The sequence below is a fragment of the Anser brachyrhynchus genome (assembly GCF_964034855.1).
Source record: "Anser brachyrhynchus genome assembly, chromosome: 11".
Taxonomy (NCBI): domain Eukaryota; kingdom Metazoa; phylum Chordata; class Aves; order Anseriformes; family Anatidae; genus Anser; species Anser brachyrhynchus.
The window spans coordinates 11,656,007-11,781,440 of record NC_137706.1 but is presented as its reverse complement, the minus strand read 5'-3'; the positions used below and the strand labels follow the sequence as shown (position 1 = coordinate 11,781,440).

The 125,434-nt window shown below is 42.9% G+C and overlaps 4 protein-coding genes and 1 pseudogene across 11 annotated transcripts; 3 read left to right on the top strand and 2 right to left on the bottom strand.

Annotated features, from left to right (window-relative positions):
* Positions 1-4,565: 4,565 nt before the first annotated feature.
* Positions 4,566-33,382, bottom strand: SPPL2A (signal peptide peptidase like 2A). Of its 5 annotated transcripts, none has more exons than XM_080607600.1 (17): positions 33,096-33,378; positions 29,437-29,556; positions 28,070-28,252; positions 27,189-27,278; positions 23,875-24,008; positions 21,465-21,616; positions 18,352-18,448; positions 17,990-18,091; positions 17,213-17,294; positions 16,825-16,899; positions 16,048-16,104; positions 15,837-15,890; positions 15,325-15,424; positions 14,368-14,445; positions 13,879-14,039; positions 11,728-11,761; positions 4,566-7,470 (listed from the first exon to the last, which is right to left on the bottom strand). In XM_080607600.1, exons 1-17 carry the CDS (start codon positions 33,147-33,149, stop codon positions 7,439-7,441), a joined length of 1,605 nt encoding a protein of 534 aa, XP_080463726.1. In that variant the 5' UTR covers positions 33,150-33,378; the 3' UTR covers positions 4,566-7,438. The 5 variants fall into 5 exon arrangements, with proteins under 5 accessions (XP_080463726.1, XP_080463729.1, XP_080463725.1 ...); XM_080607601.1 differs by lacking the exon at positions 4,566-7,470 and adding an exon at positions 9,464-9,495 and having other exon boundaries at positions 33,096-33,382; XM_080607603.1 differs by lacking the exon at positions 15,837-15,890 and having other exon boundaries at positions 33,096-33,374.
* Positions 33,383-41,138: 7,756 nt separating this feature from the next.
* Positions 41,139-47,134, bottom strand: CDC42SE2 (CDC42 small effector 2). 3 transcript variants are annotated; one of them, XM_080607611.1, is made up of 4 exons: positions 46,533-47,134; positions 44,788-45,000; positions 44,246-44,347; positions 41,139-43,700 (listed from the first exon to the last, which is right to left on the bottom strand). In XM_080607611.1, the coding sequence occupies exons 2-4, from the start codon at positions 44,839-44,841 to the stop codon at positions 43,626-43,628; spliced, it is 231 nt and encodes a 76-aa protein (XP_080463737.1). In that variant the 5' UTR covers positions 44,842-45,000; positions 46,533-47,134; the 3' UTR covers positions 41,139-43,625. The 3 variants fall into 3 exon arrangements, with proteins under 3 accessions (XP_080463737.1, XP_080463736.1, XP_080463738.1); XM_080607610.1 differs by lacking the exon at positions 46,533-47,134 and adding an exon at positions 45,824-45,959; XM_080607612.1 differs by lacking the exon at positions 46,533-47,134 and adding an exon at positions 45,824-45,956 and having other exon boundaries at positions 44,788-44,925.
* A 7,866-nt stretch (positions 47,135-55,000) lies between these two features.
* LOC308200955 lies at positions 55,001-78,480 on the top strand (annotated as a pseudogene). Its single transcript, XR_013956146.1, has 7 exons — positions 55,001-56,032; positions 58,541-58,910; positions 73,716-73,777; positions 75,731-76,015; positions 76,688-76,750; positions 77,208-77,323; positions 77,516-78,480. The product of XR_013956146.1 is annotated as an uncharacterized misc_RNA (transcript).
* Positions 78,481-84,428: 5,948 nt separating this feature from the next.
* OR11L1 (olfactory receptor family 11 subfamily L member 1) lies at positions 84,429-85,829 on the top strand. Its single transcript, XM_080607859.1, has one exon. It carries the CDS (start codon positions 84,610-84,612, stop codon positions 85,546-85,548), a length of 939 nt encoding a protein of 312 aa, XP_080463985.1. The 5' UTR covers positions 84,429-84,609; the 3' UTR covers positions 85,549-85,829.
* Positions 85,830-98,846: 13,017 nt separating this feature from the next.
* Positions 98,847-99,844, top strand: LOC308200947 (olfactory receptor 5V1-like; the record flags this gene model as incomplete). Its single annotated transcript, XM_080607565.1, has 1 exon — positions 98,847-99,844. The coding sequence occupies exon 1, from the start codon at positions 98,906-98,908 to the stop codon at positions 99,842-99,844; it is 939 nt and encodes a 312-aa protein (XP_080463691.1). The 5' UTR covers positions 98,847-98,905.
* Between the last annotated feature and the right edge of the window lie 25,590 nt (positions 99,845-125,434).

Sequence of the window (125,434 nt, the reverse complement as noted above, 5' to 3'; positions counted from 1 at the left end):
TCCATAACTTCTATCGGATTTGCAAAGCTATGAAAAATCGTTTCTGATACAATCTTCAGGCTCTCAAATTCTTGTCTTGAGTTTTAACTTGTTAGCAGCTGAGCTGGTGCATGGCAGACATTCAGTGAGATAAGTCTTTGTGTAGAGATGCTCCATCTGTGCAAGAAGCAGAGGTGCAGCACCTCCTTCCATGCTTGTGCTGCCCAACCCAGCAGGGGAAAGCAGCAGCAGCAGCCACAGCCAGAGGTGCTGCGTCTCCGTGCGGCTGGACAGCAGCAGCACACAATGCCAGCATAATACAAGTCTAAACAAATGGTTTTGCAAGAACAGGATGGCCAGACAAACCAACTGCTCATTGAATTTTAGAAATCGGAGATGTTTACAAGTTCACAGGTATCCCTACGGAGCACTGTTTCTTAGCGTTCTTTGAAATCTAGGGATAGTTACCTCATAATCAAAAGGTAAAATTTTAGGTGAGCCTATACAGGACTGGCCTTAGTCATCCAACTTTGAACTCTTACTTGACAGTGACCCTCTTCGAGGTGCCACTGGCAGACTCCAGTGTGCAGAGTTGCTCAACACACTTTTCCAGGGCCCAGAGCTTACACCATTATTCTGCGATGCTTGTCATTCCATTTCTTAGAGGGGAAAAAAAAAGTACAAACAGGCATGCATTTGCTCTTTTTTTCCATGTTACTATAATTTAAATTTACTGCTAAAATTTATTTTTAAAATCAGCTACCAGAGAAATACCTACTTGTAACATTAATTAAAAAGATCTGTTTTCTTGTAGCCTTGATAGGAATACATTCACAACAAAGCTCAAAATTTAATTTGAGACACCTTTGAATTTTTAAGTGTACCAATACCTATTGTATTTCCTTTTATTCCTGAGCATCTACAATACAGAAATTGATATATTCTGTAACCTTTCTGAAGAAGTCATTGAGCCAGCATGAGCACACTTCAGCTTCTGACAAACCTGTAAAAAAACTTAATTTTTTCTTTTTCAAATCTAAACCAAGCTACTGCATGAACATTAATGCAACCCCAGGAGTCAGTGGGGACAATAACACAGATACGGATGAAGAGAAGGAAGCTATTGTTTTAAATTACTGTTCCAGGGTGGATTAAGCTGCTGGGTATGAGTGCTGCATTTGTTTTAACAGAGTCCAAAAGGTTAAGCTTCCTCATAAACACTAAACTTCATATTGGAGCAGAGGCACATGTTATTGTCCAAAACAAAAAGTAACATGTGAAAACACTTCAAAAATGTGCTGATATAGCCCTGAATAAAAAAGAAGAGGAAAGAAAGGAGGAGAGCATATGCGTGAGCAAGGGGAGGGAACAGAAAGCCTGACAGCAGAATACCTGTGAGCACACTCCTAAGAAAAAACTGAAAAGGAGCTCTTTGATCTACATACAGTCTTGATTAAAAGGTCTTTCAGCTGCAAGTAAAAGACTCTTCTCATCTATTTGATGCCCTCTGTGTTCAGGGAAACAGGATCTTGCACATTCTTTATAAATAAAAGGAATTCCAGAGATACCTGAGTCTCCATCAACAACCTCTGTCAAGAATGCAAAACCTTGAACTTTGATCAATCACTTCTGACAAAAGGGATACCAGTCTGAGTTGGTCTCCTCCCTCTTTCCTCAAAAAAAAAAAAAAGATAAATCATTCACACAGTAAAATAAACGTGCTATACTGTCTATTTGAAAATAAAACAGTGTTTTAGCTTCTGAAAGCATTACAAATCCCAAGGCAACTTTTAAATATACTTAAATCCAACAATTTAAAATAATTAAATAATTCCAGTTGAGAAATCAAACCCAAGTTGTGGTGATAAAATTTGACTTCTTTAATGAAGGGAAAAAAATGTTACAGATTATCTGGGTTGGAAAATGAGCAGAAAAAATATTAATAATTGCTGAATCACTGAACAGTGAGAACTGGAAGACCCCTCTACAGATTGCCTAGTCCACCTGCCCTGCTCCGAGCAGGATGCCAGGCCTCTGTCCAGCTGGGTTTTGAATATACCCAAGGACAGACTCCACAACCCCTTCGGGCAACTGTTTCAGTGTTTGACCAACCTCATAGGGGAAAAAAAAGCTCTGTTTTCTTTGCAATTTGGCTCCACACACCCGTGGTATTATAAACACTGATAAGACCCACCTGAGCCTTCTGTTCTCCAGGCTGAACAATTCCAGCTCTCCTCATCTGAGGGGTGCTCTGAGCCCTTAACTGAACTCACCCCACTATGTCCACGTCTCTGTACTGGGGAGCCTGGCCCAGCACTGTGGATGTGGTCTCACCAGCGTTAAGCAGAGGGGAAGGACCAAGGACCACCTCCCTTGGCCAGTTGGCTGTGCTCTGTCAATGCAGCCGAGGATGCTGGTGGCCTTCTTTGCCACAAGGGCACTTTGCCTAGCACGGTAAAACCACCACACATGGTCAGTGGGGTATCTGGCAGGACCCCAGGTCTTTTCCTCCAAAGCTGCTTGCCAGCTCTTTGGCTCCCAATATGTACTGCTGGATGGAATATTTTCAGGTAAACAAAACTTAAGATAATCTTAATAATCTCAATAATCTATACTCTGGGGCACAAACTGACTTCATCGAGAATCGTTAGTTTTGAGGCCTGACTTGGTCTCCCACAAAGCAAACTACAATCAGTGTATATCAGATAGAATTTAACTTGGAACAGCATGAATAAAACTGCTGACAAAGGGGGAAATAAGACTGAACTCATCTAAGGAGGCAAGCACCTGTTAACTAGCAATGGTAACTCACTGCCTTAGAAGATAATTTCTTCCTTCTGCTCGCAATTTTCAAGCCCATGGGATGTGCAGTTTTACAGAAGTATCAAATGCACCAACTATAACACCAGAATGCACTGGAGATAGTCAGTGCAAAAACCAACTTGTTAACTGCATCTACATCTGTTCTGCCTAGCTTCTCTAGTTTTTAAAAAACACGTAAATCTAAGGAAAAATATATACAAGCACATGAAGGTTAGTTTTAGTAGTTTGTTCCTATTCTCAAAGTCAGAGTCAAACATCTGGATAGGTCATTGTGTAGTAGGGCTTGCCAATAGGTTTCCACATGACAAGCTTTAAAAAAAAAAAACAAACAGTATATTCCAGCACATAAATGTAATCTATATACTCTGCTGGCAAGCAGGATACTTCTGGAACAGGCAGGGCTTACCAAGGTTGGGCAGCAAGATCCAATCATGCTGCAATTCAAATTAAAAAAAAAAAAGTCAACTATGGCTTGGCTGACATGCAATTCATGAAATTCTAGTCAAAGATACCTCAATATAGTTTAAATTCACTTCCTATCTACTTTGGTTTTGTAACTCTCAGAGTCTGAGCGAGCACGTACACAATGTATGCAAGTACAAGACTTCATACAGCAGCTGAGACTGAACTTTGCAACAGGAAGGCCAATTAGAGTTAGAAGCTGTTTCTCTTTGAGTACTCTATGGTGTGGCTAACCTTTTAAACAGAAGAGCTGTTCACAGATTTACCTATACATTCACTTTATTGTAAACAAAAAAAATTTATATCAACTATAACAACTACTCTAACATTCACTCTTATTCTTGACTGACAGCATCTGTGCTCATGAGTTATACTACTAATAAACTCTAAGGAAGTCTCAGTTTTCTCTCAGCCTAACTCAGTGATCAATTCAGTTATTTCACAGTCCAAGCTCCAATAGAAAAAGAAAGTTATAGAAGGACAAGTTAAGATGCTGTTAATCATGACTCCAACATAACAGCTATGTTTCTCCTCCACCTGCAGACTTGACTGAGTGGGAAGAGAGATTTTCTGCGCAAGTTATGCAAGACAGCTTCCAATGCCGAATTAAAGTATCACAAGGCAACTATCCTCTCTTTAAAGAGGGACAGTACATAGGAGTTTTCTTTCCCATTTAAGTACTCAATTAGCGTGACTCGGTGCTACTGGAGGCTCCAGTATATGAGCAGAAGAGGCTAGAAAAGTTAAAAACCTGTTCAATTTTAATACAAACAGTATCACAGGATTATAAAAATGCCTCAAAGATCACATATCAAATGTATTCATTCATGTTTAGTGATTTTATTTCTTCCTCTGCCCACATTTCCAACCCAGCCCAGTTTTCAAGACCTAAGCTTGGCTTTTTTTTTGCCTTCCTGTCTCAGGCTAAGTACATTCAGTTGAACAATACTTTTCTAGCATTGTTTCCTACACTGAGTGCAAATAACCTCGTTACCATCAAGAAATTTACAATTGTTAAATTTGTAACTCACTGTTTGTCAGGTACACTTTCAGAGTCCAATGACTAACAGCTGTGCAATAAGCACTTGCTGAGTTAGACCAGTAATATTGATACTCAATTCACAGACATCAGTGCCCTCTACCCACAACCCTTCTAATAATAATAAAAAAAAAAAGCAAAAAGAAAGAAAGAATTAAAAAAGCCACAACACAGGTATTTACAAATACAATCATAATTTATATACCTTGGGCAGGATGGATAAAAACTGCAGCTACATCGCTTAAAGGGGGATAAAAATGCATTTTTCATTCACTTGATATTACGGATTTTTATTGTTTTCTCAAGAACATTGACAATAAGATGACTCAAAGCAATCGCTCAACTTTTTTTTTTTTAAACACAAGTAACATTTATTAATAACATTCTTAAAGTGATAAATTAAGAGTCATGAGAAAGGGAGTTGTCAGTAAACATACAATGAAAAGTAGTAAGATTTTTATATAACTAAAAACGATTTTAACATAGTGTTTAGTACAAACAAGTTTAATACTAAAAAACATTCAAAACTGCTAGAAGTGTTGCAATCAATTCTACAGAGCTTATAAAAATCTCTTTTCAGTAGTCACTACTAACCTGTTATTTATGTAAAATTTTAAATGCCATTCTTACTTTTTGTAAACAAAGCACCTAAACATTTGAAAGAGAAAAGTTAGTTTACATCCAATTAAACTGCAGCACATGTGAAACCTCAGGCATTATCAGGCATGGAGCATAATTAGGCACAGAACACAACAGTTTCTACAGCCAACTGCTGAATACACTTACGTTGCCAAAGGTCTTCTTTATTTATACTAGTCCATCATCAATACCATTCACAATTATAGGTGAAAATTTAATAAATCCTCTACACAGAAGATTTCAAAGAAAAAGGAGTCATTATGTAGGTTTGTGAAGCTTCTGAGAGCTCTGAGCATTCCAGGACTTTGAATGGGTTATGATGTTACGTCATTCAGAAATTTTCATCCACTTCTTCACAACCATTTAACTTTGGCAGATATTGGGCTTGTCAAAGAACACGACAACACATCAGAGCAGAAGTTTTCAGTCTGATATCAGAACACTGAGGTATACTGTAATTTGTTATTAAGTGCCAGTCAGCCTGGCTGCCTCAGATAAATAAAAATTGAAGACAGTGCACAAAAATCATTGTATTCTGAAGCTGTCAGTTCAAGCTTAGATCAAGAAAGGCATGATGGGCATCTACTAACATACAAAAACTGTTTACAATTTGTTTTCTTAGAGAAGTTGCAGAGCTACAAACAAGGTGGTTATCTTACCCGTATCAACTGGTACCAAGGTAAATCTGTGCGAATAGCAACAACTGATACTCAGTTGGTAGGTTTATCTACATCAGGACTCTTGAGAACAAAAAGGTTTAAACTTGATATTAGTTATGTAAAGCAGTAAATTTGCAGTAAGCCTTTGTTAACTGCCAATATAGTTTTACAATTGTCTTAATTAGCATACTTTCAAAGCAAATCTAGCTAAACTAGATTTCATCTGTGTAAGTTTTCCTGAGCCGACATGCCCTTAACCAATTGTGTCTAGAGGTGACCTTCACACCAACAGTGAGGCACTTGCGTGAGGCACTGCAGGAAAGGCTGCACTGCCATTGCCCAGCTTACACTTATTTGGTTTTCTCCGGGGTTCTTTGACTTGTACTGACTATAGGAACGACATCCACTTCAAAAATAAGAAAAAATGTTTTAATGACTACCTGACGATTAAGTGAACTCAGTGGTTTCCTGTTGTTGCCTTCTCCAATTTTCTTTGGTGTAAAGTGTTAGCAATACAGCTTTACAAATTTTCTATGCCTAATCCCCCTCAATTTGCAGTTCCCCCCAAAAAAATGAAAAAAGCATCAAACAAGCACACAAACTCAAACTCTTCTAAATGCAAATTAACAATTTAAACTAATTTTCCTTTTCCAAGTCTTTAGAGTATTTATAAGCTAAAACAAATTGTAATTAATCAAGTTAAACACAGGCACTGGCCTTAACTAACACAGGCAATACTAGCACTATTCAAACCTGTTGTTTGTCTATCAATCACAAAGAAGTTTCAAAAACAGTTTCAAAAAAAAAGAAGTATGGTATAGATGCAAAAGCTAGAAAAACCTGTCCTTTCATCCCCCATCCCTATGAATTAAGACAAAGCCAAATGAAGACCACATATGTATATAGACCAAGTCCAAACAGGTATGAGAAGAACTAGTCCAAACTTAAATTTAGGTCTTCCTCCCCACCCCCAAGATTTAAATCACACTTGTTGAGCAAAAAACAACCTCTTGCCTTTCACACCATCTTTGCCAACTATTCCAGGAGCTGCATCTAGGTTTCCAGGGCCACTGTGTAAGTACCTCCACCACACACTTTTAGTTTTTTCTAATGGTTGGCAATGCATATAATCCAAAGACTTGCATCAAAGCTTAACAATTTTCATGACTAAGGCATGAGCCAGTGAAACTACAGAGAAAAAACAAACAAAAAAGAAAAACAAAACAAAACCTCACAACCACAAATTAAAATTTGCCCTGTTATCTATTTTATGGCTTACAATCTACATAGATTAGCATACAAACAGTTTATTCCATTATGTGTAGTAATGGAATTATAGTTTCATTCTGTAGTTGCTGTAGTTACATTACTGTTAGTCTTCGCATTCAAAATCTGGAAAGAAATCCTGTGAAGAGTACTGCTTTTATTATTATTTTTTAAATGAAATTTGACTAGCCTTAATCAAAACTAAGAAAACATTCCATGCAAAGTGATACGGGCAAGAAATTTTTTATAAAAATATACTGTATAGAAGCACATTTGGAAAATTGCATAGAAAATGCCCTTTATTTAAATCGAAATAAGGCACAGTTTTACTAGCTATGGTTTGGCTGTAAAAATGCAAATCTATTTTGATTACTTTTATGTTATTAACAATATTTTTCATAAAAATATAGGTGGAGTAAAAAAACCTTTTACACAGAGTATGAAATACTCTATTGTAAATCTTCACCAAATTTACTGTAATTCATCTGTAGGAAATTTGAATACTATTTTAAGCCAGAATCCTACATGTTATTGTCCTCCAGGCTGTTCACTGGCTGATGCTGTGCCTTCTTCATTTCCTGGGTAATCCAGATGTTCCATCATCTAAATGTAAAAAAAATTAAAAGGACAGTTCTTTATATAGAAATATTGCGTTTTTCCCCCCATTGGTACAAAGTATTTGTTAGCTAAGAGAAATACAATTAAACATGTATTAGAGTGCATTTTAGCAGCATACAGATAGGAAGTCCTCTATACATCAGAAAAGTATTCAAGCCAAATAGCTTTTAGTTAACCAAAAAGCTCTTAGTTAATGCTTTTGACTACAAAAGCACTTGCCATCCAAGGATTTCAGTCCTCTTCAAGAAATTAAAGTTACGTATCAAAAGTGTCTCAATTATTGAACATGGAGGGAAAAAAAATGAGGTTCAGCAAATTTTTTAAAGACAGTTTGGAAAAACTGGAAAGAGAGCCTAGGTTCCTACTTAACATTTACAGTTAGCAAGCAAAGGCTTGAATAGAAAAGACTAGCTTTCTCTTTTTATGACCATAAGAGCTAGCTGTATTACAAATATATTTCACTGGAAAATTTTGTACTTTCCCTGACTAAAAAGAAGCTTGTTTCCCTATCCACTGCTGTATTGTTAGACAACAATGAAGGCTCTGGTTTCATCCCTGGGACAAAACATTGAAAAAAATCAGAGGTAAGCACATGTATTGGTTAGCATGACAAACTAAGATTGACCAGTTCAAGGACTTCATAATTAACAAGAGGCCAAGGATTGGGCAGTTTTGGATAGTTTTAACAGCTGAAAAACAGATATGTGAAAAACAGGAGATATGAAAGCAGTAAAACCAATGCTGAAAACAGAACATGTCAAGGAGCTCTGATGTTCAGTACGGCAGGGTTATTAGACCAAGGGCATAATGCTTTCAGTATCAAAAGATAGAAGCCTCGTCCTCCTTCTCTAGGTATGACCCATCTGTGCCATATCCTCTTTTACACCATCACAACTGAGTCATCACAAGGTATACAAACGTACCTTTTTAAAATTAAGTTTACTTAAACAAGATGTTTCCAAATCTGGATGCACCAGCATGCCATACAGTAAGCTCAAATGAAGGCCAAACAAGTCATTGGGACTTGAAGTAAGGCTTAGGAGAGCCTTGTGGTCACAGTATTGATCTGACTAAAACCAGAAGAGGTTTTTCACACCACTACCTTCATGCTGTCAGAATCAAGAACAATTTAGGCATGCCCTTGCTGATACACCCAAGAACTCAACTGTAACACATGATCAGCCTAGCAGTACCGAACTCTTGTGCCAATGACAGTCTTACATTCACTTCAGTATATCTAGAATCTTGCCTCTGCACTGTGACCAAAAACCCACATCAAAAGTCAACCAAAGCAAAACACTCCCTACAATTACAGAAACTAAACAGCTGTTTTGAATGAGGATTCAATTATCTGTTTCCAGGAAAAGCAAAACACAACAAATTAAGCAAACAAACAAACAAAAAACCACCCACCACCAGCAGCACAATATCACACCAAGTAATATATGGCTTCCTTTATCCTAAGGAGGATCATCCAACAGCTGGCATAGAGAGGGTACTTTTGGCAGGTGTTATTGTAAAATATTTCCCTATTAAATTGACAAAATGCTTCCAGAAGGAAGAGTTAATACTATTTGCAACAATTGACTGTATCCCAACGTCAAGCATTCTTCTCTCAATCCTACAACTAGGTAAGTAGCACGAAATGTGCTTAAGCTGAAGATATCACATGTATTTAAATTTTAAAGTCTGTTTGATGTATGAGATATTTAAGTTCAGTTTATGTTCTACTAGCCATTTTGGTTATAAAGGTGTTTGGGGCTTTTTGATACACATAAATTTAATGAGATAAAAAAAAAGAAAAAGGTCTTTAGACCAAAATAGACCTGCTATTTCTTATCACTTCACTATATATGAAGAAATACATTCTTGTCTTCACAAGAATAGCCCACAACTTCAAGTCAGGGACAACAGATACCTTTCTAAACATGTAGACTTGCCTTAAGTAGCTTCTTCAATAAGAGTATCCCAGTTGTAGGTTCTCTCAGGACAACTACGTCCTCAAAACCTCTGCAGAAGAGGCAGGAATCTTTATGACAATCAGCATCAAGATGAAGGCACAGTGCTAAAATCCTGGACAAAATTGTCATCTCAATCCTTGAAAGAGCCAAAGGAATCAGACAGAACATGGTGGAGAGCTGACAAGCATTTTTTAAGTGGAAGAAATTCATCAGCTTTTTTCCCACATCTGAATTCCTGACAGTTTTTTTTTTTTTTTTTGTATGGTAGGTAGTGTCAAGACAGATAAAACATAACTCTGGAACTAAAATAGATCCTAACATGGTGAACTATTAAAAAAAAAAAAGCTACACACACGCACACAGCCGAACTAGAAATGGTAATCCCACCTTCTACCTGTAAAAGAGGAGGAAATACCTATGTACACACTTGAAAACAAGATTGACTCTGATGATGTTGCACTCACATAATCCTTAAAACCTTCTAACTTTGATTAATGTGCAAGTATCTCAAAAACATGGTTTAAACTTACAGTACTAAATAGCAGGTGCTTGCTGCCTAACATGCCAATGACAAATCTGTTGATTTATTATTTCGAGAAAAGGTAATAAATTCCTAAACACTTCCAAACGACAAATTCTAAAAAAGCTGCAAGACAATTTGTACATCTAGAAGACTTTAAAGTTCTACTACTCTGCTAAATTTTTCATGACATTACTGAAGTGATTTCATAGATTATACTGAGATTTTAAAAATACTGTTTGTTTTTTCTAAGTTGATAACCGGGAAGTAAGTATCAAACATTAGTATATCATGCAGACATACATGAGGAGTATAAGCCATCTAGAAAACCTAGAAAAATCTTTACTATACACTTCACAGCAGCAATACTGCCCACTTGGTGGTAGGGAAGTAGGTATGTTCTTCTCCTAAGAAATTCCTTTCTTTCAGTGCACTGTTAAGATATTTTCCTGTGCAGTGACTCTTTACAATTCAAGACTACTTCATAAAAAAAAGCCACACATGGCAGAACTAGAATTTAAGACTGTATCATTACGGAAAAAGAGAAATGCTCTCAAATAAGAATTATGGGATCTCAGAGCTATCTTAGGGAGTAAAGTGTTTCCCAAATATATAAAGTAGAAACTTGAAAATTGATTTTAATAATCCTATGCAAGAATTTGAATGCACACAGAAGGACAGAAGACTTAAGTTATAAAAATACAGTCTGGCCATCTGATTTTAATTTAATTCTACTCTTCCCACTTACTAGCCTCCTCTTGTGTTTGTATATATAATTTCTTGATTACTAAAGACTTTCTAATTACACTTAAAATACTCTTTATTAGAAGAGAAGAAAGAAGCTAAAGAGAAAAGTACTTTTTAGTTCAGAATTTAAGATACAGTCAGCCAGAGTTCACTACCTCAAATTTTCTTCCGTGCATACAGCAGACAGCTTATGCTTTATAAATACATGCAGAAATCTAGTATGCTGACTGTAATTCAAGTTATATTTCGATACTTAAATTCTGCAAGAAGTTTACATTTAAAAGATTGTATTGCTCTCTACATGCTGAGACAGTAGACAGTGAAAATATGTATTGTATCAGTGTTAGCAGTCACGAGCTATAGCCTATTAAGGTTCTTTCTTGCTTTCTCACTGCTGTCTAGAAGCCATGCAGCAGCAAGACCACAAAAGCTAGTCTGAATCTTTGCTCCTTACCCCACTGCAAGAACTACATACAGTAATGGATAAATTATACTGTTGAGCAGTAAGATCATAGACTACAGAGGTAGCTAATAAAGATGAATTGAAATGCTTAACATTGTAACAGACAGAAGACAATAAAATTGTTGTTTAGCTCTAAGGTGGTTTTCATATCAATGCAGTGACACAGAAGAATTAGCGGGGGAACTTCCATATAGTTAGCAGAAGTACAACCACCATCAATTCTAAATAGTTGAAGATACTCCTAGGGATCTGGGAAATTATAGAGTAAAAGAGAAAACAAAGCCTACATTCAATCTTAGGAATCATGGCTCCATAGATACCTTATATTAAGTTTTCCGTAATTCCTTGAAAGGAAAAAACAACTAAGGGTAACTGCAGGTTTACTTTCACAGCTTGTCTTCACTGCTACCATTTTCTTATGAATTACTCAGAAAAATGAAAAAGAAAACAGACGAAAAGAAGAATGAAAAGAAGAAGCAGAGGGGAAAAAGCAAAAAAAAGAAAACACAAAAGATTATTAAAATTGCATTAAAAGAAGGCTATAATCACACCTTGTAGCAAAGGCGTCCTGGTGGAGTCCAACACCTAAATAAAATTCATTCCATTATTAAAATCATACACAACCAAAAAAGTAAACAAAAATCAGAAAACGCAAATAAAGAAAGCTAACTAATGAATTACAAGCAAATAGCAGTGTTTATGAAGTTTAGTCATCTGATACCTGCTGAACCCCTGTCTTAGGGATGCTTTGCCCTAACAAGTCTGCAAGGTTTCTCTGTTCCCATGAGGATGAGGCAAATCTCTACAGAAGTCTGGTCACCCCTTGTCAATGGAGAACATCTAGTCCAGTCCAAACTACCATTGTTTCAGCAGGCAATAGTTAGCAAAAGATAGTCTTCTGTTGCCTTTCTATAACTTTTCTCCTCAGAATGAGTGTGGAAAACTGAAGATTTGGACATCAGGGTTGTGTTGCTTTTTTTTGTTCATGTCAATAAGGGCAGTTCAAAATGCAGCCTTACGTTGGGAGGACAACATATGAGAAAAGATCATCACTACATCATTTTGAGAGTGCAGTTTGAGCAACATTCTCAAGAAAAGAAAACAAAAATATAGAAAAGCTCATCAGAAAGTTTTAGTAAAACTCCTGTTTTTCTATAAGTTATACAAAGGTGTCCAATCACAGACAAGTCTAACTCAGGAGTGGTGTAGAGGGGGTGGAAATCAACATAATGAATTGTGCCAGGAATGTGATCATCTGACCTCAAAACAAGCTCAAATTCAGAACAGTTTTAATCCTTCAAGAAACCCACTGAAAGGGAATGAAATAACTACTACGGCAACATAATTCTTCCAAGTATGAGTTTTACTATGAGAAGTGCACGAAATTTTTGTTGCTTAAGAGACTTGCCAGGTTTACTTAGGCCAATCTTACTCAGAACTCATGAGGAAAATAAATAGTGAAGCTTTTTTCTCCAACAGTCCCAGAGTTACTGAATTTTGATATGTAACAATTTATTTCAGAATAGCAGTCACTGATTTATATACAAATGCATGGTAAACCAAAATAATTCTGACCTACAGAGAAATACATCTATTTGCTTCTATGAAAGGAGAAGACTTCTTTTTGTTGACAAAGAAACAGGGTATTAGTTAAAGATCTTCTCCCAAGCAATTTGAGACTTGGGCTTCAGCTTAAGCAGGTGCAGAATATCAGTTACATCAACAAAACGCAATGTTTAATTTGTAATGTTTTAGGAGCTGCAGGACTGCAGTTTTACATTTACAGAAATTACCACCATCTGGCTTCCACTGTATGCCTTAGCTTTGTAATCCAGAAGTTGAATAAAAGCAAAAGCTGCTCCTTTTCACCATCAACTTTGACAATAAACCCTATCCATTCTCTGAGCTGAGTTCAACACAGCCTAGACACAGGAGATAATTTCTGAACTCAATATTGGACTTCAGGTCTCTAATAATAAATATAGAGTAATGTTGAAGTTTGCCTGTCTTACAGTAAATGCCAGCTCACAGGGGCTAACTCATACAGTTACCACAGCTACGGCAAGATCAGGAGGAAGGTACTCATGTCAACAGGTGGAGGCAGATGGTTGGTGGGATTTTAAGTACTACAGCTCCTGGGTAGTGCTAGAGATGACCAAAGGGGAACTGCAGAATACCTGAATGTGGTGTTTACGTGCATGCTAGGAAACAGTTATATAAGCACCCAATATCTTTTTGCTGAATGCTCCATATCATCCTGACAATGTAAGACACCAGTGATGCACAGAAACTAGTCTCTAAAATTCTAGTCCATCACTAACTTTTGAACTGACTCTTAATACAGGACTACTACTGCAGATTGGAATCACATCTGCAATTCAGATGTTATATACCACATAAAGATGATAGATAAGCACTGTTAAAATACACACAAAACACATTTAAAAGAAAAAAAATCAGAAGAAATAACCTTCTTCCATGATTACTGAACCAGATATTTCAGGTTCCTTAAGCTTCATTTTGCTACATCAGCTACTAGGCTAAGATTTTCTAAGAGTCAAGACGTTCTGATTATTCTTTCTTGAAGACTAATCAACATTAAAACTAGAGGAAAAAATGGATTGCTGGTATTACCAAGTACTTACAGAAGCACGTACGGAAAGTAATTACCAACAATAAAATATTCAGGACATCCAACCTACCTGATAACTGCTTCCTTTCCAAAACTTCTTCATCTCTTTGCGTCTCCAAGCAACAAGAGAGCTAGTAATGAGTGTACACGGTACAAGATAGAGAAGGGCAGGTTGTCCCATCTTCATTAATGCCAGAACAATGAAAGTCAGCACCATACCAACAGCATAAGCTATAAAACACGATCAAGAGCAAGTATATTTTTAAATAAAATCAATATTGTAGTAAGCCAGAAAAACTTTTCTTTAATTAGTATGTACCTTGCTGATCTAATTGAAGTAAGGAAGGACAATAGGTTACTATGTATTTGCAAGCTTTCTAAAAGCAACTGACTACCATAAAGAACACTCACTTGAAGTATGAGCAGGCACATTAAGAAGATTATAAAGAGATTCTTAACAACACTGAACATTTACCTGGAGAAAACTATCTAGTTCTGCCATTATAAAAAAAAAATCGGGATGAAGATTAAAATCGCGGAAAAAAAAATCACGATTTACCTATTGTACAGGAAATGTAGTATACAGAAGAAGAGCTTGTTTGAACATCAAATCTTCGACAATAGGCAACGAGAAGCCCTTGAACAAAGGAAAAAAATGGTTTAATGAAATGTGTTCCCATGAGTTCTTTTCTACCCAGTCCTCCAAATCAAAGCAGCATAAAAAGAAATTATACTAAGACTTCCCATTACTGTGCATTATCTCCTTCTCAATTCTTTTCTGGAAAGCCAAGAACCAGTTTCAGAAATCCTACAGTAAGTACTGAAAATCAAAACCACAATGCAAATATGCTAGCAAGGGTGGTATTAGAAAGTTCTGTTTGTTTGTTTTAAGCAAGCTAAGAATTTTGTGCTACTTTCAATTTTGAAGGCACTAATACAGAAAAGTAACACCTAGTTTTAATACTTCAATAGGATTTTAATGCTCACTCGTAACAGTCAGTAATTTTGCCTCACTACAGATCACAAGAAAAGGGAGAGTAGTCTTGTCACGAGATGGAGCTTTGGGCTTAAGTAATTTGCCCAGCACTCCAAGTTCAGCTATGGCAAAATTCAGCTCTTCTAAGGTAGAAAAATTTGACAAAACATTTTCCATGACCTCGCCTCTAATTTCGTAGTCTATGACACAAAAATGCTGAGTCACAAAATACTTGCTTTCTGTGAGATTTTAATAAGATTTCACTAATACTGACAACTGGATTTATCTGTGGGACTTGTATTTGCACAAAACACAACACTAAAGAAAAGCAAAACAAAATTCATCATTTAAGTAGACTGTAACACACCAAGCTTTCTTATACTCTGGCTTTTCTTGTATTCTACACTAAGAAATCAACACAAACTGCTGCATTTGATTTAGCAAATGCTTTGCAGAATAATCCCCCTTATAAGTGAGTTGAGAATCAAAACTAAAAAAATATTTAATCGTAAATTACAATTGCCAAAGACATCTGCTCACCTGGGACAATAATGTCTCCAAAACCCAACAATGAAAATGGCATGTCACACAATGTCGCTGCAGAGTATTCAAGTCTAGGCACTCTAATAACCACAGGTAACTGTAAAACAGTATTTCACAAGCCCACATAAATCTAATTTAAAGCATCCTGGTGTTTTGGATTTTTTTAAAATGAATAAACAGTTTAAGTATCATTAATTTATCATAACTCATGACTTCGAAATAGGTAGAACCTAAAGTAAAAAACCAGAAACCATCACAGAGAGTGGATAAAGCTTAAGGCAATATGCAAATTAGAATTTCAGATTTACAAATAACATGTACACGCCAAATGTTGTCTTAAGTTATTTTTAACCATACAATGAGAATAGCAAGTCTGGATTATTATCCTAACTATACAGTATTGATATCCAGGCCCTGCAGAGAAATTTGGATAGTCAGGTTTTCCCCAAAAGAATAGTCTTTTCAGAGGGAATGATTTAAAAATCCAGTATCTGAAATACAATCCTTACTTTCTCATGGGGAGCTGAGCGTTCAGTAGGGACTTCCACCAAGTTTCCATCATTCTAGGATCAAACCCAAGTCAAAAGGTATTTAATACTTAAAAGAAAATAGCAAAAGCTGGCTATATTTTGTGAGAAAGTTATGCTGAAAAGCACGCTATGAATTAGCTACAAAATGTCAGTATTATTATGTTGCACATATTAAAACAACTATTCATACCTTTTCACTGTTTCCAAAGGGACCAGCTGCAACTTCAACCATTATACTTGCCCCATTCTGAAATTAAATTTATTTTTCTAAAGTTAATGGTTTAATATATCAAAACATTCATACTACATCTACAAAAACTTCTTGCACCTCATCGTACAATTCAGGATTGGAAAAATCCCAAATGTCAAAAGGAATACATTAATATAATAGTGTTATACAGTATTGTTTTACATTTAAAACATGTAGTCCAGTCTAAAATGACTAACAAAAACAAAACACACATGCACGAAAAAATAAAATGAACCCACCAGGTGTAGCTGGGTGTTTAGATAAAAATGTATCAGTTTTTTCTAACGTGAGCTTTCTGCTTCCAAATAGAAGAAAGTATGTTTGCATATAGTTCATACTACACTGCAAATCAGCACTGCAAGAAAGTACTAGAGAGTGTTCCATAAAAGGATGTTGAAAGCAAAAGGAGAAAGAAAATTAGGGAACTGTCATTTCTCGTCATCACCCTGTCAACACAACTGGGGACAGGATATTTCTGGCCATAAGACTGCTGGAGACTGGGTCATTTAACAAAATTTATCACACCTATGCAAGCATTATAATCTACGGTCCATACAAGACAGAAATTTAGACCACTGCTGCCTTGAACAGGAAAAAAGAAAAGGAAGTTAGCATTTCTGCATAGAGAATACTGAAAAAACACTCATCTGTTTGACAAAAATGCTGCCACAATAACCAGACATCATTTTGATTTTCAAGATAAATTCATGGACATACCTTCGTGATAAATGGTGTTATGAAGACAAAAAACACATCATATAGAAGGAGAAGGCCTAGGAGTATCACACAGGACTGGAGAGGAGAGAGAGAAGAAAAATGCCACAGGTTTTCAAAGACTGCATAATTAGACTCTGGTACACTTACTGTATCACCACATTAAAAAATAAAGAAAGAATCAGAAAGAAAAAAAAAAAGAAAAATCCCACACCTCACCAATGTTTTTATTCCAGCATAACATTGGAACATTTTTTTAAATAACTATTATAATTAAAATTTGTGCAAATTTATTGTTTTCCAATACTTCTTGAGCATTAAAAACTTACTTCCTGATGCTAAACTTATACATGTGGCATTGAAATACTTTAAAATATGCAATTTACAGTACCTTAAAGTTGGGCATTTTCAGTGTTTTAATGAAGTTTAGGCAGAAAGCAACTCCCAAAATATCTTGCAAAATCCAAGCCCACCTAAAAATAAGAACACACTTTTACACATTGTCCAACTTACTGCTGGTATTTAAGTATAAAGATTTTTTTAGATTTTTCTGAAGGTAGCAGAATTGCAAAAGGGAATCGAAAACAAGGTGTGTGTGGTTTGTTTTTTTTTTTTGTAAGTATTGCTACCAAAACCACAAAAACACTAGTTTCAAGATCAACAATTTTCACTAGCCTCTGATCATAAATCGGTAACTGTTCTTTGTTGGTATGGCACAGAGAAAATGAGTACAGCAGAGGCTACAGCAGGGTCTTGCCATTCCCCTGTATGACTGCTCACTTGCTCAACACGTGTTGTTGACTGGAAGCCCTGCTTACCGTGTGGCTCATGATGCTTCTTAGGATTTTACTGTAATACTTATTTAGGGTCTCTTGCTTATATTACCAATTCTGCACTTTTTTCCACTATGGTGATCGTTAGCAATCAAGCTAGTTCTTCCTCATCTTCAAAATTTTTTGCAGCTCCAAATTACCACACAGTTCATTTGTATAGCTTTGTTCTCTATTATTCCCATACTTATTAAGCTTCATAAATACTTATGACTTTTTTTTTTAAATAGGCACTGGAATTTAGAAGGATGCCATGTGCCAGAAAGAGTTACAAGATGAGAAGGGTTTTTGAGGACCTTTATTCATATTACCCTTTCAAGTTAGAATGTATCACTTACCTATCTTCGTTCCGAAATACTGCCCAAACAACAGCTGCTGCTATGCAGAATGCAGCCAGAAAGATAAGCCTCACTTCAATATTTTTGTTGCAACACGTAATCCTAAAAGGAAAATAATTTAATTAAAAAGAAAGCCTAAAACAGCCAAAATACATGCCTGTGCTGTCACAGGTCCTTAAGCTGACAAGGCGTTCTCCCCTGGAGACCCCTCTCTCCCGCTCCTTTGTTTCATCAGGACTCAAGTGGGTGGCATTATTCGTCCAACTGCAGACTTAAACTACACTCATGTTTTCACACTACCTCTAGTAGCAGCAAGAAAATACCCAAAAGAAACCTTGTAAGAATTGAAAGGTGTCCAATACCTGCACTGCCCAAACGGTATTTCTCCGATTAGTGCAGCAAGACAGTTGTACAGGCTCGTTGCAGATGCCAGACAGAAGACTGATATTATAACATACACTAGATAAAAAGAATGGGTGGTAGGAATCAGTGACAAAATACAACAGGAGCAAATACAGCAAACAGGTATCAAACACAAGGATGTACATGTGATATAAACTGTTTACAGCTATAGTGCTGCTTGGTACACCGCCATTGGAGACCCCAGTCACAGATTACTGCATAGTGCTAGATTCTGAAATGTCTCTTCCATGAGAAGAGTTCTCTTAAAAGCACTCTTTTTCCTTTCTTTAAGGAGAAAGGTGATGTCTGATACTGCCTTCATATATTTTTCTTTGTTTATGCCTAAAACTGAAGTGCTCTTTTACAACTGCCAGCTTTCTCAATTACTGATAATACTCCTCACTTCAAATTTTCTCTGTAGTCATCTTGTCTGCTAACGAATAAAAATTTCAGCAACCTCTAGCTCTGACTGATGATTTAAGTAGCATTTTAAGATACTATACACCCTACCTACCCCTTCCAAAATTTCTGTTTAGCTAGGAACCACCTGCGTGGGAAGAGACTTTATACTTTGTGTTCCAACTTAGGGTATACTGCATATTCTAAGCACCCTGAAATACAGGTGGACAATAAAAACAGTTGTTTACATGTTTTTTGTTTTTGTTTTATTGTAACAAAGGTCTGGCTAGAAATTGACTCTTAACACCTACAGGGAATTTATTGAAAAATAAGCGAGACAGGTGTACTGGTTTTGGCTGGCATAGAGTTAATTTTCTCCATAGCATCTCATACAGTGCTATGTTTTGGATTGGTGACCAAGGCAGCATTGATAACACACTGCTGCCCACCTGCAAATATGCTGAGGGTGTACAGGAAGTCCCCAGGACATTTGGAGTAATGTTGTCTGTCTTTCCAAATAACCGTTATACATGAGGAAGCCCTGCTTTCCTGGAAGTAGCCAAACACCTGCCCTTCCGCTGGGAAGCAATGTTCCAACTCCTCATTTTGCTTTGCTTCTGCACACAGCTTTTGCTTTACCTATTAAAGTGTCCCCATCTCAACCCATGAGTTTTCTCACTTTTGCCCTTCTGATTCTCTCCCCCACAGCACCGCAGCTTTTTGCTGGTAACACCCCCTCTGGTACTTCAGTTACAGAATTGAGCCACAGGTTGTGAAGTAAGTTTAAATAATTATATATATAAATAATTATATAAAAATAATTATATATATAAATAAATACTGCTTTAAGCAAATGCATTTAGCACCTCTAGTAAGGCAACAAAAAAATGCACAATCAATGCAGAAAAATGCACAATTGTGTCACTAGTGGTGTTCTGCTTTAAAGACCATGATTATGGTATATTTGTAACAAAAGTTTATCCATGCTTGGGGAAATTCTGGTTTGTACATCCAAGATAGTTCTGTTGTAGCACTGCAAGGTGTTAAATTACTAGGCCATTGCGATTTCTTTAAAGATCATACCCTTTTAATACTTTTTCATTTGTAAAGTTATAAAAGGTTAAGCACGTTTGTAAGGGAACTCGGGATAGCAATGGAACCAATAAAAGCGAGAAAACCTGAGGGAGTGTCTGGATTTTTTTAAAAACTATTTGCTTTTCCTCCACACTCTCTGGTTTACTATGAGTAGTACTTTCAGATTTTGAGTTTTATGTTAACACGGACCTGCTCAGAATTCATTCCAGCTGCCAGAAAGGCATCATACCAGCAACAACAAAATAAAAACAAGAAAACAGCCCAAACCTTAAGTTGTTATTTAAGTTTAGACACAAAATATGCAAGGAACCCTAGAAATCTATAAACATCTGGCATTTAGTCTACACAGAGAAGCTGGCAGCAAGGGAAGTTTTCTAGCTTTACTGACTACTCGATGCTATGTCCAAGTATTGATATTAGGACTCATTCACACACTATAGTAGTCACAACAATGTAGTGGGGTTTTATTGTTGTTTGGTTTTAATTAAATGCAGAATTTTCCCTAGGACAGCTTATCATATCATGGGAACAGCTTGTGTCTGCTTCAAAGTGCAGACACTAAGGCTTCTTCACAAAAATCTGTTACATATTTGCTTTGAACCCTTCACATTTCTGCCTGTCCCCAACTGATTTATTATTCCTTTCCATTTCCCCTCCTTTAAGAGACCTCATTCTTCACTCCAGTCCCCTCTCCCTTTCTCCTTTAAGAGACCTTTTTCATGACTTCTTCCTAAAATTCACCTGAAACTAGGAGTAAACAGGAAATTTTTAAGCTAAACCTTTTAATCAAATTAAAAGATTCATCAGTCTTTTATTGTGACAAGTTTAGCCAAGGCAGCAATGCCCATAGAATCAAGATAACCAAATGTAAACAAAATCAGAAGTCAGCATGGTGAAGTTTCTTCTGCAGAAGAAGGAGGGTAACCTGGTAACAAATTATTGGAAACAGTGAATTTCGGAAGCTTTCAAAATGAAAGACACATTGTTCACACTAGAAAGTGTGATTTAAAACAGTACATGCTTTCTAGTTGCATAATTTGAGGGCAGGAGGAAAAAAAATCAACAGTTTGGAAACTACGTTTTACTGGAATTGCATCATTCAAGAAATTGCCTTATTGCTAGTACGCCTCAGTTTATTCCATTACAGGAATGCCATTTAGCTTGATACTTCAATTAGGGCACTGCAACCACAACCTCAAGGTCAACGTTGCTATACCCCAAAAAATCTTTTACTCTAAAGACTATAAAAGTGCCATTGTCACCCTCCCAAAAACATCAGCATATATCATATACTATTGTTTGTGGGTTTTGTTTTTTTTCCTCGGCAGTCACCAGTTACCTCTCCTCTACATTACTTCACTCAGAATAAGCACCATCCAGGCAGACTCTAAGGCACTAGAAGAAAGCTTCTTCCTTCTTTTTTAATTAGCAGCTACATCTTTTCAACCCTCTACTCACAGATGTACAGTACAATTAACAAAGTTACATTAATTTTAGTTTAGAAATCTAGCTTTTCAGACTTAGACAGTTAAAATCATGCAGAAAAATAAGTCAAATGAGATTATCCTTTCTTTCTTACCTAGCCACTTGTAGAAGAAATAAAGTAAGACCAGCATTACACAACAGATGACGACGAACAAGATAACAGTTAGAGGAGTGAAAGTAACATTTTCTTCCTTTTTCCGTCTTGTTTCTCTCTCCCCAGGACTTGCTGTTGCTTTCAAATTCTCACTGTATTAGGAAAATGACACACTTACTTCAAATGAGAGATTATGGAAAACTTTTACTATGATCAGAGTTTTTGATTACAAATCATTTTGACCAACAGCATTTAGGTCTAACTCTTATTATTATCAGAATTCAAGCTTTTCAGAAAAAGCGGTATGCTTTTTTGTTTGAGTTTCTCTCCGCTTTTTTGATGGAGATGCACACTTCTAGCTTAGCATAGATCACAAGGAAAAGATTCTTAACTGCCCTCCTTTCCAACAGTACAGGGATTGCCAACTTTAATGAGAATTCCAAATCAAAATCCTGATCGGCGTGAGGAAAAGCTGTCCAATATAAAAACTCTTAACCTCCTTTTCAGGATGCGTGCACTCAGCTTTATTAGCACATCACCTCTGACTACAAAGTATCTTGGGCTAAATGTAGTCAATCTCTGCAAAAAATTAAAATCCATGTGTTTAAAACCTCAATTATATAACACTAAGCATCTGCAAAAACACCTCGTGTTAGCAGAATGAAACTAGCTAATGACTAATTCTTCTACCTTTATACCCCATAATTACAGAGTAAATGAACGTGTGTGTGTGTGTTAAACGAGACGTTTTACATTTTCCACCGGAAGTAAGATTTCTGTGCTTACATACTCCGTATTTATACCACACCATGCAAAATCAGGAGCCAAATTGTTATGTTTTACTCTGTTCTTTGAGCAGGCAGCCCTACTACTCTTTAGTACAGGCACTAGTGAAACTTGCCCATCAGATAGCGTGTTCCTGACAAACCCCAGGGCCTACCTACAAAATGCTGAATTCAGCACTGAAACAACTACCTTCAAAAGAAAAAAGCCCATAGGAACAAGACACTTTGTTAGATGAATCACCTTCTCAGAGAACATGCTTTGAATAATCAGCTTAAAAAAAAAAAAACTCACCCTAGACTTATGAAAGTGCACTTCTAACAAATTTAATGTAATTACATCTAGGATTTTTTTCCCCAATATGGGAGACAGCATCACATTTTGTTATTTTAGCATTCAGTGCAGCCACACCCTGAAGCACTGTAGGGTAAAAAAGAAGCATAATCACATCTAACCTTTAAAAAAGAATCCCCCCTTCTATTTCTTTAATCTCTAAAAAAAAAAAAAGCCTTAATATTTGCATAACAACTAGTGGGAAAGAGGAAGACACAGTTATCACATACAATCCACTCCCTGCTGTTGTGGGGAACAAAGCACTACAACAGAGAACAGGAGATTTAGGTAGTAAAGCACACTGACTGGCCCATTGCGTGTGCACAGACATCCAAGAAATGCTGCAGGATAATACCATGCTCTGAAAGACCAGCTACAACCAGTTCAACCCCAGACTAAAACCAGTTCTGTGAACCTAGTGTGCTTCACTTCACTAAACAAAGCTGCACACTCTCCCAACACTGTGCAGAAACCTCTCTCACCTGCTTGTTTCCTTGCATTTGCCACAAGCTATACCACACACACCCTTGTGTCTCATTTCCCCTGCCTAGTCCCAGAGCTGCTACTGCCCCAGCTCTGCTGCCAGATAACACACACAGCTGAGGCAGATAAGCCTGACTGGACTTTGGCTGGAGCCACCCAGACACAACCCAACTGTGTTCCCCAGTGCTGCCAGTGACAGGGCTGTGACAGGACAGACATCCTCCAGGGTGCTGCTCAGCCAGCTGGGACAAGGCACTTGTACAGGTCGCCAGTGCAGACAGCATATACAGTTGTACCTCCTAGATCACCGGATTTTAAAGGTGTCACTAAAATGCATGATATTTTGTCACGGATATTGGAATATTACAATGTCACAACGTTAACTCTCACTCATCCTGCCAAGAGCTGCATTATCACTCAAGGACTTTTAAAACCTACTGGTTAGGGTTCCCTGAAGACCTACTGAGAGATACAGCAGAGGAAGACACCAGGAAAGCAGAAAGGGAAGAGTACATTACGTTATGTTTTCTCGCATGCCTGTCAAACCAGTCTTCAGACTCTTCTCATCCAGAAATACTGTTATCAAAGACTCATTATTTTAAGCAGAAAACTCTAAGAAGTTTAGGTAACAACAGTTTTGTTATTTCTTAAAGGTTACATAGATGATCAAGAAGCTTAAGCATCTAGTTGCACTTCGATCTTATAATTCTTTAACTAGCACCCTAAAAAAAATCGTCTTACTAATCATAACTAGAGATTTCACAAAACTTGTAGTCCACATAATATAAGCAGTTCTGTTGTGCAGACTTACAGTTCTGCTACTCCACTCCAGTAGCCTCCTAGTGCCACAGTGAACACAGCAATTAGGAAGATGACAACCATACTGCAATCAAACTCTGGCAAAGGCGGTGAATATAGAGTCACATTAATGTCATTTCCGAGAGTCTGAAAAAGAACATACAAATTACTTCATAAAGACAAGAAAGAAATTATACTGCTTATTTTCCAACAAGGTACACAACATGATTTCCTCCTCTTAACCCTACACGATGGAACAAGGAAATTTTCAACTTAATGCATAACATATCCCATATTCTTGTCTTGGTCATTGTAAAGAAGCAGTGTTTACCATGCCACCCTCCCGGATAATCAGGTTAGAAAGCAGCCTTATTACTATTGCTGTGGTAAATATGGATACCACAAGGCAAAATGGTACTTCTTTGCAATCTTTCAATGCTTCTGAGAAGTTGTACCTACCCCTAACCCAAATGCTTTTTATCCCACAAATATACCACGTGCTGCCAAAGACTTAGGTTCTGTAGGAGAACATACCTGGAGTCAATTACCTTGAAATACAGACTCACAGGTCCACTGAGATATGAGTAGAGGTCTGCCTCTAGCTATTGAGGCCACAAAACTCACAGTGCAGATAAACGCAAGATGCTTCAGTCAGGACACAGTAAAAACTCATGGTGGCAGAAAGATTTAAAAATAATAACTTTCACAAACAACTTGAGATGGATTCAAAAATAAAAGAAAGCAATTTCACGTAACTTAAATGCTTCAGCGTGACTGAAAGGTGAGATTTAAACAAAGAAAGGATGATAATTTGACAGAAAATGAGAAAGGTTAGCTGTTGTTGAAGTCAAGGCACCTAAAGCAACACTGCAGTGAAAACAGACTTCAGAGATGTGGTAGAAGAACAGATTTATTAACAGCCTGCATGTGGGATACAAACAGAAGAAGAGATGAACACATCGGGCAAGTTTGGCTACAGAAAGATCAAATTGGCAGTGGTGAGACTGAATAGGAAGCTGAGTAGTGTAGTGGAATACATGGGCCATATGTGAAGACAGCAGATTCGTTTCAGCATCTGAATTATCTAATTACAGAATTAACCTTACTGCAGTCTAAAGAAGTCAATCATTCATTTGCCTCAAGTTACAGCAGTTCAGATAATCACATTTTAGAAGACATGAAAGAAAATTTAAGTGTTGGTGAAACACTACCATTGTATGAAGTGATATATAACATTAGATAAAGGCAAAACAAACAAACAAAAAACAAATTACAGTATCCTGTATGTGGAAAACAAAAGGAAAAAAAACCTAATGGCTTATACATTTTTAGTATTCAACTCCAATACATCTAATCCCAGTTTCTCCTTTCAATTCCATGAATCTAATAAAGCAAAATTCACATTAGAATCGAGAACAATTATTTCATTTTGTTCCGCTCTTCACTGAAAACTTCTGAAATCTTCTGAAATCTCAGCTGCTACCACAGAGAGCACTATAATCAAATACAGCCCATCAGGTAACAGCTCAGCAAGAGAGCAGCTCAATTCCTAGAAGGCCCCTAACACTGTCAAGATTCCTCATAAACCCGATTCAAACGGTGAAAGCTAACAGAAATTAATTTTAAGAAACAGTAAAAAGAATGCTTATACCAACTAGCTCCCCTCAGACTGTGCTGTCTCTCTCTTCTAATTAAGAAGAGAGAATTGGAAGCCATAAAGAGCGTTAAAATGTAATATACAGCTGTACTAGGAAGAATACTATGGTTGCCAGCTTCTAAGCAGCACATATCATTCCTAACAGCTACTGCCAGTAACATGACAAAACCATGGCAAAAAAATACACCAGAACTAGGAAAGGATCACTTGTAGGCGAGGCTTTGTCTCTTACTACTTTTATGAGGACAGTTTCTTTAAGACAAAAATGATTTTTCCCCCCTCAATTCAACAGCAGTATGAGACATCACCTGGCATATCTGTCTACTAGCAAAGTTATTTGGTGAATCATTGTTGCTGCACAGAAGCGATTCTATGTGATACCACTCTAAACCACACTAGCCAATCAAGTGATGCAGAGAAGTTTTAGAACAAATCAGGGATCTAAGCTTGCCCTAATTGCCACCCACGTTAGCAGGGCATATATGAAAATCACTCAGCTAAGCACACAACGCTTGTTTTCTTGAACAAATTTCAAGAAAGAGGACAACCTAAACCAAAACACAGTATTCATCAGTGATTATGGCAGACTGAGGAGTGTTACCACAAACCTTCAAGTCACATCAATGCTCTACAAGAACCAAACTCTAATGGAAAAATTAAAAAAAGGAGAAAACAACCAAAGTCCCAGATATCTCAGGACAGTTTCAGTTCACATACTTACCTAAGCCAACTTCCCACGGCAGCTCTGAAGGTTAAGAGCAGAAATGGTGAAACAAGCTTGCAAATTCAGTCCAAGGAGCTAAGACTACACAGGTTACTGCTAGCCTCTGCTATTCGTTGAAAAACACGTGCAGTGCAACTCCTGCCTAGCAAAGCTATTTAACACTAAATACACAAACAAAACAACAAAAAAGCAAACCACCACCAAGAAAAACTCCACACCCAAGAAAACATAGTTTTCTTTAAAATTCTCTCCAACATTCTGTATCCTATTATTACACATCAAGGAAAAGAAACTAAAAGAAGAAACTAAAAGAAGAAAAAACGAACCACAACAAAACCCCCATACAAGCGCAGGAGATACCACAACTGCCAGATTTTAAAGACATAAACTTGGCATCTCATCATGAACTCAACAGCAGAAAACCAAACTATACCACCTAACTTGTGTAGAACAGATGCTGTCATGCTATAGAAACAGAGACTATGATCTTATAAAGACAACAAAAATAAAAATATAATATCCTCAAGATCCAACCTGATAAAGTACTGCTTGCTTGCAAAATATCATGCCGCTTGATACAAGTTCAGCTATTCTAGTTTCTGTGCAAAAGGAATAGCCCTCTCAGCCTATAGCTCTTGACATTTGCCAAGCACCTGCAATTTTATACAAGTCTACTGGAAGGGTGCTTATCTTGTTTGGGATGAAGACTTCTAAGATTACCCTCCCACCATTATTGTTTCCCATTCTTAGCGTTCTAATTAAACATTCTCTTAAATTGACTTGAAGAAGGAAGTCTTTCCATGATTTAATACCCATCCCTTTCTGTGAATCTTCATCTATGCCCATTCAAAACAGGAAGACATTCATATTTGATATTAAATATTATTTATTTGATCAAAAACCTAAGTCTATACAAACCGCAACATGCTGAAATTATATTACTTACCAGCTGCATATCCACAATGTCATTGTATCTTATAAGAGCAACTGGTAGAGTCACATTTTCAAAATCAGTCTTGTTATCTGAAGGAGGAGCCTAGAAGAGAAAGTATCAGTGGTAAGTATATTGAGCTCAAACAGATGCAGATTATCCTTTAAATTTCAATGAATTTGTAGGAAGACAAATTGAGCTAGTTCACCACCTTTTCCTAAGGGTTAACGAAGACAGATGTGGTGGTAACATCACCTGTTTTGACCTAACTACATCTGGATTCATGAAGGTCCCGTGCTCTTACAGTATTATATAGAACAAACAAAACTTGCTTTTTAAACTTGTTTTAGAAACATAGGAAATAGCTTCACAATAATCACACAAATTCTGAAATTGCAAATATTTGTATTTGTATTTTGCAGCTGTAACAGAGAACAAAAAAAGCAGAAGTATCTGTAGCATCTCCATACCTTCTTTATTTCCAGCTTTGGATGAAATAGTTTACGTTTGTCATGTGTTTAAAACAAAATATTATCTAAGATGATGAGGAGTTCAGAGTTTGCTGAAATTATGGGATGACAATGACAAGCATTTGCATTCATAAGAATGATTAAAGATACAAGCAACAGTATAAAAATACAGTTCAGCTGTGGATACTTTTAGATGATGCAACACAGCATCGCACAGAGCTAATTCAGAATGACCCCTCTGGTCCCTTGAAGAGCAGCAGCACTAGCACTGCGCTCAGTGGGGAAGGTTACCTCATGCTGGAATCCCACACATTCCTGTAGTCCTCTGCTTCTGCGACTTCTGAGCTATCTCTGCACAACAACGACTTGGACCAAATAGATAGGATGTTATTTCACTACAAAAGAAAATCATAGGTTGTAACTTACCAGCCTAGCTTTACTGGCAATCAACAGCATTTTAGCACCTGATCTTTGAGCAATTCTTGCTTTCTCCAGAAAAGTGCAGTTTCCTCTCATTACTACAACTGCTTTGTCCTTCATTAAGCCAGAAGGAACTTCAGAAGAATTGCAGAGTACTGTAGAAGTCAGGTTTTCCAGAGTCCTGAAAGTCTGCAAAGAGAAGAGGAGCAGAAAGTATGAAAGAAGCAAATCTGATGATGCAAACTTATCTGTAAGACTATCCCTAATTGGAGGTTTGCCAGAAAGAGGCATAACAGAAGGGAATAATGGATTCAGAAATATAAAATCAGGGCAGCAGTTTCTACAGCCGACAATACTGAAGGATGTTTAGAACACCATATAGCCGAAATATCTGGCTGTTCTAAGCACAGTTTCACAGCAGTTGTTGTAATTCAAACATACAACTCTGGCTATGTAGGAAAAATCACTGCCTACAGTTCTGGAGAATCCAGCATTTAGTTTATGTTATTTCCAGATTTTTCAGGGGAACAACAAACAAATAAAACAAACACACCACTAACTGATATAATGTAACCAGAGTTTTGAAGTGTAATACTTGTTCAGAAACAGTTGGCAAACTTAAAAATGTATTACTTAAAAAAAAAGTTTCAGTTCAAGATGGACAATGATTTTAAACCTGTCAGTTTTCTTTAGTTAGGCATGACATCCCAGTGGCCAAAATAAAACAGCAAAGATGTTTGGACTGACAAATTATTTTTATTCTGTTTTGCATTGAGTTAACCTGCTAATGAATGACAGAAGGGAAGGAGGAGAAATGAGAAAAATACTGCTGCCTTGATCACTTCCAAACATGAAGTATTTCCTGTTTATAGGAAGAATGCCTAAAGAAAAGATTTGTTTCTGCCTCACACCCAAGATCATCTGAAATATCTCCTCTTTCACCACATAAGAAAAGTTACAAGACAATTAAATGGGAGAGCAAACTGATAAACTGATATAAGAAATCTTTCACAAGTTTACAACATTTTTATAAACAAATAAAGAAAAATTTCACTCCCAAATCTAAAACTTGGATATACTGTTGACACCCAAAGAAAAAAAAAATAACATATTTAAATCTGGTTTTAAGCACAGACAGAATAGCATCTTTATAAACCTTAAAAACTGACTTTTTAAAGTACAGAAACATTCGCTACATGGATCTCTTTCTTCTAGTACACAGAGATCTTTCATTTTTGGTGGTGGAGGATGCAAGAGCTAAGTATTCAGTATAGTATGAATTTAACACAAAAGCAAGTGAAGACCAGTTATAGCTGACCCACACTTATCTCGTGTTGTAGTTCTCTTAGAAAATATGACTCTCAACTACTTACAGCATTGTTCAGGCTGTTTGGAAGAGAGATCCAATTAGAATTGTAAACTATGCAGTAATCCTTTGTTACTGGAGGTACACCATTTCCAGAAGCATGCAGGATTCCCTCATCTGCATTTATCTGAAATAAACCAAGGTGTTCCAAATTAAACAAAGTTTAGACCGTGAGCGTACAGGTCTTCTTCTAAAAAGCTGTTAGGAAAGAGAAAGAGCTTTTAGAAGAAAAGATATACATACATTTAATTTACTTGTACAATGAGTAATTCCATGAGAGATAGGTAGCCGGGGAGCAGGATGGAAAACTAGTGAGGAGCTAGTCAGATTCAGAACCCTGTACCTTCCAAAAGAAATGTATGATTTTACATAGAAAGGCATTAAAACAGGATATAGAAAAGTAGATTAAAGTCCTTGCTTGTTTGCAGAATTTAGAATATCCCCTACTAGTAAAGGTATTACATGGCAATACCCAGAATAGTTGCTAATCAAATAATTTTAAGCACAGAGACCAATCACTGTACTTTAAGAAGAATTTGTCTAAAGAAATCCTGGTCTCTCACTGAAAGTAGTCTGATCAGATTACTCTCAAAGTCCCTCAGGTAACATAATTACTAAAATTAACAGAGGTTTTAAAATGTATATGTATTTTATAGTAAGTACAAGAAATTAACATACACTTACAGTATACTACTTATATATATTGCTTTATACTATATATGTAAGTACATAAAAGTAATGTATAGTACATGAGTTATCCCAGTGTTAATATATTAATAAAGGCCAAGTTTCTATGTGGATCAACAAACTGATTGAGGATTAGATGTAGTTACAGCTGCAGAGTAGTGAAAACAAATAAGCATCATTTGTATCTCAAGCATCACCTTAAGAAAAATGCTGGATAATCTCATTTTGACTGTTTTTTCTTGAGAAAGAGACTGACCTTAACATCAGAAAGTATCAATATATTAAAAAAGAAAGAAAAAAAATCGTGTTGTAGACTGCAGATTTGTCTGAAAGAATACTGAGATACTAAGCTAAAAGCAGGCATGGCTGGGGGCTGAAATCCCAAATGTTTGGCAGATGTACAACGCTAATCAATGAATGCTATAGAAGTATTTCTTCTCAGGCTAACATTCTACAGCAAGCGAGACCTACTAAGAAAAGAAAAACATGTGATGATATTGTTTCTGAGGTTTATGTCTGCCTGGTTTGAATAGCAAGAAACCTTCTTCAGAGGAATCCATTATATTTGCCATAGTGCGTGAACATCTGCTGGGAGAACTGTGTCAGAGGGCCTGAGCACATTAACTGTTTAACATGCAACAGTTCTTCAGATGTCAGCTAAAATAAATTGTTCCGTAATTTATGACCAGTACAAAATTATCGAGCTTTCCTCTCAAATGTACTCATCAGAAAGTATAAACCAATGGCAAATTAAAAGCAAAAAACTTCCAACAGGTGCAAAACCTGTTAGACGTTTCCATCCATTGAAAGCTCTTTCTGTTCCACGAAGTAAAATAAGAATTTTCTGTGCTCCAGAAAATGAAGTGTTAATGCTACACAAGCACAAGTCTGTCTAAAAGAAGTGATTACTTGCTTATTTGATACGCATGTTTTGTTTGGCAAGCTTCCCTGCTCTAGGGATGAATTGGAGAATACAATTCTTGCTCACAAGATGGGGGAGGGAATACCAGAGCATGATGTTTACCCTGGTGCTGCTCTGAAGAGCATTTAGAAGTTAAATAAAATAGAATGGCTCAGGTTGGAAAGGGCCTTAAAGATCATCTAGTTCCAACCCTGCTGCCATGGGCAGGGAAATAAACATGACACGCTACACCTCATTTGGAACATCCCTATTGAAGTTACATTGCATCCTACTGAACTTTTAGTGTTTTACGATTACTTTAGTTTCCTTGTTTCACAATGGATAAGGGCTACTTGCTGGGATACATTGCCTGTCCATAGGCTGACTTGTTCCAGCATAAAAATGTTTACACCTGAAATAAAGGCATAACAGCTGTCTCTAACTAAAGGTGTATCAACTTTTACTTTCAAGTTCAGACAATTCTCAACGGCCCCTCACCTTCAAACAGATTTCATCCTGTTTTTGACAGGTCGTTTTCTCATTTCCCTCCTTCCTTTACCACCTTTAAACTGTTCTTGTATAACCCCTTATCTTTCACAGAAAATAAACCATCTCACAGTGACTCTTAATCCTTATTTTTCCTAATACATACCCCTGTCACAGCAGGGGTCTAAGCTTGGGCTGACTGTTCCATTTACAAGTGTAGTGGTAACCCCATCATGTAGAACACGTGAAGTTATGGGAACCAGGGGAGAGAGTGACCAAGCCAAGCCTGTATTTACAATATCTGTCACATTTAGCATCTAGATAAGACACAAGAAACTCAAATGTGCAGAACAGGAACAAGGTATTTTGTATGTAGCAAGTAACAACATGAACCTCAGAGAAATGTAAAAAGGTAGAAAAAAGAGGCATGAACAGCACAAGCAGCATCTTGCAGTTCTGCCATTGGCACTGTGACACAAACACTCCTTCCCTGGGGGCATCGTGACCAGGGGAACCAGCACCTGTGCTCAGACAACAGCAGCGCTCCTTTCCCGCACATCAGTACTATCCCCTCACCTTGTCACTCTTAGGGTACTGATCTTGAGGCTCAAGGAGCTGACCTAACTGCTCACCACTGCTAGAAACGGCCCGTTGAAGCATTTGTAGAGCAAAAATGGCAGGACACAGGGCCTGGAGTTTTACAGGCGGGCAGGAAAAGTCCTTTCCTCTGTCAGCAGCAACAAACCATTGGGTTAGGGTCAGGGAGTAAAGGCACTGTTCAGAAAACCCTAATACAACTGATGAGAGCTGTGCGGGGCTCACAAACAGCAAGGAAGCACTTTGCAGGGATGGACACAAGCTACTTTGCCCAATGCGATTCTCAAGGTGATTAAAAAAAAAAAAACTAGAAAAACACAAACATTGTGCTCCACACTTGCTGTTGTGAATATCAAGCTGTGACTGCCTACACAGGGAAGTACTCTGGATCCTGCCTTACCGAAACAAGCACAAATTACATTAAAAAACAAGAAACAAAGAAAACAGACACCTTAGTGGAGCAGTACTTAATGGAGGCATACCCTTTACATGGCTTCAACAGATTATGAAGGCTTTTGGCTTCCGTATTTGCCCTGCCAGAAGGGGACAAGTAGGCAGAAGGGCAGCTACCGGGCTCCCAACGCACCGCACGTCAGGATGTGGGGAAAAGCTGCCAGGACGCCCCATAAAACAACCAGAACGTCACGTAGGACGACCGAACAAACATAAAACCAGGATACAAGCACACCACAAGCTCTCTCCCACCACCCGCAGCCTGATTTAGACACCCCTGCCAAAAAGGGAGCACAGGGAGCGCTCCTCACCCGAGCCCCCAACGCCGGGCCGGGGCCGGTGAGCGGGGGGCCCAGCTGAAGGCAGGCAGCTCGGGAGGGCTGCAACCGCCTCGGCCCGACACACACCGGACCCGGAGCGCTGAGGGGCCGGGGCCAGGTCCGGAGGCCCCCCGCAGCACCGTGCGGAGGAAGGGCCGGTTGGCAGCGCCCGGCCCGGCCCCGCCGCCTCCCCAGCTCTCCCGGCCCGGCGCGGCCCCTTACCGGCGGTAGCAGCAGGCCCCACAGCGCGGCGCACAGCAGCCCGGCAGCCCTCATCTTCCTCGGCCGCTGCCGGGGCCTCGCAGCGCCGCCGGCTCCCGGAGCGGCTCCACTTCCTCTTCCGTCCCCCGCGGCCGCTGGGGGCTGCAGCCGCCGGCCCGAACGCCGCGGCCCCTCTGTGAGGCCGGCTGGCCCCGGCCTCGGGGCGGCGCTGCCGCGGGAGGCCCGGGGTGCCCGCGGCCTCCCTCAGCCCGGGAGGGCTCGAAGGGGGCTGTGGTGAGGAACCGGCGCTGACCGCCCCGGTTTTGGGTCGAAGCTGGGCGCTCTGCTCTGCTCAGGGCACGCAGCAGCTGGTTTCTGCCTAGCGGCTCCGAGGTGTTGGGCATTAGTTACCTACCGCTGCCGTCATAAACCAAAGGAGACGGTCGGGCTTGCCCCAAGTCTCCAGAGACAAATCTGTTTCACCTCCCTTCAGTCTTTTTGGGGTGAGCGGGCACAAATACAGAGCCATGGGAGAGCAGTACGAGGAGGAGGGTGGACTGCAAAGCATGACCCATAACAAATGGTTGAGGGAATGGCACCGTTTGCCCTTAAAAGTCTTTCAGAAAAGAAGCGTTTTCCAGGCTGCGACTGCTAGAAGGACTGCGGTGCACTAGATGTAAGAACCAGCGTGATTTGCAGGAAGGAGGTATGCTGAAGCAGCTCAGTGATTTACCAGCTAAGGAAGTTGTGCAATGTCTTCCACTGAAGGCTTTTAAGAACCGGTTGGGCAGCCCCCTTCCGCCCCTTCCCAAGGGGCCTGAGCCTGTCTTGAGCCCAGCACACACGAGAAAGCGGAACAAAGATAAGAAAGATTATTGGAGAAAGGAGAAGATGTGGCCATGACAGAGAGAACAAGGGAGAAATGAAAAATAAGAGGCAAGGCCTCTAAGAGGAGTGGTGAGTTACAGTCCATCAGTAAGTGAAAGCCTCAAGAGGGTAAACCATTTTTCTTGAGTTAGTCACAAACTAACAGTGGTTATTAGTTATAACTACTGGAGAAGGAAGTTTTGCACATACATATTTCCCTCTGTGTGAATTTAAGGACAGAGCCACGTAAAGCATCTCCAGGGAACGCTTCCCACCACATTACAGCTAATTTTCAGTAAGCTGTTCTGTTGGTGTAAACATCAGAATAACATTTACATACCTGTAAAAAAAAAACAGTATTTTGATTGATACAGTTACTCTGACAATAACAGGTAAGGTGTTGTGGTTTTGGTTGTTTGTTTTTTTTTTCAGTGATAATTTGCAATTCATTCATGTATCAACAAACAAACAGACTTATACATCTTGTAGATTTGCTAAGCTGCAAAAGTCTGACTAACATTTCAATGTGCTTAAACAGTGCAAGATAATGGTACACCATGACACAGCTAACAATTCATATTCCATGCGGAATTGGTATTTAAAGGACAGCTAGTACATTGTCCATCTGTGTATTTCTGTATCAGTGCTGTTGTCAGAGTAACCGTGACATGTTACACTGTCTGCTACCTCTTCTTTCAAATCTAAGTAGATCTGGATAAGAGATTGATACAGATGAATACAGATTACTTGAATAAATCCCTCAATTCCATAAAGAGCTAAGGGTATGTGTATGATGATGTATTTGAGGTATGGAAGAGGTGCTTAATTTGAACTGCAAGTATGTAGCTGCTCACAAGATCAGATTCCTGGTAGTATCAGGACACCCTACCAGATACTAATCCATCTCCTTGTGTTCCCCAGGAAACCACAGCAGCTGAAAATATTCTTATTCTGTCTGCGGCTGAAAATAAATGGGCTGAGTAAAGACCATTTTTTGGGAGAGCAATTTCCTTTAAGTAAATGGAAATCATATTCCCAGTATGTTTGGTTTGTTCTCCCCTGCCTTGATAGATGTTTAAAGATGCTGCATTAATTATCTCTCTTACATTAAACACATTCCCTACAGTCCAGAGGGACTGTGCAGGTTAGAAATATCTGCAGTGAAAAACCCTAATGCTAGTTCAGGACCTGGGCAGCTCACATTCAGGACATCCATAAAAACTTCTTAGGTAATCTTTATTGGCAACTTAAGTACTCCCTAATTTTTACTGTTAGCTTTAGTGTGCAACCAAAAACAGATGATCTAGTGTCAGATTTCTGCACTATGAGAAACACTAGATTTTATTTATTTTTGTTATTTTTAATCACAGAGAAAAGATAATTAGGTTATAAAGACCTTCAAAGGCTGAGAATGACTTCAAGGCCTAAAAGATTTATTTATTTATTTATTCCCCCCCCACCCCCAGTTTTCAACATGAAATTCCTTATTTTGCAGGTAGGGGAGAGGGAAGAATAAACAAGATAGCTTAACCTATAATCAGGTTAAGATACTAAAAATCTACACCAAGAATTGCATCCGTCCTCTACTACCATAATTATTTCCTTCAGAGAAGAGAAGAGAAATGGCTCTCTCAGAAAAATCCCTTCCCTAACCAAAGCATCAACATGAAATAAAATCTGTAATGACTCAGGCATTCCTAAAGCATTTCAAAGTGTTAGGAACAGACACGTTTAAAGCAGGCTTTGAGCACATTAGTGAGAAAAAAGAAACTGAAGCTAAGTAACCATCAGCACAGAAAAGAAATTGCTTGGAATACTAAAATCCTTTTTGAAGGCATCATGAAATTATCATCTCCTTCCCCCTGCCTGTTTTCCACCATATGTACACACTTACAAAACACAACTTATTTGACTCATAAGGAAACATCCCAAATGTCCTGTTCTCTCACATTGCATTGTGCTACTTTTATTTATTTTGTTTTGTTTTTCAATATTTATCCACCTCTCAACTTTTAAATGAACTTATTCCAACCAACATGTCTTTTCTGTTCCTTTTCCTGTATCTCCTTATCCAGTTCAATCTGTTCTGTTAGTTTCACTTTGAATTACTGTCTGTTAATTTTGCATGAAATACTGTAAACAGAAAATAGTTGCCTTGTTAGGTAGGCAGATTTGGAAGGGTGGCTATCAGCATTAGTTATTTAAGAGAAAACATATTGCATGATTTTTAAAGAACTAAGATTGTAATTAAGAGACTAGACTCTTCATGCTAAACAGTTATTTCATACAAAAATCAGTAATGAAGGGATTTGGGGTTAATTAATACACAAGCTTCAAAAGTAAGAAAGAATTTTTAATGTTGTGTTGGTTCTAAGAACTTAGAGAGAACAGTAACACAAATGCTGGATGTAAATATATTTTTAGGAAAATTTATTAGAGGGTAAAGTAGTAGGGCAGAATAAAGCAGGTGGCAGACTTAACCAAAGCAAATTTCACTCTGTCCTATAAGCTTGTCTCCTTCACTGTGAAACCTCTTGATTAAAGAACGCCAAGAAGATTTTTTTCTGAAATATGCCAGCTCAGAGACGCATACCCACATGGCAAAAATGAGGACATAATGCAACAGCCTGATGGGACTATCTCCTGGCAAGAAAATGATCCAAAGAAATAGTAAGGCTGGCATTTAAGAATTATTTATTCATGCGAACACATGCCTAGCAACTTCTCCCCATGTCCTACCAGCCTTATCTGAACATCAGGTAATGTTAATATAAGCAATCAAGAGGTGCCTTAGTTTGCTGGACATTATGCAGCAGAGAGAATAGCCAATTCAAATGTGTTTTCAAAGGTAATGTTTAAAGTAGTTAAGAGAAACTAGTGAAAGCTTTCCTCACATGCCATTATGCAGCAAGGTCACATTAGCATGCATTAATAAACGACTGTAACCTTATTTTTGAATTATGTTTTCAAACTTGTATCATGCCCTCAAAGGTATTGAGTCAGGTTTTAATACTTCCTGATGGTAGAGACTGCAAGGGTAAACATGGATAATGCAGTTAAAAACATGCTACTTCCACTATTAGTATGCAGCTTTAGCACATGTTGAAGCTGGGCTTTTAAGTTTATAGATATTACCTTTTTAAATTGGCTTTCTATCTGGAGAAAATATGATTGTTTGGCCTGACCTACAAATCCTTAGTTTCAGAGAGCTCACTGTGAAAAGGTTAATTACTGGTTATCGTTATAGTCTCCATTTACCTTTAGACTCTGCACAAGTTATGTAAAAGGTATGCATCTTTCTTAAGCACCAGCAAGATCAGTTGCATGTAAATACACTATTAAAAAAATCCTATAATCAAACACTTTCTCTAGTTCTTTGATGAAGAATCTGAAATTAGTCAGTCATCTGCTTGTATAGGCCAATGTCAGCTTTAAAAGCACACCAAATTCTCTCTCAGTAGTTTAAATGTAGATTTGAGTCCAGTTTTTAAACTTCAGTAAGCCAAAGCAGTCATACTAATTTCAGTTTAAAAGAATGGATTATTTCCTTCTGTATTACTTAAGATGCAAGGTCTCTCTATATACATATATATTAAACCACATATTATATATGCAATTAAATATTCCAGTATTGTACCATTTGAATTTTTCAAAATCTGAGAAAATGAAGACTCAGCTTTAATATTTTTCCTGAATAAGGGTCAGCCCTTAGTAATAACCTTGGTTTTGCCCAGCTTGGATTTATATGGAAGTATCTGAGGAAACTTAAAATTTGTTATAAAGAGAATCTTCTTCTGACTTAGGTTGTTTTAAAACATAAAAGAAGGCTCACTGAGTAGTTTCAGTACAACTCTGTGGCCCTGATTTCACAAATGATTTACTGTAATGGTATCAACTGATCACCTGGAGCTCAAAGTTGGTGTTCTTGTCCATCTTGACAACTCTCTCCTAAACGGGATTAAAACTAGGTTAAGAGAACTTCCTCCCATTTGAACTACGTTTTTGGATAGTATTTTTTTTTTTTTTACTTTGGTCACACTACAGGATGTACAGACACAGAACCAAGTGTTCAGTAGCCAGACTGCAAGGCTTGATAAGCTAATTAGGACTGAGTTTAGGTGATACGGAGTCCAAAGCATACCCTGCCACGGGTGTGCTTGCAGTAGTCCTAGCTCTGGATCAAGAACCTCGAGTTGTAGGCTCTTTTGGCACAAGAGTGCATTCTTGTAGTGTCCCTCCCTGCTCAGAAGCACTTTCACTGGTTTCTTCAATGCTTCTTTTCTTTGCATAGCATCAGGAGAAAAGGTCTTAATGGAAAGCTCTGATAGCTGTGGTCACCTCCTGGTACCTCAGCCCACAGTGAGTCCAGCAGGAGGAAGTCTTCATCGCTGTTCAGCTCTGACCTCTCCACACTCTCCCAATGCCTGGAAAGAAACTGAGCATCAGATGGATCTAGTTAATTTCCCTGAAATTTGGGCAGCACTGTGGGCTGAAGTCAAATTCCCTTCAGCACCAATATTTGTACTGACTTTAAATTTGCTTAGAGGAAATGGTGTTGGGTGCAGCAGGCTTCAGCATTCAGAACATTTGCAGTCTCACGTTCGTCAGAAGAAAAAGCCACCTTCCAAACCCATACATGCCATCAGCAGCATGCAGCTGCTGAAAGCAAAGCTAGCATTTTGGGGTTCTCCCTACATGCTGAAGACAGCTTTGTAAGCCTCTGCAGGAAGAGGATACCAGCATCCATTAGAGTTGCATTGGCAGTGCAAGTGGAAGGGTATAAAGTCCCAGCTTAGTCATGCATTTAAGTTGCCAATTTCCTCCATATACCAATTATGCACACCTTACCAATATTTTTCCATACTGATGTTAAGAAAGCTGTCCTGTGCATTACGGGAAGCAAACATTAACTTGCACATGTTCTACTCCCTGCTTGTTCCTTATAAACAAGTACCACAGCGTCTCTCTCTGGCTTCCAAATCTGCTTCCCTTGCATATCTAACTTTTCTGTAGCTCCCAATAGATCTGTTAGCCTCTCTGACTACCTTCTCCAGAGTATAAAGAACTAAGAAATAAGCAAAGATTTTATTCTTTCATGTAGCAAAATAACAACATTGGCTTAGAGCTGCATGCGCTGATAAGTCAAAGTTACCCCATACCTTAAGGCTCTGTTGAAGAAACAACTCTCCAACATGCCAGTTCCTAGAGAAGCCACACTCTGTACAGTACTAGGAAATAGGTATTCTTACATATACACTGTAAACGTGTGAATAATGACAGGAAAACCACTGTCATAAGCAGCCTGGGCCTTGTGTGCCAGACAAATCACTGTAGTTTGCCTGCAGAAGCACAAGCACCAAACATGCAGAGCATCTCCTTAGGTGCACAGGGACTTGAGGTACAGAGGAAAGTATCTAAAATTTTGAATTTTAATCATTAACTGCTACTCTGTGTCTAAAATCTGCTGAGCTAGCCCATATATTAACACAGAAAGGTATAGAGTTAAGGGTGGTGCTACAATTGCAGGGAGTTAAAATGCGAAGTCTCCCCTTTTTTAAAATGTGTGCATATATATATAAATGATTTATTCCAAGCAGCCTTGCTTTTCTAAAAACATTGTTATATTTATGGTTAGTCTTCATTTTCTGCCTGCAGCAGAAGTAGCTAACCTGCAATGTAATGAACCAGATCAATTCTTATTTCAGGACTCCACACCTTTGGTATTAACCCTGTGGCATGTGATTTATCTGTCGTATAGATTTTAGAATTGAAGGTCTACCTTCAGGACTCAAAGCAGAAGCATAATCCAGTAAGCCATGCAAATCAGATCACTGCCACTACTCTTTTTTAACCAGTCCCACTGAAGAGGGCTCTCTTGGGAAAAGAAAATGCAAAGAAAAATTAGGAAGGAAGATGTAGCTTCTACCTCATAGTCCCCAATTGCCTAACTTTATCTGGATGATTTGATAGTACAGCGAATGAAAAATGCTACATGAGATTCTGGACTAACCACGTTTGCAGAACCACAAACTACCTGAAAGCCTTGCAGAAACCCACTCACTAGAGATCTTTTTAACATCTCTGTAACATGGCACTGTTTTCATCCCCTCATTTATCTCCTCTCTCCCCACAGCATTATGAAAGGCAGACGAGCATTCTTATCTCCCCCTGTTAAGTTTTTATGGCACTGTCACAGTGATGATAGCAAAGTACATCCAAAGGCGATCAAGAGCAGCCAAGCAATCATCTCTAAACGGCAGCTTTGATTTTTCCTCCAACATTACCGTATTTAGTAACTTGTAATACATTTCATAACCATTTCTCCACAGAATTTAGCACTATTAAATTATGCTTATTCTTGCTAGTACAATAAGGTTAAAAGTATTTATTAATCTCAAACAATTATTGTCTATACAGAGTGGAAGTTACAGAAGCAAGTGATAGTCCACTATGGTGAGACCATACAAAGAACTGGCCCTCCATGCCTGAGTCCCAAGTTGCCATATTACAGGATAACTTGGAACACATCGTGACACCACATTTTTTACAAAGCCATTCCAGGAGATAAAAGGACATATTAGGTTGTGAAAAATCAAAATACCTTTTCTCAATACTGACTACAGGTTTAAGCAAAAGCATGGAATAGTCAGTAAAGCCTACCAGGGACATCACAAGGTAAGACAGACAGCGTTTAAAATAACAGCTACTTCCCCCCTGCCCCTTTACCTTTAAAACAAACAAACAAACAAAGGAAAACAGATACAGTGATGAGACTGGCAGACTACATATAAAAGACTTAATCCTATACCCCTTGTAAGCTACTTCATTTCTGACTACGAAAAGATACCATAAAAATTCCATCAAGTCACAGCAGTAACATTTCATTGCCACATTGCGTTGTTGGTGTAAGGTTGTCACAGCCTACAAGGTTAAGAGGTTTGACCCTTTGGTGTCATTTGCTGTTTTCAACTTGATTGGAATAAAATAAACAAAAAGCTCCAACAACAAAAAACCACCCCACACTGAACAGCCTGTATAGAGCAGTTGACAGAGACTTGATGGAAAATTGTGCTCTCTAGTGGAGAAATGTGATTTTGCACAATAAAGTTTCAAACCATGCTGCTTCATCCACCTGACCAACAGATCTTCAGTGCAGAGAAAAGTATCAAGATTTTGACAATATGAAAAGAGTGCAAGTGCCTTTTTCAACAGATTTATTATAAACTAGATAGGTTTATACTGAGTTACATGACAGACTAGAGCTAAATAAGGCTTCTAATTATACAAAGAAAATAACCTGAAACATCCTTTTATGCTTGTTTACATTTAAAAAATAGTGGCACTTAATGTAATAAAAAAACGTTTTGTTAATAATATGACTACTTGGTTAATTTTACTGTAGTCCTAGATAATACTGTATAGTCTGATGAATAACATTTTTACACTAGGTAATGCTGTTTGGTTTACAGAATCAGGAGTAGGATTTTTCTACAAATAAGCTGAATAAAATTATCTCTGTTGATTTATTTATAGCAAGAAGAACTATCATGACCCCCAACTTCTTTATTTGTAGTCATGCATACACCACTCTGTTCTTAAATATACTGAATGAGTCTTCAGGAAATACTAACTCTCTAGCTCGTTTTCTTGTAGTGTTAAGAAAAATATAACCCATTTTCTTCATCACAGCTGTCCTATGTTTATTTTTTCTTGGCAGGTATGGACTAATGAACACATGAATTCAGTTTAATAGCAGATGAATTAGAATGAATTTTCAAAGAATAATTTGGCCACTTTATGCTTCCTCAACAGTATACAGAATTTAACTTCTTTGAACTCTGCATCCTAACTAGGTTGCTGGAATAAGTCTGAAGTTAGAAGACAAAAATATGAAAGTGTTTAAAAAGCTAAGTTTACGGTTAATGTGCTAATTTTAAAAGGTATTAAAATATGGCATGTTTTTAATTCAAAAGCAAGGATCTAGAAAGATGTGGGACATTAGATTTCTCTTTTACTCTTTTATGTGGTTGCTGAATGCGATGATCAGCTGTTGACTATTACAGAAAGTAGCATTCTCTTCCTCTTTGGCCCTTAAAGATGAAATATGGGAAGGAAGCATGGGGAAAATGTTTTTTTTATAATGCATACAGAAACCTACCTTTCACGCTTTAAGTTACCTAATATACTCAGAATAGGCAGCCTAAGACTTAAGCAAAGCCAGTTTAAAAAAGTATCATAAGCCACAAACATAATCATAGAAGTTAAAAATCTGCCTTCCAAAAATCTAGCTGGCAAATCTTTTGGTTTCTTGTTTTTCATGAAAAAAGTTTAATGGATGATCTTATGCCTAGAGCAAGAAAGGGAGTGTTGCACTGACTTTGGGAATAACTGGTGCTGATTTGGCAGTAATTTAAACAGTTGTATTTAGTTAATCCCACAACAGCAAACTTCACAAGTTTTTGCACTGACAGTCATTCATAACTTTAAGTCAGAACAGTTGTCAGTGATAAAAGGAAAATCTCTATTTCAGCAGTTTTGTCAGTTCTTATTAGTTTTTCTATTAAGTGATATAAGAGAGAAACTGTAGTTTGGGTATGGCTAAATATCCATATTTATGAAGTGCTGGAACTCTAAAAGACAGTTTCCATTTAATATTCTCCTGGCTCTATCATTTAAACCATACTTTATTTAACCCATATCATTTAAAATCATACATAAGAAAAACTTCAGTTCATCTAAGAAAATGGTTTTGAAATTAAAGAGACAAAAACAAGTGATACCCCTTCCAGTTCTGTGCAGTTATTGTTACAGATAGGTAATACAGAGAGATCTTAAATGTATTTAGCTTAAAATTCAATAGTATTCATGCAAAATTAGCATAAAGTTGTGAGCATGCTGCAGCACCACTTCAAATTAACTGATACCTGATATCATTAGTTTTGTTGTATTAATACCCTGTCAGTTATACTAGTGCACATACAGAGGGGAGGCAGGCCAGTAACTGAGAGAAGTACTTGTTTTTCTAAGCCTCATTTGGGAGTGGGTAGGTCTGCAAAACCTGCCTTTTTAGCTACAAAAGCGTTATCACAGCAAGGCAGAAGTTTCACTGGGTTTTGCAGACTCAGATAGTTAAGTCACATTAGAGTTGGTTTGCTATTGAAAGTCATGGAGAAAAATACTAAAGTATAACTCAGTAAATTAATGCCTTAAGTTGTAAGCCATCCAAAAATTAGGTCAAAAGTTATGTTATAGGCTACAAGATCCTACTTAGATATTCAATTTAGCCCACAAAGGAAGTACAAATGTGTTATCTTCCAATTAAAAATAAGTCTCGTTTCTTGAGGGGAAGAGACAGAGAGATACCAAAACCCCAGACAATTCATGCCAACTTCCAGTCCCATCCTACAAGACAACTCTGAGGATTTTGGAACACAGCCAGGAAGTCATCCAGTGATAAGTTACTGTTGCTACTACAACGTGGTTGCTACCACGACAGACCGTTTTTAAGAATAATTGCACAATAGCTTCTGAAGGAGTTGCTGGAAAAGAACGCAAAAGCTCGCACTGACCTATTATAATTCAAGTACTCTCTCTACTTCATGATAAAGAGGCTTTAGAGAATATGAAAGCACAGTCCAGGAGATCTTCTTAAGACAGGGCAAATGTCAGACTTCTTTCAATTTCCTATAGCTCAGCAGTTGCAGAAGTGCCATTTGTGTAACCGCCTTTAGACTTCATGTGGTCCTGAATTGATGCAGTCTAGAAGAAGGGGTAGAGTGAGTTAGAATTAAGAACATTCATCTTACAAAGTCAGGTTGTCAGAGCAATTTCTAAAAGCAGAAATTTGAAGAAGCAGACAGTGCTAGGTCCCAATAGCAGTGGGGAGAAATAGCAACTGAAAAAAAAAAAACCAACTTGGAAGTTCTGTGTTAAGTCAGTGCACAAAATGGGTATTGCTGTCCAAAATCCAACTGTTCTTACATCTCTCAACTTGGCACAACTTTGATTTTGGGTGATGTGAAATCTGGACCTAGTGTCAAGTGCTTCCATAGAATCATTATCCCAAAAGGTTCTCTTCACATGTAGAGACGCTGGGGAAGTCAGACTGTCTTGTGGAACGTATCTTCTACAGTATCTTATGCTTACAAACTGAGGGGCAATTCGGGGGGGGGGGGGGGGGGGGGGTAGGGTGAACACAGAGACAGGTGTTTTTTCCTTTCATGATATTATCTAGTATTTTAGTATCTACTGGCTCTACAGGGTACTGAATTGAGATTCCTGCTTATCCAAGAGCGCACACTTACTGATGAAAAGTCACTACTCATCTCTCTTGTCCCAACATGCGCGTTGTGGACGAAGTTCATTGGTTCTCCTATCATGTTCCGGTCCAGTCTCCGACGCCTCTTCTATAAAAAGAAAGATATCTTATCTACTCAGAAAATATGAGGCAGCTTTCAGACAGAAACAAGGAGCAGCAAAGAAAAAAGACAGTTCTGACTCCCCAGTGACTCCTTGTGGCAACCAGGCTGAAGCTTCACACTGGTCACACTATGAGTGGGTCAAACTCACCTTTATTACTGCTACTTGATTTTTAGCAAAAGCTTTCTTGAATTTTGGAAAAGTCAGTCCCCTACATATAGGGTCTGAGAACTGCAAACATTCATACAGGCAAAGCTTCTGGCAAAAAACGTATAAAGCTTAAACACAGCATAACATATCCATTCTTAGCTTTTCCATTACTTAGTCCAATTTAATCAAAACAACATGATAGTAAAAGTGTTTTATATTATAACCAAAAGATAAAATTACAAACGTGATAAAAGATGGCAGTTGCGCATCTACCTACCGGCTGGGGTTGTTCACCATTGCACCAGTTAAAACAAACCAGGAATTCAGTCATTTTATGTTTTCAGTAGGTTATACGATCTTGTTATTTAATTATTTCTCTGGGAGTTAAAGCAGTACAAGGACCAAGATGCGGTTCCTAAAGTGAATTTAGGAAGGAATTGCTTGAGCAGATTCACAGATAAAGATCACAGAAAGCATCTGATGAGCATACCTAGAAAGAAATTATTTAATTTATACTAAAATATCTAAAATTGTAACAGTTATTGAGCAACAGACATTTCAACAAGACTGAAACAAGTCTGTAAGAGAACTGTTTTAGACATACCTGCATAGAGTAGCAGTATCAATTTAAAAATCAGTATGTTCACATCAGAAAACAGCATGAAGAAGCATGCACATTTATTCCCAGTCAGAGAGTAGAATATATTCTAGTTTCTTTACAGAAGTGTAATTAAAGCAACGCAAGAATTAAACTAAGTCTTGTTTAACAGTCAATGACCCTGTTGTAACTAGAGCTGGCCAAAGCTTCTCAACTATTTAGTATTTCCAGAAAGAACAGCTTAGAAGCACAGCAGACCGAACACTTAAGCTTCACAAATATTTGCAAAATAAAGTATTCTTACATCTTACATAGTTGCTCTTCACTGACACAGGGAAGTTCAAAGTAAAGAGAACTCTACAACTCCAGAAAGCCATTAAACCAGAAAAAAGAGCTTTTTATATCAGCAACAGAACCAGTTCATCAGACAGAGCCCAGACCTTCCCAGAACACGTAGAATTATGAACACAGCAATCCCAAATCAGAATCATAAACAGGAAACTCGTGGACTATACATATCCTAAAGCTATGATAAAACCCAACAGTGTAGTCTTAGTGACTTGTTTATTTTATTTTTTATTTTTTAACATACATCCCCCCTCAAATCAAGCTCAGGCATCTATAGTAGCCTTTCATATCAACTTTTTCACTCCCTAGAGCATTAAAACAATGTAATAACAGGTCAATTTATTGATAAGTTCTTTAAAAAGCTTACAGCTTAACAGAAGTTGTAACACCATAAATTCAGCCTTTCTAAATCAATACTGAAGTCTTCACAAACTGCATAAACTCCCCCTATCGCAGGCATTTCTTATGTAGTCCCACAATTACGTAATTAGCACATAAATTTCTTTCACCTTTGTAGTTTTATTTCACTTTGTCACTTCTCACACTTGAAGCAGATTTTTTTAATTTCTGCCATTTATCTTTCAAAGTGTTTGCGACCTTTGCTTCCTAGCTTTAGGTGGTCTATGTGATACATTATTGAAGAAATTAAAACCTTCATTTTATCCCATATGGTTTTAATACAACTCATTAGCTGGCTAAATTACCATTTTTCACCCCACTTCATCCTCTCACAAAGGCCTTTATCACCACTGGTGTCTTGTACGGCCGCAGCAAAGCAGGGACAGTGGTCCCCACAACCGCAACAACACGCAGAAACCAAAGCTTTTGCCCACACTTCACAGAAAGTTGCAGACTATTTGGGTTTATTGCATATTAAGGAGATTATCAAATTTTCTTAAAAATCACAAAGTGTGTCACTGTACTCTAATAACCTATTTTAAAAGCAGACTTACTGGGGGGTGAAATGAGTTTACCAGAGTCAAATTAGACATCGAACATCCCCATACCAAAATAGAGGCCGTACACCCGCTCTCCTCCTGCTGTACCCCGCAGCCTTCAGCCTCAGCAGCACGTACCTGCGTGTCACCCGCGGCTCCAGGAGTCCTGCCGGGTGCCACCTCCTCATTCAAGCACTGGCAAGCAGCCAGCTCCTGCCTCAGCAAACCCAGCACATTTGCAGTTGATACTCCTTGATTATAATCCTGACAGCTAAACAAGACCACTTTGGTGTGAATCCGCACCCAGGGATGATTCCTTTGCTCGGTAACTTGCTGCAGAAGTCTATCTGGCAGTGCACTTCATGCTTATCTACAGGTGTCAGAAAAGGAGAATGGAAGCCAAAATGGTGCTCTGGTTTGGCGTGAGATTTGTACAGCAATGCAGTTTTCTCAGCGCTACCCATCCAGCCTGTGGCTCACTTCCACTCCTGCGGCAGCCCTGCAGGTGTCATCCTGGCAAAGAGCAGCGCTAAACGTCTTCCTGTTGTGTTCTGCAACGGGGCTCTTCTTTTCCTCTGCATGGGTCAGGGTGTCATCCTCCCGAACAGAAATGTCCGCACAAGGGTATGGGACACCACCTTCCTCCTGGAGACTCAAGGTTTCCACAGTAACTGGAAGAATTTAAAAATCTTAATGTGCTCAGGCTCGCCCAAGACTAATAAAAGCCAACAAGAATCCCAAAACTGAGGAGAAAACAACGTTTTGTCACTGTTGGCACACAGACCAGAACTGGACAATATCCTGTTGTTCTTTCTCTCTGTTTTTCCCCATAGCAGCAGCAGCATCAAGAAGAGAGAGACAAAGGGCCAGGGAAACGGCTAGCACGCGCAGACACAGATGTTGGATGCGATGGGCAGGATACACAGCCATGCTGCAGTCCGTGGCGTTTAAGTGCCCCAGAGCTTTATGAACATTTAGATATATTTCACTGAATGTAACAGTCAATTTGTCCCACCATTTCTATACATTTAAAAGTATTGAAAATATTCCTGTGTTTTACTTATACTAATTCTATAGGAAGTGTAGAACGTTCTCCTGAATGAAAACAAAAGGATCTCCCCTTTCCATCGACAGGAGATGAGCACCATAATCTTAATAACAGACTAAACATGCCCATTCTCCACAATTGCCCTACAGACTCAGGGTCTAGTCATGGCAAATCCTTGACTCCGAGCTGCTGGTGAAAGGCAGCGTGTGCAAAGTTAGCGGCTGCTACCTCACCTCAGCTGCAGGCTGGATGTCCCTGCCTACCCCAAGTTGTTAAATGCTGGCAACTTCTGAGCCCAGTTGTCATTTTAACTCCTCCGGCTCTGTCAGTACTGTATCGACGGGGAGAACGGTGTTTCAGCCTGACTGCCTTTCTGAGATCCCACTGGTCTGTGCCTGTAATTTGTGTGTTATCCTGGCTTTGCTCGTTTTACTGATATTGTGCTAAAATCCTGAAATGGCTGTATGGGTACGTATCTGAACGGCAAGGTATGGGAAAAAAAAAAAAAAAGACAAGTGGAACTTGTAGATAAAAATTAGTTTAGTTAGCTTTGAGCATGGCGTGAAACTCAAGGTGCCTCAAAGTCACCTTGCTCCATGACAGGTGAAGATTTAAACCAAGCACAAGAGAACCCTGACTTTGGAAGGGCCTCAGAGCCACGCAATAAAAACGCTGCTTTACAGTCGCAGAGCTGCCCGGGGACAGCCCCTCATTAGCTAATTGCAGGCCCGTAATTACACACAGGGCCCCACACAAGCAGTGACAGGGCGCCCCGCGGGCCGACCCACCGCAGCGCCTGAGGGGGGCCCCAGCGCCGCACCCCTCGTATTTCCTTCCCCCCCCCCCTCCCCCCGCCTTCAAGGCGCGTTGGTGCAGCCCCAGGCGCGGCCGCCTCCCCTCCAATGAACGCCGCCGAGCGGCCGAGCCGCGGCCCTATCGGGCGCGAGCCGAGCGCTCCTCGCCCAATGGGCGCGAGGCTCCCCGCGCCGCGCGCTCCCGATGGGCGCGGGAGCGGAGGGGGAGGGGGGGAGGCGAGTGGTGCAGCAGCACCACCCAGGGGCCGCGGTGGCTGGTAGTAACGGTCTGAAATAAACGTTTAAATTTAAGGACGGCTCAATTGAACGTTGAGGTGCAGGTACATCACTCCAAATAGGAGGCAATGCGCTGTTCTCAACCGAAGAGCTGCGTAAATAAGCAGGAGTTCTGCCTGACAAAGCTGAAGGGACGCTCCGTCCCTATGATGGAGCAACAAATTTGATGTGGAGCTTACTGAAGGCGGGTTAGTCGCCTTCCTCCCCGCAGTTAAAAATACGTGGGGCTGAGGAACGATGAGAACCAGATCAAACTGGCCACATACGTAAAATGCTTATTGTTGTCAATGCGAGAAGTCTTACCTTACCTGGATCAACAACGGCCACGTTTTCTGCCCCCGCTTTCCTCTTTGTCCGAGCACTCGTGGTGGTTCCACCAGAGCCTCCACCCAGAACAAGGACTCCATAATAATCCTTGGCAGCACGCCTGGCTGCTGTATGTAAACCGAGGGAGCTCATCTTCTGCGCTCCTGGTTTCAGCAGCCGTAGGCCAGGACGGAGACAGGAACAGGACAGCGCTGCTCCAATTGCTGCCATCTTTCAGTGAGCGGGAAGCTGCAAGATAAGGAAAGGCACCAGTTAGTGACAGAAGGCAGAGGTCCTATTTATTTATATGGCTGGATGAGTCTCCAAGGCAAGAATTGTAATACTAAACCTTTGTTGCAGCCAAGATACTAGTTTGCAGACTGATTACAAGCAATTTGGGGAAAAAAAAAAATAAGAAATTAATCATGGCCTCTGCCAGGAAATTTAAATTTCCTACAAGCAAATGAATTCTAAAAAAGGGTAATAATTTTTTTCAGCATATTTTGGCAGGAAAGTGCATCTGATGCTATAGTATAGCTGATGCATTTGCTGTAACATTTACTGCTACTCCAGTTGCAATATCACTACCCTGAACAGATGAGTGCCACAAGAAAGAAAAGGATTTCCTAGCTTCCTTTTGCCTGCTTGTGAAAAACTCCACCATCAAACCTGGTCAGTGGCTGTTCCCACTGAAACACACAGAATAAATCCAAAAAACCTGTTTAGCCAAAAGGTATCATTAATTTTGATAGGACAGTAAACACCTTTCAACAGGTTTTGACTAAACACCTACACTTGCATGGATGTTACTGAAGGGAAGGCATATTGGGAGAGCACACAGTTGGTGTCTTTACAAAAGATGTTCAACAGCATGTTTTCCACCTGACTTTAAACACTGGAAAACTAGCAACTTCCATTAGGCTGCTGGAGGACAGAAACATTGTTTTCACGTGGGGAGGTGACAAAGGGCTCAGATTAACTGTTCTATCATTACTCTGGTAGGCTGTATTTACATAGGATATCACTCTTTACACGAGTCTCAGGTGATAGGGAAAAAAAGTCTTGCTCATCAAGGCAATAAGCTATATTGTTAATGTAGAGGCATAGTTTTCTCCTTACCAATGTACACATGGTCTTGCTTTCATGCTGTGCTGGGGTATATATTCATTTAACCACGTGAAGCAAAATAGCTCGACCTTTTCTATTGTCTGACATAGCCACGTTAATGACAGTGCACAATTAATTCCTTCTGTACGTTACTGTTTTAGAAACTAACGCATTCTATGTGTACAGATTTTGAAATTATTCTATACCAAGTTTTAAGTGATTTGGTGCATTAAGTTGCAAGCCTGTGAAAGCTTAAGTCTGCTGCAACTTTTCTACAGACTGCCCCCCACACTGCTGTTCACCTTTGCCAAGCAGGGTGTTTGATTTCCTTCCTTAAGCCCCATGGCTTGACATCATAGAAATAAATGGATAGATGGGAGCACAAACTAGAAGGAACAGAAACCCTGAGTAAACAGGTGCGGCCAACATCTATGCTTTAAAGCTACGTGGCATGTCATGAGCAACACTTCGATTACAGACTGGAGGTAGACTTGTTATCACCCAGATGTCATTGCCAACAGTCACTGCTGGAAGAAAAACAGTTTCTTCACATGAGCACTGTTGTGACACTGCCAGGTACCAGCAGCACATCTCTTTCCCACCAGTTTTAGTCATTTGAGATATTCTCCATGTAGACTGTCAAATCACATATTACATCACAGATCTATAGGCTACCCTGGTATCACAAAGGACTGGTTAGAAGATGTATGGCGGTGGTGGCAGGGATGGGGTTGTCAGGTTTTGGTGTCTGTGATTCTACAAATAGCTTTGCTGAGGGCTGAGGCAAGTAAAATATGTACGTGTGCACTTCAAATTACTGACAATCAGTACTACTTGTGCCAAAACTACTTGGATTTCAGCTGATACTTTGATTTAAATAAAAAAAAAACTTTGCTACCTTGACACACTGTCTTGCTGAAACTTAGTGCATACTATTTTGCCTAGAATCTATAGCCATATTAATATTCATGCTGTTATATTGTGGTCCTGCAGGTTTACATCACTAACCCCTAGTTCAATATATAGCATTCACACAACTAACCCAATAAAAAGAAAAAAAAATCAATTAGACTACTTAGATTTAATGAAATTTTAAAAATACTTACTCCTGCAGGTCAGGGCATTAGAAAGCCAAGCTCAAAATTAAAATAAAGGGAGAAGAGCACTGCTGCAAAGCAAACAGTAGGTGGCAGAAAGCATCTACTAAATTACAGTTGAGGCTAAATCAGCCAGGGAACTCTATCAGATGCAAGAATCCCAACAGCACAGTTAGAGGAACAACCTTCATATTATTTATGCTCTTATCACTCAGGTCATGACACAGCTTAAAAACAGATCAAATATTCTGTTGCCGTTTTCCAAAAGGAAACATATGAACATGGCAGAGTTACCACTGCCAGTGAAAAAGCCAGATTTCACTGAATTAAAAAATTATCTAACGTGAACCTGAACAGTGATGGGAGGGGGTACCCAAATTAAGTATCGAGATTAACAGTACTAGTGACAGAAGCCCAGGAAACCAAGATTCCCCAATCAGCACTGATAATCCACATATTAATCCACTCAGAAAGCAGAAATTCAAAGCAATACTGCACATTTAAGTATTAATTCCACCACAGTGACTTGATAACTTAAAAGTAAGTCATATACCAAGTATGAAACAGTACAGGGAGATTGTTTTAGAGCTGTAATTTTATCCATTTCTCTAAACAATACATTTAGCTGTACCTCTTCACCTGGATAAAAACAAAACAAAACAAAACAAAACAAAAAAATAAGAAAGTGTCCAACACTACATTTATCTAAATGATAAATCATTTTTTCCTAAAGCCAAGCAAGACTAAATGCATACGGTAGTAAAATTACTCAATCTAGCTGTACATGCATTAGATGCCAGTACACTGTAGTTACGTTAATCCAACATGGCATTTACTTTTTATGCATTAAGACATAAAAGAGTAGCATTTGAAAGACTAACATCTAATGGAGATAACAAATTATAGCTTTAACTGACATAACTGAGAGTTCACTGAATTAATAAAGATGTTATAATAGCTGCCCAAACTTTCCCCAATTTGTTTTCCCCCCCTTTAATTTTAATAAAATCTCTCTCTAAAAGTTTCTTATTCATATGAGAACAGAACTTACTACAATTTTAAGGGAAAACTGTCAACTATATTTTTACATGTGTTTGTGATTCCTCAGGCAAGCACTGCAAGGTTTTCTTCATTTGATTAGGAATTCCAAAGAAATGCTAAAACATACAATTGCAAAAGCATCAATTTCTATGCTTAGAATTCTCATTTTCAGTAACAGTGGACGTGATTTTTTTTGAAAAAAAAAAACAACAAGCAAACAAACAAACAAAATACTTCAAAGAACAAACAAGCAAACTAAAGAAAAAAACAGAAAACAAGAGGCTACAGCTTGAAACACTAAATTGGATACTACATGAGGCAACAGAAAACAAGAAATATTAAAGGAAATTAATTCTGATCAGTATACTTCACGGAGGCTTCTAATTCCATATTATACTTAAATAAGAACAGTTCAAATTCCTAGATTCTAGTTTTGAAGTTACATTACAAAATAAAAAAAACTTAAAACAGTATTTATTTATGTACATTCTGCTCCAAAAATGGACTGTAGAAATTCTTTACATTTCTTTTAGAAACACACATAAACCACAGCACAGGTCAACAATCCACTGACAATTAAGACAAGACAAATTCAACCTAAAGAAAATACACCTGCGGAAAGTTCTAATCTATTACTACTTCAGTAACAGCATTTCAGTGTTGCTTCAGACTACTTTAAGGAATTTGTTCTGCTTGCTCCAAAACATCATTGCAGTTGACTATATGTTGAATGACTACTCGTTACAGTAGGTCTTTCACAGAAAAAGATGAACATTAGCAGTGGGAAATTAGGACTTCAGAAGGTTATGAGTCCAGGCATGTACACAATGTGTAAATCATCTAAAACTGAAGAAAAAAGGAGGCACCCCTCTGGTGCCCTACCATACATGCTTTGTAGAAAGTTTCACGCAGCCTACCCTTCGTCTTACTTCAATACATGCCATTTAAATTACTACTTAAAAATAACAGTCACAACACAACTAGTTTGTTAGACTCTAGGACCAAACAGTTTAAAGCTTTTTTGCCAGTCTAAACCAGATGTATGTTCCTTTGAATGGGAATTCACACCGAGTGCTGCAAGTAATTAAACTCAGAGAGATGGATATCAACCTCCATACAACATTTATCATCAGTGATCTCTAATAGTTTGTTATGCTGCTCTCACACAGATTATCTCACATAACCCCAAAGCACACATGAATAATTTGTTTAGGAAAAAAGTTAAATGCAGTAGTTTTTCCTACAGACAACTAAATTTCACACGAAGTAGAAGTTGTTTAGTTTTGGTTATGCTTCAGTTAGTTACACAATGTGAAGAAACTACAACTTTCAGTCCTGTAGACATCTGCCTAGACCAGAGTCTTCCCGTTGAACCATTACAGAAGCAAGAGTTCATTCATCTGACTCAAACACTTGTAGAAGCACAAAGTCAATAATCTTTGTATTGTGCACACATCAGTTCTGAGAATCTTGTGTTCTGCCTTTTTATTTTATTTTTTTTTAATTTTTAAATGACTGCTCTCCAACCCATTCAGCTGGAAAGTGATTCAAAAGTTGCTTTGAAGCTGTTCTTAAGTTACCTGACAACAACATAAAAAAAAGCTGCTTCAATAAGGTGAACTTTCAGGCAAATACACTGGAAATCTCATCAGATCCATGGCATTGAAAGGAGACCACAACTGCCTGAATCAAAGCAGTTTCAGTGAAACAGTCAGGCTCTCAGTCTGGGGACCAGAAATGAACTTTAATAACTATCATTCCGTATTTTGTCTGAAAATCATGTATGCCAGACACCAAACAACTCTTAAGAGTTCTCAGTACCAAAAGAACAGATGGAAAAATTAGAGGTATTCAAAGAACTGTGATGATTAGGTTCCCCTATATAGATATATAAAAAGAACTTACATTATAATAGTATCAAACTGCATAGCATTACAAAAGAAGGCAACTTTAATGGCTGAAATGAAAAATGTCGATGTTACTGATTATGAACATTCTGGAATTTATAATAGCAGAGTGGACTGTTACTAGTAACAACTATAGCCCAATTTAATCAAAGTCTGCCCTCATTCCAGAGAATGCAGAAATGATTAACTTGTACAAGTTATTGCATGCTCTGCTTTCGTGTCCTCCTAGCAGGTTTTGCTGTTAACTGCTTCTCTCTTTCAAGTTCCTTCTCACATTGTTGTTCTCACTCTAGTTCTTCTTTCTGCCTCTTTTGTTGCAGCTTAAGTGCTCTTTTCTAATCAGAAAAGTTCTATGGCTGTATTTAATTTGGAACTGTAAACAACATCCCTCCCATTCTCTTAACGTTCTCTTCTCCAGTCTACCCAGGTTATGATCAAATGTTGCATAAACAATTTATCTTTTCTTCATCCCTTCTACTTTCATGTTTCCTTTTAGAAAGAGCAACTCTGTGATCCACACAGGGGAGAAAAAACAAACCATTTTCTCCTCAGTCTCACTAAAAGTCATCATCTATGTTTACCAGACAAAGCGTATACTGTGCAATGTATTGCCTCTGAGAGAAAATTCTCTTCCTCTCCCATTTAACAGTGGTGGTACTGAAGCACCCCAGTGAGCCCCCACAATATGTGACAGCAACCTATCTGCGACCTATCTCCTCCTGTGGCCCCGCGGTCCTGTACTGGATCTGGCTGGGATGGAGTTATCTTTCCGTGCAGCAGCCCATACAGTGATGTGCTCTGCGCTTGTAGCTAGAACAGCACTGGTATCACACCAGTGTTGTGTCTGCTGCTGAGCAGTGCTGGCACAGCATCAAAACTCCCCCCAAAGCCAGTAGGTAGGCAGTGGGCAAGAAGTGGGGAGGGGACATCACCAAGGCAGCTGACCCAAACAGATCAAAGGGATATTCCATACCATATGATATCACACCCAGCAATAAAAGGGGGGAAAGGGAAAAGGGGGGGTGGGGGGAAGGGGGCCACAAACACATTCTCATTATGAAGAAATCTGTCCTCCAAAACAACCACTATGTGTATTGAGGCCCTGCTTCCAAAGGTGTGGCCAAATGTCACTCGTTGATAGGAAGTAGATAATTTATTTTTCTTCTTCTATGCTTCCACGCGGCTTTTGCTTGGTTGTTGTTGTTGTTGTTTTTACCTCTTCCTTTTCCCTTTAATTAAATTATCCTTACTCAACCCATGAGCCTTTTTTTTTTTTTTTCCAGCATACTTTCTTCTTTTGAGGATGGGGAGTGAGAGAGCGGTTGTGGTGGAATCTGGCTGCCCAGCATGATAAAACCACCAAAGGGCAGATTGTTCTTCCAGGAAGGGATCCTGGTCTTCACAATGCAAGAACAGGACTGTCTACTCCATTTCTTTGTTTTGGGCATAGCTCACAGTGATACAGATGTGGAGGAGCCAGAGGTGAAAATCCTCCTTCTCCCTCCCAGACCTGATAGCCATGGGCTTTGGTGGGGGGTGGGACAACAGGTTGGGGGAAGAAGGATTTGACCCCATCTCACTCCCAGGGAGAAAGCATTCTCCACATCATTATCATGAATATCTTTCCCCTCACCCTGCCCCCAGCTATCTGCAGAGCAACAACCCACACAGAAAAGGGTTTGGGGAAATGGTTATGAGAGGCCCTGGTGAGACAACCGAGGTCCCTGGGTTTCCTGTGCAGGCTGAGCAGTACTCAAAAGGAAATGTGACTTGCTCTCCCCACCCATGACAGCGGTGACTAAGGTATCCAATTCCCCAGTGCCTAAAGTACCTGCAGCTGCAAAGGGGTTGTTCAGAAAAGGCTGCAAATCTGTCTAGAGTTGGAAGGAAATCAGCCTTCAGTGCTGAAAGGACAGGACATTTCTCTGCTGACCCAAAGTGAGGAAGGCCTGAACTCTCTACCTCACCATGCAAATTCCTCTGGAGAAGCCTGCAATGTTCCTCTGGCTGCTGGTCGTCACCTTTGCTGCAGCCCCTGAAGGTGAGAGCCCCACTTTTCCTGGGTCAGGGACAAGGGCATGGGTTTTGTGCTCTCTCCTCACAAGGGTGGATCCTCTGCCCAGGACTTGTAGCATTTCAGAACTACTCTTTGCCCTTTCCTGCCCTTCTGTAGGATGTGTAGATGTTGAAGGACCTAAGGAGGATGATCTGGCATAATTCTGCAGTGTCTCTGTACTTCACCTCATGGCATAGGAGAGCTGTCCACCAGCTCCAGGGCTGGAAGGAGTGGGGCCCAAGCTGACTCTTCCTGACCTAGGAAAATCTGAGCTCTGCCCTCCCATGGTACCCTGACCACCCTCTTCAGATGCCCAGAGCATCGCTCAGCGCCATACTGTCTTCTTGTGTTGAGGTATGGGAGAGGCAGGCTGGCTCTGGGCTTAGCTCAGGCTGAAGAAGAAGGAGCAGAAGGAGGATGGCCGTATTGCTGTTGTGTCTCCTTTTCGCAGCAACTCTAGGAGATAAAGGCAGGTCCCAAGAAGGATCCCAGGAACACAAGGCCATTTCTATGCCCAGGTATTTCCATGCCCAACTGTAATGCCTGCCCCATGCATTCCTTCTCTGTGCCATCTCACTTCTCACACTGGGGACTCCAAGCCCATGGAGACAGCAAGGGTTTGGAGGGAGAGAGAGCAAGGACAGCTTTCGAGTTTTAACTTCCCTCTGTAAAAGGGAGAGGAACAGGTTGTGGCCTCTCAGTATTCTTCTCTCCTACCAAATGCCATGCCCTGGAAGAATGGGCAGTGTGTTAGTGGTGGGGAACAACCCTGACTGAGGAGAACATGTGAAAGTAGTAGGGGGTCTTTGGGCACCCTGCACCTATCCACTTGTTACTGTTACTGTTGCCATGTGTTGCAGAGGTGAATGGTCATGTAAGGTTCATGGAGGGTGGAGAGGGGCTGACAGCACCCAGAGGGTCCATGCTTCTCTCCTGCCAGGCCTCTGACCTTTGGGCTTCACTTGTATTAGCAGGAGCCTGGTGTGGGGGTACCGTGTTTGTCTTCTGCATCAACTAAAATTACCTCACATTGCTCAAGTTGCTGTGGACAGGGAAGTGTCTGGTCTTGTGCATTATGTATCTCCAGGACCTCGCCTACTATTTCCACATATGGTGACTTAGCACAGTTTGCAGGATCCAAGTAAAAACCAAGCAAATTCCTCCCTGGGTCTCTGCTTACCCCTGCGATTACCAAGTCCAATGAGGCCATTCATTATCTCTTCCCCAGCCACCCCAGGGCACTGATGTCCTCCTCACATGGGCCACTGGAAGTACCATGGGAAAGAAGATGGAAAGAGAGATGGACACTGCTGTGAATGTGGAAGAAGAAAGAGGAGGGGTACTGCTGGGGAAGAGGGAGTGGAGCAGAGTATGCCTGCCAAGCCGGGGCTGAAAGAGCCTAGCAGGGCCCAGGAGGTTCCCAGGTCTGACTTACACTCCTGCAGCATTTCAGGGTATAGCTGGACCTTGGACCCACAAAAGGTGCAGATGAGCACAGAAAGATGAGCCAAAAGACGAACAAGTGATGTTCAGTCCACTTCTATCTATGCAGGGGTGGGGACCACCTCCAGAGATGGTGTTCTCAGTGATGCTGGGTGTGTGTCATGAGGCCAGAGGGGCCACAGGCTCCATCCACTCCATCCAGCTCTTGCCTCTTCCTTGTGGGAGGCAAGAGCTGTGTTCTTCTCCTCTCTGTGTCCCTTTGGGGTTTAATTCCTCTTCTCCCTGTCCCCAAAACAATGAAATGATCTCACAGAGGGTAGTGCCTTGACTCCTGACGTTGTGCTGCACAGCACTGCTGGGAGACTGGGACTGAATAGATCCAGGCTGCCCTTGGCCTGCTACTGCCCAACTCTAAATGCCACTTCTTAAGGAGAATCCTTGCATGGAAATCATCCTTTCTTTTCAGGTGGAGTGTAGCACAGAAGAGAGAGTTTTTCTGGGATTTTTCTAAGCAAGGATTAAAGGAAGGCATTCCTAGATAAAGCCAATAACTGTTCCAAGGAGCCTTGTAGAATCCCACTCTGAGCAGCTTTGGAATTTTCCAGGGGCAGGCTATTTTCTGGGGACACAGCAATAGCCCCATGTTTCTTGCTCCTCTGGGGTTCATGTGCAACTGGCAAACCAACTCCCCGTGTGTCTATACCCATCCCATTCCCTGTGCTCAGGTACAGCTGGTGAAGGCAGCAGTGGGACTGAGAGGGGCTGGGGACTCCATGTGCTCCTTCTTCCAAGACTCTGGATTCATATTTAGAGATATGTCATGTTTACCAGCAGTTATCTAGACTCTGGTGGGTCTCCTGCCTCAGCAGTCCTTTGGGTGGTACAAAGAAATATGGTTCTGTAGTGTCTGAGCAAACCATTGCTTCCAGGGATAACTCCTGGAGCTAAAGGACTCTATTTTTGTGCACCCTGCAACCTTGGGACTGACTACTGAACCCATGAACTTTCTCACAAAAACTCAGACTTCATACCTGCCCTCTGTCTTTCCAGGTACCCTTTCCAACATAAAAATGGTGGCATCTGGTCCCAAGGAGGGGAAAGTCTTTGGATCGCTCCCACTCACCTGCACTGTAACAGGAGCACCTTTGGATAGCCCTCGCTATGACTGGAATTATGTCCGTCTGGCTCCAACAGGGGAGCTGCAATTTCTAGCGTGGATCTATCCTTTTGGGAATAACACAGGCTATGCCCCACCTTTCCAAAGTCGAGCCACCATCTCGGCAGATAAAGCCAAAAAAAAAGTTTCCCTGCAGCTGCATGCCCTTACAGCCATAGACACAGCCACCTACTTCTGTGCCAGACAGCACACCATAAAATCAATGGAGGCAGAGGCAGCACAAAAAGTGGGAGGACTACTGTGGTGACAGAGCTCTTCCTCAAAGTGACAGTTGCCTGTACATGTTCTCTGAAATAACAGTGAAGATTAGGACTAAAGGATGTTGGATCTCCCAACCTATCCATGGCAACTGAATTTTCAGAGAAGTTTGACATTTATAACAGAAGTCAGAAATAAAATTTCATGTATAAGTCCCATGGGAAGCTCAATCCCCAAACCTTTCACACAACATAGACTTTCATCTAATTCACAGACTTCTCCACAAGCTACTATCACTGCCTCTTCTCCACATCTACCCTGGTGCTCCTTTAATCCCAAGAGAGTAAAAGGAGCAGGGCACCCTCAGCTCTCCATCTCAGAGCTGCTGTGAAGCCTCTTGGGTCTGCCAGATGGCACTTGGCTCCTTCTGTGTGCAGCACAAATCTGCCCCAAGCTGCCTGTCCATCTCCCAAAGGGGGATTGCACCCTTGTTGGAGAGGCTGGGTACCCTTATAGCTCTGGGAACAGCAAAGGTGGATGTTTGCTTTTTTACATGCTGGATCTGGAGATTGGGCCTGAGCAGCAATAGTCTGCTGCAGAGTATTTAAAACCTCAAGCAGAAACACATCCCAGCACTGCCTAATCCTTATTGATAGACCTTCCTCCAGCCTGCTGTGGGTGGCCTCTGCCAGCGCTGGGGCACCAGCAGTGCTAGTCATACAGAAAGATTTCTTAGCTGTGTTGGCACTCAGTCCGGGTAAGTCATGGATGGTGTTTCTTTGTGCACTGATGTCTGGCAGAGAGGGAAGTGCAAGAGCATGAGAGGTACTTCTGACATAGAAGTGCATATGCTCCAAGTATATCTATTTGTGTCTATTCTCCCTTTCTACAGGAAGACAGATGGTCAGAGGTGGCAGTGCCCAGGGCTCTCTCACTACCTCTGCATGATGGCCACTATGGCAGGATTGGACTTTCCCTCTAATCCTTAAATATGCCGCATGTCATTCCAGATGCTCCATGCCTGACAGAGATGATGATATCTTTTTCCAGGGAGGGAATGTTTTCTGGATACCTCCTACTAACCAGCAACATCACTGAAAGCTGTTTGTTTGTTTGTTTGTTTGTTTGTTTTTTCTTTGTGACACTGAGACACTGTGAGGTACAGGTTTTATCAGGCCCTTGAGGATATCTACAAGACATAGAAAAATTTGATGCAAAACCTCATTTAGTTTGCTATGACCTGTCCTTCCAAGGCCAATCACCACCTTTACAGACAAAATGAAGAGCAAGGTATCCCTACAGCTGCATGGCCTCACAGGCACAGACAGAACCATTGTATAAGGTGAAAAGTACCAACCCAGAACTGCAGTGTGGCCCAAGGAAGCACTGCTCCTGAGCAGCATGGGCAGATTTATGCACAAGCTCCTGCCCAAACCCAGTGCAGAGTCTCTGGCTGGGCCTTCTCCCACCGTGCTGCAGCCAGGCTCTACCTGCTATGTGGTACCGGCCTGAGCCCACTCAGGGATGTCAGTTCTCAAATCTGGATCTGGGACCCAAAGCACTTCGAACTCATAGACCTGACAGTGGCAGGCTCTAAAACCCACTGGGTTTCACACTGTACTGTCAGCAAGTTTGCTGATCATGCAAGACCAGGAGGAGTGGTTGATATGTCAGAGGGTTATGCTGTCCCATCCAGAGGGATCTGGAGAAATGGACTGGCAGGAAGCCCATTTGAACTCATGAAGTTCAAGGAAGGGAAACGCAAAGTCCATGCACCAGTACATGCTAGGGGCCACCCAACTCAAAAGCAGCTTGGCAAAAAAGGCCCTGGGTGTCTTGGTGGACACCAAACGGACCACGAGCCATTATTGTGACCTTGACACAAAGAAGACTAATGGTATTCTGGGCTGCATTAGGCAAAGTATTGTCATCAGATGGAGGGAGGTGATCCTTTCCCTCTACTCACCATCAGTGAGGTCACACCTGGAGAACTGTGTCCAGTTCTGAGCGCCCCCATACAAGAGAGTCATGGACATACTGGAGAGAGTCCAACAAAGGGCCGTGAAGATGATTAAGGTACTAGGGTATCTGACATTTGGAAAAGGTTGAGAGAACTGGCACTGTTCATCCTGGAGAAGGGAAGGCTCAGCAGGGAATCTTCTCAGTGTACATAAATATATAAATGGAGGCTGTAAAGAGGACAGAGCCAGGCTGTGGTGGTGGTGCCCAGTGACAGGACAATAAGTAATGAATACAAACAGAAACACAGGACATTCCCTCTGACAATGAGGAAATAATTCTGTACTGTGAGTGCGATGGAGTACTCACACAGGTTACCCAGAGAAGCAGGGGAGTGTTCCTCCTTGTGGATATTCAAAAGCAGTCTGGACATAGTCCTGGGCAACTGGCTCTAGGTGGCCTTGCTTGAGTAGTGGGTTGGACCAGATGACATCCTGAGGTCCCTTTCAAACTCAGCCATTCTGTTAATCTGTGATGTTGTGAATGACTTCCCTAAGTTGGCTTCTATAGTTGCCAGTTCAGGCTTGTAGTGAGTATAACTGTGTATTCCTGATAGGTGCACTCATACAATATACAATATATACATGGCTAGACAAACAGACGTAAACACGAACAGCGCAAACAACCTGAAAGAGCCCGTTTCCCTCTGACTGATCAGGATGAAAGGGCATTAACTGAAATCATGTATATGCATGCACACATCCACATAAGTGTAATACCGGCAGTCTCTCACACTGTGGAGACCTCCAGTAGCTGGCTCTTGACAATGGTCTATCCTGTAGCTTCCCCTGCAATCCCCAGTCTCCTCAGTTGCCCACGTCTCTGAGGTCCACAACCTCAATTCAGTATCTGGCTCTCACACACAGGCACCCACTCACACACCCTATTAAATGCCTTTCCTCTCTCCCCCACCCCAGTAACAGACCTTAGACAGCTGGCAATGGATTCCTTGGTCTCCTGGTTGCCTCACATGCAAAGACATGGACACACGTAAAAGGGTTTCTCTGTTAGATGGTCCAGACCTCTTGTCTTAGCAGTAGCTCATCTTCAGATGTCACAGTTTATGCACTGTGGTACTGTACTCTGGTACTTGGTTTGGACCTCCTGTTCCCCAAAGCAAATCTCAGTCAAATCTCAGATCCCCTGGTTTCTCCAGTATCTGGCCCAGACTTACGGCTGCCTTAATACCTGAATCCCAATTTTTATATCCTACTAATTGGTTAGTCTGGCTTGATGTTCTTTAGTGACTGCACACATTGACATATACACTCAAACAATATGTACTTACTTCAGTCTTTTTTTTTTCTAATTGCTGGTATTCCAGGCACAGGAGCCCTTATGACCCATGGTCTCCTCTCCAGTTGCTGGTACCACCATGGCCCAGGCCCTTATAGTCTGACCATACAAAAGACCTACATGGTCTTTTTTTCCCAGTTGCTAGCATTTAAACCTTAATACACAGACATGAACACAGAATAGAGAGGCCCCTCAACAACAAATGAACTGCCAGCCCCCAGTGCACATAACAGGACCTTTTAATACCTTTTTCCTTCTGTTTTCCCAGACATCTCTCCCTGAATCACCTTGATATCTCCCATTTTCACATTTTTCTCTCCCTTTGACAAACTCTTTGTATATTTTAACAATCTTCTTACAACACCTCATAATAAGGTGTATTATCCTCAACGCACTCTAGGAGTCCCCTGGATTGCTTACAGCCTCCTGTGTAGCTTTTCCACCAGACATCTGGGTGTCTGAAGTCCCCCACCAGGATGAGAGCATCTGAGCATGATGTTTCCTGTAGTTGAAGCAATAAGGCCTCATCAACAGGTTCCCCTTGATCAGGCAGCCTGTAGTAGATGCAAACTACCAGGTATACTTTATTGGTGTGATCCTTAACTTGCACCCACAAACTCTCAACCATGGCTGTTTCTCAACCATGTTAATTTAAAGTCGATCCATTCTGTAACATTGAGGGCAATACAGCCACTCCTTCTTCCCTGCCTATCTCTTCAGAAAAGCTTGTAGCCCTGTATTCCAGTGTTCCATTTGTGTGATCCATCCCACCACATTTCAGTAATAGCAATCAGGTCGTATTTGTCTAATTGCACCATGGTTTCCAGCTCCTCCTGCTTGTTTCCCATGCTGCATGCGTTGGTGTAGAGGCACTTCAGCTGGGCTATCAGTCACATCACTTTTCCAGAAAACTCTTCCTGACTGCTTTGGGACAATTCACAAGTATATCCCTGTTGTTTCCTAAGTTCCCAGGTTTGCTTCCTTCACTCAGAGGTACATCCCCTCCCCGCAGTGCATCTAGTTTAAAGCCCTCCTGATAAGCCCAGCCAGCTTGTTGCCCGGAACACTCTTGCCCTACCTGGTCAGGTGCGCCCACAGTTAATCACACAAAATCTGGTTTGTCCATAAATAGTGATATCTGTGGTTGACATTGGATCTGTCAGGTTCCTGATACATACTCAGAACTGAAGGGTGGATCTGTCTAAATAATTTTACACACTCTATTCTGTCACCAAGGCCAAGTCACCATCTCTTCTGGGAGAGCAAGAAGAAGATCTTCTTGTGCAACTGCTTGCTGATACTTAGTTCTGTGCCACTCACACTGACATAGAGAGGATTGTATCAAGCCAGCGCAGTTACATAAATAACTGATCCATTTTGTCTGGGAAAGTGAGCCAAAATTGTGCATTTTAGTAAGATGCTGTATTCTTGTGGTTGAAATGCATTAAGGTACTTTTATGTGTTGGATTTATGGAACTCTGAAAGAGAATAGTAGAGCAAGATATTAAAGAAAATATAACTCAGCAATAAACAAGCTACCTGCATGTCTTACACAGCTGTGCTTTGAAAATGTGCCAGAATCCATAACTGAGAGTGAATCTACCCATTTATCTCCTGCACTGCACTGAGACATGGGCAATGTCTCGCCCTTCCCAAATGAAACTGCTGTACCTGAAGGTATATGTAGAAACCAGTGTTGTTTGCCACTGGCATCTACTGATGCCACTTCCTAAGCCATTCTGTGAAAACATTCAGTAACTAGTGGGTTAGAAAAGAAAAAAAGAAAAAAAAAAAAAAGGGACTGCAAGGTTGAATTCAGTCTTTTCATCTCTTTCTTGGACCAGGCACAAATATGAAGCTGGGAAACTTCTGATTTGTGACTTCTGGAAGAGGGAGACACAGTTTGAAAAGTGAGAATTTATAACACAGCAGTTGTTCTTGGAAATTCAGAGAATGTGTAGTGAAACACATGTTGTGTGACTCTCCTCACCAGATTGATCCAATGTACGGATTTTGGCTGGAATAAAGTTAAGTTTTTTATAGTAGCTTGCATTAGGCTATATTTTGGATTTGTGAGGGAAATAGGGTTGATAACACACTGATGTTTTGGTTACTGCTGAGCAGCACTTACCAAGAGTCAAGGTCTTTTCTAGTTCTCACACTGCCCTACCAGCAAATAGGGTGAGGGTGCACAAGAAGTTGGGAAGGGACACATCCAGAACAACGGTCCCCAGCTGACCAAAATGATACTCCATACCACATGATGTCATGCTCAGCAATAAAAGCTGTGGGGAAAGAAGGAGGAGTGGGAAATGTTTGGAGTTATGGCATTTGTCTTTCCAAGTTGCCATTATGCATGATGAAACCCTGCTTTCCAAGAAACGGCTAAAAATCTGTTTTCCAGTGGAAAACAATGAATATATTCCTATTTTGTTTTGTTTGCATCTGCAGCTTTTGCTTTCCCTCAAGTCTTTATCGCAGTACATGAGTTTTCTCACTTCCAGTTCTCCACTATCCCACTGCAGGAGTAACACAAGTCAGCACTTGTGTGGTACTTAGCTGGCATATGCCGGGGTTAACACCCAACACCCAACTTCTTCTGATTGATCTAGTTCTCCACCCATATACCACCTACTCAGTTTAGCCTCTCTCATTTCCAGATATGCTTTCTTACATGCAGAGAAAGATATGGAATAGAATAGATCTCAGAGTCAGTCACCTACAACATCCCTGGCATACCCATCACTGATAGCAGCTGAGCTTGGAGTTGGATCCAACACACTCTGGGAAATGCCTAAAACCTAGCTTTACTCTATCCTTTCTCGAGAGTCCAATGTAATGTTTCATCCTTTCAAAGCCAAGTCATCAGCTCTGCAGATCCTTCTAAGGACCAGCTCTCCCTGCAACAGCTGCATACACAGCTGCATATTTCTGCAGGAAAAAATTGAATTTCTTTAGAAAAAAAATCATAATGACTGATGGAAAGAGCAGGACAAAAGAAAAAGAAAAAAAGAAAAAAAAGGTGACAAGGCTGAAATGTTATCAGAGTTTTGATAGTTGGGTACAAAACCATTTTCTTCCCATTCTTCATGAGGAAAGTTTTCCTTGAAATGTCTGAAGGGTAATTTCATGATTTTAGGGAATCCAACAAGTAGCCACAGTAAACACAGTAAATCAGCCCCCACTCCTTTTCTCCCCATACACCAATTAGACAGGCACCATAGTAGAAATTGAACTAGAGTACAGTTTTTTTCTTCACAAAAAGACTAAAAATGTCTTATTGGCAACTTGGCAGAACAACCTGGGGATCCTGCGGGACTCTGGTGAACATGAGCCAGCAAATGTACCCATGGGAGTAAAAAGGATGGAGCCAGGCTTTTCTGAGTGGTACCTAGTGACATGACAAGAAGAAATGGGCAGAAAATGAAATACAGGAAATTCCACTTAAACATAATGAAGAGCTTTTTCACTTGGAAGGTAACTGAGTATTGGAACAAGCTGCCCAAATAGGCTGTATAGTCTCCATATTGAATACTCAACTAGATAATGGCACTTAGGAACTTGGTTTAGCTGACCCCACTTTGAACAGGGGTTTGAGATCAGACAGTCTTCTAACATGTCTTCCAGCCTTGTTCATTCTGTGATTCTATGTTTTCTGGCATCACCCCCCATCCTTCAAATCTTAGCACATCTGTACAGCAAAATAGGCAATGACACCAAGCAAAATTAACCTCTGATGAGTATGTGTATCACAGACTTATTTTGCTACGGCATAAATATATTAGAAATAAAAGTAATTTGGTAGATGATCAGTCCAGAATAGTCCTAATATGTAAGACAAAATTAAACTGACACTTAACGTGTTTGGGTACATCTGGTCTCTGACATTAAGAAAATGTCCTACCTTAAATCTCCAGAATTTTATTGAAAAGAAATCTAGAATAAATTTATTTAAGAGTAAAGAGCTCTGAAATTGATCCATATTCAATGTCACCAAGTATGGGCAATGTTCCAGTGAGGGAGGCATACCATTTCCTTTATCTACCACAGGAGTGATGTTGACAATGTTACTTTTAATTTACAGCAATTGCTCTGTGGTTTGATTTTCCACCAGTAAAAGAACAGAGAGGAAGACAAAATGCAGCATTCAAAAGACATCAAAGAAGGTGTGTCACCTGGTACTGAAATGAAATCAGAAATGTTTTTGTATGACTATTCATTACTGTGTGGACTAGGTATCACAGTAATTGAAGGGGACTGAACTACACAACACAAACTGACTTCCTGAAGAGCCTGCAGGTGTATAATATTCCACTTCCTCACAACCTCAGAGAACAGATTTGATCATGATGCATGCTGTGGGACAATCACTATATGACATGCTAGTTTTTCTTGCACTCAAATATGGGTGTTGGGCTCAGGCTAATCTGATTTTGAACATCTAATGGTCTGCTCTTGGTCACCAGGTGGTGTTTTACCTGCCACAGTTCAGAAGGTTGTATCTAAGTTACTCATTGTGTCTCCTTTGTAGCCAGTAGAGAGAAAATCCAGGAACTGGGCTTGATGTTCCTTTTGGGTCCCTTACAACTGTGTCTCTCCAGCACTTCTGCCTGGATCCCTCAAGTGCCAGCATGGCTGGAATGTATGCCCAGCAACCCTGCCAGGATGCCAGGCCTGTCTTGCAGTGCACAGACACAGAGGAGGGACAGTGTGAATAAACAGAGAGTGAGTTAAGAGAAGATTTCATGAGAAAAGATGAGAAGAAAGGACAGACTGTGGTGTTCAGCTGCAGGGCTCAGTCAGACAAGCATAGTGACTGGCCTCACTTTACACATGATTTTTCTACCCTTTTCTACCTATCCCTCTTTGTTCCTCCTGCTGCTCCTTCCCCCTGCACACCTCCATGGGTTTTCAGAGCTCTGCAGTTTCTGCATCCTCCTAGTCCAGCCTCTTTCTGGTTCACAGGTCCAAAATTCAGGTTGATCTTCCTGGAAATTATGCCTGTAGCTTGCTAGCTTATCAACCACTGTGACTGGGAGTTTTGTTTCTTGTTATTGTCTTCATTTTTGCTTTGATAGGTCTGTGTCTCAGCATTTTGCTTACAGTTCCCCTTCTTTATTTCTTATCGTCCTGATCCACAGATCTTCATTCAGACAACCCTGATTGAATCAACATTCTCATACTGCATTTCTTTCTTTATCAAGTAGTACAACTGACCAGGTTTTCTGGTCACTGTCTCCCACCTTAGAATCATAGAATAAGCTGTGTGCTAGGACATCCAAGGGAAGTGGAGCTCTCTGGTTGAGATACCTGTGTAAAGAAGACAGTACCCACGAGAGAGACACCAAGTAATCTTTCCATAATTCATAATCCCTGATATACATGCCGTCAGTCTGGTATTCTGTCCTATTGACAAGATAAGGTTTTCCTTATAATATTTTGAAAGGACTTATTCCTTCTCTTACCTGAGGGGAGATTCTATTTCTTATCAGAGCAATTGGCAGAACATCTATCCATTTAAGAAGAGTTTCTTGACATAACATTGAAAGCTGCCTTTTGAGGGTTTGATTCATCCTTTTGACCTTTCCATTAGACTGGGGCATCCAAGGGGTATGTATGTCCCATTTGAATTGAAGAAACTTTGATAGCTTTTGGACTATTTCTGAAATGAAATGAGGACTATTATCTGAGGATCACCCTTCAGGGATTCCAAATCTATGAATTATTTCTTTCAAAAGAGCTTTTACAACTTCTCCAGCCCAATTGGTGTGGCAAGGGAAAGCTTCCAGTCACCCTGAAAATGTATCTACTAAAACAGGTAGGTATTTATAATGCCTACATATCAGCAGCGCAGAGAAATCTATTTGCCCGTGTTCCCCAGGGATTATCCCTCATTTCACTTCATGTGCAGGTGGTCTTCTTTGTATTTTGGGATTACTTACACAGCAAGTTTGACATATTAATTTCTCTGCCTTTTATCAGGGCCTCAACCACATGTTCCTGTAAGGCACCTTTTTGACTACCAAATCGGCTTTTCTGTTTCCTTGAGTCACTTCTCCTTGTCCTTTTTAGTGGCTAGGTATTGATTTACTGCTAATTCCTTTTGTTCTAAAAGCACATGCAACAATGTCAATATTTCTTGTCCATATTTTATACGGTTTCCATGTGAAGTCAGTAATTCTTGTTCTTTCCACATGGCTACATGGGCATGTATGACTCCAAAAACATACTTAGACTTGGTATATATGTTAACTTTCAGATCTTTCTCTATTTCAAGAGCTATAATCAACACAATAATCTTGGCCTTTTGTGCTGAGGTATTCCAAGGTAATGGTTTAGTTCCTATTTCGTCCTGGATGGTTACCACCTCATATCCAGCTTTCCTCTTCCTGTCATGCATGAAACTGCTGCCATTTGTATATAGCTGTAAATCTTCATCTTTTAATGATTCATCCTTTAAGTCTGGTCTGCTGGCATAGACTTGTTCAACAGTAGCCAAGCAGTCATTCTGTAATGGTTCTTGCTTAGTTATTGGCAACAGGTTCAATGTAGATACCATACCCAGTGTCTCTTCCTCTTGATATATCAGAATAGCTTGATATTTGGCCAATTGACTCAGAGAAACCCAGTAATGTCATTTATCATTTATAATTGTCAGAAGTTCATGAGGGACCATTGTAGTTATAGGTTGTCTCAAAGGAAGATTCCAGGCCTTCTGGATTAATAAAGCAGCTGCTTCTACAGACCATAAGCATGCAGGCCACTCTTTACTTATTTCATCAAGTTGCTTTGAGAATTAAGCCACTGGTCTTTTCCAGATCCTGAGCATTTGGGTTATCACTTTTAAGGCCCAATGTTATCTTTCATATTGTGAGAAACAAAGTTGTGTTTTTGCAATAGAAGTTGTTTTTGCAGTGGAAAATGCCACTAGCCTTGCATATTTAAAAGTGATTGTGCAGGCATGACAGTAGCATAGCAGTGGGAATTATATTAAGAAGGGGAAGGTCCCACTGTCCCAAAATAAGGAGGATAGCTAAGAAAAACAGGATGAGCAGTATAAAATCAGTAAAACCAAAAATCACGAGCCCTCTAGTTAGGAGATAAGAAGGAAAAAAAGGAAAAGGAGAAATTAATGGTTGGTCAAATGAAATAGTACATATATGGTATTGAAAGGCATCCACTAGCTTGTGAACCTATAGTACTCAACTAATGAGGAAGCAGGAGAGAAATCAGGTGTTGGGTAATAGGGAATACAAGGTCATGGTATACTTTTACTCTGCGCTCCTGCTTGCTGGATGCCCACCATTGCAATTGCGAATAAAATAGCTTCACAGAAGATTCTGTCTGAGAAAATTATTGAGATTTTTTCTCACAATATACATACAATTGAAAAGGCTTAGTCATGTCAGGGAAGCCTAAGAACAGAGCTTCCATTAGTTTTCTTTTTATCTCATCAAAATTTTTCTGGTACTCTGGAGTCCATTCCAGTAGTTCTTCTGGCCCTTTGATAACATCATATAATGGCTTAGGAATAAGTCCAAAATTTGGAATCCAAATGCAGCAGAACCCAGCCATTCACAAGAAACCTCTTAACTGTCTCTTGTTTTTTGGTACTGAAATTCTGCAAATCATTTCTTTTCTTTCTGTCACAAGTTTTCTTTGTCCTTTTAAACTGCATTAATTGCAGCATGGTATTACATTCAAGTATCCATTTTTTGTTCAAGCCTCACCATCCTCCATTTTATATTGTGGTCACAACTGATTACAATACCTTTTCATCTTTACTTTGTTCATTAGGTCCCCAGAAAATTTAATCCAATTCCTTAAAATACACCCCAAAATGGAACAAGGGGAAACAGTCAAGGATTGGCTAGATCCCATATTTCTCAAAAAGTGTTTTCTTGTGCACTCAGCTCTGACCTTCTGTCAGTAAAGATCGCTGGTCCTCTAGCAACCATCAAAAATCTACATGTATTTATTATAGGCTTCCATTGTGTATCTTAAGATGCAACTTCCCGTGTCACAAACTGATGCAGGAAGTAAGGTCAACACGTACAGAAGGGGAGGTCAACATAACCGTTGAATGGACGGAGTTTACTCAGATAAGCCTGTTATAGTGGGAACCCAAATGGATTTATCAGCCTTGAACACTGACAACAAGAAGTAGATAAGGAAGTAGAAAGAGTTACTCATGTAAACTTTAGGTGAAGCTTATCCCATTAACATAGAAAAGTACCCACCCTTAGGCAAGGGAAGTCCCCTACCACTAGAAATCCCTTACCCTTAGAGAGTGTGTAGTAAAAAAGTAATGTACTGTATCTTTAAATGAAAGCAAGAAGTTAAAAGACCAATCATATAAGTGCATGCTGTCATTGAACCTGAGGAAGTGATGATCTTGCATTTTGTAATATATAAAAGAACTAACTGTTCTGAGTAAGGGTGGCATGTGAGCTTCGTGGAGTTACCACCTGGCATTCATCTCTGTGCAGACATGAAATAAACAAATGTCTTGATTCTGAGTGCTAATCAGCTCCTTGCACACTGGGTAAAGAACACCATTTTGGGACAAGACTGACCATGCCAAAAATGTGACAGGATAATCAGGGTCTTTCTGATATTGAGTGATAACATGGCAACAGACCACGGACTAAGTTTGATATATTATAAGTACCCATACTGATTAATTAAGCCCGAGAAGAATGCAATCAGTCTAAGCATAAGGTTAAGAAAACTGAAATGGAGAAGCTACTTACCGTGTTGTCAAGGCACTAATGTTACCTACGGATGAGCAACAATAAGGAAAGTTGTCACAGAGTCACAGAATCACAGAATCACAGAATCATAGAATCATAGAATCATAGAATGGCTTGGATTGGAAGGGACCTTAAAGATCATCTAGTTCCAACCCCCCCTGCCATAGGCAGGGATGCCACACACTAGATCAGGTTTGCCAGGGCCCCATCCAGCCTGGTCTTGAACACCTCCAGGGATGGGCCATCCACAACTTCTCTGGGCAACCTGTTCCAGTGCCTCACCACCCTCTGAGTAAAGAACTTCTTCCTAACATTCAATCTAAATCTCCCTTCTTTCAGTTTAAACCCCCCCCGCCTTGTCCTATCATTATGTACACGAGTAAAGGGTCCTTCTCCATCCTTTTTATAAGAACCCTTTAAGTATTGAAATGCCCCAATGAGGTCTCCCCAGAGCCTTTTCTTCTCCAGGCTGAACATCCCCAGCTCTTTCAGCCTTTCTTCATAGGAGAGGTGCTCCAGCCCTCAGATCATATTTGTGGCCCTCCTCTGGACCCATTCTAACAGGTCCACAACTTTCTTGTACTGGGGGCCCCAGACCTGGATGCAGTACTCCAAGTGGGGCCTCAGAAGGGCAGAGCCAAGGGGGACAATCACCTCCCTTGACCTGCTAGCCACGCTTCTCTTGATGCAGCCCAGGATATGGTTGGCCTTCTGGGCTGCAAGCACACACTGCTGGCCTCATGTCAAGCTTCCGACCTACCAGAACCCCCAAATCCCTCTCCTCAAGGCTGTTTTCAATAGGTTCTTCTCCCAGTCTGTACACATGCCTGGGATTGCCCTGACCCAGGTGCAGCACCCTGCACTTGGACTTGTTGAACCTCATTCGGTTCATGTAGGCCCACTTCTCAAGCTTATCCAGGTCCCTTTGGATGGCATCCCTTCCTTCTGTTGTATCAACTGCACCACTCAGCTTGGTGTCATCTGCAAACTTGCTGAAGGTGCACTCAATCCCATCATCTATGTCATTGATGAAGATATTGAAAAGCACCAGCCTCTACCTGGACATAGAGCCAATGACCACCACTCTCTGGGTGCATCCATCAAGCCAATTCCTTATTCACAGAAAGGTCCACCCATCAAATCCATATCTCTCCAATTTAGAAATCAGGATGTCATGTGGGACCGTGTCAAAAGCCTTACAGAAGTCCAGGTAGATGACCGGTCGGTCTTCCTTTGTCAACTGATGCAGTCACTCCATCATAGAAGGCCACCAGATTGGTCAAGCATGATTTGCCCCTGGTGAAGCCATGCATTTGATTGTCAACATCTCATATTCTCTTTCACAAACACCTTCACCAGGCAACACTCCTTGACCAGCCAACAAGACCAGCCAACTACTCTTACAAGGTTGTGACCTTCAGTTGTGACCAACAAGCTGATGCAAGAGTGTCAGATGTGTTTCTAGAAGGTTGCTGGTCTGTGGATAGACTATTATCTGGTGAATAGTTTGTCCGTATACCCAAGGAGGGCATTGTCTAGTCCATTCAGGAGCAACTGAGTGAGTCAACACAGTTGTTGTGTATCCCCTGTAAATAGTCTATCAATATCTTTAAAGACCAACAACAGATAAATCACAGTTTTTTTTTATGTGAATTGGTTATGTAAGTATGTTATATAAGTGTTCTATTCTTTTATTCTCCCATGCCATAACAGAGGAAGGGAGCATCTCGCCACGCATATGCATAACAAATGTATTCACGTGAATTTTATTTTTCCCTGGACATTATGTTTCACACAAATCTTTAGATGCTGTTCATGCTAAGAGTGCAGAATTTGACCATTATGCAGCATTTGATCAATCCAACTTGCACCACCCACAGCAATATACTTATTTAATAATGCCTCTATGGTACAATATATCTCTACCTAATAAAGAACAGTTACCAAAAGCATGATTTACTGAGGTACTAAATCACCCTTAACCCTGGGCCATCCAGAAAGATAACAGCTCTAAAAGCCCAGAGTCAGCACTTTCCTCTTCTTCCTGGGAAAAAAATAAAAATAAAAACTAAAATAAAAAGAAATTCCTAAGTGAAAAAACAAAGAAACAAACAGAAGCAGAACACTTCTGCAACTCTGAAGAGTTTTGCTAATTTCTGTAGAATCATACACAACTTTTGTTTTTTTTCATTAGGCAAAAATCTAAGTCCTAGGTAGGTTTAAATCCCCACTTTTGACCCATGGTCAGATTCTTATTTGCAAATCTATGTGATTTCTTTGTGTGGTACATCGGTATACCTGTCTCATCTGAAATACTGTGAAGTAAAAAGGAAGGAAGAGGCGCTTTTTGTAACTAAGTATATCACTGTGTTGAGAACTTGGAGTAGCACAATGGCACAAACACTCTAAGGGCTCATACAAAAACCTGAGACTGCAAAAAGAAAAATACATTTCAAGGAAGAAAGAAAGAAAGAAGGGAATGTGTTGAAGGAGCAAACTGCAGAATTCCTGTGACTGTTTATTCTGCAAGTATATTGCTTATTGAGTTAACAAAAGAGAAGAGGAAAGAGTTTTAAAAGCTTTGGCCTGCATCAAGTTGTTTGAAATCTCTCTACTACAAAATATTTTGCCCCCCCAGTTTTGGAAAGAAAAGTTTCTTTGGAGAGCTTTCATAGCATTTCATTCACAGATCCATTGGACTAACCACTGTCATTTTGTTCCTTGATTTTATACACCTTTAATATGTAGTGAGGAAATCGTTTCTTTTTTTCTGACTACGCAGAAACACTGTGGAAACAGACAAGCTTGTATTTGGAAGTGGGATCACTTTCTCAGTTGAACCAAGTAAGTTCCATTTGTATTACAACTAATATATTTTGTAAGTTTGAGGTGGGGTGGACAAAGTGGAGTAAATCTGAAGTGGGGTGGGTTGTATGATGTTACAGTTAAATGAGAATTTTCTGTTGCTAGGGATCTCTTGAACATGCATACACCAACCAGGTGTTCAAGTCCTCAGTTTAGTTAGCAAAACCTTTCTGGACCAAAAAAGTTGTTCTCCTAGTTGTGTGCATCAGCATTACTCCACATATCCTCAACACCACCTCTCCCCGACCCTCTTCCCCCCAGTAGCTGCACTACTAAATTTAGCACTGTATTGATTATACCTACTGGAGATGGTATTTTGGCCCAGCTTTAGCATGAGGTAAAGTTAGTTCTTTTCTTTCATTTGTGTAACACTAAGGCGCATGGAAAGGAAAATGGAGACATAAAGGGTTTCAGCAGAAATATCCTGTGGAAAAGCAGGGCATATGTGATTTAGCAACAACTGTTTGAAATGTGAGAAAGCACTTCATATTTAGAAATGTCACTCTCATAAAGGCGATCTTTATAAGGATGGTCTATCTACCCCAGCTTTTCTGTGGGAATGTGAAGCAATAAAGTCTTCCCTGAGCCTCAACCCAAACTCTCTCAGCCTGTCTTCATAGGAGAGGTGTTCCAGCCCTCTGATCATCCTTGCAGCCACCTCTGGACTCACTCCAACAGGTTAATATCCTTATTATGTTGGGGACCCCAGAGCTGAACACACTACTCTTGGGGGGGAGTCTCATGAGAGATTGCCACGGCCAGGCACGGGCTGTGATGCTGAAGGAGCTATAACTTAGGTGTGGACAAAATGCTTATAACCTCACCTTAAACCAGCTCCTATGCAAGGAGATGAGAGAGAGTCAGCTCCAAGTCCCAGCAGCTGAACTTCCAGGACAGGCAATGCACATGAACATATCAGGAAATCCTGGATAAGCATTTAACTGGGGATGAACATTTCAGAGATCTCTTCTTTTTCTCCTAGTTTTTCACAGTAATGACAGGGGTAGGTTTCAGTGAAAGCAAAAATGCTTAGTACAAAGATGCCTTAAGGATCTACGGGAGACTTGTTTCTTTCAGAAGGAATAGGCAGAAAGAAGACAGAGTAAATGGGATATGTGGAATGGCACTGAAAGCCTCTGTTAGTTGCCCTAGTTTTATTTCTTAGGATGGCTCAGCATTACGTAGTGAAATGGTCTCGTAACTTGGAAATCACTCCAGAGCTCACGTAACGCTATTCACTTGTTAAGTCTAGAGACTTTTCTATGCCTGGGTCAGGTTCCTCAGAGAAATATTATGGAAATATTGAAATAACAGAATCTGGAAAGAAAATCTCCTTGGACCTGTACATTTGTAAATTAAAATTTAACTTCATCTTCTGTTTTAGCAACATTATTTTGTATCTGCAGGTAATCCCACCCAATCCCACTTATTGGAACAGTACTGTAGAGTGGAGTGTCAGAGTCCTATCACTTATATTCTATGGTTAAGCCTTTTAACCTCATCAAGTAAAGGATTTTTGCACAATTAAAAAAGGATCTTTTATCATGTATCATGTTAGAAACATATAAGTCTGCCCTTGAAATAAATGTTCTTTTTATGATGTAAATTATTATGAATTATTAATGAATATGATCATTTGTGTTGTATTCTTAAGAACTCCCTCTTTTCAAGGTGCCTAACTTAAATGAATTCACATATAGGTATGAGTTTTGGTAAAAAAAAAAGTTTAAGACTCCAAGGGATTAAAACCTTCCATTAAAATCCCACTGTGCTCCCTTTCTTTATTTTATCTGCTCTTTGGGAAACAGAAGGAAGAAGACACTCAGGTGTCAGGGGACAAACATGAGTGGGCTATGTTTGAATCGCAGGTGATTTAGCTGTCAAGAAAGTATGCAGAAATAAAGTTATTCTAAAGTTATGCTTCTTTTTCAGACAGACAAGAATATTCTACACCAGAAGTCATTGCACTTAAATCAAGTGAACCCAAACAATATAGCAGCAAATTTAACATAGCTTGTTTGGCAAGGACATTCTACCCTAAGAACATCAGTCTTGATGGGCCTGAGGGTCACATTGTATATGATCTGAAGGCACCTCTTGTCACATCAGAGGGGATGTACAGTACCTGGAAGGTAATTGGAGTAACACCAGATGCAGAGGGGACCTGCAGGGCTGTGCACAAGAGGAATGAGACTGCAACCAGCACAATCCTGCCAGGTACAGTGTTTTTTACAAGCACAGACTGATTCTGGGAGATGCCTCTTCCAAGATACTTTCTTATTCTTTGAGCATCTTCAGGAGCAAGAAAGTACAGTCAGAAAGATATTTAGGTGTTTAGATATGTGGAAGTGAGATATTCCAAAGTACAAAGTACATGTAGATGATCTTAATTCAACTACTTAAGCACTGGACTTTTCTTCTTTTAAAAAAAAAAAGGGGGGGGGAGAACAACCAAACAACAACAACAAACCAAAACCAAAACTCTTTACGTTTGTGAGTCTACCTTTATCTAACGCAAAATTGTTCAAGGCACATGAGTGTACATGTCTGATAGCAGAAAGTTTGAAATAACTTATGAAAACAAAAAGAAAAGGAAAATACGTTTTTAACCCAAAACTTCTGGTTATTTTTTGATTATTTTTTTCTTGTGGTAAAATGCATTTCAAAACGGATAGAAAAATCCTCAACAATCTTGGTGGATTTTTCTGCAATCACACATAGAAAGATAGTTTTTCTCTTCAAATTAATACCAGAATTAATGTCTGCCTGCCGTCTGATACTCCAATAATGCTTATCTACTGCTGGGAAAAGGGGTATAGATGTGCTTTCTATAATTCTCGTTTTATGTAGTTTAGATACGGTTTATAGTGTGTCTCAATCATTCAACAGAAGAGAAAGCTGAAGAACTGGCGACAGTGAATGCTTGCAACATTACGGATGCCTCTACAAAAGGTTAGTTGCTTAAAGCAATAGTATAGTTTATGTACTTTACTGGTGATTCAGTAAAAATACATGAAAATGTATTATCTTTGGTACAGAAATGTCTGAATTGTAGATACTTATTAAACAATAAGTTTCACTGATTGTGGATTCTGTATGAAGACATAAAAAATTACTTTCTCTAGTGTAAAAATGTCAGAATTGGAAATATTTATTGAGGAATAAGCTGCTTTTTTGGGTTAACAGGTTAAATAGCTGAGAAATTTCCCTGGGATAAACCAGCAATGGGAAGTAAATTCTCACTGGGCAGGCATTTCTTCCTCTCGTCCTTGAACTTGATGAATTTCTCTGCCATCTTTCCCTCTGCTCCTCCTTCCCTCACCATCTATGATGTGTGGATTTTCCCCTTTTTTTTTTTGACAGCATCAAGGCCAAAATCTCTTCTATCTTTTTCTTCTTTTGAAAACAGATGTCAAAATGGAAAAAATGAATATGCTCTTCATGGCTGTTTTGTGTTTGAGAGTCCTGCTGGCAAAAAGCATTGCCTTCAGTACTCTCATGACTATCAAGCTATTCATCTTTGAGGTAGGAAATAAATTGTTCAGTCCCTGGGAACATGGGAGGGAAGCGTAGGGAGTGCAGACGATTTGGGTTTGCAACCTCCTGTAACCCCACAAGGAGTGATATTATCTCAGCTCTTCTGGTTTCCACAGAATGAATCAATGTTTCCAGTGACTAACTCATTGGTTGTTCATCCGCAATTTGCTTTTACACCAGGCTAGACCAGAGAACCTCAGGTTACATCAAAAATCTTCTGCTGGCAGCTTCAAGTGGAGAAAGTCTGGAGAAAAGTCCAGACAAGTGAGGACTACAAAGGGAGAATCCCCAAATCCAACAAATTTGAAAAAGGGGAAGGAAAAAAGTAGGTGGGAGAATTCTGAAGATCAAGTACAGAAAATGACCAAAAAGATTATCCAGTTTATTCTGAATTCACAGAAATTAGGCACAACTTCATTAAACAAACTTTGCTCTTTCAGGTACAGGGTAAGCGAGCCAGCGATGGGCTGAAGAGTGGGAGAAAACATGTAACAGTGTAATTTAAACACTGTGGCTCAGCTTTGCTGCCAATAAACATCTAAGGAACCAAAGAAGCAATACCCTTTCCCAGTTCCTGTAGATCTTTGAGTCCCATCACTTCATCAAGGTGCTCTTCAGTTAACACCATCTGAAAGCTTTCTTAAACAGTTAATATTGTTGAACTCTTGTCTTGCTAAGTTTCATTAATTGTTACAACAATTTTTTGTTATATTTGATTCATATCAGAAATTGTCTTCAACCTACTGCTAAGCAGGAATACTTAGATGTCCTACTCCTCTGTCCACTGCATTAAAGTACCCAAGGTGCTTAGATAGTTTTGAAAGCTTAAAACTGAGCTTTATACTTACTATGCTTTAAAGGAACATCTCTATTCGTATTACATTACTGTCTACAAAAGTAATGCCATACTGCTTAGGGATCCCAGGCAGAGAGGAAGCGTTATATGGTTTTAATTTTTAGATGCTTTTATTAGTGCTAATTTTCTAGTGTAGGTGAACATATTTCCACTGGACCTAAAGGAACTCATGTTAGACAGATATATAGTAGGATTTTCCCTTGCTCCTCCGGAAACTTTCTTCTCTTTGTCAGGTATATGGAGCCAATATTTTAGGTTTCTTAATAAAGATCAAAATAAAATTTTATTATGCTGAAGTGTTGTATGGTTTGCACAGTGTCCTTACTTCTGAAAATTTGGTGGAAATTGATAAAATTCAACTGTCCTATCCAGTGACCACTGAGAACTAGGAAATCACCTACCACAAGATATATTTCCCTTAGATTAAAATTGTTTTTCTTGGGTTTTCCACGGGGTAAGAGAAATATTGCCTGGCACATTTAAAAGATTTCAGGAAGGCTAAGAAATTTGGCTTTGCTTTTAAATGAATTTTAATTATTCATGCCCTTTTAAATTAGTCAGGCTCAAAATTTTTGATTGCAACAAAAAGAAAAATAGTCAATATGAGAATAAGGAATGAAGGTACAGATCTCAGAAGGTGAGAAAACAGGATACTGACTTTCCACTTACCAGTACTGGGAAGGGGCCAACAGGAAATACTGTGGGCTGGTTTGACAGATAACCTAGAAGTTTGGTTAGCAGTCAAAAAAACCAAAAACAACAAAAAAAACCAACCACTACACACACATGTCCCAGTTAACTTTTTTTCTCATAAGCTTCAAGCTGCTGCCTGCTTGAAGCAGGATCCTGTGGTTAAAATGAATGACTAAATCACACTATGGAAGAAAAATTGCCCCTTGTTTTGAAAAGCACATTAACCACTTCCTGAGGGGAAAGGGTACGCAACTGAGGTACTGCTGGCTCCAAAGCAGCAATGCAAAATCTGTTCAATCAATCGTGTTAGGTTCAGTCATTCACATATGCAGTCCTGTCCAGAAGATGTGACCTTTCTATGATGTCTCTAAGCCCTGCATATCTGTGGTTGGGTCCCGGAAGCACACACACAAGTGTGGAGAACAATATCAGTTATGTTTTTGTTTCCTAGGCATCCCAAGTAACAGAAGCACAAGTGAAGCCACATAGACTATAAACGTCCCTTGAAGCAGTCCCCCTTTTTTCCTAGTCAAGCAAGACACACTACACTTGTGCAGTATTCAGTGACTCAGCCACCCAACCAGATCAGGCTAGATTGTTTTCACAGCACCCAGTTTCTATTGTATTGCCTCCTTTCCTCTCTGGCTCCTGAGCAAGAGCTGATTTCCCTGTAGGTAGTGCCAAGGATTTGCATCCCCTTCCCTCCCCAAGCATGATGCTGTCCTCAGCAGCTCTTTAACATCCTCCAGCTAGTGAAGTAGCTCCAGGACCAGACTGGGCCATGTGGCATAGACCCTGCTAAAACAGAGAGCTACACTTCAGCATCCCTGAGCTGAAGAGCAGAGCTGAGCTGTAGAGCCTCCAGCAACTCTGTTCTGATAGCAGTAGGATCTTTGCATGGTGCAGATGTTATGTACCTCATCCCATAGACAGCTTCACCTCATGACTCTTTCTTACAAGGGTGAGCAGTGATCCTTCTTACTTCTGTGGGACAGCTGCACACTGACAGGGTTTAGGACTGACAGATGAAGCATCTGCCCAGAGATGTTGTCTTTAAGAGTGGCAGACAGGACTGCCAAAGGGACAATTCCTTACAAGCTTCCCTATGTTGGCATGGATTTGGCAAAAAAAGAAAATTCTTCTCTGGCAACGTAATGATGGACATGAGGATGCAACACAACAGATATACCCCTCCTCCTCCTGCCCGTCAGGAAAACAGATTGTAGGTAAAATGTTATGTGAGATGAGGAAATACTATCAGTGAGCAGGAAATTTCTGTTGAACCTATGAAGTGTAAGACTTTGTCCGTTTGTCCCAGCCTGCAAAGGTGCCTACACAGGGGATTCAGCTCAACCTTTGCACTGGCTTCTTTGCAAGAGCTTCAGAAATTGGTGCATACCATAGATACCAAACGTTAGAGCTCAGTGACAAATACCAATTTGCTTGCTTTCCTCTGTTTTTTCCCCAGCCTACACAAGCCAGAAATTCTGTAAGAAAAAGGAGGAACTGCAGGACAGTTTTGGGGATGGTCCTGGGAAAAGGGGTATGTCCTGTCCCTGTGAGGTGATCACTGTATTGGTTATACCCTGCTGAGCAGCTAAACTCCACCACAACTGCTCTCTCACTCCCCCTCCTTAGAAGCAGAGAGGGAGAAGAAAGTAGAAAGTATGCTGGAAAGAAAAAAAGGCTCAGAGGTTGAGATAAGGATAATTTAGGAAGAGAGAAAAAAACAAGCAAAGGCCATGTGGAAGCAGAGAGAGAGAGAGGAAAAAAGTTATTCCCTACTTCCCATCAAAAAGCGATGTTTGGCTATATCCTGGGGAGCGGGGCCTAAATATGCGTAGTGGTTGGTTGGGAGGACAGATTTCTTCATAATGAGAGCCACTCCCCTCCTTCTCCCTTCCCACCCTTTATTGCTGAGTGTGACACCATACAGTATGGAATATCCCTTTGATCAGTTTAGGTCAGCTGCCCTGGTGATGTCCCCTCCCCACTTCTTGCCCACTGCCTACCTACTGGCTCTGGGGGGCTTTGGAGACAGTTTTGATGCTGTGCCAGCACTGCTCAGCAATAGACAAAACACTGGTGTGATACCAGTGTTCTAGCTACAAGTGCAGAGCATAGCACTGTATGGGCCGCTGAAGGGAAAGATAACTCCATCCCAGCCAGACCCCGTACAATCACAGAATCAAAGAATATCCCAATTTGGAAGTGACCTACAAGGATCATAGAATCACAGAATCATAGAATCGGAGAATCATAGAATGGCTTTGAGACCACCTGGTGAAATTAAACAAATACAAGTCTATGGGTCCTGATAACATACACCCCAGGGTCCTGAGGGAACTGGCTGATGTGGTTGCCAAGTCTCTCTCCATCATATTTGAAAAGTCACAGCAGTCTGGTGAAGTCCCCAGTGACTGGAAAAAAGGAAACACGACTCCCATTTTAAAAAAGGGTAGAAAAGGAGGACCTGGGGAACTACAGACCAGTGAGCCTCACCTCTGTGCCTGGAAAGATCATGGAAAAGATCCTCCTGGAAGCAATGTCAAGACACATGCAAGACAAAGAGGTGATCTGAGACAGCCAGAATGGCTTCACCAAGGGTAAATCGTGTCTGACCAATCTGGTGGCTTTCTACGATGGAGTGACTGCATCAGTTGACAAAGGAAGACTGACCGATGTCATCTACCTGTACTTCTGCAAGGCCTTTGACATGGTCCCACATGACATCCTGGGCTCCAAATTGGAGAGATATGGATTTGATGGGTGAACTATTCAGTGGATAAGGAGTTGACATGAAGGTTGCACCCAGAGAGTGGTGGTCAATGGCTCAATGTCCAGGTGGAGGCTGGTGATGAGGGGTATCCCTCAGGGGTCTCTCTTGGGACCAGTACTGTTTAATAACTTTATCAACAACATAGACAGCGGGATTGAGTGCACCCTCAGCAAGTTTGCAACAGAAGGAAGGGATGCCATCTAAAGGGACCTGGACAAGCTTGAGAAGTGGCCCCACATGAACCTAATGAGGTTCAACAAGTCCAAGTGCAAAGTGCTTCATCTGGGCCAGGGAAATACTGGACATGAGGACAGACTGGGAGAAGAACTCAGTGAGAGCAGTGCAGCAGGGAAGGACTTGGGGGTTCTAGTGGATGAAAAGCTTAACAGGAGACAGCACCTGGCCGCTGCGATGGGTGCTCACTATGGTGAATTCTAAGTTATAAAAGGTAGAGTTCCCAGAGGAGAGGAGAGGAAGAGAAAGGCAGGTGTTAAAGGGAGGAGAGGATCCTCCCTGCGCTCCTCCCTGCCCCGCCGGAACTGCCCCACACAAACTGCCTGCCAGGAGCATTCACAGCTATATTCTTCTACTTCAAGAAGCTATCTTAGAATGAGAAGGATCTCTTTGGAGTTTTCCATAACCTTACATTGTTCACCAAATCTGGGATGAGTAAAATGAACTAAGTGACTGGGGATAAACACTGGTCAAAAGATCTTGCAGAAGTCTCATACAACAAGCTGTACATGACCCAGAAGTACTCCCTGACAGTAAAGACCAAAAGTACCTGGACTGTGTTAAAAGTAGCATAGCCAGTAGATTGAGGGAAGAGATTATCCCTCTCTATTTTTTCAGCACTTGTTAGGTCTCATATAGAAATGGCCTCCAGTTTTGAGCCTCACAGTAAAGGCAAGTTAATTATCCACAAAGTGGAGAAAATTCAGTGGAAGGCCACAGGATGTCCAAGTGGCTAGGGTACTTGCCCTGTGAGTGGAGGCTGAGGGAACTGAGTTTTATCAGTCTGTAGAAGAGAAGGTTTGGACAGGACCTCATTGCAGCCTTCCAATGAATCTCTTTTGTACTGTTAACTCTACTTGGAGGTGAAGAACTCAAGAGAAAAGTCTCTTTAAAGTTTCCCTCATCAGTAAGCTTGCCATTTCCAAAAAAATAAAAAAATGTTTGAAGAAATAAGAAAGTATGTTTTGATGCTTTACTCTTTCTAGATACCTTCTGACTGAAGAAAAAAAAAAAACATAAATAGGAAATAAGTTAGCAAAAAGTCTTTTTTGTTCCTTTTTTATTTATTTATTTTTCTTTTTAGTTTTCCCCTTTAACATTTTGAAGGCAATCAGAAATTATGAAGATGAGCCTTGAAAGCCCATAAGTGGTGAACAAGCAGCAAAACATATGTTTTGCCTAGAGAGCTTTCCCAAAGTGTCATTCAGAAGATGCAGTAGAAAGACACAACCTGGATGAAATGTGTTGTGAAAATGTCCCAGAGCAAAATCTTCAATTATTTTTATGTACTTCAAAATTATTTTCTTTTTCACAATAGAATTTCATTTTACAGTTATTTGAGCTGCTACATTTGAGCTTTTTTCAGAAAGCATGGTTTGGTTAGCTGAAACGTCTATAATGTTTCTGGTGAATTCTGGATGCACTTTTTACAAAGGGAGTTTTCCTCCTACTGACAGGCTGTAGATGTGTCATCAGCCTTGCAGTAGTAGCTAGGGTGCTCTACGGAGTGTCTCCACCCATGGCATTACTCCCTAGAGATGCTTAGTAAAGACTGAAATCAATGCTTGGTACAGTTCCACCTTTGTCTGTGTCTGCCTGTCTTCATAAAAGTCAAGACTGACCAAAAGGTAGTTGAATCTAGAAGGGTTTCTATCTAACGTGATGTTGTAGTCAATGTAGGAGATTGGTAATAAAACTCTAACTACAGAGTAAAGGACGACTAAATTCATCAGGTAATCGATTTTCCAGTACTGTCATTAAGTGTGCCTCAACCTGAAACATGTTAGTTACTGACGAATCCAATCTGAGAGAAGGACCTGAACACAAACTGAAACCTCATCAGTACCTAATGTGTTCGTAGTTTGGAAAAGGTCTGAGTAGAAACCGGGCACATATTCAATATTACGTGTAGTGGTTCATACGTAAGTGAGTAGATAAGTACTATATGAATCTGCTTTATTATGGGTATGGAAAATTGAGATTATTCTTATGAATTGCATTGTGTCTAATCAACTTGTAATAATAGTTTATTCACTATGGTTTCCATTCCTGAGGCAGGAATTTTATCTTTATGCACAGTATTTAACAAGAAATTATATTACCGCTGTTGAATCTGTGTGGAAGTTTGTATCCTGCCATAGCAAAGCATTCTGAAAGTGTTATGTGTTACCTTGATGTATTTGAACAGGACCATGTATATGAGTATTTTAAAATCATTATTTTTTAAAAAAAAATCACAAATGTAATAATTACTGTTGATTGTGTATATGAATTCTTTCAGTGAACAGTAGATCTTTGCTGTCTGAGTTCATATGTGTAAGTTTATGTACTGTTTTTTAGCATGCATTAGTATGAATGATATCTATTATATCTACTTATGCAATTTTTTATACATATCCTTATGAAAAGATACATATCTTTATGTGAAAGTGTGAAGAGTGGCTGTCTACATGACCATTTGCAATTCATTCTGTATCTGTCTGTGTGAAGTTCACGAAATACATGTTAAAAAATCTGTCTTGGGATGGATAGAGAACAGGATGTAAGGAAAGAAGGCAGAATGGAAGGTCAGATCAGTAGTGACTTTGATACTGCTCCAAAATGTTTATTTGAGAAACATAATCATTATAAAGAACAACTTCAGTACTTAAAATTATCACATTCTGATACTGATTACTTCCTTAACAGACAAACCCTGTATTTTTCCAAAAGATGGTAAATGACACAGCAGTACTGGAATTCAGGCTACTGGGTTTCAGCGGCAACCCACAGTACCAGATCCTGCTATTCATAGTGTTTTTGGTTATTTATATTCTCACCATTTTAGGAAACTTCATTATTATTTCAGTGGTGACACTGGAGCCACGACTTCATTTACCCATGTACAAATTTCTCAAGAACCTCTCTTTCCTAGAGGTCTGTTACATCAGCACAATTGTACCCAAGATGCTGGCCAATCTACTGGCAGAGAGGAAGAGCATCTCTTTCTCAGGGTGCATGGCACAGCTTTTCTACTTTGTTACCCTGGGAGCCACTGAGTGCTACCTCTTGGCAGCAATGGCATATGACCGATACCTTGCAGTCTGTGAACCCCTGCACTATATTGTGGCTATGACTGCTGAGTCTTATACTCGTTTGGCTGTGGGCTCCTGGATCACTGGTATCTTCACTGGTTTTCTCCCCTGTCTGATGGTCTCCAGATTGCATTTCTGCAGTTGCAACCTCATTGATCATTTCTTCTGTGATATCTCTCCACTGTTGAAGCTGTCATGCTCAGACACCACTGTAACAGAAGCTGTCATCTTCATCCTCTCTCTCCTGGTTCTTTCCAGCTGCTTTCTGTTGATTCTTGTCTCATACCTACTTATAATCCTCAGTATCCTAAAGATCCCCTCTACTTCTGGAAAAAGAATGACTTTCTCCACCTGTAGCTCACACCTCATGGTTGTGACTATATACTATGGTACAATGATTTCCATGTATGTCCGTCCCACCTACCGCCTATCCTCAGAGCTCAGCAAGGCTGTATCTGTGCTCTACACAGTGGTGACACCCCTTCTGAATCCAGTCATCTATGGCTTGAGAAACAAAGGATTCAAAGAGGCATTGCAAAAAATAGTCATCAGACACCATCGTCTTCATGCTTTGTAAGCTGGGGAGACTTCAACTCTGACTCTTGTTATCCAGGTTCTTTGTTATATTCTGATTGCAGTGCAGGTTATCTTAATAACATCCTACAGTAACAGTTGTTTCTGTTTTTATAAAAAATAATTCAAGCCAGTTATTACTGTTAACCAGAATAATTCCTGGCATATTTCTCATGCTTCACTTTCCTCTTTTTCTTTTTCCTTTTTCCCTCTCTATTTACCCAGCATTTCATTTACTTTTTATTAATTTTATAATTACTATCTGAATTGCATTTTATATTCTTGTTACTGCACAGGCACAAATACATAAGTTTCATATGTGCTAATAAAGGTTAAAATTTCTGTATTATTTATGTGTTTCATTGCCTGTAGATGCTAGCTCATTTTTCTCTTGACCATTTTTGGTGTGTCTATTGATTCAGAATAAATGCCACTGCAGTTTTTCTGTGTTTCATGTGTGGTATGTGAAACAAATATATTGACATAAATAGAAACAGTGTAATTGCCTGTCATGAGGAAAAGGTATCTGAAAAGTACATTTTCTTTTGTTCTTTTACAATAATTTAATGCTATGAGTAGTTAATATGGTTTAACTGAAGGATACTATTCCTTTCTTTTCTCCTTAAAGGAACATTTCAGGTGTTGAGACATCAAATTATACTCTTATATTAGTAGGTGCGGACTACTTAAGGCATCTGCAGGAGATTATGAGTCATGTCACGGAAGCCATAGGAGAAGCCATCTTCCTACAGTAGCTGCTTTATTCCATTGAATCACCTATGGACCCTAAAATTCTTGGACCCATATGTTTATGCATCTGATTTGTCCCCTGAAACTCTACTTACAGAAATGAAAGCTTAGGTATCTACCCTGCATGTGGACGCCTGTGTGAGGACTCACAAGTTTAGAAGTCATAGAATCATAGAAGTCCTTAGTACATAGAGATAGGGACTGCAAAGAGTCAGAACAGCCTAAGAGATACAGCTGCCATGGTTCTGCTAAAGAAAGACACTACAGCAAGCACTCCATTGACTTCTTGCTATTGTCTGCATCTGAAGCAATCAAATTGTCTGTACCCTGGCCTTCTCCACTTGCCCTGGCTGGAGCCCTATGTGCTTAGGTGCCAAGGACAGAATTGCACAAAAGTCTTGATAGCAAGACTACCACCATAGCCACAAGATATTCAATGCAAACAGCAGTGAGAGTAACCTTGCCTGACTTCAGCTACCTGAAGTTATGAGCATTACCTTAATCAAGTCAGGATAAATCACAGTTAATTGGGGATAGCAAATCAGGTGCATAAAAAGAAACCATTAGTAATATCTTTGTGACTTATTAGATGCTTCAGAATAAATCTTTTGGTTAGCAGACTCAACACTGGATCAGTCAGAGACTACCCCTTTTTAGAGTTACAGGTGGAGGCCATTCAGGGCACTGCAGGGCATTCACAATGACAATAAATGCCTGTTTTTAGGCAGCTAATTTTCTTCCCAGCTATACACTTCAGATAAGATGAATGGCACTCTATAAAGACTGATGATACTGACTAGGATTTCAATTTAGTTCCTGTCTAAGATGCCTTAAGATGATCAAGATATCCATCTGGGGCTGGTAGACAGAGAACAGGATAAAAAAGGAGCCTGCATTTATCTGAAGGTTGCTTTAATGGAGGTTTTCACAAAAAGCTCTCAAGGGTATGCATGCAAGTAGATGCCTTCGTTCTCTAATTCAAAACTATGGAATTAATTTTCTTTGCATTCCTTTCTGTTTGTCAGCCACCTATATGCAACACCTGAATGATTAACTACTCTGGTCTGACACAGAAATTAACAAATCATAGGTTCATAGGATAATTCAGATAGGCAGAGACCTTGGGCAGTCTCTAGTCCAACCTTTTGTCCAAAGTAGTCAGCTATGAAGTCAGAACAGGTTGTTCTAGGCTGGTTCTTATCAAGTGTTGACATGCTCAAGGGCAGAGAGTGCACAGTCTGTTCCAGTGCATGTTCAAGAGATCCCTTCCCAACTACATCATTCTGTGATTTTCCATACAATTTTCTTTTGCACAGTGACTCAGAATCATAGTACAACTACAAAAAAATGCAAATAAAGTAGATATTAGAGCAGTCATTTCATTATTTTCAGGCAGATTTGTCTAGAGTTCAGGAAGAAAAAGAGGGTTTAGGATCTTTGGAAGAAGGAGTGGGCCACTCAGGCAGACTACAAAGATGTCGTGAGGCTGTGCAGGGACAAAATTAGAAGGGACAAAGCCAAACTGGAGTTCAATCTGGTTATTGCTGTTAAAGACAATAAAAAATATGTTTATGAAGACATAACAAAGAAAAGGAGGACTAAGGAGAATTTCTATCCTTTATTGGATGTGGGGGAAAACACAGTGACAAGAGATGAGGCTGATGTACTTGATGACTTCTTTGTCTCAGTATCACACTAAGATATTCATAATGTTTTAATCAAGTAATAAGTATACTTCTGTCAAATTTTCCTTTTATAAAGTAATATATGCATTTGTTTGTTTGTCTACTTACCAATATTTTTTCCAACCACAATATATGTAAATATTTGTTTATTTTAATTCTTGAACAAACATTGACAAAGACTGTTGCCATTAACTCCCATCTCTAATCATCTTTCTGCTCATCTTAATGTACCCACATCTATCTGTCTGTGCACTTTGTCATCATTTGTCAATCTGTAGCTATGTGACCAGTGTTTGCTGTGTTGGTACATTTTCCAGTCACGTGAAAATAATTGAAAAGTCATCTTCAAAACACTATAAAATCCTTATAAATAAAATCATTTTCTAAATTATAGAAGTTCTGGCAACTACAAAGATCAATCATCCTGATTGCATGTCCAGTCAATTTCACAAGAAAAGCAGCAGAGGACACTGAAGCTCACACAGGAGTTGCAATGCAGTTTTACTTCTGCTGTGGGAAGGGTTGGTGAGAAGGAAGACGTTACAAGAGCCACTAACAAAAAAAAGTAACCAGAGACTGTCCACAAGATATTTGACCACAAAGACTGAAAGATGATGAGTTTTTGAAGTTAATTAATTTAACTTTGTTAGTCTTAAATATGAGAAACAAGAGAAGCCTAGTTACATTATTTGTTCATTGAAAATTGCAAAGTCTAGCAAAACACTTCCTCAAAGATGATTTCTCCTATTAGATACCTTCTGATTACTTAAAGAATCAGAAGTAAGAGTAAGCTTATACTGTCCTTACTCTACCAAGACCTTGTGAGAAAAATACTGTGTGAAGGTCAAACACAGGAGTAAAGTTTCGTGAAGTTTTAATGGGGCCTTCTGAGGCTTTTAGAGATAGAGCTGTTACAGGAGATCCAAATGGCCCTCCAGGGAGGAGCTGATTAGAGCAGAAAAACAGAGCATGGTTACAGGTGAAGAAAGGAAGGAAAAAATGCTTTCATGAAGCAGCCCCTGTGAGGTGTCCTGTCAAAGAAAGGAGCAAGGATGCTCAACCTTTGCAGCCCTTGCCTGCCTGAGGTTTCTTTCTGATCAGCATGGAGCATGAAGAGGAGATTGCCTCTGCACTCCCAGGATCCTCAGAGGGTGAAGAGGCAGCACAGTAAAGGTGTCTGAGCAAAGATCTCTTCCTACTTGCCCTGCTGCTGCAGGAAAAAAGCAGCCAAGGGTCTGTGAAAGGGACAGACCTCCCTGTCACAGTATGGCCCAATGATGCTCCTCTTCAACTACAATCACTGTGACTCCTGTCCCATATCTCCTACACACACACGGTATCTGTCTGGCCTACACATCACTGCTATCCCAGCTGTGGGACTACCCTCCTCTCCTGTGCTCCCCCGCCTCAAGCACTGCTGCTCAGTCCTAAAACAGAGCCCTCAGACTCAGTTTTCCTGATACACCTCTAGCCTAACCTGCAGGCCCCCAGCAGTCCAGCCTCACAGAGATGGTAGCCAGATTCTCCACATAGAGCTTTGCCTGCCCCAGGCCAATTTCCCACCCCACCAGACACCACTATTTCAGTGGTGCTTTGTAGACTGCCCCTGCAACCCCTAAACTTCCACTTGCCACAGACCATTCCCTTAGCTTTCCAGAAATGGATGCGTGTTCTTCAGCCATGAAAACATAATCGGTGCCTCCATACATGGAACAGTCCCTCAGAATCTGAGCAGGATGGACAGAGATGGGTGCTGATCCACTACAAGGAAGACATTGATTTGCTGGAATGCATTCAGAGAAGGGCAATGAAGCTGACGAAGAAAACAAGAATTCTGTGGAACAGCTGAGGGCACTGGAGTTGTTTATGTAAGGGTATGTAGAACAAGAGTGTCTGCTTCTTTAAGGGTATTTGGTCAAGGGCCCTTTTTCCAAGGCAACAAGGGAAAAGAAAAAGGGAGGCAATGATGGGAATCAAGTCTGGTCAGTCACCCTGATTTATGAGAGCACATGACAATGTAGGAATGTTTGTTCCAGAACGGTTATGTGATAGAGAACTTCTAAGGTGGAAGACAATCATAAGAAAAAGACCCCTCAGTCACTAGTTGGTGAGCTAAGAAGCTACAGGTGCCATTTCCAGGAAGGATGAACCTTGCAATTGATAAGATCGTGAACCAAGGATACCCAAACTGAGAGAGTGCTGAAACTGCAGTGGTCTACAAACCTGGGGGGGGGGGGTAGGGGAGGAGGAGTTCAGGGAAAAGGGGGATCAGGAGAACAAAAGGTGGGATAGGTAAAAAACAAATGGATATAAAATCTGGTTGTATGTAAAATGGGGTCTGTCAGTATGCTTGTCTGGCCAAGCACTGCACCTGATCACCACAGTCTATCTTCTTATATCTTCCTCTCATTAAATCTTTTCTTAATTATCTCTCTGTATATTTGCACTTTTTCTCCAAAATGTCCATGAGCTGTAAGGATTAAGCACCAGCTACTGCCAAGACCGGGATATGGGTGAGTGAACCTCAGTGTCAGATATTGCAGTCAGGTTGGGGAAGGGCACCCCAGCCTGTGGTGCTGGGTATTGGAATGAATGCACGGGTCTCAGAAACAGTTACTGGTGGGACCTATGTGTGTGAAAGTGGAATTGGTGCCAGGTACTGGAGCGAGCGGGTGTCCTATTCAGGAATTGGAGGGGTCAGAGCTCTCTGGATCTGAAAGGGTCCTACAGACTTTGAGCCCAGAGTGCCAGCTGCTGGGGGTATTGGTGTGAGGGAACTGGCTGCCAGCAACTGGAGTCATCCCAGTGGCCTGTGGTGCTGGCACCCTTGGCCTGTGGTGCCAGCTGCTGGAGCAAGTGGGGGTCTCAGTGCCAGCTACTGGAGCAAGTGGAGTTCCCTACTCCAAGCCACTGGGGTGGGAGAAGTGTATGTTCCCAAACCAGGTACTGGGACTGGAATTGGTGTGACTGTAGGCATATATGTGTGTGTGTGTGTCTGATTTGAAAGGATAAGTGTCAGCTACTGAACGGGACAGTGTGAGTGAATTTAGTGCTTGCTATTCAAGTCAGTAAGCCAGTGATTGAGAACTTTAGTGTCAGCTTCTGGAATGAGTGAGGGTCCTAGTGTCAGTACTTGAAGGGTCCTCTACAGATCTATGGAGGGTCCCACAGACTCTGTCATCTACAAAGATACAAAGTATATTAAGATAAAAATAGTCTAGAATCTTTAAACTTGATCATATACAACTATCATTTTAAGGGTATTCATCCAGTTCAATGTACACTAGTCACCAATTTTTCTTCATAACTCCTGGAGATATATACAACATCACAAAAGCTAAAGCCTAATGCATCTCGTTTACAACAAGAATATTTATTTGGTAAGGAAAACTGGATATCTGAACTGTCCATTTTTGGCAACTGAACCTCAGTTGACTTGCTCAAATAGTGTTATATGATACAATATTAGGATGAAGCTAATCTAACATGTTCTTTTCTCAGTTATTTTTCTTTACACTGTACTTGAGATCTGCTCCAAGCAGCAATGCTTCGAGTGCATACTCAAATTCATAGCTTGTAATGTATCACCCCATGCTTATTGTTTAGATAGAAAAATAAGTGGAATAAAGGTATAGGGCTTTGATATATAATTTTGGAAGACTAAACCAAGATGGGAAAGACAGGGTGTGGTCCTACCCTTGTTAATCAAAATATCCCTGGAATTATGACACCAGTAAAATACATTTGAGTTTTATTCAGGAACATGCCAGAAGGGATCCATGAAGAGATTTAGCATTCATGCACTGATAAAATAAGGGGTGCAAGTAGCAGTAAAACAAGAAACAACAGAAAACATACATATATTGACTCTACTACTAGCTATTAGGAGTAAGACTATAATCAACAATAGGTATCTGAGACAGATTAAATGAGCTGTGCCTCAGACTTACCCCCCTTTTCTCCACTTGCAGTAATTTGAAAGATACCTCATGCATAAGAAAATTAACTCCATATCAGTCGAAGACCTGCTTATTAACTGAGCAGCCCAGTGAAGGTATGCGCAGTAAGAGAAGGAGATGCACTCATGTCAGCTGAAAATGTGTACTTCATCTTCATTCAGCCTTTGATACAGTCCCTCACTACATCCTTGTATCTGAATTAGAGACACAAGGATTAGATGGATGTGGATAAGGAATAGTCTGGATGGCCATTTCCAAGGAGTTGCAGTCAACAGTTCGATGTTCCCAGGCCCATTGTTCAATTGCGAATCTCCAACAACTGTCCTGTACTTTGGCCAGATGAACGAGATATGCTTGTTAATCAATTCACATTCCTGCATGTTAATTAAATCACATTCCTGCATGTTAATTAAACCACATTTCTGCTCAAACACAGTCTCAGCAATCCTCTGCTGATTTACAGTCACTGGGTATTTCAACGCCAACAAGCCTGGCAATATTCTACAACAAGAACAATCAAGTTCTTACCACAGAGCCTGGCTGTGTTGTCTCCACTCCACTCCACACTCCATACTGTTCCTCTTAGAGTCACACAAGTTCCCCCAGTGTGATCAATATCTGAGGTTGGAGGCCTAGAGAACTTCTGTGTAGAGCAGCTACACTTCACTCTGGAAGCTTCTTCAATGTTGTACTTTTTCTTTAAAATGTGAATATAAGTTTAATTTCTAAGTCACCTCAGGCAATTATTCCACAGGGGGAGAAGGGAGAGGAAGACATTTTCTGCTTCAGGCATTAGCCACCACATTCACAAAGGTATAGCAATAGCACTGCCTAGCTCCTTGGCTTTCCATATCCTCTGAGTCCATCTTTAGCTGCAGTGTCCTGTTTCCAGAGTCTGTAGTCTACCCAGAAGCCTTCAAAAGCAAGTATTTCAATAGTTTCCCAAGTGTGCATGGCTCCTTCCAGCTGAGGGCATGATAGACTGTTTTGTGCCTGAGAAGAGACTGCAGAAACATAGACTTTGCTAGTAGGCCTAGGAAGGCAGGAGTAAATCATTTTCCAGGGCAGATGTGAAGGCCACATTGTTTGGTATTGCCTCTCATTACCTTTTCCAGGTAATTCCTAGAATAAAAAATCCAGTGATTGATAGCCCTTCATCCTCTAATCTTAAATCTGTTTTCGGAGAGCCAGTTTTTCAAGCTATCCTACTGGATAGTATTTGGTGCATGCATGGTATTTGGTGTTGCAGTTCTTTCACCAAGTCTGCAAATGTGTTGCATGGCCAAGAATCAGCTAAGCTTTCTCCTGAACAAGGACTTGAATGCTCATATTTAGGGGCTGATACTTTCCCAGCTGATCAGCCCAGGCATTATAATACAGAAGACAGAGGTAAAGACCATAGCTTTCCAAGCCTTTGAGGGAAAACATATAGCTGGAGGTTTATATAAAGGAAACTGACCTGGAGACAGACACTTCTGTTTATAGCCCAGAAAGGCAACCTACACAGTGATGGGGTTCATCAGTGCTGGTCATTTTTAATTCAGAGCACAGAAGCAGGCAATTCCAAAATACAGGGACAGAAGTCTGGCTTGGCTTGAGACAGGGAACAAAACAAAGGATGTTGATTCCATAGATCTTAGATAGCACAAAAGTGTTGTTTTTAAAAATTTTTTTTTTTTTATTAGTTAAGTGACTTTTTTAGGTGTGCTAAGTTATCCAAGAAGATCTTCATAGGTTAACAAACATGCCTTTATGTGTGTGTACATCTAAGTGTCAGACTATGGGAGGCAATGACTGCTGGAGACCCAGCTGCCAAAGAGACTGTAAAGTTTGGGGGTTTCTAGGGGTAGGAACTTTGTGTGTGCCTACACGACTGAAGTAGACTCAGGGGGAGACAGTGTTGTATAAGAGAGATTTTAAACACATTAAAGGAAAAAAATCATCTGCCATTTCCTTTTTATGTCTATCCACCTACATACATGAATATTCATCTACCCATCTACCTAGAAGTTATTCAGAATTCAATGAATTAATATTTAAGAATTTGATTTCAGATTTAGGAATAAAGAAATTTTCTGTTTAGTTAAGAAGTTTTAATTACAATACATTCTTTTAAACTACAGATTAATGAAAGCTTTGTGAAACAAGTTAAAATTGACAATAAAGAGAAAAGATATCTGGAGAATCTTCTTGATTTATTTTTCATGTAGTAGTAGTATCACAGGTTCTCCACAAAACCAGGAAATTTTGGAGGAAAGCATGGCTGAATAGGTGCTCATTGCCATATCTTTTTTTTTTTCTATCCAGGGTTCCAATAATGCAAACTTTTATTCTGATACATGTGATGTTATAATCCATCCTTGCATCATGCTTAATAGGAAACAGAGACTACTGAAAAACACCACTTGTCCTGAAAGTCATTCCACCACAAACATGTTATCTCAGTTGCATAAATTGTGGTAAACCCATGGATGACTGTCTGACCACAGTTGCGAAGGTGCTAAAAGGGGATAAAAATCAATAACTGTTTTCTAGGGCACTCTAAGCAAAATATACACAATTACAGAAAGTCAAGCACAGGCTAAAAGTCTTTTTATAAAAAGCAGAAAGAGGATTTTTAGGGGAAAAAAAAGAAAAAAGAAAGGAAGCTATGTCACCTCTTTTTTACTGCTGAGGTATAGTATTTCTTTCAGATGGGATGCATCTGTTCCTACTTAGATATCCAGATTATGGGCACCAATACCTAAGCAACTTCTCTAGTTCTTCCAAATATGAAGTAAAAATGAATTACCGGGACATGATTCATTTCACTCTCAGCTAAACACCTGACATAAAGGTGAGCAATCACTGTGTATGATTACACATTTCTATATGAACTGTACATGGACATTAAGATACGGGAGCATTGAGTAGCTGTCTCATCTGTTTGTGTTGTAGGCACCAAAGATTATGAGAGTCCACCATTTATACAAGAGATCATCAATAAAAAGATCCACAATGTGAAGTTAGTTTCAGATTATTTGGGAGGGATGCTTGTAATCCTAATTATCACTGCTTTTAATTCACTTCTTTTTTTCAGCCAAAACATCCAACATATGATGATTTCTCTTGGTCTCAAAATTACTTACCAGGCAGTTTGTGTTTCCAGTATCACTAAATTAATTTTTCTGGTATCATACAGATACCACAGCAGTCTTCAAAACAGAATGTCTAATGAAAGGCATTATAATATGCAACACTGGGAATATAAAAAACTAACTAATAGCCTATTGTTATTATTTTTCCTGTCTTGAAAAAAACTCATTAGCTCCTGGCCTGAAATATTAACAGTTTCATACACAAGAGATAATCTTCCCAGAGGAAGTCAGGAAATATTTAAGCTTCCCAAAGTAAGGCTAAGAATTCAGAGTCGGGCATATGAAAAAAGAGGAGCTATAAAAGAAGTGTATAACAGACTCTTCTACAGTACATAACCAGGAGCCAGGAGAAGCATTTATTTTCCTGTGGTAAACTGTATTGCATGTTTTTAAGTACAATGTTAGACTTAAAGACACAGAGATTGAGAGGGAGGATGAAGACTAGATAAGTAGATCAGAGACAAGAGAGAGAACTTCAAGATTTTTTATATTGTCTTTTTAGAAACATTATCTTATAATTTCTAACAGTTCTATTAATACAAGAAGTAGTAAAGAGGAAGGAACTGTATCAATTTAATGTATACTCTTTAGTTCAATCTCCACAGTTATGTGTGTCTCTGTCAATTTGTCTACTCATTTTTAATTTGTTCATGATTTCAATATTAGGGGTAGGTCAGTTCACTGTTATTTTTCTCTTTTCTATGGATTTAGGAATATACATGTATGGACATAATTTTATTATTATTCCATTATGGTATTTTGTACTAACCTACTCATTCTATACATTTTAGTATACTTTCCAGGGAGAGGATACAAGAATTTGAAACAGGTAAAGAAATCCTAAGAAAATAAGTTATTCCTTTGGTGTGTACATAAATCCCAAAAGAAATAATTCAGTAAAGGTGCAATTTTTTTTCCCAGTACCATGAGACAGTGGCAGGACAAAACAGCACATAATCATGTCCCTGCATGTGTATGTAAAAAAAAATAAAAAATAAAAAAATCTAGTGTAAGCCTGCTATGGCTCTGTACACTTAGCAAAGCTCTTTTCAGTTTAACTCTGCAGAAGTTTTGAATGACGATGCACACCATGCTTGTGATTCAAAGCAGCTCAGCATTCCACTACTGCTATTGCCATCAGTGAAAAATGAGTAAAAAACCAGCAGTTTATATTCATTCTTAAGAGGTTTTTATTTGTTTATGGATAGTTTCTTTAGATTTTTAGTTTCTTTACATTTAATGGACTGGTTTTGTTTGCCTTTTGTATGAAATAACAAAGTCAATCTATTAAAAATATAGTTAAAGAAAAAAAAATCCGAAACTTTTGCTAAAATTTAAAGGTAGATATGGAATCAATTTCATCTGACTTCAATTTTCCATTTGTCATCTGTTCATGTTCAGTATTTAGACTCTTTGTATAGCCAAAGAAATCAGCCTGCCCATTCCAGGAGTGACTCAGAATGTATGTCTGAGACAGGTAGAATGAATTTGCTATTAAAGGTGCTAGTGTCCACTGTCTTACCTACTTTCTGCTACAACTAATCTGCAGGATTTTTTAAAATTCACAAAGAAAAAGATAAATTGTCATGGTACTATGATTTTTGTTAAAGTCTTATATAGATGTGGGGGATAATATAAATGTAAAAGTAACGCTATTACATCCAATATAACCCAAATGAATAACACTACAAAATTTCTCCTAATGGGTTTCAAATGACAGTCTGCATGTGTTGACTAGTATTATCAATGTTGCAGAAGACTGAAAGGGTATAGACCTTTGATATCAAATTGCAAAATCAATTTTACTCTGCTGACCTAACTCTCTCACCGTACCATTCTGTTCGTTTTTTCATGATAGCTTTCAAAATAGGAATGGTTGAGCAAAATATAGTTTAATTTGACATTTTCTGGAATGCCTGACAGGTTTTTTAAACAAAAACAAACAAACAAAAAACATTGCTGTGTTGTAGAACATACATTATATACTGTGAAGCTCTTTGAGGTTTACATATTGTCATGATAGCCCTGGGATAAAGCTCACACTTTGATCTGATATCCCTGAGTGCCAAAAGTACGGCTTGATTCTGCCTGAACTCAGGAGTAATCCATCTGTCTCTTTAGAGAGACAAACTAAAGCAAAGGACCGAGGTGGAAGAAGTGGGAACTCAGTCATAGTGTAGTTCTGCTTCTTCAGACGTTGAAGATGCAAAATGGATGAGGATACTTGGTTCTAAGAACTTGAGTCTGAACTCTACAAGTTACCAAAGAAAGGTATAAATACGGTCCATCTCAATCATTGGCAAAGATAGCTTTCTAGACTACTTCCTAAGCTGAAACCACCTCTAAAATGTAGTTGCATCATATATGAGTTCAGTTTGTAACATCTCTCTTCAGTTATGTGAACCATAACTGAAACAACCATCTCAGATGAGGAAAGATTGCATTTTGGATTACTGCTTTTCCTGCTTAATCTTCTCTCATGTATTAGATAGTGTAATAGCAAATTTTGTTTAGAAAAGTGTATTAGTATAGGAAATATTTGTTGGAAGTTCTCTGATAGAAAATACAGTTATCTGTTATTTGGTAAACCCCTCTGGCAGAAAGCAAGCATCAGAGTATGTAATTCTCCAAAATTCCACCTACATCTGGCTTGAAGAGGAGACCTTAAATATGTTAGTGTCCAGACCAGTGTTATGTCCAGAACACTGAGCCTGTGGCTTTTGCAGCCACGGTCTTTGGATATCTCAGATTTTGGCCCTGAGTCACACTAGAAACACACAAAACTCCCTCTGTACTTGGCTCTGGTGAGGCCACACCTCGAGTACTGTGTTCAGTTTTAGGCCCCTCACTACAAGAAAGACATGGAGGTGCTTGAGTGAGTCCAGAGAAGGGCAATGAGGCTGGTGAGGGGTCTGGAGAACAAGTCTTACAAGGAGCGGCTGAGGGAGCTGGGGTTGTTTAGCCTGGAGGAGGCTCAGGGGCGACCTTATCGCTCTCTACAGTTACCTTAAAGGAGGCTGTAGAGAGGTGGGGGTTGGTCTATTCTCCCACGTGCCTGGTGATAGAATGAAGGGGAATGGGCTCAAGTTACACCAGGGGAGGTTTAGGTTGGATATTAGGAAAAACTTCTTTACCGAGAGGGTTGTTAGGCATTGGAATGGGCTACCCAGGGAAGTGGTTGAGTGACCATCCCTGGAGGTCTTTAAAAGATGTTTAGATGTAGAGCTTAGTGATGTGGTTTAGTGGAGGACTTGTTAGTGTTAGGTCAGAGGTTGGACTAGATGATCTTGGAGGTCTCTTCCAACCTAGATGATTCTGTGATTCTGTGAAAAAGAACTAAGAACTGAAACAACCTTGCATAAAGTATCTAGTTCAAAGTTAAGGTCATGAGTTGTGCAGAACAGACTGGTGCAACTGGTATTGCTGCTGTGTTTTGTCATGGGCAAATCTGGGATTTAAACCTGTTTGTCAAGAGGAAAACATCCCTTAAAGAAGTGAGTGCATTGTAAGGACGTCCTCTTTCCCAGGTTTAGCTGTTAAGGCCTCCCCCTTGTGTGGAATTTGAAAGGCACTCTGAGCAGGAAACTCCTGTTGGACTCCGTGGGGAGGACAGCTTACATCAAAACCTGTCTGCATACCTCTGTTGGAAATCTCTCTTCTCAGCTAGGACTGAAAGTGACTGCACCCCACCCACTGCTAACACTCAAAACTGCACTGGGTTGTCTGTTTGCCTTTCTTTATTACCTGGGTGTCAATTAGTGTAACTTTAATCCTGATTCCACTTGCTGACATGATCATTTATTTCTGCTCTTACAGGCCACATACTGTGAATGGCAAACCAAACAAGTGCAAGTGAGTTTGTTCTATTGGGACTTACAAGTGACCCACGTCTTCAAAGCCTCCTCTTCTTTGTCTTTTCCATTATTTATTTTATTACTCTTTTTGGAAATATGTTGATCATGATTGTAATAAGTACTGATTCCCACCTTCACTGCCCTATGTACTTCTTCCTTTTTCACTTAGCCTTCATAGACATCTGTTATGCCACCACCACTGTTCCTAAGATGCTGGTGAATTTCCTAGTGAAGCAGAAAAGCATTGGATTTGGTGCCTGTATTACACAGATGTCCCTTATCCTTCTTTCAGCTGGTAGTGAAATTTTCATGCTCTCAGCAATGGCATATGACCGATTTGTTGCTGTCTGTAACCCACTGCACTACCAAGAGGCGATGAACAAACTTTTCTGTAGCCAGCTGGTGGGGAGTGCATGGGCAATGGGATTTTTACATTCCATTATAAACACACTGCCAATGTTAAATGTACAATTCTGCAACTACACAGAAATTAAGCATTTCAGCTGTGAGTTGCCCCCTCTCCTCTCTGCAGCATGCTGTAGAACCTTCCTCAATAAAATTGTTCTTTTGTCTTCTGCGGTGATCTTTGGGTCAAGCTCCTTCCTGCTCACCCTCACCTCCTATATCTATATCATCTCTACTGTCCTGAAGATACAGTCTGCAAAGGGAAGGCAGAAAGCATTCTCCACTTGCAGCTCCCACCTCATCATAGTGGTTTTGCTATACACAACTGCTCTGTTCCAGTACACAAAATCCAGCTCAAGTTCTTCACTCATTCTAGATCAACTGTTTTCCATCCAGTACAGCATTTTAACTCCCATGTTAAATCCCATAATCTACAGCCTGAAAAATAATGATATGAAAACAGCTTTGGGCAGAATGTTAGGGAAAATTAAAGTTTCACAATCACTGTAACTACTTTTAAGCTATACATTCCAAATAAATGCACTTTTTAAAGTGGAGCTATAAAGAAACAATCTGTCCTATATGTTAAAAGATGGTAAGAGCAGCCTTTACCTTCCACAGCTTCAGACCCAAGACTCCTTCCAGCCCGGCTTCTGGAGCCCAGGCTGGTGACCTTTGGATGTGGGGTCTCTGCTTAGAAGAAGGAACACAGCTGCTGCTTTCCCATTTGCAAGTGTAACTGGTAGCAAAGCTAGCCACTTATCCCAAAGAATATTGACACAGTCACACAGACTTCCACAGGCAATGTTTGCCTCTCAAGTTTGTTTCTCTGTATAATCTGTTTATGGTTTCCCTCTTTTCCTTCCTATTGCATTTGACAAGGTCCTCAATCAGACCATCTCACTGAAAGTAGCATTTCTACATTTCCACAAATCCTTATGAATTAGCATGACCTACGATGTCTGTTCTTGTCATTTATTCTTATCACTGATATCATTTGTTGGCCAGGTTTGTGTCTGTATGTTCTTATTTATTTCTGCTTCCTTTTTTTTTTTTTATTATCCCTTTTTGAATTGAACAGTCCTACAACTGATACCCTTTTAAGGAGCAGGCACCCCCTTTCCACAATACCATTACACTGTAGAAATCAGTTGTGTCTGTAGTAGCAGATCACTTGTTTTTTCACTTCATGCTTTTATTCACATATTGCCTTTACTGCATTCCTACTCTGGCTACTGGAGTAGGCCAGTAGCAATCTGGCTACTGCTGTTAAAGATAACAGAAAATGTTTTTATAAATACATTAACACGAAAAGGAGGACTAAGGAGAATCTCCATCCTTTACTGGATGCAGGGGGAAACTTACTGACGAGAGACGAGGAAAAGGCTGAGGTGCTTAATACCTCCTTTGCCTTAGTCTTTACTGGCAAGACCAGTTGTTCTCTAGATACCCAGTACCCTGAGCTGGTGGAAGGGGACGGGGAGCAGGATGTGGCCCTCACTATCCACAAGGAAATGGTTGGCGACCTGCTACAGCACTTAGATGTACACAAGTCGATGGGGCCGGATGGGATCCACCCGAGGGTACTGAAAGAACTGGTGGAAAATCTGGCCAAGCCACTTTCCATCATTTATCAGCAGTCCTGGCTATCAGGGGAGGTCCCAGTCGACTGGTAGCTAGCAAGTGTGATGCCCATCTACAAGAAGGGCCAGAAGGTAGACCAGGGAAACTGTATGCCTGTTAGCTTGACCTCAGTACCAGGGAAGCTCATGGAGCAGATTATCTTGAGTGTCATCACACGGCACTTGCAGGGTAACCAGGCGATCAGGCCCAGTCAGCATGGGTTTATAAAAGGCAGGTCCTGCTTGGCTAACCTGATCTCCTTCTATGACAAAGTGACACGCTGGGTGGACAAGGGAAAGGCTGTGGATGTGGTCTACCTTGACTTCAGTAAGGCTTTTGACACCGTTTCCCACAGCATTCTCCTCAAGAAACTGGCTGCTCATGGCTTGGACTGGCATACGCTTCGTTGGGTTAGAAACTGGCTGGGTAGCCAGGCCCAAAGAGTTGTGGTGAATGGAGTCAAATCCAGTTGGAGGCCTGTCACTAGTGGAGTCCCCCAGGGCTCAGTACTAGGGTCAGTTCTCTTTAATATCTTTATCGATGGTCTGGATGAGGGGATCGAGTGCACCCTCAGTAAATTTGCAGATGACACCAAGTTAGGTGCGTGTGTCGATCTGCTCGAGGGTAGAAAAGCTCTGCAGGAGGATCTGGATAGGCTGGACCAATGGGCTGAGGTTAACTGTATGAAGTTCAACAAGGCCAAGTGCACGGTCCTGCACCTGAGGCACAACAACCCCAAGCAGTGCTACAGGCTGGGAGGTGAGTGGTTAGAAAGCTGCCTGACAGAAAAAAACCTGGGAGCATTGGTTGATAGTCAGCTGAACATGAGCCAGCAGTGTGCTCAGGTGGCCAAGAAGGCCAACAGCATCCTGGCTTGTATAAGAAACAGTGTGGCCAGCTGGGCTAGGGAAGTGATTGTACCCCTGTACATGGCTCTGGCTCTGGTGAGGCCGCACCTGGAGTACAGTGTTCAGCTTTAGGCCCCTCGCTACAAGAAGGACATCGAGGTCCTCGAGTGTGTCCAGAGAAGGGCAACAAAGCTGGTGAGGGTTCTGGAGAACAAGTCTTAACGAGGAGTGGCTGAGGGAGCTGGGATTGTTCAGCCTGGAGAAGTCTCAGGGGTAACCTTATCACACTCTATAGATAACTTAAAGAAAGCTGTAGCGAGGTGGGGGTTGGTCTATTCTCCCACGTGCCTGGTCACCAGACGAGGGGGTCTCATGTGTCTGGCTGCTGTGTGCCGGGGCGTGTAGACAGGCCAGGGAAGCAGCAGGCAGAGGCAGAAACATGCAGGCCTGAGCATGGCCACCTCGTCCCTCGTCCCCCATGGCAGGCTCTACCTACGCTTCAGGGCTGGGGCTGAGGGCTTTCCCTGTGTGCCTGGCAGGCCCCTGGCCGGTGGTGGGCACAGCCCTGTGTCTGTGAGGGAGCAGCGAGGGCTGGGCTGCGTCAGGCAGTCGGAGGAGCCATGCTCCGCAGGGGAGCGCAGCACAGGCAGGGGCAGGGCGCTGTGTGTCAGGGGGCGCAGTCCCCATCACGGGGCAGCGTGATTTGCGGGCATGGTGGCGGCCCTGGTGAGCTGTGTGGAGAGCAGGTTGTGGGCAGCCTACAAAGCAGGCAGGCAGGCGCCCCATTGCTGCGGGTTTGGCTCAGGGCGCACCACGCAGGGCTGGGTGAGGTGGGGGGAGAGGGGCTTGGGGGGGAGCAGAGTGGCGCAGCGGAAGCGTGCTGGGCCCATAACCCAGAGGTCGATGGATCGAAACCATCCTCTGCTACAGCCTTTAGTTGCAGGCTCCTGTCAAGCTTTTGTGCCACTGCGGCCCTTCCTCTCTCAGGACAGCCATGGCTTTGGCTGTTGCACTCCCTCTGCACTGTCTCTCTCGCTCTCCACCCTTCTCCTTTGCTTTCTTGCCAGTCAGCACTCCAAAAGGGCCCCTCAGCAGGGCAGGCTGCCGTGGAGCAGCAGACATACCTCAGCCCTCAACTCTGCCCAGGATACGCTGGCGGCTCTGCTAGCTATGCTGACACTGTCACGGTTGCACACCCCCACCTACACATGCAGAGCACGTGCACGGGCAGCCCGCGTCAGACCCGAAGGAGAGCAGCGCCAGCAGCAGCAGCCAGGGAGGCAGCAACGGGCGTTGCAGAAGACGGAGAAGACAGAGGTGTTTCTGGTAGCTGTGCCTCATCCCTGTCTTCGAGAATGAGACAGAATGGCAGGGGCCCCCCAGCAGGTTGAGGCAGGGTGTGGGCAGGTGGCTGCAAGGAGGAGCCCATTGAGTTGGTGAGCTGCCAGAGCCCCAGGGAGGCACGCAGACAGATGCGTTGGTGGTATAGTGGTGAGCATAGCTGCCTTCCAAGCAGTTGACCCGGGTTCGATTCCCGGCCAACGCACCCCAGCTTTTCTTCAGCCAGGCTGCAGAAGCAGTGTGTCGTGCTCCAAAACCACCCCGTTTCTGTCCTGACATTTGAATGCCATGTGCCCTGGGACATCGAACCTTCCTTGTGTCCCCAGAGCATGGTGCTGCCTGCTTTCTCTCCCAGGGACGAGCACCCCCATGACGAGGGTGCTGCAGAGAAATGCTGAAGCAGTTTGGTGCTGCAGCAGGTGGATGGCTGTCCTTTATGGCTCAAAGGCCTGTCTGGGTGTTCTGAAGTCACACCAACTTGACTGAATTTGCTCTCTTCTTCATCCTCTGTATTTGGCATCTCTGTGGAGCTGGCTGGTCAAAGGTGGGGTTGCTTCAAAGAGTATGCTGGTGTGTACAACACCAGTGTTCAGAGCACAGCGTTCTTTCCTCTGAGGTTGGGTTTGAAATACTCTTTTGCACAATCGTAGCCAGGACTGCACATGTCGGCATCCCTGTGTCCCCGGGCTGCGTGCAGAGCCACTGCCATACTATACTGAGACTCCGGCATTTTTTAGACCTTCCGAATATAACCGGAACTGGATGCAACAATGTTCCTGGGAAGAAGGAAGTGAGATACACACTCCGCACTCAGGAGATACCACTCTGCCACCTTTCCAGGCATGTTTCTTTGCACTCTGAGCCCCAGCCTATTCCCGTCGTTCCCCTTCCACAGAAGTACAGCAAACAGCAGAAGCCATTTGTGCCTGCCAGCGGTACGAGGGCTCCAAGCTCACGTCCATCCTGTGATCACCAGGATGGAGACTCATTTCTCAAAGGCTTCCTGTCTTTCTGTTGTGCACCTGTTTATGGTAGTTGCTGTGGAATGAGGTCAGGGACGTCCGTATAGCCGTGGAAGTGCACCAAGCGTGGGGATTGACTCGCAGACACGGGAGAGGGCAGGTTTTGCCTGCTGTGTTTCCAGTGGAAAGAGTTAGGATGTCAGGAGAGAGGACGCCTGAGTGCCATCAGAGAAAGAAGGCATTCAGCGTTGTGCGATTCATAGGAAGGTGTGTTGTGTCATCCTGGCAGCTCTTCCTTTTGTTGAACCTCGTGCTATGCTCCATCACTTGCTCACAGCAGGGACACAGCAGGTGTCCAGAGGGTCCCATGGTGTAATGGTGAGCACTCTGGACTCTGAATCCAGCGATCTGAGTTCAAATCTCAGTGGGACCTCTGCAGCTTTTGGCACCCAGACTCCTTTCCTCACCGTGCTTTCATCTCAGGAGAACAGTGCCTTCCTAGGAGCTCTGTTGCATTCTTTCGCTTCAGTCTTCCTGCTTGCCTCTCCTCCTCCTCTGTGTTACCCTCCTGCCCTGTGCTCCACGCTCCCCACACCGCCCCGCCCGTGCCTCTTGCTTACTGAGCCCTGGCACCCGCTGGAGTAGAGGAGGCTTTGCAGATCAGTGGCATGTTGGTTATCTCCAAAGACGGGCACTCCACAACACCCATGAGCACCTGATTACCATCTTTGACCACCCTCCCTGCAGCAGTAGAGAGTTACTGTGTGTGGCATTTAGTGGGTTTAATCAGGTGTGCGCTGCGTTTTGCCGCCACGAGGGGACACCACTGAGAAGAGGCTGCCTCTCTCTCCTTTATCCCGCCTGCCCAGCCTACCCTCCCCAGGTATTTAGACACATGGATAAGATGCCCGCTGAGCCTTCTCTTCTGCAGGCTAAGCAGTCCCTGCTCTCGCAGCCTCCCCTTTCATCATTCACGACAGAATCACAGAGCGGTTGAGCTTGGCGGGGTCTCTGCAGGACATCTTGTCCGTCTCTTGCCTGGGGACATACTCGCTGCCCTGAGGGAAGGCAGGTTCTCCCTCCTCTCTTTCCAGCAGAAACAGGTAAGCTTTCCTTGCAATGCTTTCCTTGAGGCGTGAGGAGCTAATGGAGGCAGGAAGAGAACAGACCACCACGAGTCTCCAGCTATGCTGCACAAGGTCTTTAATGGGAAGGTAGAAAGGCAGTGGCACAGTACAGAGACCAAGAAGAACGTCTGCAGGGTTCAGGGAGGCAGAGAGAATGGCCCGTCCATCTCAGGGATGTCTGCCCCAAATGGGATGATCCACGCGCTTCAGCAGTTGAAGCGGCAGAGTGGGGAAGGCAGACACAGCCCTGACCCCCCCAGACCAAGGGAGCCCCCAGAAGAGATGGGAACCCCCCCAGTGCTGAGGGAGCTGCCAACAGCAGCTGACAGAGAGGATCCCACGGCGGTGTTCTGAGGGAAAGAGGTGAGGATGGGGCCCGGCAGGGTCACCACGACCGGGGAGGCCTGGATGGCAACCGTCGAGTCAGCGCACCGGGCGACACACGGCTCACTGCAGCTGCTTGCAAGTGGGGTTGGGCCAGAGGCACCGCAGGGGGATGGGACACAGGGTCTGAAGCAAGACATCTCTCGTCGAGGGAGGCAAAGCTGAAACACAGAGTAGCAGGGAGGGAACACAGACCCCAAGATCAGCCTTTGTCATCTCCACAGCAGAAATCGCCGCATTGAAGATTGGACAGGATGCACAGGGCTGTTTGGTAAGAGTCCGTCTGTTTTCAGGTGCTAATTCTTGCAGAGAGACATCCCTGCAGCTGACCCCCATCAATCTCCCTCTGCTTGAGAGGTCCCCACAGTCCCCAGCTCTCCAAATCCACCCCTTCCAAAGGGAGAGAGGTCACAGGCCCGAAACATCTGTATTGCAGTGCCAATCTGAGGCAGCCCAAGTTCCAAACTGAGTCGCCAGCATGAAAGCAATGGGGCCCTCAGGGAGAGCTGGAGTGAACGCAGGCTTACCTCGTTCCTCAAGGAAAGGGAGAGAGAAGAGAAGTGGATGCAGAGCCTGCAGCAGCACGGTCTTTTATGCTGCATCCCAGAGCCCCATGGGAACAGAAACATTCCTTGCTCATGAAGCATCAGAACACCTCATAGCTGCTTCCTTCAGAGGCCTTGTTGGTGGTTAAGAGCTTGCTTCTTTCATCTGACAGCTTTTGTTCCTGCCTCATACCACCCGACATTGAACTGATGTATCTGTGTCCCAGGCTCCTAAGGCCAATTACGACAGAGGTCTTAGGCTCCCTGTGCGGGATTGTGTGATTCCATCATACAAACGTCCTCTGGAGTCTCATCCACTTTGTGGTGAGCATGGCCACCAGTCACGGTGACAGTCAGCCACAGAGGACTTGAGAATTCAGCGCACAAGGGCATTCAGTGCTGAGATTGGAGCTAATTCTGCGAGACGTTTCTCCCTGTGGTTCATCACAGACACGCAGGAGACTATGGAGTAAGGTCAGGAAGAAGATCAAGACAGGACACGTGGGGGAGACATGGCCCATGTTTCCAAGATGTTTCAGCAAGGATGGAGTGTTGTGAAGTAGAGGAAGTCTCCTGAAGGCAGAGGAGAGGACAACAAGGTCATTGCTGACACTCGTCATGCTCTGACAGAGCCCAAAGACAAAGTTCCGTGAAAGTTCTGAAGCAGTGAGACCTTCCTCTGTGCCTTCACAGAAATGCAGCAGGGCAAGGCATAGGAACGTGATCCAAGAGATGCCCGCGTCCTTCCCTGAAGCTGACCCACTGTCCAATTGACCTGGTTTGCTCAACACATTTGTCCCACTGGCCAGAGGTCTGGCTGGCCTGCTTTTGAGGCGAGGCTTGCGGCACGGAGCCAAAACCTGATTTCTTTTTTTCCTGGACCAGAGATGGAGCAGCCGCTTACATGAGTTCCAAGTACAAAGTGTCTTGGGATCTGCCTCCCAGCACACCTGACAGTCATCCTGATGTGGAAGAGCTGGGAAAATCCCTGAACTGCAGGCAAACATGAGTCACCCAGCTGCGGACAGCAGCGGACATGGTTTTTCGGCCTCAGGCATGGCAGGAATAGCAGAGCTCCTAGTCTTACTCCTCGCAAAGTGCTGCTTTCCTCACCAAGGGAGTTTCCAAGCGGCTTTGTACCCTTCCTGAAACACCAGGTGCTTTTACACATTCTCGTGCTGCTGTCTCCGAAGGCATTACCTTTGTGTGGCTGGTCCGGGGCCCGTGTGATGTAGCGCACCCCGGATTACTGGGGCTCTGAAGGACCCTCTGGAGATCCTTTGGGCTGAGGTTCTGTTCTGAGCTGGCCAAATATCCCATTTAACTCCAGGGGTTCTGGGCCTTGTCTTGTTGCCTTCTGAACACTGGAACCCTCTGAGGTCGCAGGCTCTTGGCAGCTCTTCCAGGGCTCCACCATGCCCAATGTGACTTGTTTTTTCCAAAGGACAGCTGGCGATTTCCTTGTGGCAGCTTGTGAGCGTTGCTTCTCTCTTTGCCCATGGTGATGTGACAGGGAGGGATCAGGATGTGAGAGGGAGGGATAGGAAAATCACCCAACTGGGGCTTAAGGCAGCTCACTTCAAGCACTTGCATATAGGCAAGGAAGTGCCTACAAGGCAGCATTACGAAGAAATCCCACATATCCTTTCCGGAAAGGATGGGGTGCTTCTTTTAAGGACCTGTATACTGATGCACGCAGGATGGGGAATAAGCAAGATGAGATAGAGATGTGTTTGTGTGTAAGGTGTCTGGCTGTGAAGGAGTTAACTTTCCCCACAGCAGCCCATATAGTGTTGCGCTCTGCACTTGTAGCTAGAACAGCACTGATATGGCACCAGTGTTTTGTCTATTGCTGAGCAGTGCTTACATGCCATCAGAACTCTCTCCAATCCACCCTAAGGCCAGTAGGCAGGGGGTAGGCAAGAGCTGGGGATGCGACCTTGGCAGAGCAGCTGATCTGAAGCGACCAAAGGGATGTTCCGTACCATATGATGTCACACTCAGCAAGAAAAGCTGGGCAAGAGAAAGGAGAAGGCGGTGCTCTCATTAGGAAAACATCTGTCCACCCGTGCGACCACTATGCATTTTGAGACCCCCACTTCCCAAGATGTGGCCGAACATAACTTCCCGATGGGAAGTAGTGTATAATTGGTTTCTCTCTCTTTGCTTCCGCACAGCATTTGCTTGTTTTGTCTTTCGGGGTATGTTCTTGGTTGTTGTTGTTGTGTTTTGTTTTGTTTTTTAAGCAGTGTGATCAAAGCGATGCCCACATTCTTCACTAAAGGTGACCCACAATCAAATTTACATGTGTTGCTCAGCAACTTCATCCCATTGGCCAGAGGTCTGGCTGGCCTGCTTTTGAGGACAGGCTCATGGCATGAGGGCAAATCAGCGTCCCAGCGCACCTGGCGGTCATCCTGACGTGAAAGAGCTGGGAAAATCCCTGAACTGCAGGCAAATATGAGTAACCAAGCTGCAGACAGCAGTGGACTTGGTGTCCTGGCCTCAGTCACTCCAGGATGGCACAGCTCCTACCCCATTCTGCCCAAAGTGCTTCTTTCTTCGCCAAAGGCATTTCCAGGGGTCTTTGTACCATTCCTGAAACAATGGGTGCTTTTGCACATTCCTGAGCTCCTGACTTCCAAGGTATGACCTTTGTGCGGCTGGTCCATGGCCCATATGACTTGTGAGACTTAGACTTGAAAGGACCTTTGGATGTGAGCCACTCCAATCCCTCCAACCGCCTCCCCAGAGCATGGTGCTGCCTGCTTTCTCTCCCAGGGACGAGCACCCCCATGATGAGGGTGCTGCAGAGAAATGCTGAAGCAGTTTGGTGCTGCAGCAGGTGGATGGCTGTCCTTCATGGCTCAAAGGCCTGTCTGGGTGTTCTGAAGTCACACCAACTTGACTGAATTTGCTCTCTTCATCCTCCTCTGTATTTGGCATCTCTGTGGAGCTGGCTGGTCAAAGGTGGGGTTGCTTCAAAGAGTATGCTGGTGTGTACAACACCAGTGTTCAGAGCACAGCGTTCTTTCCTCTGAGGTTGGGTTTGAAATACTCTTTTGCACAATCGTAGCCAGGACTGCACATGTCGGCATCCCTGTGTCCCCGGGCTGCGTGCAGAGCCACTGCCATACTATACTGAGACTCCGGCATTTTTTAGACCTTCCGAATATAACCGGAAGTAGATGCAACAATGTTCCTGGGAAGAAGGAAGTGAGATACACACTCCGCACTCAGGAGATACCACTCTGCCACCTTTCCAGGCATGTTTCTTTGCACTCTGAGCCCCAGCCTATTCCCGTCGTTCCCCTTCCACAGAAGTACAGCAAACAGCAGAAGCCATTTGTGCCTGCCAGCGGTACGAGGGCTCCAAGCTCACGTCCATCCTGTGATCACCAGGATGGAGACTCATTTCTCAAAGGCTTCCTGTCTTTCTGTTGTGCACCTGTTTATGGTAGTTGCTGTGGAATGAGGTCAGGGACGTCCGTATAGCCGTGGAAGTGCACCAAGCGTGGGGATTGACTCGCAGACACGGGAGAGGGCAGGTTTTGCCTGCTGTGTTTCCAGTGGAAAGAGTTAGGATGTCAGGAGAGAGGGCACCTGAGTGCCATCAGAGAAAGAAGGCATTCAGCGTTGTACGATTCATAGGAAGGTGTGTTGTGTCATTCTGGCAGCTCTTCCTTTTGTTGAACCTCGTGCTATGCTCCATCACTTGCTCACAGCAGGGACACAGCAGGTGTCCAGAGGGTCCCATGGTGTAATGGTGAGCACTCTGGACTCTGAATCCAGCGATCTGAGTTCAAATCTCAGTGGGACCTCTGCAGCTTTTGGCACCCAGACTCCTTTCCTCACCGTGCTTTCATCTCAGGAGAACAGTGCCTTCCTAGGAGCTCTGTTGCATTCTTTCGCTTCAGTCTTCCTGCTTGCCTCTCCTCCTCCTCTGTGTTACCCTCCTGCCCAGTGCTCCACGCTCCCCACACCGCCCCGCCCGTGCCTCTTGCTTACTGAGCCCTGGCACCCGCTGGAGTAGAGGAGGCTTTGCAGATCAGTGGCATGTTGGTTATCTCCAAAGACGGGCACTCCACAACACCCATGAGCACCTGATTACCATCTTTGACCACCCTCCCTGCAGCAGTAGAGAGTTACTGTGTGTGGCATTCAGTGGGTTTAATCAGGTGTGAGCTGCGTTTTGCCGCCACGAGGGGACACCACTGAGAAGAGGCTGCCTCTCTCTCCTTTATCCCGCCTGCCCAGCCTACCCTCCCCAGGTATTTAGACACATGGATAAGATGCCCGCTGAGCCTTCTCTTCTGCAGGCTAAGCAGTCCCTGCTCTCGCAGCCTCCCCTTTCATCATTCACGACAGAATCACAGAGCGGTTGAGCTTGGCGGGGTCTCTGCAGGACATCTTGTCCGTCTCTTGCCTGGGGACATACTCGCTGCCCTGAGGGAAGGCAGGTTCTCCCTGTCTCTTTCCAGCAGAAACAGGTAAGCTTTCCTTGCAATGCTTTCCTTGAGGCGTGAGGAGCTAATGGAGGCAGGAAGAGAACAGACCACCACGAGTTTCCAGCTATGCTGCACAAGGCCTTTAATGGGAAGGTAGAAAGGCAGTGGCACAGTACAGAGACCAAGAAGAACGTCTGCAGGGTTCAGGGAGGCAGAGAGAATGGCTCGTCCATCTCAGGGATGTCTGCCCCAAATGGGATGATCCACGCGCTTCAGCAGTTGAAGCGGCAGAGTGGGGAAGGCAGACACAGCCCTGACCCCCCCAGACCAAGGGAGCCCCCAGAAGAGATGGGAACCCCCCCAGTGCTGAGGGAGCTGCCAACAGCAGCTGACAGAGAGGATCCCACGGCGGTGTTCTGAGGGAAAGAGGTGAGGATGGGGCCCGGCAGGGTCACCACGACCGGGGAGGCCTGGATGGCAACCGTCGAGTCGGCGCACCGGGCGACACACGGCTCACTGCAGCTGCTTGCAAGTGGGGTTGGTCCAGAGGCACCGCAGGGGGATGGGACACAGGGTCTGAAGCAAGACATCTCTCGTCGAGGGAGGCAAAGCTGAAACACAGAGTAGCAGGGAGGGAACACAGACCCCAAGATCAGCCTTTGTCATCTCCACAGCAGAAATCGCCGCATTGAGGATTGGACAGGGTGCACAGGGCTGTTTGGTAAGAGTCCGTCTGTTTTCAGGTGCTAATTCTTGCAGAGAGACATCCCTGCAGCTGACCCCCATCAATCTCCCTCTGCTTGAGAGGTCCCCACAGTCCCCAGCTCTCCAAATCCACCCCTTCCAAAGGGAGAGAGGTCACAGGCCCGAAACATCTGTATTGCAGTGCCAATCTGAGGCAGCCCAAGTTCCAAACTGAGTCGCCAGCATGAAAGCAATGGGGCCCTCAGGGAGAGCTGGAGTGAACACAGGCTTACCTCGTTCCTCAAGGAAAGGGAGAGAGAAGAGAAGTGGATGCAGAGCCTGCAGCAGCACGGTCTTTTATGCTGCATCCCAGAGCCCCATGGGAACAGAAACATTCCTTGCTCATGAAGCATCAGAACACCTCATAGTTGCTTCCTTCAGAGGCCTTGTTGGTGGTTAAGAGCTTGCTTCTTTCATCTGACAGCTTTTGTTCCTGCCTCATACCACCCGACATTGAACTGATGTATCTGTGTCCCAGGCTCCTAAGGCCAATTACGACAGAGGTCTTAGGCTCCCTGTGCGGGATTGTGTGATTCCATCATACAAACGTCCTCTGGAGTCTCATCCACTTTGTGGTGAGCATGGCCACCAGTCACGGTGACAGTCAGCCACAGAGGACTCAAGAATTCAGCGCACAAGGGCATTCAGTGCTGAGATTGGAGCTAATTCTGCGAGACGTTTCTCCCTGTTGTTCATCACAGACATGCAGGAGGTTGTGGAGTAAGGTCAGGTAGAAGATCAAGACAGGACACGTGGGGGAGACATGGCCCATGTTTCCAAGATGTTTCAGCAAGGATGGAGTGTTGTGAAGTAGAGGAAGTCTCCTGAAGGCAGAGGAGAGGACAACAAGGTCATTGCTGACACTCGTCATGCTCTGACAGAGCCCAAAGACAAAGTTCCGTGAAAGTTCTGAAGCAGTGAGACCTTCCTCTGTGCCTTCACAGAAATGCAGCAGGGCAAGGCATAGGAACGTGATCCAAGAGATGCCCACGTCCTTCCCTGAAGCTGAACCAATGTCCAATTGACCTGGTTTGCTCAACACATTTGTCCCACTGGCCAGAGTTCTGGCTGGCCTGCTTTTGAGGCGAGGCTTGCGGCACGGAGCCAAAACCTGATTTCTTTTTTTCCTGGACCAGAGATGGAGCAGCCGCTTACATGAGTTCCAAGTACAAAGTGTCTTGGGATCTGCCTCCCAGCACACCTGACAGTCATCCTGATGTGGAAGAGCTGGGAAAATCCCTGAACTGCAGGCAAACATGAGTCACCCAGCTGCGGACAGCAGTGGACATGGTTTTTCGGCCTCAGGCATGGCAGGAATAGCAGAGCTCCTAGTCTCACTCCTCGCAAAGTGCTGCTTTCCTCACCAAGGGAGTTTCCAAGTGGCTTTGTACCCTTCCTGAAACACCAGGTGCTTTTACACATTCTCGTGCTGCTGCCTCCCAAGGCATTACCTTTGTGTGGCTGGTCCAGAGTCCACGTTACTCGTGTTGGACTGGAAAGGACCTTTGGAGGTGAGCCACTCCAACCTCCTGTGCACTGCAGGCTCACCTAGATGAGGTTTCTCAGGTGGGACTCATCACCCTTCCTAGACCTTGCCCACCTCAAGGAGTTCTCAGGTGAGTCCTGGCCCTAGATGCACTTTATCAGTACTTTTGTTTCCCCTGCTGACTGGTTCAGCTGTTAGCTGCTTTTATAAGGTAAGAGTCAGGAATCCACCAAAGAGGAACGCTTTCACCTGGGAAGGGGCTGGCATGCTGGACTTCACTGCCAGCCAGGGGCTCTCCTAGCTGACCTTCCCAGGCCCACAAGCAGGCCACCAGGAAGGAAGTGACAGAGAGGATGCCAGCAGTGTTGAGCAGATCTCAAGGCCTGGAGATGGAGGGGAAATAAATACCACAATTAAACATGAAGCCTCCCTCCAGGATTGGCAGGAAACGGTGTGCTGGGACACACTTCCCCTTGTCCTTCCAGCACTTCTGCCCAGGAGAGCTTTCTGGTCTCTGGTACACAAGGATAACCAGGGCAGGTGGTGTTCAGTGCACGTACCCAGCCCTCATGTTCTCTGTGGTGCCAATTAGCACGCTCAGACCCCTTGGCTCATGGAGATCAAACCTAGAATTAGCTGTGGGCTTTCACACCCGGATGAAAGAACAGGGCTCAGAAAAGCTCTTCAAACAACAGCCCTGTCTCCTGTGAATAACCGTCACCACCCATAAAAAAAAAAAATTAAAAGAGAAAAAACAAGGACAACATTTGATCCCATACCTTAATTAGGAATTTTCACAGGCAATCAAAGGCGTGAGGGCATTTTCTGAGATGAGCTCCTACCCCAGGAGGTGGGACACCTCAGGTGCGGAAGCCCAAGAGCACAGCCCTCAGAGGAGCACGTACAGGAGGAAAGGCTTGACCTGAGCATACTCCCCTGGAGTTGGGCAAAAGGCAGGAGAAAGAAGCTGCTCAGGAGTCGGAATGGAACCCATGCCTCCCAGGGAGACTGCATCCTGAATGTTTGGCCCTGCTTCCTGTCCACAGCCCTGCTCCCGTTCCTGAACCTTCCCAGAGCCAGCCTGCCTCCTTCAGCCTCCACCAGGCAGGGCTGCAGGGTGCACACTTGCCCTCCGTGCAACATGGGCTGCTGCCAGGCCACTGCAGCACCTTTGTGTATGTGGGAGCATAGGGAGGAAGAGTCCCTGGCACAGGGGCAGCACACTGCTAACGCTTCTCCCTAAGGCCAAGGCAATCCTTCACGGCAGCAACCAAAGGAGGTGCCAGCAAGCGTTGGCTCTGCACATTCAACATCCTGCCAAGGGGCTCAAGGCACAAGCGTACTCTTCCCCTGACTCCCTCCTTCCCTCCAGAGCCTGTGGAAATGCAAAACCAACCACTTGGCTGACAGGGCTGTTTCATAGCCTATTTGTGGGGGAGCAAGGGTGCTTCCTTCTGCCCTATGTGGGCCCCAGCCGGCTGGCTACAGAGGGCTCTACGACATAGAGCCCTAGGGGGAAGCCTGAGACAGTCTCACGGTGTCAGTGCACAGGAAAACGCTTGGAGAGTCAACGAGAAATGACAGGATATGGGCCGAGTGCTGAGCAATGACTGAGATCCAGTGTCACAGGGATGAGGCTTCTTTGCAGCCCTTGGAGCAGAAGAGGGGGAGCACAACTCTGTCTTAGACTTGCGGCTTCAAAGCTTCTCTGGAATGTCGGGTTGACTCCCGATGCTGTGACGCTATGTTGGACTGACTCCTAAACTGTGTGACAGTTCATGGCAGAGAAACACCACCACCTCTACACTGACAATCCAACACCATCTTCCCACTATTGCTGCTGCATAGCCGGTTTTAGGCATCTCAGAAAGGGACCCACCACTCTCCAAAGCTGAGCCAATGAGCGATGTTGGTTGTGCTTCTGTGATAGCATACTTAAGAAAGGGGGAAAAAAAAAACCCACGCTGTGCAACAGCATCTGGGAGAGAGGAATGAGGAAAAGTAGAGAGAAGCAACCCTGCAGACACCAAGTACAATGAAGAAGGATGGGAAGGAGATGCTCCAGGTCTGGAGAAGAAGTTGTCCTGTGGCCTGCGTCGAGGACAGTGGAGGAGCAAGCTTTCCCCCTGCAGCCCATGTAAAAGACCATGGTGGAGCAGGTGGATATGGCCCGAAGGACGTTACAGACCACTGTTAGCCATCAGAGGAGCAGACTCTGGGCCAGAACTGCAATCCAAGGAGAGGAGCTCATGGTGGAGCAGGGTGTCTGGTGGGAGCTGCAGCGTGTGGGGGACGCAGTCTGGAGGAGTCTGTTCCTGAAGGACTGCATCCTGTTGTAAGGACCATGTTGGAGTGGTTCTTGAAGAACCGCATTGTGTTGGAAGCCCACATTGGATCAGTTTGGGAGAGACTGCATCCCATGACTAATATCCCATCCCACAGCTTCCGCTGTCAGTGGTTGTCTCTACATAGGTTGTCTCCACGCTTTTTCCATGGAAGCAGCAAAGATGGCAGGTGAGCAGAAATGATTCAGTGTGTAGGTACGATTCCATATGCCGTACGGCAGTGTGAGGCCAAGGTGCTGGGAGGTGCAACCTTATCCGTGGGGTTCCACCAGTCAAGGGGCCAGGAAGCCTGTCAGCAGGTGCCATTTTGGGCTGATGTTGCAGGTCCTCTGTGCACCGTCTTTGGGTGCAGCCTGTCCTTGAGAGTGCCAGGGAGCTGGTCATCATTGCACAGGGCACTTGATGATCCCAGCAGAGCTGTCTGGAGCAGGTAGTTGTGGCCGAGTGGTGAAGGCGATGGACTAGAAATCCATTGGGGTTTCCCCGCGCAGGTTCGAATCCTGCCAACTACGGCATGCAGTCCCCTTTTGGTCTGCCTGCAGTGACCGTGCAGCTGCCATGGGATGCAGGCCCCCAGGCACAGTCGTGTTCCTCCAGCTGCACAGGGCCTTGCCAGAGAACACAGCAACTCCCCCTTGCTCACTGCGAGTCCTTGTCCTCGCCTCCACCCCAACACTGCCTGAATGGGCAAGTAATCCTGATCCCATTTACCAGTCAGGCAAGAAGTGGGCACAGAAAAGGCCACTGATGTCCAGGGGCTGTAGAAGTCCTTCTGTGAACAGTGGCGTCATCCTAAAGGGAAGACACTTCCTAGCTCTGAGAGCAGTGGATCCTCGTGGATCTTGCCTGAAGGCCACGGGGTTCTAACGGCTGACCCCTCTCCGTCCCCAGCCCTTGCACACATAGGGACAACCTTTCCCAGGGGTCTTTCCTAAATTTGGCATAAAGCTGAGATGCTGAGGGGTGCACCGGTCTATCCTGTCTGCTTCTCCTCTGAGGAAGAAGAGCAAGTGCAAAAGGACGTGCGGTGGGGACTGTGGCATCCATCAGACTACTCCCTGCTGTCTCAGGTGCTGACCCGTGTGCTAGAAAAGAGCAGGAGGCTTCAGAGAGGCCTTCTTTTGGTCCCATGGCCAGCTGCTCCGGCAGCAAAGGCCCTGGGAGGAAGAGGGGCTGATGCTGGTAGCCTGGCCTTGTTTGCTGAAGTGGGAAGGGATAGGACAAGGGCTAATACCCTGAGGTATTATGGCAAGGAGAGAGCCCCGAGAAGGAGAATGTGTGTAAGGCCCATACCGGTACCTGGCTTGTTCCCTGCAGTTGTCCCACTGACGGTCACAGAGCCGCAAAGGACTAAGGGGCAGCTCAAAGGCTCTGCCCTGAGCTATCCCCACTGCGGAAGGCAGGCAGTCTCCAGCAGCGCTCCTTCTATGCCCAGCCCTGTGTGTTGTGTTTGAGCTTTATCTCGTGTGTCTGGCTGCTGTGTGCCGGGGCGTGTAGACAGGCCAGGGAAGCAGCAGGCAGAGGCAGAAACATGCAGGCCTGAGCATGGCCACCTCGTCCCTCGTCCCCCATGACAGGCTCTACCTACACTTCAGGGCTGGGGCTGAGGGCTTTCCCTGTGTGCCTGGCAGGCCCCTGGCCGGTGGTGGGCACAGCCCTGTGTCTGCGAGGGAGCAGCGAGGGCTGGGCTGCGTCAGGCAGTCGGAGGAGCCATGCTCCGCAGGGGAGCGCAGCACAGGCAGGGGCAGGGCGCTGTGTGTCAGGGGGCGCAGTCCCCATCACGGGGCAGCGTGATTTGCGGGCATGGTGGCGGCCCTGGTGAGCTGTGTGGAGAGCAGGTTGTGGGCAGCCTACAAAGCAGGCAGGCAGGCGCCCCATTGCTGCGGGTTTGGCTCAGGGCGCACCACGCAGGGCTGGGTGAGGTGGGGGGAGAGGGGCTTGGGGGGGAGCAGAGTGGCGCAGCGGAAGCGTGCTGGGCCCATAACCCAGAGGTCGATGGATCGAAACCATCCTCTGCTACAGCCTTTAGTTGCAGGCTCCTGTCAAGCTTTTGTGCCACTGCGGCCCTTCCTCTCTCAGGACAGCCATGGCTTTGGCTGTTGCACTCCCTCTGCACTGTCTCTCTCGCTCTCCACCCTTCTCCTTTGCTTTCTTGCCAGTCAGCACTCCAAAAGGGCCCCTCAGCAGGGCAGGCTGCCGTGGAGCAGCAGACATACCTCAGCCCTCAACTCTGCCCAGGATACGCTGGCGGCTCTGCTAGCTATGCTGACACTGTCACGGTTGCACACCCCCACCTACACATGCAGAGCACGTGCACGGGCAGCCCGCGTCAGACCCGAAGGAGAGCAGCGCCAGCAGCAGCAGCCAGGGAGGCAGCAACGGGCGTTGCAGAAGACGGAGAAGACAGAGGTGTTTCTGGTAGCTGTGCCTCATCCCTGTCTTCGAGAATGAGACAGAATGGCAGGGGCCCCCCAGCAGGTTGAGGCAGGGTGTGGGCAGGTGGCTGGAAGGAGGAGCCCATTGAGTTGGTGAGCTGCCGGAGCCCCAGGGAGGCACGCAGACAGATGCGTTGGTGGTATAGTGGTGAGCATAGCTGCCTTCCAAGCAGTTGACCCGGGTTCGATTCCCGGCCAACGCACCCCAGCTTTTCTTCAGCCAAGCTGCAGAAGCAGTGTGTCGTGCTCCAAAACCACCCCGTTTCTGTCCTGACATTTGAATGCCATGTGCCCTGGGGCATCGAACCTTCCTTGCGTCCCCAGAGCATGGTGCTGCCTGCTTTCTCTCCCAGGGACGAGCACCCCCATGACGAGGGTGCTGCAGAGAAATGCTGAAGCAGTTTGGTGCTGCAGCAGGTGGATGGCTGTCCTTTATGGCTCAAAGGCCTGTCTGGGTGTTCTGAAATCACACCAACTTGACTGAATTTGCCCTCTTCTTCATCCTCTGTATTTGGCATCTCTGTGGAGCTGGCTGGTCAAAGGTGGGCTTTCTTGACCTTCGCAGAGAATGTTGGTGTGTACAATGCCCATTGTCAGAGCAGGGTGATCTTTCCTGTCAGGTTGGGTTTGAAATACTCTTTTGCACAATCGTAGCCAGGACTGCACATGTCGGCATCCCTGTGTCCCCGGGCTGCGTGCAGAGCCACTGCCATACTATACTGAGACTCCGGCATTTTTTAGACCTTCCGAATATAACCGGAAGTGGATGCAACAATGTTCCTGGGAAGAAGGAAGTGAGATACACACTCCGCACTCAGGAGATACCACTCTGCCACCTTTCCAGGCATGTTTCTTTGCACTCTGAGCCCCAGCCTATTCCCGTCGTTCCCCTTCCACAGAAGTACAGCAAACAGCAGAAGCCATTTGTGCCTGCCAGCGGTACGAGGGCTCCAAGCTCACGTCCATCCTGTGATCACCAGGATGGAGACTCATTTCTCAAAGGCTTCCTGTCTTTCTGTTGTGCACCTGTTTATGGTAGTTGCTGTGGAATGAGGTCAGGGACGTCCGTATAGCCGTGGAAGTGCACCAAGCGTGGGGATTGACTCGCAGACACGGGAGAGGGCAGGTTTTGCCTGCTGTGTTTCCAGTGGAAAGAGTTAGGATGTCAGGAGAGAGGACGCCTGAGTGCCATCAGAGAAAGAAGGCATTCAGCGTTGTGCGATTCATAGGAAGGCGTGTTGTGTCATCCTGGCAGCTCTTCCTTTTGTTGAACCTCGTGCTATGCTCCATCACTTGCTCACAGCAGGGACACAGCAGGTGTCCAGAGGGTCCCATGGTGTAATGGTGAGCACTCTGGACTCTGAATCCAGCGATCTGAGTTCAAATCTCAGTGGGACCTCTGCAGCTTTTGGCACCCAGACTCCTTTCCTCACCGTGCTTTCATCTCAGGAGAACAGTGCCTTCCTAGGAGCTCTGTTGCATTCTTTCGCTTCAGTCTTCCTGCTTGCCTCTCCTCCTCCTCTGTGTTACCCTCCTGCCCTGTGCTCCACGCTCCCCACACCGCCCCGCCCGTGCCTCTTGCTTACTGAGCCCTGGCACCCGCTGGAGTAGAGGAGGCTTTGCAGATCAGTGGCATGTTGGTTATCTCCAAAGACGGGCACTCCACAACACCCATGAGCACCTGATTACCATCTTTGACCACCCTCCCTGCAGCAGTAGAGAGTTACTGTGTGTGGCATTTAGTGGGTTTAATCAGGTGTGCGCTGCGTTTTGCCGCCACGAGGGGACACCACTGAGAAGAGGCTGCCTCTCTCTCCTTTATCCCGCCTGCCCAGCCTACCCTCCCCAGGTATTTAGACACATGGATAAGATGCCCGCTGAGCCTTCTCTTCTGCAGGCTAAGCAGTCCCTGCTCTCGCAGCCTCCCCTTTCATCATTCACGACAGAATCACAGAGCGGTTGAGCTTGGCGGGGTCTCTGCAGGACATCTTGTCCGTCTCTTGCCTGGGGACATACTCGCTGCCCTGAGGGAAGGCAGGTTCTCCCTGTCTCTTTCCAGCAGAAACAGGTAAGCTTTCCTTGCAATGCTTTCCTTGAGGCGTGAGGAGCTAATGGAGGCAGGAAGAGAACAGACCACCACGAGTTTCCAGCTATGCTGCACAAGGTCTTTAATGGGAAGGTAGAAAGGCAGTGGCACAGTACAGAGACCAAGAAGAACGTCTGCAGGGTTCAGGGAGGCAGAGAGAATGGCCCGTCCATCTCAGGGATGTCTGCCCCAAATGGGATGATCCACGCGCTTCAGCAGTTGAAGCGGCAGAGTGGGGAAGGCAGACACAGCCCTGACCCCCCCAGACCAAGGGAGCCCCCAGAAGAGATGGGAACCCCCCCAGTGCTGAGGGAGCTGCCAACAGCAGCTGACAGAGAGGATCCCACGGCGGTGTTCTGAGGGAAAGAGGTGAGGATGGGGCCCGGCAGGGTCACCACGACCGGGGAGGCCTCAATGACAACCGTCGAGTCAGCGCACCGGGCGACACATGGCTCATTGCAGCTGCTTGCAAGTGGGGTTGGGCCAGAGGCACCGCAGGGGGATGGGACACAGGGTCTGAAGCAAGACATCTCTCGTCGAGGGAGGCAAAGCTGAAACACAGAGTAGCAGGGAGGGAACACAGACCCCAAGATCAGCCTTTGTCATCTCCACAGCAGAAATCGCCGCATTGAGGATTGGACAGGGTGCACAGGGCTGTTTGGTAAGAGTCCGTCTGTTTTCAGGTGCTAATTCTTGCAGAGAGACATCCCTGCAGCTGACCCCCATCAATCTCCCTCTGCTTGAGAGGTCCCCACAGTCCCCAGCTCTCCAAATCCACCCCTTCCAAAGGGAGAGAGGTCACAGGCCCGAAACATCTGTATTGCAGTGCCAATCTGAGGCAGCCCAAGTTCCAAACTGAGTCGCCAGCATGAAAGCAATGGGGCCCTCAGGGAGAGCTGGAGTGAACGCAGGCTTACCTCGTTCCTCAAGGAAAGGGAGAGAGAAGAGAAGTGGATGCAGAGCCTGCAGCAGCACGGTCTTTTATGCTGCATCCCAGAGCCCCATGGGAACAGAAACATTCCTTGCTCATGAAGCATCAGAACACCTCATAGCTGCTTCCTTCAGAGGCCTTGTTGGTGGTTAAGAGCTTGCTTCTTTCATCTGACAGCTTTTGTTCCTGCCTCATACCACCCGACATTGAACTGATGTATCTGTGTCCCAGGCTCCTAAGGCCAATTACGACAGAGGTCTTAGGCTCCCTGTGCGGGATTGTGTGATTCCATCATACAAACGTCCTCTGGAGTCTCATCCACTTTGTGGTGAGCATGGCCACCAGTCACGGTGACAGTCAGCCACAGAGGACTTGAGAGGTCACCGCACAAGGGCATTCAGTGCTGAGATTGGAGCTAATTCTGCGAGACGTTTCTCCCTGTGGTTCATCACAGACACGCAGGAGACTATGGAGTAAGGTCAGGAAGAAGATCAAGACAGGACACGTGGGGGAGACATGGCCCATGTTTCCAAGATGTTTCAGCAAGGATGGAGTGTTGTGAAGTAGAGGAAGTCTCCTGAAGGCAGAGGAGAGGACAACAAGGTCATTGCTGACACTCGTCATGCTCTGACAGAGCCCAAAGACAAAGTTCCGTGAAAGTTCTGAAGCAGTGAGACCTTCCTCTGTGCCTTCACAGAAATGCAGCAGGGCAAGGCATAGGAACGTGATCCAAGAGATGCCCGCGTCCTTCCCTGAAGCTGACCCACTGTCCAATTGACCTGGTTTGCTCAACACATTTGTCCCACTGGCCAGAGTTCTGGCTGGCCTGCTTTTGAGGCGAGGCTTGCGGCACGGAGCCAAAACCTGATTTCTTTTTTTCCTGGACCAGAGATGGAGCAGCCGCTTACATGAGTTCCAAGTACAAAGTGTCTTGGGATCTGCCTCCCAGCACACCTGACAGTCATCCTGATGTGGAAGAGCTGGGAAAATCCCTGAACTGCAGGCAAACATGAGTCACCCAGCTGCGGACAGCAGCGGACATGGTTTTTCGGCCTCAGGCATGGCAGGAATAGCAGAGCTCCTAGTCTCACTCCTCGCAACGTGCTGCTTTCCTCACCAAGGGAGTTTCCAAGTGGCTTTGTACCCTTCCTGAAACACCAGGTGCTTTTACACATTCTCGTGCTGCTGCCTCCCAAGGCATTACCTTTGTGTGGCTGGTCCAGAGTCCACGTTACTCGTGTTGGACTGGAAAGGACCTTTGGAGGTGAGCCACTCCAACCTCCTGTGCACTGCAGGCTCACCTAGATGAGGTTTCTCAGGTGGGACTCATCACCCTTCCTAGACCTTGCCCACCTCAAGGAGTTCTCAGGTGAGTCCTGGCCCTAGATGCACTTTATCAGTACTTTTGTTTCCCCTGCTGACTGGTTCAGCTGTTAGCTGCTTTTATAAGGTAAGAGTCACGAATCCACCAAAGAGGAACGCTTTCACCTGGGAAGGGGCTGGCATGCTGGACTTCACTGCCAGCCAGGGGCTCTCCCAGCTGACCTTCCCAGGCCCACAAGCAGGCCACCAGGAAGGAAGTGACAGAGAGGATGCCAGCAGTGTTGAGCAGATCTCAAGGCCTGGAGATGGAGGGGAAATAAATACCACAATTAAACATGAAGCCTCCCTCCAGGATTGGCAGGAAACGGTGTGCTGGGACACACTTCCCCTTGTCCTTCCAGCACTTCTGCCCAGGAGAGCTTTCTGGTCTCTGGTACACAAGGATAACCAGGGCAGGTGGTGTTCAGTGCACGTACCCAGCCCTCATGTTCTCTGTGGTGCCAATTAGCACGCTCAGACCCCTTGGCTCATGGAGATCAAACCTAGAATTAGCTGTGGGCTTTCACACCCGGATGAAAGAACAGGGCTCAGAAAAGCTCTTCAAACAACAGCCCTGTCTCCTGTGAATAACCGTCACCACCCATAAAAAAAAAAAAATTAAAAGAGAAAAAACAAGGACAACATTTGATCCCATACCTTAATTAGGAATTTTCACAGGCAATCAAAGGCGTGAGGGCATTTTCTGAGATGAGCTCCTACCCCAGGAGGTGGGACACCTCAGGTGCGGAAGCCCAAGAGCACAGCCCTCAGAGGAGCACGTACAGGAGGAAAGGCTTGACCTGAGCATACTCCCCTGGAGTTGGGCAAAAGGCAGGAGAAAGAAGCTGCTCAGGAGTCGGAATGGAACCCATGCCTCCCAGGGAGACTGCATCCTGAATGTTTGGCCCTGCTTCCTGTCCACAGCCCTGCTCCCGTTCCTGAACCTTCCCAGAGCCAGCCTGCCTCCTTCAGCCTCCACCAGGCAGGGCTGCAGGGTGCACACTTGCCCTCCGTGCAACATGGGCTGCTGCCAGGCCACTGCAGCACCTTTGTGTATGTGGGAGCATAGGGAGGAAGAGTCCCTGGCACAGGGGCAGCACACTGCTAACGCTTCTCCCTAAGGCCAAGGCAATCCTTCACGGCAGCAACCAAAGGAGGTGCCAGCAAGCGTTGGCTCTGCACATTCAACATCCTGCCAAGGGGCTCAAGGCACAAGCGTACTCTTCCCCTGACTCCCTCCTTCCCTCCAGAGCCTGTGGAAATGCAAAACCAACCACTTGGCTGACAGGGCTGTTTCATAGCCTATTTGTGGGGGAGCAAGGGTGCTTCCTTCTGCCCTATGTGGGCCCCAGCCGGCTGGCTACAGAGGGCTCTACGACATAGAGCCCTAGGGGGAAGCCTGAGACAGTCTCACGGTGTCAGTGCACAGGAAAACGCTTGGAGAGTCAACGAGAAATGACAGGATATGGGCCGAGTGCTGAGCAATGACTGAGATCCAGTGTCACAGGGATGAGGCTTCTTTGCAGCCCTTGGAGCAGAAGAGGGGGAGCACAACTCTGTCTTAGACTTGCGGCTTCAAAGCTTCTCTGGAATGTCGGGTTGACTCCCGATGCTGTGACGCTATGTTGGACTGACTCCTAAACTGTGTGACAGTTCATGGCAGAGAAACACCACCACCTCTACACTGACAATCCAACACCATCTTCCCACTATTGCTGCTGCATAGCCGGTTTTAGGCATCTCAGAAAGGGACCCACCACTCTCCAAAGCTGAGCCAATGAGCGATGTTGGTTGTGCTTCTGTGATAGCATACTTAAGAAAGGGGGAAAAAAAAAACCCACGCTGTGCAACAGCATCTGGGAGAGAGGAATGAGGAAAAGTAGAGAGAAGCAACCCTGCAGACACCAAGTACAATGAAGAAGGATGGGAAGGAGATGCTCCAGGTCTGGAGAAGAAGTTGTCCTGTGGCCTGCGTCGAGGACAGTGGAGGAGCAAGCTTTCCCCCTGCAGCCCATGTAAAAGACCATGGTGGAGCAGGTGGATATGGCCCGAAGGACGTTACAGACCACTGTTAGCCATCAGAGGAGCAGACTCTGGGCCAGAACTGCAATCCAAGGAGAGGAGCTCATGGTGGAGCAGGGTGTCTGGTGGGAGCTGCAGCGTGTGGGGGACGCAGTCTGGAGGAGTCTGTTCCTGAAGGACTGCATCCTGTTGTAAGGACCATGTTGGAGTGGTTCTTGAAGAACCGCATTGTGTTGGAAGCCCACATTGGATCAGTTTGGGAGAGACTGCATCCCATGACTAATATCCCATCCCACAGCTTCCGCTGTCAGTGGTTGTCTCTACATAGGTTGTCTCCACGCTTTTTCCATGGAAGCAGCAAAGATGGCAGGTGAGCAGAAATGATTCAGTGTGTAGATACGATTCCATATGCCGTACGGCAGTGTGAGGCCAAGGTGCTGGGAGGTGCAACCTTATCCGTGGGGTTCCACCAGTCAAGGGGCCAGGAAGCCTGTCAGCAGGTGCCATTTTGGGCTGATGTTGCAGGTCCTCTGTGCACCGTCTTTGGGTGCAGCCTGTCCTTGAGAGTGCCAGGGAGCTGGTCATCATTGCACAGGGCACTTGATGATCCCAGCAGAGCTGTCTGGAGCAGGTAGTTGTGGCCGAGTGGTGAAGGCGATGGACTAGAAATCCATTGGGGTTTCCCCGCGCAGGTTCGAATCCTGCCAACTACGGCATGCAGTCCCCTTTTGGTCTGCCTGCAGTGACCGTGCAGCTGCCATGGGATGCAGGCCCCCAGGCACAGTCGTGTTCCTCCAGCTGCACAGGGCCTTGCCAGAGAACACAGCAACTCCCCCTTGCTCACTGCGAGTCCTTGTCCTCGCCTCCACCCCAACACTGCCTGAATGGGCAAGTAATCCTGATCCCATTTACCAGTCAGGCAAGAAGTGGGCACAGAAAAGGCCACTGATGTCCAGGGGCTGTAGAAGTCCTTCTGTGAACAGTGGCGTCATCCTAAAGGGAAGACACTTCCTAGCTCTGAGAGCAGTGGATCCTCGTGGATCTTGCCTGAAGGCCACGGGGTTCTAACGGCTGACCCCTCTCCGTCCCCAGCCCTTGCACACATAGGGACAACCTTTCCCAGGGGTTTTTCCTAAATTTGGCATAAAGCTGAGATGCTGAGGGGTGCACCGGTCTATCCTGTCTGCTTCTCCTCTGAGGAAGAAGAGCAAGTGCAAAAGGACGTGCGGTGGGGACTGTGGCATCCATCAGACTACTCCCTGCTGTCTCAGGTGCTGACCCGTGTGCTAGAAAAGAGCAGGAGGCTTCAGAGAGGCCTTCTTTTGGTCCCATGGCCAGCTGCTCCGGCAGCAAAGGCCCTGGGAGGAAGAGGGGCTGATGCTGGTAGCCTGGCCTTGTTTGCTGAAGTGGG

What these genes read in the sequence shown, in the direction of transcription:
- SPPL2A (XM_080607599.1), bottom strand. Translation starts at nt 33,149, where the DNA reads ATGAGGGCTGCCGGGCTGCTGTGCGCCGCGCTGTGGGGCCTGCTGCTA. An exon ending in TGGAGTGGAGTAGCAGAACT is followed by an intron (nt 21,617 to 23,874) that starts GTAAGTCTGCAC and finishes TTCCTAATACAG; the next exon opens with TGAGAATTTGAAAGCAACAG. An exon ending in TAACACCATTTATCACGAAG is followed by an intron (nt 16,105 to 16,824) that starts GTATGTCCATGA and finishes ATTTAATTTCAG; the next exon opens with AATGGGGCAAGTATAATGGT.
- CDC42SE2 (XM_080607611.1), bottom strand. Translation starts at nt 44,841, where the DNA reads ATGACTGAATTCCTGGTTTGTTTTAACTGGTGCAATGGTGAACAACCC. An exon ending in ATGGTGAACAACCCCAGCCG is followed by an intron (nt 44,348 to 44,787) that starts GTAGGTAGATGC and finishes TTCTTTTTATAG; the next exon opens with AAGAGGCGTCGGAGACTGGA. An exon ending in TGAGTAGTGACTTTTCATCA is followed by an intron (nt 43,701 to 44,245) that starts GTAAGTGTGCGC and finishes CCCTTCTTCTAG; the next exon opens with ACTGCATCAATTCAGGACCA.
- OR11L1 (XM_080607859.1), top strand. Translation starts at nt 84,610, where the DNA reads ATGGTAAATGACACAGCAGTACTGGAATTCAGGCTACTGGGTTTCAGC.